Genomic DNA, 144,179 nt, shown 5'->3' with positions numbered 1-144,179 from the left:
TTAAACGGTATACAGCATTTCTTTGGTAAGATCAAGTCAATTCCACAAAAACACAGGTTTTAGATAAAACTGATTAACTTGCCAGAGTCTCACATGGAGGTATATCAGACCCTCTGCCAAAACCTGATCACCAAAAAAAGTGCCCCACAGAGGAAAATAGACAATGCAAATGGGAACTCATTTTCCCAAAGTGATCACTGAAATTCCGAAATTCTACTAAAGTCAGCTTATAGCGTTTTGGAACATGAACCCCAAACCAGTGCCCAGTAGAGGGAGCCCCAGGCTCACCTGTTGTCTTACTCATCTAGTGCTGCTATATCCGAAATACCCCAAGTGGATGGCTTTAACAGCTCTTTTCACTTTCTTCTGAGTCCTCACCACAATTGTCTTTGATGTCCAGAATTCCACCAACACTCTCTTCAAGGCAATCTACGCTTCTACTCTTGGGCGCTTTAAAACTCGTCCAGCCTCTATCCATTCCCAGTTGAAAAACAAAAAACCACATGGCTTTAATAAACAGAAATTTGTTCTCTCACTGTTTAGAATACTGCAGGTCCAAATTAAGGGTGCCATCTCCGGGGGAAGGCTTTCTCTCTTTTGGCTCTTGGGGAATGTCCTTGTCATCAGTCTTCACCTGGTTAAGGAGCTTCTCTGCACAGGTTTGCAAGACAACTTTTTCTGAGAATGTACAGGTTAGGTACACTGTTTGTATCCAGGGACCCTGGGGAAAAGCTGACAACATTCTTTCTTAGCTCGGTTACAAAGAGAAACATTTCTTTAGATACCACATTAAGCCTGTACGAAAATTAACTGTTGTCATGTAAAAGCGGAAATAACAAAATGGAGTCACAAGCCCTAAGCTCGAACTAGCCTTTTCAGGTACACCGAACGCTTCTATTTTGAAAGCTCTTACACAGAGGGAAAGGAAAATCAAAGAAGTATCCACATTGTTAGATTACGTGTCTATCATGGCACAGAGATTTGGATTACTGACCTGTTGATGTCGAGTGGATTACAACTCACAAGGACTCTATAGGACAGAATAGGATTGTCCCATAGGGTTTCCAAGGCTGTAATTTTTACAGAAGCAGACTGCCACGTCTTCCTTCCGCAGAGCAGCTGGTGGGTTTCAAACGCCTATCTTTCGTTAGGAGCTGAACACGTAGCCACTGTGCTAACAGGGCTCCTTTTTCATTACGAAAAGATGAAAATAAACACATTTAGATATCCGTAGGTCAAATTCTACTCCACCAAAACTACAATTTAGAAGCTTCCTGACATAAACAACTTGGTTATTTAACTAAAAATGAGAGGTGGCAAACTACAGAATGTATATGTTTTCATGATTCGAGAGCCAACTCACATGATAAGGAAAACAGTTGATGAACTGTTGTAGATGGAAGAAAGGAGAATTCTCTGACTAAACCTCTGTGTTGCACATGCCTTCTTTTATCTGTTAGTTTTGAACTCCCAGCGGATCAACAGTTCTATCCAAGGACTTGTCTGACTTGGACATGCCCACCCAACCTCACGTCTTGGCGATTCTTGGAATTTGAGATTTTAGAGTTGTAAAGACCCCACATTCAGCCTAGTCTCTTATCCAGGTGGGTGAGGGGTAGAACACAGATTCATAGGCCCTCAAGATCTCAGCATAGCAAGGTTTTATAAATTTTTGTATGAGTGACTTATCTGATTTGTAAACTGTTACTTAAAGCACAATAAAAATAAAAAATGATGAAGAAGGAAATGGTTTGTGAGACATATTTACAACAATCAAAAAAGGGATGCTGAATCTGCTGAAATCTCATCAGATTTGATTTCTTGGGTTGGGCGTTTAGGATCATGTTTTCATGGCATATTCTGATTAATTGGCCTAATAACATGCTTAGTACTGATACTTTCTAGTTTGTTGTGTAGTGACTGGTGGCTTAAACACATACAAGGGGCCATGAAAGGCATAGCAGTTGGTCGGTATTCACCTGGAACAACAGAGGAAAAACGTGAGACAGGAATATAAGGAAAATAAGGGAAGTGTACGTAATTGTCTCCATGAAAACCTGCTTCAAGTACCATGAGACCAGAAGAACTGGATGGTACCCAACTACCATTAATGAACATTTTGATCAAAGACTCTATAGAAGAATCCTCCTAAAAAGGGATAAAATACAGATAAGAATTTCAAAATCTCACGGACTCCGTCTTCTTGAATCCATAAAGGTTGAATGAACCCCTGAAACTATTGCTCTGAGATAAACATTAATGCTTAAACCAAAAATATCCCCTGAAGACTTCTTAAAACTGAACAGTAGTTTAACTTAACTACTAAAAAATGCATGCCTTGAGTGTACTACCCTTTTAAGAACTATCTATGTGGGATCAAATTGACAACAGCAGCAGGGAAGATTAGATAGGAAACTTAGGGAGCAATGAATTTATGTTAAAGGGGGAAGAAGAACGCAGAAAAGGAGGATGAGAATGGTTACACAACTTGAAGAATCAATGTCACTAAATGGTACATGTAGAAACTGTTGAATTGGTGTATGTTTTGCTATGTGTATACTCAACAACAACAAAATAAGTAACATTCAGAGAAGGTCCTTATCTCTTCTGAGCTGCTTCTGAGTGTTCTTCATGTGGCTTGTCAACTCTCTTCCTCCATCTCAGTTTCTCTGGCTGACTTGTTGGGTCTCTTTTATATCTCAAAAGACATTGACTCAAGACACAGCCAGCACTAATCCTGTCTCATTAACATAACAAAGGCAACCCATTCCCAAATGGGAATATAAGCACAGATATACAGGGCAGGATTTATGACAATACTTTTGGGAGAGAGAATTCAGTCTGTAACGTTCCACGCTTTGGCCCCCAAATTGAATATATCTGCCACATGCAAAACCCATTCACCCCATCACATCATTCCAAAAGTCTTAAATCAACTCTAAGTTCAAAATCTCATCTTCCAAGTCATCTAGATCAAATACGGGTGAGACTTGAGGCATATTCCAACCTCGGACAAAATTCCTCTTCATCTGTGAACCTGTGAAATCTAGGCTACAAATTATCTGTTTCCAAAGTACAATAATAGAACAGACACAAGGTTGACATTTCCATCACAAGAGGGGCAAATTAGAGGGAAAGAAGGGATAAGGGGCACCACATAAGTCCAAAACCCAGCACCCCAACATATATTATCCCTCAAGTCTTCAAAATAATCCTCTGTTCTCTGAGAACATCCAGGCAATGACCCTGCATTCCACAGTCTAGGTGTTGACCATGATCTTTGGATTCTGGGTGTAGGCCCCTGAATCCTGAGCTTCAACTTGGCCTTTGAGGCCCACTGCGATGGCAACATTGCTCCCTTGCCTTGGGCGGCCCCATTCTTCTAATCCCTCCAGCAACCCCACCACCTCAAACCCAATAAACCCTGTTCTTTTTTGTATGTGTGCTTTAGTTGAAAATTTACAGCTCAAGTTAGTTTCTCATACAAAAGTTTATACACACATTGTTATGTGACCCTAGTTGCTATCCCTGTAATGTGACCACACATTTCTCCTTTCCACCCCGGATTTTCCGTGTCCATTCAACTAGCTCCTATCCCTTTTGCTGTCTCATCTCGCCTCTGGACAGGAGCTGCCCATTTAGTCTTGAGTATCTGCTTGAACTAAGAAGCACACTGTTCATGAGTATCATTTTATGCGTTATAGTGCAGTCTATTCTATGTCTCAAGAGTTGGCTTTGGGAATGGTTTTAGTTCTGGGTGAACAGAGAGTCCAGGGGTCATGTTTTCTGGGGTTCGTCCAGTCTCAGTCAGACCACTAAGTCTGGTTTTTTACTAGAATTTGAGTTCTGCACGGTGCTTTTCTCCTGCTCTGTCAGGGGCTCTCTATTGTGTTCCCTGTTAGGGCAGTCATTGGTGGTAGCTGTGCACCATCTAGTTCTTCTGGTGTCAGGGTGATGGACCCTCTGGTTTATGTGGACCTTTCTGTCTCAGCACTACACATTTATTCAAAACCCTTTGCTTGTCAGCATGCTGGGTGTTCTTCCTGACCCTTTGACTGAGCTGGCACTTTCTGTGCAGTGATTGAAATCCCACGCTATTTCTGTGAGCTCTCCAAAGTCCTCAAGCTTGCCTACTCCAACACCTTCATCAATAACCTTGTGTTATATATTGTGACAGACGTCATGGTTTTTCTTCCTCTTGCTTGGATCCTTTTCATATATGCCAAACTGCGTATTATATACTGAGCATCTGAAGAAAGGAAGGGAAGTGACTTAGTTACCTAGAGTTGCTGTAACAGAAATACCAGAAGTGGGTGGCTTTACCAAATTTGTTTTCTCACAGTTTAGGAGGCTAGAAGCCTAAATTCAGGGTGCTGCCTTTAGGGAAATGCTTTCTCTTTCTGTCGGCTCCAGGGGAACGTCCTTGTCTCAGGTCGTGTTTTTCTGTTCCTTGATGATCTTCACGTGATGTGGCATCTGTTTCCCTCGATCTCTGCGTGTTTGTTTGGTTGCTTGCTTAAAATTTCTCTTTTTATATCTCAAAAACAGATTGATTTAAGTAAGATTTCTGAGATTTGAAAAGTGATTCATACTATCTTCACTAACACTGTCTCATTAACATAAGAAAACCCACTCCCAGACGGAATTATAACCACAGGGATAGGGTTTAGGATTTACAACACAGATTTCTGGGGGACACAACTCAATACATAACATTTTACTTTTTGACTTCCCCCAAATTCATGTCCTCACCACATGCAAAAAACATTCACCATGGCCCACCATCCTAAATTTCTTAAATCGACTCCAAGCCCAAAATCTCATCTTCTGAAACCTGTAAATGAAATATGGGGCACAATTCCTTTGCATCTGCAAACCCGTGAAACCTAGACTACAAGTTATCTGTTTCCAAAGTACAATGGTGGAACAGGCACAAGGTAAACATTTCCATTACAAATGGGGGAAATCGGAGGGAAAGAAGGGATAATGGGCACCAACCAAGTCCAAAACCCAGCAGAACAAATTTCATTAGTTCTCAAGGCTTGAAAATAATCCTCTGTTCCCTGAGAGCATCTGGGCAATGTTCCCACCCTCCAGAGCGTGGGTGTTGGCCATGCTTTCTGGATTCTGGTTGGAGGTCTCTCGGCTTGGGGTTTCACACCTAACTTCCAAAGCCACTGGGTTGGCAACTCTGCTCCCTTGGCTTTAGGTAGCCCTATCCTCCTAGTCCGCCTGAGCGGCGACTATTTCCCCTCGACCCTGGCAGACACCATTCTCCTGCCCCTTGTGCATGCCATCCCCACTCCCTCAGCTTTCAGCAGCAGACCAACCCTCTTGGCACAACTGAATGGCAGCCCCACATGCCAAAACCGAGTTGCTGGAGATTTCAGTCTTTGAAACCTAGGAGGGTGTGTCTGCACCCTTTGAAACCCAGGAGTTCTTGGCTCCACCCTTCGACAATCAGTCAGCCCTGGTTCTAGTGTTCCTTCCAACTTCTCTACTGATCTCAGAGCAGCTGCAGGGATTATTCTTCTCTTGGAGGACAACAGACGTAGCTCCTCTGCCCATTTTCTTGCCTGTAGAATTCCAGGAGGCAGAGGTCTTTCCTTTTGCAGCCACATCCTTAGCAAACATTCTAGGACACGTGTCCTTAGTTTGTTCAACAGAATTTTCCAAACCTTTAAGTTCTGTTTTCATGTTGCACAGTTCATTTTTAAGTCCATCTCTTTCCTCTTGCATTTTACTATTAGCAAAAGAAGAAACCATGTGACCTCTTTAAGACCTTGCTTAGAAATCCCGTTGCCCTTATATCCCGGTTCATCAGTTATAAGTTTTGCCTCCCACAAAACATTTGGACATAATTCAGGCAAGCTCTTTGACGTTGCCTAAAAAGAATTAGTCCTCCTCCATCGTCCAATCACAGGTTCACCTTTTAAAGCCCCAGCAGAAGCACATTTAATGTCCACGTGTCTAGCAACATTCTGTTGATGGCACCAACCTACTCTCTGAAATGATGGAGAATTTTCTCTATGGCTCTCCTCACTTCTTTCTGAGCCCTCACCAGAATTGCTTCTGATGTCCATAGTTCTACCGACCTTCTCTTGAAGACCATCTAGGCTTTGACTATTACGCACATTAAAACTCTTCCAGGCTTTTCCTATTACCCAATTCGAAAACCACTTCCAGATTTTAGATATTTTTTAGAGCAGCATCCCACTGACCCATAACAAATTCTTAGTTGTCTAGTGTTGATATAACAGAAATAACACAAGTGGGTGGCTGTAACAAACAAAGCTATTTTCGCAACAGTTTAGGGAGCTGGAAGTTCAAATTCAGGGCACCAGCTCTAGGGAAGCCTTCCTTTCCCTGTGGCCTCTGAGGAAAGGTCCTTGTCTCTTCTCAGCTTCTGATCTCAGTTTCTTGCTTATCTTCATGTGGTGTGGCATCTGTCTTCCCCCAGCTCTGCTTGTCTGCTTGATTGCTTGCTCAATCTGATTTTTTTTTACATCTCGAAAGAGATTGACTTAAGACATACCTTACACTGATATTGCCTCATTAACATAACCAAGAAACCCCACTCCCAAATAGGACTATATCCACAACTATAGGGATTAAGGTTTATAACACATACTTTTGGGGGATACAGATTCGATCCGTAACGGGAAGTATAAAGCATTTTCTCCTGAGAGTCTCACGTCTCGTTTGTCTCCTCGTTCTACGAAGCCTGCCTGCTTGTGTCTGTGTGTTCTATATCCACATCACTTGTGCAGGGGTCTTTGCCGTTCTGTACACGTTGGTCGCTTCCATGACAAAGCCCTTCATCTACAACTTGGTGAACAAAGGCATAAAGGGAGCCCTGCAGACATTTCTCTACAGTGAGTCTTCCTGCCAGAGACATCGCCAATGTCCTGTGCTGGACACATGAGTCCACGGGTGATGGAACAGTGCAGTTAATAGTGTGAACTCTTAGGTTTTCCTTTCCTGGCTTGAAAATCTTGATGCCACCTTAATAGAAGGTGGTTTTGAGAAATATGCTTAGCTTCCCTGTGCCTCAGTTTCCTCATCTGGGAAAGAGAGGCTATGACAACATGTGCCACATGTGGTTGATATGAGGATTAAATGAGCTAATATGGTAAATCACCAGCACAAGAAATACCACGTGAAGTTCCAAGTAGATGTTGGCTATTGTTATGTAAAAGGGAAGTTTTGATGTGTCCCTGGATTTTGTCCCATACTGTTAGGCCACTTTTTGGCCACGTGCAACGGCTTCCACCAGGGCTCCATAGCCCAGGATGCATGTAGGATGTTCAGCAGCCTCCTTGGCCTCTAAAACACTAGAGTGTATTAGCACGTGCCTCCCTCGCAGTGTTTCCAGATATTGCCAGATATCCTGAGGTGGAAAATGATCCCCAGTTGAGAATCACTGGTGTAGGGGGAGTGTCTCCAAAACAGAAAGAAAACATTTCATAAGGCTATAAGGAAATAAATGGGGACTACATCCTTGTCACATCTGGGAATTTGGGAAATATGATTAGGGACTGGACTTGTGTTAAAAGAGTAGCAGGGATGGAGACTTACAATTTTCCTAGATTCGTATTTTCTACAATTCACTCCCCCCCCCCCTTTTTTTTTAATGTGCCTTTGTAATCCTTGGCTAAAGAGTGAACCTCAGGAGTGAGTTCAGGACTGCGTTAAAAGGCTGTCTGGGGGCCATACTCTCGGGGTTTCTCAGTCTCTGTCAGACCAGTAAGTCTGGTTTTCTCTTGTGAGTTTGGATTTTGTTCTACTTTTTCCTCCAGGTCTGTCTGGGATCCTCTATTGTGATCCCTGTCAGAGCAGTTGGTGTTGATAACGGGGCACCATCTGGTTGCGCTGGACTGTCTCGTGGAGGCTGTGGTAGTTGTTCATTACTGCTTTACCTTGTGTCTGTGCTGTTCTTCATTATTCCTTGCTCCAGACAAGGTGAGAAAAGTGGAGTATCTTAGATGGCCACTCACGAGCTTTTAAGACCCCAGATGCTACTCAACAAAGTAGGATGCAGAACATTTTCGTTTTAAAGTGTGTTATGCCAATTGAGCTAAATATTAATGAGTCAATGGTCCCTAGCCCTCAGTCCAGTAATTCGGTGCCTCAGGGAATTTGGATTTGTCTATGAGGTTTCCATGACCTTGGCTTGATCAAGTTCTGCTGACTTCCCCAGTATTCCCTAGTGCCTTAGCCTTCATCAAAGCTTCCTCTTAACTATTCACTAGTATTTTTCTTTCCCTCCTCGCCCTTCCATTGTAACCATCAAAGATTGTTTCTGTGTGTAAAACTTCTTGAGTTTTTTAATAGTGGTCTCGAACAGTATTCGTCCTTTTGTGATTGACCCATTTCACTCATTAAAATGCCCTCCCAACTCATCTGTGTTGTGAGATGTTCCGCAGATTCATCATTCTTCATTGTATTTGCGTAGTATTTCATTGTGTTCAGGTACCATAGGTTGTTTACCCATTGTCATGGGTTGAATTGCATCCCCCCCCCAAATATCTCTCAATTTCGATAGGTCATCATTCCCTTGTATGATTGTCTACCATTTTATCTTCTGATTTCTCTGTGTTGTAAATCCTATCACTATGATGTAATAAGATGAATTAGCGGCAGGCAAAAAAAAATTTTTTTTTTTATATTGATGAGGTCTACAAGCCTAGGTAGTGTCTTAAGGCGATCTCTTCTGAGATATAAAAGAGAGAAACCATCAGAGAGACATGGGGACCTCATACCGCCAAGTAAGCAGGGACAGCAGCAGTGTGTGTCCTTTGGACCTGAGGTTCCTGCACTGGGATGCTCCCAGACCAAGGGAAGACTGATGACAAGGAACTTCCTCCAGAGCCAGCACAGACAGAAAGTCTTCCCTTGGAGAGGACAGTGCCTTGAATTCAGACTTCTAGCCTTCTGGACTGTGAGAGAATAAAATTTCTCTGTGTTAAAACCATCCACTTGTGGCATTTCTCTTATAGCAGCACTCGTTGACTAAGACATCCATTCACCTGTCGATGGGCACTTAGGTTATTTCCATCTTTTTGCTATTGTAGACAATGCTGCAGTGAACATGAGTATGGGTATGTCTATTTGTGTGATGGCTCATTTCTCTAGGGTATATTCCTAGGAGTGGCATTGCTGAATCCTATGGTATTTCTATTTCTAGTTTTTCATGGAAGCACCAAATCGTCTTCCAAAATGGTTGTACCACTTTACATTCTCACCAGCAGTGCATAAGAGTTCGAATCTCCCTTGTCTGAGTCATCTAGTGCTGCTATAACAGAGATACCACAAGTGGATGGCTTTAACAAAGAGAAATTTATTTCTTCACAGTAAAGTAGGCTGAAAGTCCAAATTTGAGACGTCGGCTCCAGGGAAAGGCTTTTACTGTCAGCCTTCTCCTCAATCTATCCCAGCTTTGGAAGCCTCTCTGAGCAGGGACCCTGGGTCCAAAGGACACGCTCTGCTCCCGGCAGTGCTTTCCGGTATGAGGTTCCCCTGTCTCTCTGCTCACTTCTTTTTCCTTTTATCTCTCATGAAAGGTGGTGCATGCCACACTCCAGGGAAACTCCCTTCTCACTGGATCAGGGAGGTGACCTGGTAAGGGTGTTATATCCCACGCTAATCCTCTTTAACATAAAACTACAATCACAAAATGGAGGACAACCACAGAATACTGGAAATCATGACTTAACCAAGTTAGTATTTCCGGGGGGACATAATTGAACCCATGACATCCCTGCAACCTCTCCAGCATTGATTTTTGTTTTTTTTTGTTGTTGTTCTTATGTGCCAATAATGTTGGGGTGAGAAGGTAGCTCATAGTTTTCCTTAACTTATTGTGGTTTAGGTGAAAGTTTACACATCAAGTCAGTCTCTCATACAAAAAGCTGTGCAGACCTTGCTATGCAGTCCCAGCTGTGCTCCTCTTTATGAGACAGCACATTCCTCCTCTCCACCCTGCATTCCCCGTGTCCATTCAGCCAGCTCCTGTCCCCCTCTTCCTTCTCATCTCGCCACCACACAGGAGTTGCCCACATAATCCTATGTGTCTGCTTGAGCCATGAAGTTCACTCCTCAGCAGCATCATTGTCTTATAGCCCAGGCCAATCGCTGTGTGTAGAGTTGGTTTCGGGAATGGTTCCAATCTTGGGCCTTCAAAGGGTTCGGGGACCTTGGCTGTCAGGGTCCCTAGGTCTCAGGCAGACCATTAAGCCTGGGCTTTTTATGAGATTTTAAGATCTGCATCCCACTATTGTCCTGTTCCATCAGGTATTCTCTGTTGTGTTCTCCCAGGGCAATGATCACCAGCAGCTGGGCACCATCTAGTTCTTTGAGTCTCAGGCTGGTGGAGTCTCTGGTTTATCTGGCCCTGTTTCTTGGGCTCGTATTTCTCTTGAGTCTTTGGTGTTCTTCATTCTCCTTTGCTCCAGGTGGGTTCAGACCAATTGATGCATCTTAGATGGCCGCTTCCTAGCGTTTAAAACCCCAGCGGCCTCTCACCAAAGTGGAATGTAGACTGGTTTCTTAATACATTTTGTTATGCCAGTTGACCGACTTGTCCCTTGCAACCATTGTCTACAGACACCTGTCCTTACTACTCTGGCCTTTGAAGCTTTTGGTTGTATTGAGGAAATTCCTTTTGGTTTTCTTCAGTTGTACTTCCCATCGCCTACATTTTTGTCTGCTATCTAGTTAGTGAATATCCCTCTCTCCCTGCCTCATTGTAGTTTTCATTTGCATTTCTTTAATGGCTAGTGATGGTGAGCATTTTCTCAATCCTGTTAGCTGCCCCACATTACCATTATTAATGAAATTCTGCAGCTTTGGAAGTTATCAGAAATGAAATGGAACTCATAAACATCAATATCCTAGGCATTACTGAGCTGAAATGGACTGGTATGGGCCATATCAGACATTTGTATGACCAACTATGCCAGGAATGACAAATTGAAGAGGAAAGGAATCGCATTCATGATCAAAAAGAACATTTCAAGATCCTGCATTACAACACTGTCAATGACACCATAATCGCCATATGCCTACAAGGAAGAACAGTTAATACAAATATTATTCAAATTTATGCATCAACAACTAACGCCACAGATGAAGAAATTGAATATTTATTTCACCACAAAGAGAAATGAAGGTCTGGTATATGCAAGGTGATCGATGAACCTTGAGCACATATTACGACGAGTGAAATAAGCCAGACACTAAAGGACGAATTTCATACAATTCCGTTTATGTGAAATGTCCAGAACTGGCAAAGGCAGAGAGAACAGTTTATTCTTAGTTACCAGGCGCTGGAGGGAGTGGAAATGGGGACTTATTGCTTGTTGGGTACAGAGTTTCTCTTTGGGGTGATGAAAAAAAGCTTCTCTTATTCTTTAGGTGAAACATTACACCTTAAGTTAATTTCTTATTAAGAAATTTACATAGATATTGTTTTGGGGCATTAGGTGGAATCCCCTGGGTTCCCTGTGTCCATTTGACCAATTTCCCTGTCCCTTCCTGCCTTCTCATCCTGCTTTTGGGCAGGAGGTACCTATTTGGTCTTATGAATCTAATTGAACTAAGAAGCACATTCCTCATGCTTATTACTTCCGGTTTTACACTCCTGTCTAATCTTTGTCTCATGAGTGGGCTTGGAGAATGGTTTCAGTTAGCGGTTCGCAGTGTGTCTGGGGGCCAAGGCCTCGGGGGCTCCTCCAGTCTCTGTCAGACCATGAAATCTGCTCAAACATGAATCTGAGCTCTGTTCTACATTTGTATCCTGTTTTGTCCGAGAATGTGTGTTGTGTTCCCTGGTAGGACACTCATTGCTGGCAGCCAGGCACCATCTAGTTGTTCTGGTCTCAGGCTGGTGCAGTCTCTGCTTCATGTACTCCTTTAGTACTTTGGGCTAATATTTTCTGTGTGTGTGTGGTTTTCTTCATTCTCCTTTGCTCCAAATGGGATGGGATGAAGAATTTTTGAAAGAGGGTTGATGGTTGCACAACATTGTCAATGTAACTAATGCATTTGTACACTTAAGATGTTTAAAATGGCAAATTTATTTTTTACATGTATTTTACAATAGTTTTTAAATTCACTTATAAGAAACAAAAACAAATGATGTATACTTAGTTCATACAAAAAAGATATAAGAAACTTCGATAGATTCTGCACCCTGTGTTATAAAAACAAAACAAAAATGGGATGCCATATTTTTCATAGTTTTGAAATTGACTATTTTTAGAGACGTATTTACTAAAAAATTGTGCATCAAGTACACAGTCCCCATGCACCCCACCTACACCCAGTGTTTCTCCTATTAACATCTTGCATTCCTGTGGTGTGGGGTACGTTTGTAACAACTGGCACATCAATAGTGAGACGTGGTTTTTAACTAAAATACATAGACTTCATCAGGGTTCACTCTTTGTGTTAGGTTTTGATAAATGCATAATGTCATGAGTCCATTATTACATATCCTACAGAATAGTTACGCAGTTGTAAAAATTCCCTGGGCTCCACCTATTCGTTCCTCCTCCCTCTCCCCAAACCCCTGGCAATCAATGATCTTTCTACTGCCTCTACACTTCATACTTTTCCAGAACGTCATCGGCTTGGGATCACACAGGATGTAGCTTTTCTAGACCAGCTTCTTTCATTTAGTGTGGATTTGAGATTCTTCCATAACTTTTCCTACCTTGATAGCTTAATTATTTTCATCGCTGAATAATACACCATTGCATGGATGTCTCACTATTTGTTTACCCATTTACCTATTCAATGACATTTTGGGTGCTTTCAATTATTGTAATTATGAAGAAAGCTGCTATAAACATTTGTGAGCAGGTTTTTATATGGATATATGTTTTTAACTCATGTGGGTAAATATCTAGGAGTGTTACTGCTGGATCAGAATGGGAGGCCTGTGTTTAGATTTCGAAGGAACTGTCAGCTTGTATTCCAAAGTGGAATTCCCATGGAATACAATTTTTTTCAAAAAACACTCTTAAACTAAATACAAGAAGAGTGCATTTCATTGTATACAAAATAACATCCATAAAAATATTAACAAATATAAAACCACATTTGCTCCTGGCTAGTCCCTACAGGCTTATTTGTTATAGTCAAGGACTTTCCGAAAGGTAAAATTTGGCTTGGACTGAGAAAGTAAGAAACACTGATGAAGACAACCCCATAGTGAAAATGAAACTTTCATAGGCACAAAGGAATTCGAATGACCCCTTCTTGGAGGTAGTACTGCTTTGTTACACACTGAGAAACTTTGTTCTTTTATCACTGACTTTCAGAAATTTGCTGTTTGAAATTACAGAATTAAGAATGAAACACCCCCCTTTTGACAGAGTAGTCTCTCCACAGTGAGATCTTATATGTGATATGAGGTGTGATGAACAAGGAAAGGCTTTCTCACACTCCTGACATTCCTAAGTCCTCCACGATGAGTTTTTATATGTCTTCTGAAGGACGAGAAATCACGAAGGCCTTCCCACATTCCTTACATTGATATGGCCTCTCTCCAGTATGAACTCTTCTATGTGTCACGAGGTCTGAGGACTGGCTAAAGGCTTTCCCACATTGTTTACATTCATAAGGCTTCTCTCCACTGTGAGTTCTTATATGTTTAGTGAGGAATGAGACCTGACTAAAGGCTTTCCCACATTGTGTACGTTTATATGCCTTGTCTCCACTGTGAGTTCTTCTATGATTACTGAGATGTGAGGAACAATTAAAGGCTTTCCCACATTCCTTACATTCATAAGGCCTCTCTCCACTGTGAATTCTTATATGTGAAGTGAAGGTAGAAGAATACTTAAATGATTTCCCACATTCCTTACATTCATAAGGCCTGACAGTGCTATGAATTCTCCTATGCAAAGCGATGGCTGAAGAATACCTAAAGGCTTTCCCACATTCCTTACATTGATATGGCCTTTCTCCAGTATGAATCCTTCTATGTGATATGAGGCCTGAGAACTGCCTAAAAGCTTTCCCACATTGCTTACATTCATAAGGCTTCTCTCCACTGTGAGTTGTTATATGTGTAGTGAGGGTTGAGACCCGACTAAAGGCTTTCCCACATTCCTTACATTCATAAGGCCTCTGCCCATTGTGAGTTCTTATATGGGTAGTGAGGTGTCCTGACTGACTAAAGCCTTTCCCACATTCCTGACATTCATAAGGCCTCTCTCCACTGTGAGTTCGCATATGCTTAGTGAGGTATGAGGGCCATCTAAAGGCTTTCCCACATTCATTACATTCGTAAGGCCTCTCTTCACTGTGAGTTCCTAAATGTGCAGTGAGGGCTGAGGAAAAACTAAAGGCTTTCCTAAATTCCCTACATTCATAGGGCTTATCTCTGTTATAGAAAAGGAGGGATAAAGGGTCACTAGAAGAACTTTCTTTACATTCACCCTTGTGACCTCTCACATGTGTCCAAAAGGACGAGAAACTACAGAAATCTTTCCCATACTCATTACATTTATACTGATTGTCACTAGTGAGTGTTGTCACAGGATTCTTAAGAGTTGTGATACAAATGAAATCCTTCCCACATACCTCACACTTATGGGGTTTCTTGCCACTAAGAGGTCTCATAGGAGTGGTACCACCACAGGCTTCTCTAGATGTAATAAACTGACAGGTATGGTGGTTATGTGATGAGGGATCCATGATGGCTTTTTCACAGTCAGAGCATTCAAAAGGATTTACTTCTGGAGGATTTCTTTTCTGCACGGTAAGATTTGGAACCCGGCTGAAGGTTTTCCCACACGGATTGCCTTCGTTACTTTCACAGAGGTTTTCTACTGTATGAATTCTGTTAAAAACAGGTAACATGTTGGAAATCAATTATGTCCACTTCCTCATTACCAAACAAAGTGAACACGCAGTTTTTGGCTTGACTTCTCTCCTGTTTCATAGCTTAAATCATCTAGCAGAAATACTACCATAATTGTCACTGTTTTTCTAAAATATGAGGCTTTCTGATCATTGTGTGTAAGTGAAATATGTTTCAAATACTCAATGTCTGACACACATTTATGAAAAAGTTGTGAAAATTCCCTGAACACGTAAGTTTACAGCAAAGTTTATACATATACAAATATACATACACATATATATTCATATATGTATGAGTACATATCAGGGCTTCGAACTGGTTCGTATTACTTCAAAAATTGCCAACGTAAATAAGGTCAGTGTTTGCGTTGAATATCTGCTGCCCATCGGATTTAAACCTGTGTTGGAAACACCACAGGGCCCTGAACAAAGATGGCAGGCAATCTCATAGGTTTCAATGCGTGTCGCTCCGCACAGTACTGTGAATAATCCCACCTGCATGGATTCCAAAAAAGTTTCAGGAACCTGCTGCAGAATCCTGAATAGCAGGAGTATGACGAGAAACACACATTCAAAGCAGTGTAGTGGGACACCGTGTTTGTGCAGGGCACCGCCAACTGTTCTCTGCTCAGGTCAAAATCCAACAGGCAATAGGTTTGGAGGCTATGCAATGCGTACACCAACCTTCTTTATGTTTACAATTACTGAACTGTTGTGAAACAGTTGGAAACCTTGGTATACACACATGAACATACGAATGTGTATTTTAAGGTCATCACAACTCAGGATTGTCTCGTGAAGCACCGCTTTCTCTTCTTTGAATGACACTCACCTCAAACGTCTCTCTTGGTTTTTATGATCATCTTTATTACTATGTAATTCAGAGATTTCTCCTAACGTGGACGACCAGATGTTATTTTTTATGTATCGCATCATTATATGTTTCCTGGGTAACTTTTCTCCATCCTTAAGCTTTCCAAAGTCTGACCCAATAATTCAAGTTGAGGTTCGCGATATGAAACAAACAGAAAGAAATTATTAGGGGAAAAAGGACCACTGTTAATAAAGACGTAGCCACATTTCACGGTTTCAGCACTTTACCAATGGTTTAGAAGCAATTTACTAGGACATACTTTTAGGAACCTTGAGAGTAATGGTGACATGAATAAGCGTAATTAGAGCTAAGTAGAAAGATATTGGACACAATATACATGTAACATTAAATGAGAAAAAGGATCCGCATGACCGCAGCTGTGAAAGGATCACTAAAGTCAGAAAAGGAAGCTCAGGTTTCCGTGAAGTTGTGTCTCTGGGAAAACAAATGTGTAGAGCTGACATGGTGCTCATGAAGAAACGCTTATCATGAGGGAAGGCAGTGAAGAGTAATGAGGAGTTCCTTGATATTGAGCCAATACTTTGCTCTTCAGGGTCTCTGAAGATAGACAGGTGTGGGTTGATTTGCAGCAAAATAATCATGTCAAACTTGTAATCAACACAGTAATACTCTACGCGGTCCCAAAATACAATACCGTCTGCACCCCAAAGTGACCCCTAAAGCCAATGCTTACATTTACAACACTTAAAGAGCCTCAAGGCTTTTCATCACAAGAGAAGTGAAAGTTAAGTGTAATACGTAGTGCTTTGTGTTCACGGAGAAGCCAAGATACGTGAGCTCTATAAACCAAAGGACCATGCCTGCTTTATGTAATGATTCATTCTCATTGCTCAGCCCAAATTCTGGAGTAAAGTTAATGAGTAAAAGAGGTTTGCTCACTAAAGGAATAACAGAAAAAAGAAGAAAAAAAAAGGAATCTGTTCTTACCTACTGAGGCCAGGTTTCTGAAGGTTTCGATCATCACATCTCTGTAGAGTTTTCTCTGAGTAAGATCCAGCAAAGCCCACTCTTCCGGGGTAAAGACCACAGCCACATCCTCAACAACCACTGAGTCCTAAAACATTGACACATTCTGCATCAGCGAGGTACCATGGACTTCAGTGTGTACAAGAATGAAGGGTGAGGCTGACAGTCCTGGGGAACAGAGAATTCTTAGGGATTTGACACAAGGTTCTGTGTACTATCAAGGTCTACTCTACGGTATGGCCATCAGCCTCGTCCCTTCACTAACTACATTCACTTCCTCACTGATTGCTTTCTGTCTCACAGACGTCCAGCACTGAAATTATCTCTCTACAGTTCGACTGCAACCAATTGCAGTTGTATTCTCCTCTCTCTTTACCGTCTGGAATGGTTAGAAAACATAGCAGACATTAGAGAAATGCTCTCATTCAGATCTTCACTTCCTTGTGAACAAACAATTACCACTCCTTCCGTAAGCCCTACCAGAACACACTCAACAAAACATAAAGCACCGGGTGGAGACAGGATGATGTATAGTAACTGGTAAACACTGCAGAAGGGCAGTTTTGCTTTTGTTTCTCACAACCATGGGAGGACCAGGGGCCAATATCAACACACTGGCAACCCAAACACTGAGCTGGTCATATTTTCTTCAACTCTTGGAGGTCAGCATGTGGCTGATTCAGGTCAGGAGACTCTCATTCAACAGAGAGCACCAAGGCCCAAGGTGGGAATGTGACAGGTCCACAAACACAGTCTAATGTTAGAAGATGACAAGGAGCAAAACCTCTGCAGAAAAAACAACAGCACACCCTTGTGTTTGCTCAGTGAGAAAAGGTTACCATTTCCATCTGGGAACCCTGGTAGCATAGTGGTTAAGTGCCACGGCTGCTAACCAAAGTCTCGGCAGTTCAAATCCGCCAGGCGCTCTTTGGAATGTCTATGGGGCAGTTCTACTCTGTCCTATATGGTCGCTAGGAGTCGGAATCAACTTGATGGCACTTGGTTTGGTTTTTGGTTGGGATGACTGTAAAACATGATGAACGTAATCAGTGTCACCAAACTATACCTGTAAACGCTATTGAATTGACAAACATTTTGTTAGGTATAAATTCTACCACAAAAAAATTAATTTTATAAGTAAGCTGAAATGCAGAGAGTTTACCAGTTAAATTGCCCGTGGAGCCTAGGAAATAGACCTACACACCAGCCCTCTAGGGGCTGTGCTTCAGAATTCTCTCACATTCGCAGTCCCTGGAAGGCACCTAACCATGACTACCTGAACCCTGACCACTGGAAGCCCCTGGTCTGTAAGAGTGACCTTTCTGAAACAGCAGGAATCCGTTGGGTTTCTCGTGTCAAGAGGAGAGAAAAGGCTGCTAAAAGACGCCTTCAGTGCTGAAACAGAGTAATTTTAGAGAAAGAAGACTCCTCTTGTCAGGGAAATGGTGACGTGAGCAGCCTATGACATCTCTAATCCGTCCTGGGATGATGGGGTCACAACAACTTTGAACCAGAGCCCAAAGCCAAAGGTCTCCTCCGCTGCAGTGGGCGAGGTTATATATTTTAAACTCATCAAAAACCCTGATATTTATTATAGAATAATGATGAAATATTCCATGTACTGAGCAACTGTGATTTTTCTTTCATGACTCTTCTAAGCAGATATTATTTCAGACAGGTCATAGCTAAGTAAAGTTAAAAAAAAAAGAGACGACCATTTAATCACATCCTGAGTGTTTCCCACATGGAACAATGCTAGCCAGGATCACAATGCAGGTCAATTTCTCTTTGATGTCTAAATTCCTGACAACTCCATTTCTGTCCATATGCATACACTTTTGTTGTTATTTTTGCTGTTACCGTCCAATAACACCATAAAAAAAAAAAAAAAAAAAAACCCCAGTCGATGATCTAAAGTACTGGAGGATACTAGGAAGAAGAGAAAAAGGTAAACATTCTATTCAATTCATACAACCAGGACATACTTCTCCTGGCAAAGCCCTGTGTCTCAGACAAGACTTCTTCCCTCCAGACCCTTAAGTGGCTACATTCATTCATTAAAATTGATTCAGGTCCTACTGACACAGAGTCTACTGCACATTGGCAAAGCAGATACAGCAGTGAACAAAACAAACACCCAGATGAACATGGATAGTAAATTCTTTGAGTGGGGACAGTAAATTTAAATACATAAACATGTATATATAACTATCATGTGGCAATGTGTTCTATAAAAGAATTCAGGTCTCTGAGAAGAAACTGTTCTAGAAGGAGGAAACAGCCAGAGCACAGGTCAGAAGGTGTGAAGGTGTCTTGGATGTCTTAGGAAGAGCCAAAGGCCCACGTGGCTGGAGCCGAATGCAAAGCAGATGAAAAACCTTCTTAGGAATCTGGACGGGTGATTGGGGTCAGTGGGCTTATCATGTTCGGGGGAACTCGTTGGCAACTGAAAAGAATCTGGCTTTTAATCTTAGTGAAATGCTGAGTAATTTTACACTTTTGAGCAGTGGAGGAAACTGGTATGATACCTCTCAATCCTTTTAAGACTCATAGTGCTCCAGTGCCTAGGGGGACTCAAGAACACTGTTCAGAGACATGGGACAAGGATGGCTCTAGAGGGTCGGGGCTCAGCCTCCACAGCCAGAGCTCCTGTCTTCAGATTCAGGAGAGAACACTCTGTCATTCAACACAGAACACCAGGAACCGGGACGGGGGAAGGGGGATATTAACACCGTGTGATGCTACCTCTGAGAGTCACATAAGGAAGGTGACACCAGGTATTCAAATCTTCAAATGCCATGTATGTGGGGATGAAGGGCCCAGAGAGAGTGGAGCAAGGTATTAGGGTGCCTCCTAGGGCTCAGTTCCTCAGCCTCCTCTGTCACTGTCTTCTTCACTGAAACCACAGTCCCGCAGCACACGGCTGCTTCCCAACAATTCAGATCCAGCCTCACCCACATAATGCTAAGGATAACCCAGTTCTGCGTGGAACTCACCATTTTCTTCTCCAGCTTCTGGGCGTCTATGGAATGACGTCTCTGACCCCAAGAAGCCACTTCCAGGAAGAGGGACAGGACTGGAAGCAGAGGCCTGGGCAGTCTGGAGGCAGATGAATAATGTTTGCTCCACACGCCAGTGACAGCAATTGAAATCCTTCCTTGTGATTGATGGATGTGCCAGATGGTCGCCTGAGGTCCCCAGCTGCCTGGACTGGACTAGTTCTCCCTGCACCACACCTGAGACCTGAAATAGAAGAAGGATGGGGAAGAAACAGTGTGCAGGAAGCAGGCAGTGACAGGCCTTTGGCCTCCTCCCAGGCTCAGGGCAATGCTCCACCCTGAGGGCCTTTACACTAAAGGCAGAACAGGCTCCAGCCCCACAGCACACACCTGCATTCTTCAGTAAGCTCCACAGGCCTCTCCTTTCTGCAACAAGATCACACATGGAGGAATTTACCTCTCCCACAGCATGAGAAGCAAGCAGGCCTGGCCAGGCTACAAAACTTGAACCTGATTTCCTCCAGGGAGTTAGGGATCCAATGTTCAAGTTGTGGGCTTACCTATGTACCTTTGTTCCTGGTGTCAGATGTCACTGTTATCTGACATTAACATGGATGAAATTTTAAGAACATACTTTTCATATATTGACAATGAACTCATCCTGGTTCATTTATTTTTAAGTTATGTGCTGTAAAAAACCTTCCACTGTGCTTTTCTAAAACTTTTTCATCTCATTTATGACACTATAATATCTGATCAGTATTTTTTCTGTTCCTTTGGCAGTAACTAACATTTCTTTCTGCCCCTTCACTTTTATGGTATTTTTCCCCCTTCATTTTCAAACCATGAGAACACCACTCACTAAGATTTTGAGAAATCTGGGGGGATTCCTGAACACTTTCTCTTTCTGATATTAACCAGATCAACAAATAAATCAGAAAACTTTTATGTTTTCACGAAGGACCTGTCTCCTACCTCACTTCCTATTTCTTTTCACCCTGCTCCCTCTCCAGCTTGAGTCCTATTTCATTTCTTGGTCTCACTGTCAATGAATTCTCTGTTGCAAGATCTTTACACCAGTGTCTCCCCTCTACGCGTTTTCCTTCTTTTTTATTTTCTGTAATACAGCTCGCTAATTTTAATTCACATCATTATTTCTCGACTAGCATTTCCAGCATAAACCACGAGCTTGTTCAGTACCTGGAAAACTCAAGTCCCACCCCAGAATTTCTCAGTCAAAATTTGCATTTCAACCAGATCCAGGGGTTATGCACATTGACATTCAACCGTGAGAAGCATTCAGTGATGTACAGGAATGAGCAGTCTATGAAGGGATGCCCTTTATCCATCCACACCTCTATTGTATCACTGGCTATCTTCCTGATTCACAATCAATCTCCGCGTCTAGGCCTCCTCACAGTCCTCCCTAATTTGTTCATAACAAGCTCCGGCCTGACATCGTTCAATCATCGTTGTCACTTCCAAATTCTATCTGTGGCATAGGAAATGCTCAGTGCCCATCAGTGGCTGTCCATGGGCCTTCCAAAAGCCCAGAGTATTCAGCACGGTTCTAAACGATCTGTTCCAATCCAGCTCACACAAACCTCACCACTCACTTGTTGTTTTCTCTGCTTTAATCATCTCTGACTTCCATCAATGAATGGATAATACTGGGTTCTCTGCTGCCTCAGGGATTTACACATTTATTTTTCCCAACTGAAATACTCTTTCCACCCCCACCCATACAAAATGGTATCAGCTCTACACAACACTGCATGTAGCTAAAAAAAAAGCCAATTTTCTGAATCTTCACTGAAATAATTTCCCTTTTCAAGCAGTTGAACCTCACTCTCGGGTTAGGTCTTTTTAATACAGATATCACATATCCTTAGTTTTTCATTCTTTCTTTAAAACTGTCTCCCAAGCTAGATGATAAATCTATGGGCAGACACTCTGTATTTTCTCTTCTTGTTCCTTCTGGCCTTTGACACTGATCATTGAGGACACACACAGATTATTACCTGTTATATATAGTCTTCAGCAGCACTATCCAAGAGTACTTTATGTGAAGATAGACATGTTCTGTTTCTGTACAGTGCAATAAGGTAGCCACTAGCCCTATGTGCCTCTTCACCACAGAACATATGACTAGTGCAATGAAGGAACTCTACTTTCAGTTTTAATTACTTTTAATTGAAATAGCAATACCCGGCTAATGGGCATCACAGCTCAAGTGGACTCACCAGACCCTTAAGCAACCAACAGGGCAGAAAGGGCATGAAAGCTGCCAGCAGCACAATGCAGAGCTTCACAGTTTTGGGCTTGCTAAAAGTCTGTCACATAGGGAAATGGAACATTGCACTGTTTGTTTTTACTTGCATGATGAAGGTTAATGTCAACCTCAATTGGATTTACCTCATTCTGAAAACCTCAATGACACTTAAACATAGAAATGAGTGGGAATAACTGAGGGGATAGGAGGGACACTTTCTGCAGAGGTGACATTTGAAGTGAGACAAGAATTATAGGAATTATTGAGTTCCTAGAGTTTAAAAGTTTTCCTCTAATCAGCAGAAATACTTGGTGCGAAGGCTGAAAGGCAGGGAAAATGTTGACATGTCTGAAAAGGTTTTTTCTAAAAAGATGTCAAGAGCCTATGAAATATGAGGGTGTTCTAAATTTAAGTCAGATGTGGAGGGTCTTGCCAGAGAGGGTAAAATATGTGGATTTTTTCTGGATGTGATTGAGAGTTGGCTTGGTTTACATTGTTGATATCTGCCTCTTGCTGCTGGGTGGAGACTGTACCTTCCTCTGAAAAGAGAAATAGGAGAAGAAAGTTCAGAGCTGCCTTCCTAAGGGAGCTCCCCTCTCACGGTAGCTTGGACTGTTTCCCTGAATGCAGTGAATGAATGAAGGCTGGTGCAGCTTACCGGCTGGGAAAGCCAGGTGAGAAGTAGATTTGTTCAGGTGAGATTTTGGACATGTTAGGTTTCAGAGCGTTACAGTCCTTAGTGTTCCAGGTGGGCTATGGGAAGGACTTGGTGTCTGAACCCATTGGTACCCAAGAGCCTCAATCTCATCCTGTGGGCCGTCTTCTGCTGGCCACGAACAATCACACTGTGTCCTCTGAAACAGGCTGCATTCCCACTTCTGAAGCTGCAAGCTAAAGGAGAGGAAGAGCAGAGTGTTGGCACGGATGAGGCCTTTAGCAAATAATTAATGGCTCCTGGCACAGATTCTAACGTCTGACAGCAGACATTTGGTTGCTGTACTAAGGGACTGGACGAGCTTGATGCAGACCAGGGGCTGGTAATTACAGTCAACTTCTGGATGAAAAGCTTCTTTTTTTCTGCTTGACTTTCAAGGCTCTGTGAAGACTTCTCCTGAGTGTAGACATCCCTTATTTTAACTGAACCACTGCTTACACTTGTACACGTTACAGTGAATTCTTTAGATCTTTGTAAACACCCAGGTGTATTTGGAAGAAGGATGTGAAAGTGCCTTTTTGGTAACTCAGAAAAAGGCCAACATGGAATTTCATGTGGTTTAACCTGTTTCGTTGAATAAGAAATTAAATGACTACTGTGTGTGTGTGAGAGAGAGAGAGAGAAAAAAAACTAATAAAATGAAGAAAGCTTTCTTCGCTGGAAAAGAAAAAAAAAAAGCTGATATTGTCATGGTATCTGAGGAGCATTTCTTAGATTCTCACCGAGAAAATTCAGTAGTTTTGAATGAAGGCTTGAATTTGACATGAAGTAACATGACAACAGTCATGTCTCCAAAGGAAAGTCCCATCCAGAATGGGAGTACTCCTAGAATATCTATCTCTAGAGAAGGAAAATAGGAGGCACCACATTATTCAACACCATGTTGAGATTAAAAGTGCTGTTCAAAAATTGGTTTTACTGTACGCAGTTTTAGAGTTTTTGACTCATACTATATTTTTACAATTTAAAAAAAGAAGCACGTTTCTTTTCTCCACACACTAGCTTTCAACAATGGATTCTGAGCTACAATAGCAAAAAGCTCAAGGAATAAAAGACAAAACAGATCAATTAAGACTCTCAACAAAGGGAAGAGACAATCTACACAATGGGAGAAAATACACTGAAACCTGTGAGAGCTGGAATTTGACAGGATTGCCTTCTTTTTCTGGGTCTTGCAATTTTTCCGTCTTTTACGCAGCGCAGCCTTGCCACTTTTTGGTCACTTCTTTAATGGAAAATATTTGAGTTTTCCTACTCTGACAGGTTTCCACCTTAGAGGTTCCAGCTTTCACAGGTTTCACTGCATTTGGGAATCATACATGCCATAAGGGTTTAGTATCCAGGACAGAGAAAGACCTCCTAAGTGTCAGCAACAATTATAAAATTGGGCAAAAAACTGAAGGAGACATTTCACCAAAGATGATAAGCAAATGGTCAATAAACACATGAAAAGATGATGAATGCCCTTGTCATTAGGGAAATGCAAACCCAAACCACAAGACACACCACCTCATCCCTAGGAGGATGGCTACTATCAGAAACAACAAGAGTTGGGGAGAATATGAAGAAATTGCCGGTGGGTTGTAAAATGGTTCAGCCTCTGTGGAAAAGTGTGCCTGTTTTTCAAAATGTTAAACATACAAATAGCCTATGACCCAGAAATTTCCATTTATAGGAGCGCAGACGGTGCAAATGGTTAAGTACCCGCTTGCTAACCAAAAGACTGACAGTATGAACAACAATAAAAAGAGCAGATGTTGAGGCTGCTGATGAACAACCATATACCTCATGGGACGTGGTTCCTTGCTTTGGAGGTTGAGGGTTACGCTTTCATGGGACATCGCAGTTAACTGGCCTAATAACGTGTTGAGTGATTTAACCTCCTAGTTCACTGTGTGGTGCCTGGGGTCTTACAAGCTGCCATCCAAGGCACAAAAGTTGGTCTGTATTCACCTGGAACAATCAAGGAAAAAGTTGAGTCAGGAAAAGGAGGAGGATAAGGAATGTGTGGTAACTGCCTCCATGAACAGCTGCCTCATTGGCCATGAGAGTAGAAGAACAGGAGAGTGCCTGGCTGCCATTACGGAATATCTTCATTGAAACTTCTAGAGCAGAATCCTGATCTAAAGAGGGAAAATGCACAACAGAATTTCAAATTCTTATGGACTCCAGGCTTCCTGGAGCCATGAAGGTTGGATGAACCCCTGAAGCTATTGCCCTGCGATCATCTTTAAACCTTAAACCAAAAATATCCGTTAGAGTCTTCTTAAAATCGAACAATAGTTTAGCTTAAGTAGTAAACAATGAGCCTTGAGCATTCTGCTCTTTAGAAAACTGTCTCTGTGTGATCAAACTGACAACAGCAACTCAGAAGAGCTGACAGGAACCCTAGGGAGCACTGAGTTTATGTTAAGGGGAGAACAACTCAGAAAAGTTCAGTGAGAATGGTTGTGTGACTGGAAGAACATAATCAATGTCAGTAAACGGTACCTGTAGAAAATGTTGAATTGGTGTATGTTTTGCTGTGTATATTCTCCACAACAAAATTATAAAATTATGTAACTAAAGAAAACAAAAGTTGGCACTTTTCACCTGTGGCAAAGACGCCATGATTTGCTTTCGTTAAAATTACAGCAAAAAAAACCTACACTACAGCTCTACTCTGTCACGTGGTCTCACCATGAGTCTAAAATTACCTCAATGATACCTAACAAGTAGATACACAAAAGTCTTGAAAGTAGGGATGCAAACAGCTATTTTTACACCAATGTTCAAACACCACTATTCAAAATAGCAAAAAAGTGTAAAAAAAAAACAAATGTCCATCAACAGACGCATGGATTAAAAAAATAGAATATTATTCGGCCATAAAAAGAGATTAAGTTCTCATAAATGTTACGCTATGGATGAATCTTGAAAACTCTATGCTAAATTAAACAAGTCAGACACAAAAGTATAAATCTTGTACAATCTCACTTAAGTATCTGTAATAGCCAAGTATATAGAGACCAAATCGTTACTAGGGGAAGATGGGAGAGAGGAGGGGAGTTAATGCTTAGGGGACACTGACTTTCTTCTAATGGTGATGGAAAATCTTGGAAATGGATAGAGGTGATAGTTGCACAACATGGTGAAAGCAATTCACGTTGAATTCTGCATGTAAAAATGGTTGAAAAAGGAAAAAGACTTGTTATATTTATATTACCACACACACACACACAGGTACCATGAAATGACACTATTAAGAAGAAAGAAAGAAATTTAGTTTCTTGGTTGGAATGTAAGTGAAAGGAGGGAGCTTTAGATACTGTGAGGATATAGAGAGGAAAACTGGTATTTCTAAGATTTCACACCAACCTCAGGCTGTACTAACCTAAAGAAATAAAATCACATTTCAAGAACTGCAGTGTGTAAAGAATTGGTTTTTTAAGGTAATTAGATCTAGATCACCTGGTTAATATGTGAAAAAAAGACTCCTTCCATAATAATAATTAAATATATATGTACACACAAAACAGGAACTATAATTCATAGCAACTTTAAAAAAGATTAAGCACTGGCACTCTCAATAATTTCTCCAACAGGACACTGAAATACAGACACTTGAAATTTGCTCCATAGGGTTTTCAGCGCTGTGACCTTTCAGGAGCACATAGACAGGCCTGTCTTTCAAGGCACATCTGGGTGAGTTCAATCTACCAACCTTTCCACTAATAATCTGAACCTTTTCCGCCACCCAGGGCCGCCCTACTTCACTCTTTCACTGTGTAAAATAATTCTTATACAAGATGAGGGAACTTTTCAACACTGCAGTGTCGCTGACCCTCTAAGATCTGAAGTATATGGGTTAGTGGCGTTACAAGGGCCTCCCACCTTCCCTTCATTCCTAATTTTCGCCGCTCTGACTCTAGGAATACGCAGGGTTTGTGCTCCAAGAAGCCATCGACCTTTTAAGGACATTGCTTCTTTGGTAGCAGAAACTGTGGTTCTGAAACAGGCTGTCAGCCATACTGAAAACCCCAGTCAACACGCCTCCCCCTCCCCCTTTGTCTTGCTAACCACAAGCTTGTTTTGAGCAGGAAGTCGCAGCAGGTACTGGCTGGGTCCATTGACTAGCCCTAGTTACACCCTGAAGCATGCACAGATTGAAATCACATCCTTCACCTGACCCTCCCCCCACCCCAATATAGGCAGGGGAGGGCTAAAGGCAGAAGACTCCAGGTACCAAACCCAGCCCCTGAGGCCACTGGAAACAAAAAGCTCCCCAACTCCCGTAGTCAGCCAGCACGTGGCCATAAGGTCACTAGACCCCAGGTGCTCCTTGTATGTGCAGACAATAAACTTGCCACTTTCTGCTGCCCTTCCAATCGGTGTTCATCTTATTTCAATCGGCTAATAAGACAGGGCAAGAACCCGAGTGGTTAGGTTACAGTTCAATTCCCAGTACCCAATCTAGCACAGACTACACACCCAGGGTGTGTCATCTCAATAAATCGTTCGTCGCCTGCATTAAGACCGTTCAGCAACATCACATTTTATATCGGACCAACTACGACTGGCTGCATGGTTTGTCACACAATCGTGATGAAAATTTCTGCCTTAACGCCCAAGAAATTCCTCGAAAGGTGCCTGTATTAAATGTTTTCCTCCTGAAACTGGGATAAACGTGCTCCTAAACGTACGTACTATTTCCAAGTCATGTTTTTTGATTGTTCATCAGTCCTAAATACATATACCCATTAAAGGAGGAGGTTATATTCCTCGCCACAATCTTCATTTCCCCAGGACCACTAATACTCAACAAAAGTCCTGCCTGATGAAGGACAGAAAAGAAAGAGGAGCCGTTTCAGGCAGGGAGACTGTGATCACTATGCCCCTTGAAGTAACAACAGATTTGCATTTGAGTTCAGACACTACCACTGAGTACATATTTGTCTACGGGCGAGGTATTAAATTTCTCCGAGATTATTAGACTTCTGTAAAACGTTACAAATCGTCGCTCCCTGGCAGTGGTGTTTGGAGGCTCAGAGAAGGTCCCTTAGACGAAGTCCTCGACCCCGTGCCCAGCCCTCCAGAAACAGCTCAATAAACGGTAAATATACGCAGGGGCCAGCAGTGACTGAGGGCTGAGGAGCAGCTCAAGGTAACCGCGCACCCGTGTCTCCACAACACGTGGGGACGCGCCATTCAGACGCCGGGAGCGACCCGAACCCCCAGGAGGCCCGGGACCCTGCATGTCTCCGCGTTTCCTTAGCAGCACAGGTCTGGGCGGCTCCCACCACCTCACCTGTCCACGCACCGACACACACAGGGAGCGACCCCGGCGCCCGGGAGGCCCGGGACCCTCCATGTCTCCCAGCTCCCTCAGCAGCAGACGTCTGCGCGGCTCCCATGCCGCCCACCACCTCACCTGTCCACGCACCGACACACAGGGAGTGACCCAGGCGCCCGGGAGACCCGGGACCCTGCTTGTTTCCCAGCTCCCTCAGCAGCACTGGGGTGCGCTGGTGCCCACCACCTCACCTGTCCACGCACCGACACACACAGGCCTCCAGGAAGCAGTTGCTGCCACACACCGGAGGAGCCGGACGGACGGCGACCAAGGAGGCACACTTCCGCTTCCGGTGGGCAGGAGAAGCAGCACAAGTCCAATAGGAACAGAGAAACTAGTGATTAATCTCATTCTTTGGACATATGGGAAAACGTAAAACAAAATAACAACGAAAATATTCATGAATTTATCAAGCAAAGCAGGTAATATGGCCAGGTAGCACTCAAACCAAGAAAGCATTGAGCATTGAATATTTGTAATTTATTTGTCTAATAGAGCACACACGAGTAGGAAAAAAATAAGCATACAAAATCACAGCTGATCTTAGGTACAATCAGGTAGGTTCCAACTCATAGTGACCATACGTAGAACAGAACCAAACACTGTCCGGTCCTGCACCATCTTCACAACCATTGCTATTCTTGATCCCATCATTGCAGCCACTGTGTCAATACACCTCATTTAAGGTCTTCCTCTCTTTCGTCTACTTTAACAAGCATGATGTCCTTCTCCAGGGACTTCTCCCTCCTGATAATGGCCAAAGTACGTCAGACGAATTCTCGCCATCCTCGCTTCTAAGTAGCATTCTGGTTGTACTTCTTCCAAGACAGATTCCTTCGTTTTTCTGGCAGTCCATAGTATATTCAACATTCTTCACCAACACGGCAACTCAAAGGCATCAGTTCTTGAGTCTTCCTTATTCATTTCCAGCTTTTCTATGCATATGAAATACTATTGGTTGGGTCAGGTGCACCTTATTTCTCAAAGTGATATTTCTGCTTTTAACAGTTTAAACTGGTCTTTTGCAATAGTTTTGCCCAATTCATCATTTGATTTCTTGACTGCTGCTTCCATGGGTAAAAGTTTCTGTAAAAAATAGCTCTAAGAAACTCAATAGGAGGATGCTCTTTAGTAGCAATTACAGAGGGGCAAATCAAAACCATAGACATACCACTTCACTTCCACTGGGATAGCCAAATTAAAAAAAATCAAGAAAAAGAACAAGTGAGGAGGTAGGGAAATTGGAAACACCTATTGCTAGTCGGAATGCAAAATGGTAAAGCCCTCCAGCAAAACTGTAGTGGTTCCTCAAAACTAAAAATAGAACTTTCATGTGACCAAGCAACTCCACTCCTACTTACATAACCAAAAGACTTGCAAGCAGAGGCTCAGAGACTTGTACATCCATGTTCACTGCAGCACTGTTCACAATAGCCAAAAAGTAGAAGCAACATAAATGCCCATCTACATTTGAACGGATAAACAAAATGTAGAAGAAATGAACTATCAGTACACATGCTACAATACGGATGGAGCTGGAAGACATTCTGCTGAGTGAAATAAGTCAATCGCAGAAGGACAAATACTGTACGACTTGACTGATGTAAAAATGCAAACCCAAATCCACCGCCATCCAGTCGATTCTGACTCATGGGCAATCCTATAGGACAGAATAGAACTGCCCTATAGGGCTCTAAAGCTGTAATATTTACGGAAGCAGACCGTTACATCTTTCTCCTGTGGAGTGACTGGTGAGTTCAAACCGCCAACCTTTCAATTAGCGGTCGAGTGCTTAACCACTCCGATACCAGGGCTCCGTAAAAAGACAAGAAAAGCAAATGTGTGGAGAAGAAATTTCATTAGTGGTTATTGAGGTGAGAGGGAAAGGAAAACGAAAATGAGATGGGGTTAAAGGTGATAGAAATACCACATTGATTAAGGGCAGTGTTGCATGGCTGATTATTCTAATAACTACCGGTAAGTTGGAACCTGTAAAAAGTTGAATTAGCAAAATTTGTGTAATATATTCACAACAATAACAACAACAACAAAAGTTCTTGCTGAGGCTGCTTAAATCTCATGAGATTTAGAGGTTTATGACCATGGTTTCATGGGACATCCCAGTTAATTGGCCTAATGACATGTTTAGTGCTTCTGTTCTACCTTCTAGTTTGTTGTGTAGCGCCAGGTGTCTTAAAAGCTTACAAGCTGCCATCCAAGGTACACAGGTGGACTCTGTTCAGCTGAAGCAACAGAAGGAGAGTCAAGAATAGGAGGAAGATATGGAATACGTGGCTAATTGGCTTCATGAACAACTGCCTTCTTTGCCATGTGATCAGAAGAACTGGATTGTGCCTGGCTACCATTAGTGAACATTTTGATCAAAGATTTCATAAAAGAATCCTGATGAAAACGGGGAAAATGCAGGACAGAATTTTTTAAAATTCATGGACTCCAGACTTCCTGGAGCCATGAATGTTGGATAAACCCCTGGAACTCTTCCCCTGAGATAATCTTTAAACCTTAAACCAGTAAGAATTCCCTGAAGTCTTCTTAAAACCAAACGATGTTTAGCTTAACTACTGAAAAATGTCTGCACTGAGCATTATAAACTTTTAATGACTATAAGGTATCAAATTGACAGCAACAACTCCAAAGATTTGACAGGAATCTCAGGAGTCAGTGAATTTATGTTAATAGGGGAAGAACAGCTTAGAAAAGGATGATGAGAATGGTTGCACACCTTGAAGAATATCATCTGTCACTAAATTGTACATATGGAAACTGTTGGATTGGTGTATGGTTTGCTGTGCATATTCCCAACAAAAACAAAAACTTTAGAAAAAAATTTTTAGATTCAACAAAAGATATATAACAAAGAGTGTTTAAAAGATTTATTGAATGTGTTATGAGTTACATGAAATGTGTTGTCAAATCAGAAGTGTCAAATTTTCTTTGGGTTAAAAATTTATGTGTCAGCGTGCCTGATACTAGACAACAAGCACATGATACTGTCATAATTTTATTTTTTAATTAGTCATTATTTCTTTTGAATCTAGCATCATCTGAGGCAATGTCTTTAATGGGGAATTCCCATCATTTACCTATGGAGGTTTTTTTTTTTTTTAATTACTATTCAGATGTTTAGAGACTTAATCCAAAACACCAAAACCAAACCTATTACTGTGTAGTCAATTTTGAGTAGAACTACCCCATAGGGTTTCCAAGGAGTGGCTGGCGGATTTGAACCAACTAACCTTTGGTTTAGAAGCAGAGCTGATAACAACTGTGCACCAGGGCTCCAAAAACTTGATGACCTTGTTATACTTGGGGTATCCTGTATTTTTACGGAAATAACGAGGGCCTTCCGTTTTTCTTTGCCAACTGCACTTTCCCCCCACAAGGCATTTTCATAAGTGCCGCTATGCCAATTTTTTTCATGTTGCTGTAATAAAAACTAGCATACGGCGCTTAGCAAAATACTTCATGGGAAAAGGCACGGTTGCAAAACAAAAGTAGAAGGTACACATTGTTTCTGTAAAAATATAGTATCCTGACTATATAGTATTACATCTCAAGATTACTATGTGTTATATCCAAACTTCTTTGAAGATAAGGTTAGTTATTGTTCAGAAATTTTTTTCCTAAATTTTTTTCAATTGTCTTCATTTAACTTTGCACTACTTTTGTAATTAATTTCCATTAGATCTTTCACTTTTAAGAATTATTTTAAGTTAATCATGGCCTTTTAAAGTTTTGTCATTTGCATATAAGTTTTTATCTTGCTGCCTCACTGAAAATGCTTGATCAAAATAGTCCAACAAAAGATGGACTACATTGGACGTATGAAAAAGGTGTGATATTTTGAAGATGGAATACACTACGCTGAATTAAGATTTCCAGAACTCTCGTGTAGAAGTTGATGGGTTTACAGACTGCTGCTGATCCAGGATTATGTAGAACTGAAAGTAACTACACAGGACTGAGTGGACTAAAAGATTACTATGATTACAGTTACTAGATCAGACTCAAGCTTGAGAACAAAAGAGGACAGAGGAACATCACAAATTTAATGGTCTGTGAGGCCAGCTCACAAATCAAGCTTCTACCCTTAAACAACATAAGGGAAAACAAATAGGGATTCCAGTTTCTTAAACGGTATACAGCATTTCTTTGGTAAGATCAAGTCAATTCCACAAAAACACAGGTTTTAGATAAAACTGATTAACTTGCCAGAGTCTCACATGGAGGTATATCAGACCCTCTGCCAAAACCTGATCACCAAAAAAAGTGCCCCACAGAGGAAAATAGACAATGCAAATGGGAACTCATTTTCCCAAAGTGATCACTGAAATTCCGAAATTCTACTAAAGTCAGCTTATAGCGTTTTGGAACATGAACCCCAAACCAGTGCCCAGTAGAGGGAGCCCCAGGCTCACCTGTTGTCTTACTCATCTAGTGCTGTTATATCCAAAATACCCCAAGTGGATGGCTTTAACAGCTCTTTTCACTTTCTTCTGAGTCCTCACCACAATTGTCTTTGATGTCCAGAATTCCACCAACACTCTCTTCAAGGCAATCTACGCTTCTACTCTTGGGCACTTTAAAACTCGTCCAGCCTCTATCCATTCCCAGTTGAAAAACAGCTTCCACATATTAGGTATCTGTCAAAGCAGCACCCCACTCCTACTGCCAAATTCTTAGTTACCTAGTGCTGCTATAACAGGAATACCACAAGTGGATGGCTTTAATAAACAGAAATTTGTTCTCTCACTGTCTAGAATACTGCAGGTCCAAATTAAGGGTGCCATCTCCGGGGGAAGGCTTTCTCTCTTTTGGCTCTTGGGGAATGTCCTTGTCATCAGTCTTCCCCTGGTTAAGGAGCTTCTCTGCCCAGGTTTGCAAGACAACTTTTTCTGAGAATGCACAGGTTAGGTACACTGTATCCAGGGACCCTGGGGAAAAGCTGACAACATTCCTTCTTAGCTCGGTTACAAAGAGAAACATTTCTTTAGATACCACATTAAGCCTGTACGAAAATTAACTGTTGTCATGTAAAAGCGGAAATAACAAAATGGAGTCACAAGGCCTAAGCTCGAACTAGCCTTTTCAGGTACACCGAACGCTGCTATTTTGAAAGCTCTTACACAGAGGGAAAGGAAAATCAAAGAAGTATCCACATTGTTAGATTACGTGTCTATCATGGCACAGAGATTTGGATTACTAACCTCTTGATGTCGAGTGGATTACAACTCATAAGGACTCTATAGGACAGAATAGGATTGTCCCATAGGGTTTCCAAGGCTGTAATTTTTACAGAAGCAGACTGCCACGTCTTCCTTCCGCAGAGCAGCTGGTGGGTTTCAAACGCCTATCTTCCATTAGCAGTTGAACACTTAGCCACTGTGCTAACAGGGCTCCTTTTTCATTACAAAAAGATGAAAATAAACACATTTAGATATCCGTAGGTCAAATTCTACTCCACCAAAACTACAATTTAGAAGCTTCCTGACATAAACAACTTGGTTATTTAAGTACAAATGAGAGGTGGCAAACTACAGAATGTGTATCTTTTCATGATTCGAGAGCCAACTCACATGATAAGGAAAACAGTTGATGAACTGTTGTAGATGGAAGAAAGGAGAATTCTCAGACTAAACCTCTGTGTTGCACATGCCTTCTTTTATCTGTTAGTTTTGAACTCCCAGCGGATCAACAGTTCTATCCAAGGACTTGTCTGACTTGGACATGCCCACCCAACCTCACGTCTTGGCGATTCTTGGAATTTGAGATTTTAGAGTTGTAAAGACCCCACATCCAGCCTAGTCTCTTATCCAGGTGGGTGAGGGGTAGAACGCAGATTCATAGGCCCTCAAGATCTCCGCATAGCAAGGTTCTATAAATTTTTGTATGAGCGACTTATCTGATTTGTAAACTGTTACTTAAAGCACAATAAAAATAAAAAATGATGAAGAAGGAAATGGTTTGTGAGACATATTTACAACAATCAAAAAAAGGGATGCCGAATCTGCTGAAATCTCATCAGATTTGATTTCTTGGGTTGGGCGTTTAGGATCATGTTTTCATGGCATATTCTGATTAATTGGCCTAATAACATGCTTAGTACTGATACTTTCTAGTTTGTTGTGTAGTGACTGGTGGCTTAAACACATACAAGGGGCCATGAAAGCATAGAAGTTGGTCGGTATTCACCTGGAACAACAGAGGAAAAACGTGAGACAGGAATATAAGGAAAATAAGGGAAGTGTACGTAATTGTCTCCATGAAAAACTGCTTCAAGTACCATGAGACCAGAAGAACTGGATGGTACCCAACTACCATTAATGAACATTTTGATCAAAGACTCTATAGAAGAATCCTCCTAAAAGGGATAAAATACAGATAAGAATTTCAAAATCTCACTGACTCCGTCTTCTTGAATCCATAAAGGTTGAATGAACCCCTGAAACTATTGCTCTGAGATAAACATTAATGCTTAAACCAAAAATATCCCCTGAAGACTTCTTAAAACTGAACAGTAGTTTAACTTAACCACTAAAAAATGCATGCCTTGAGCGTACTACCCTTTTAAGAACTATCTATGTGGGATCAAATTGACAACAGCAGCAGGGAAGATTAGATAGGAAACTTAGGGAGCAATGAATTTATGTTAAAGGGGGAAGAAGAACGCAGAAAAGGAGGATGAGAATGGTTACACAACTTGAAGAATCAATGTCACTAAATGGTACATGTAGAAACTGCTGAATTGGTGTATGTTTTGCTATGTGTATACTCAACAACAACAAAATAAGTAACATTCAGAGAAGGTCCTTATCTCTTCTGAGCTGCTTCTGAGTGTTCTTCATGTGGCTTGTCAACTCTCTTCCTCCATCTCAGTTTCTCTGGCTTACTTGTTGGGTCTCTTTTATATCTCAAAAGACATTGACTCAAGACACAGCCAGCACTAATCCTGTCTCATTAACATAACAAAGGCAACCCATTCCCAAATGGGAATATAAGCACAGATATACAGGGTAGGATTTATGACAATACTTTTGGGAGACAGAATTCAGTCTGTAACGTTCCACGCTTTGGCCCCCAAATTGAATATATCTGCCACATGCAAAACCCATTCACCCCATCACATCATTCCAAAAGTCTTAAATCAACTCTAAGTTCAAAATCTCATCTTCCAAGTCATGTTGATCACATACGGGTGAGACTTGAGGCATACTCCAACCTCGGACAAAATTCCTCTTCATCTGTGAACCTGTGAAATCTAGGCGACAAATTATCTGTTTCCAAAGTACAATAATAGAACAGACACAAGGTTGACATTTCCATCACAAGAGGGGCAAATTAGAGGGCAAGAAGGGATAAGGGGCACCACATAAGTCCAAAACCCAGCACCCCAACATATATTATCCCTCAAGTCTTCAAAATAATCCTCTGTTCTCTGAGAACATCCAGGCAATGACCCTGCATTCCACAGTCTAGGTGTTGACCATGATCTTTGGATTCTGGGTGTAGGCCCCTGAATCCTGTGCTTCAACTTGGCCTTTGAGGCCCACTGCGATGGCAACACTGCTCCCTTGCCTTGGGCGGCCCCATTCTTCTAATCCCTCCAGCAACCCCACCACCTCAAACCCAATAAACCCTGTTCTTTTTTGTATGTGGGCTTTAGTTGAAAATTTACAGCTCAAGTTACTTTCTCATACAAAAGTTTATACACACATTGTTATGTGACCCTAGTTGCTGTCCCTGTAATGTGACCACACATTTCTCCTTTCCACCCCGGATTTTCCGTGTCCATTCAACTAGCTCCTATCCCTTTTGCTGCCTCATCTCGCCTCTGGACAGGAGCTGCCCATTTAGTCTTGAGTATCTGCTTGAACTAAGAAGCACACTGTTCATGAGTATCATTTTATGCGTTATAGTGCAGTCTATTCTATGTCTCAAGAGTTGGCTTTGGGAATGGTTTTAGTTCTGGGTGAGCAGAGAGTCCAGGGGTCATGTTTTCTGGGGTTCGTCCAGTCTCAGTAAGACCACTAAGTCTGGTTTTTTACTAGAATTTGAGTTCTGCATGGTGCTTTTCTCCTGCTCTGTCAGGGATTCTCTATTGTGTTCCCTGTTAGGGCAGTCATTGGTGGTAGCTGTGCACCATCTAGTTCTTTTGGCCTCAGGGTGATGGACCCTCTGGTTTATGTGGACCTTTCTGTCTCAGCATTACACATTTATTCAAAACCCTTTGCTTGTCAGCATGCTGGGTGTTCTTCCTGACCCTTTGACTGAGCTGGCACTTTCTGTGCAGTCTTTAAAATCCCACGCTATTTCTGTGAGCTCACCAAAGTCCTCAAGCTTGCCTACTCCAACACCTTCATCAATAACCTTGTGTTATATATTGTGACAGACGTCATGGTTTTTCTTCCTCTTGCTTGGATCCTTTTCATATATGCCAAACTGCGTATTATATACTGAGCATCTGAAGAAAGGAAGGGAAGTGACTTAGTTACCTAGAGTTGCTGTAACAGAAATACCAGAAGTGGGTGGCTTTACCAAATTTGTTTTCTCACAGTTTAGGAGGCTAGAAGCCTAAATTCAGGGTGCTGCCTTTAGGGAAATGCTTTCTCTTTCTGTCGGCTCCAGGGGAACGTCCTTGTCTCAGGTCGTGTTTTTCTGTTCCTTGATGATCTTCACGTGATGTGGCATCTGTTTCCCTCGATCTCTGTGCGTTTGTTTGGTTGCTTGCTTAAAATTTCTCTTTTTATATCTCAAAAACAGATTGATTTAAGTAAGATTTCTGAGATTTGAAAAGTGATTCATACTATCTTCACTAACACTGTCTCATTAACATAAGAAAACCCACTCCCAGACGGAATTATAACCACAGGGATAGGGTTTAGGATTTACAACACAGATTTCTGGGGGACACAACTCAATACATAACATTTTACTTTTTGACTTCCCCCAAATTCATGTCCTCACCACATGCAAAAAACATTCACCATGGCCCACCATCCTAAATTTCTTAAATCGACTCCAAGCCCAAAATCTCATCTTCTGAAACCTGTAAATGAAATATGGGGCAAAATTCCTTTGCATCTGCAAACCTGTGAAACCTAGACTACAAGTTATCTGTTTCCAAAGTACAATGGTGGAACAGGCACAAGGTAAACATTTCCATTACAAATAGGGGAAATCGGAGGGAAAGAGGGGATAATGGGCACCAACCAAGTTCAAAACCCAGCAGAACAAATTTCTTTAGTTCTCAAGGCTTGAAAATAATCCTCTGTTCCCTGAGAGCATCTGGGCAATGTTCCCACCCTCCAGAGCGTGGGTGTTGGCCATGCTTTCTGGATTCTGGTTGGAGGTCTCTCGGCTTGGGGTTTCACACCTAACTTCCAAAGCCACTGGGTTGGCAACTCTGCTCCCTTGGCTTTAGGTAGCCCTATCCTCCTAGTCCGCCTGAGTGGCGACTATTTCCCCTCGACCCTGGCAGACACCATTCTCCTGCCCCTTGAGCATGCCATCCCCACTCCCTCAGCTTTCAGCAGCAGACCAACCCTCTTGGCACAACTGAATGGCAGCCCCACATGCCAAAACCGAGTTGCTGGAGATTTAAGTCTTTGAAACCTAGGAGGGTGTGTCTGCACCCTTTGAAACCCAGGAGTTCTTGGCTCCACCCTTCGACAATCAGTCAGCCCTGGTTCTAGTGTTCCTTCCAACTTCTCTACTGATCTCAGAGCAGCTGCAGGGATTATTCTTCTCTTGGAGGACAACAGACGTAGCTCCTCTGCCCATTTTCTTGCCTGTAGAATTCCAAGAGGCAGAGGTCTTTCCTTTTGCAGCCACATCCTTAGCAAACATTCTAGGACACGTGTCCTTAGTTTGTTCAACAGAATTTTCCAAACCTTTAAGTTCTGTTTTCATGTTGCACAGTTCATTTTTAAGTCCATCTCTTTCCTCTTGCATTTTACTATTAGCAAAAGAAGAAACCATGTGACCTTTTAAGACCTTGCTTAGAAATCCCGTTGCCCTTATATCCCGGTTCATCAGTTATAAGTTTTGCCTCCCACAAAACATTTGGACATAATTCAGGCAAGCTCTTTGACGTTGCCTAAAAAGAATTAGTCCTCCTCCATCGTCCAATCACAGGTTCACCTTTTAAAGCCCCAGCAGAAGCACATTTAATGTCCACATGTCTAGCAACATTCTGTTGATGGCACCAACCTACTCTCTGAAATGATGGAGAATTTTCTCTAGGGCTCTCCTCACTTCTTTCTGAGCCCTCACCAGAATTGCTTCTGATGTCCATAGTTCTACCGACCTTCTCTTGAAGACCATCTAGGCTTTGACTATTACACACATTAAAACTCTTCCAGGCTTTTCCTATTACCCAATTCGAAAACCACTTCCACATTTTAGATATTTTTTAGAGCAGCATCCCACTGACCCATAACAAATTCTTAGTTGTCTAGTGTTGATATAACAGAAATAACACAAGTGGGTGGCTGTAACAAACAAAGCTATTTTCGCAACAGTTTAGGGAGCTGGAAATTCAAATTCAGGGCACCAGCTCTAGGGAAGCCTTCCTTTCTCTATGGCCTCTGAGGAAAAGTCCTTGTCTCTTCTCAGCTTCTGATCTCAGTTTCTTGCTTATCTTCATGTGGTGTGGCATCTGTCTTCCCCCAGCTCTGCTTGTCTGCTTGGTTGCTTGCTCAATCTGATTTTTTTTTACATCTCGAAAAGATTGACTTAAGACATACCTTACACTGATATTGCCTCATTAACATAACCAAGAAACCCCACTCCCAAATAGGACTATATCCACAAGTATAATGATTAAGGTTTATAACACATACTTTTGGGGGATACAAATTCGATCCGTAACAGGAAGTAAAAAGCATTTTCTCCTGTGGGTCTCACCTCTCGTTTGTCTCCTCATTCTAGGAAGCCTGCCTGCTTATGTCTGTGTGTTCTACAACCACTCCACTTGTGCAGGGGTCTTTGCCGTTCTGTACACGGTGGTCACTTCCATGACAAAGCCCTTCATCCACAACTTGGTGAACAAAGGCATAAAGGGAGCCCTGCAGACTTTTCTCTACAGTGAGTCTTCCTGCCAGAGACATCGCCAACGTCCTTTGCTGGACACATGAGTCCACGGGTGATGGAACAGTGCAGTTAATAGTGTGAACTCTTAGGTTTTCCTTTCCTGGCTTGAAAATCTTGATGCCGCCTTAATAGAAGGTGGTTTTGAGAAATATGCTTAGCTTCCCTGTGCCTCAGTTTCCTCATCTGGGAAAGAGAGGCTATGACAACATGTGCCACATGTGGTTGATATGAGGATTAAATGAGCTAATATGGTAAATCACCAGCACAAGAAATACCACGTGAAGTTCCAAGTAGATGTTGGCTATTGTTATGTAAAAGGGAAGTTTTGATGTGTCCCTGGATTTTGTCCCATACTGTTAGGCCAGTTTCTGGCCATGTGCAACGGCTTCCACCAGGGCTCCATAGCCCAGGATCCATGTAGGATGTTCAGCAGCCTTCTTGGCCTCTAAAACACTAGAGTGTATTAGCACGTGCCTCCCTCGCAGTGTTTCCAGATATTGCCAGATATCCTGAGGTGGAAAATGATCCCCAGTTGAGAATCACTGGTGTAGGGGGAGTGTCTCCAAAACAGAAAGAAAACATTTCATAAGGCTATAAGGAAATAAATGGGGACTACATCCTTGTCACATCTGGGAATTTGGGAAATATGATTAGGGACTGGACTTGTGTTAAAAGAGTAGCAGGGATGGAGACTTACAATTTTCCTAGATTCGTATTTTCTACAATTCACTCCGCCCCCCCCCCCTTTTTTTTTTAATGTGCCTTTGTAATCCTTGGCTAAAGAGTGAACCTCAGGATTGAGTTCAGGACTGAGTTAAAAGGCTGTCTGGGGGCCATACTCTCGGGGTTTCTCAGTCTCTGTCAGACCAGTAAGTCTGGTTTTGGCTTGTGAGTTTGGATTTTGTTCTACTTTTTCCTCCAGCTCTGTCTGGGATCCTCTATTGTGATCCCTGTCAGAGCAGTTGGTGTTGATAGCGGGGCACTACCTGGTTGTGCTGGACTGTCTGGTGGAGGCTGTGGTAGTTGTTCATTACTGCTTTACCTTGTGTCTGTGCTGTTCTTCATTATTCCTTGCTCCATACAAGGTGAGAAAAGTGGAGTATCTTAGATGGCCACTCACGAGCTTTTAAGACCCCAGATGCTACTCAACAAAGTAGGATGCAGAACACTTACCTTTTAAAGTGTGTTATGCCAATTGAGCTAAATATTAATGAGTCAATGGTCCCTAGCCCTCAGTCCAGTAATTCGGTCCCTCAGGGAATTTAGATTTGTCTATGAAGTTTCCATGACCTTGGCTTGATCAAGTTCTGCTGACTTCCCCAGTATTCCCTAGTGCCTTAGCCTTCATCAAAGCTTCCTCTTAACTATTCACTAGTATTTTTCTTTCCCTCCTCGCCCTTCCATTGTAACCATCAAAGATTGTTTCTGTGTGTAAAACTTCTTAAGTTTTTTAATAGTGGTCTCGAACAGTATTCGTCCTTTTGTGATTGACCCATTTCACTCATTAAAATGCCCTCCCAACTCATCTGTGTTGGGAGATGTTCCGCAGATTCATCATTCTTCATTATATTTGCATAGGATTTCATTGTGTTCAGGTACCATAGGTTGTTTACCCACTGTCATGGGTGGAATTGCATCCCACCCCCCCAATATATCTCTCATTTTCCATAGGTCATGATTCCCTTTTATGATTGTCTACCATTTTATCTTCTGATTTCTCTGTGTTGTAAATCCTATCACTATGATGTAATAAGATGAATTAGCGGCAGGCAAAAAAAAAAATTTTTTTTTTATATTGATGAGGTCTACAAGCCTAGGTAGTGTCTTAAGGCGATCTCTCCTGAGATATAAAAGAGAGAAACCATCAGAGAGACATGGGGACCTCATACCTCCACGTAAGCAGCGACAGCAGCAGTGTGTGTCCTTTGGACCTGAGGTTCCTGCACTGGGATGCTCCCAGACCAAGGGAAGACTGATGACAAGGAACTTCCTCCAGAGCCAACACAGACAGAAAGTCTTCCCTTGGAGAGGACAGTGCCTTGAATTCAGACTTCTAGCCTTCTGGACTGTGAGAGAATAAAATTTCTCTGTGTTAAAACCATCCACTTGTGGCATTTCTCTTATAGCAGCACTAGTTGACTAAGACATCCATTCACCTGTCGATGGGCACTTAGGTTATTTCCATCTTTTTGCTATTGTAGACAATGCTACAGTGAACATGCGTATGGGTATGTCTATTTGTGTGATGGCTCATTTCTCTAGGGTATATTCCTAGGAGTGGCATTGCTGAATCCCATGGTATTTCTATTTCTAGTTTTATATGGAAGCACCAAATCGTCTTCCAAAATGGTTGTACCCCTTTACATTCTCACCAGCAGTGCATAAGAGTTCGAATCTCCCTTGTCTGAGTCATCTAGTGCTGGTATAACTGAGATACCACAAGTGGATGGCTTTAACAAAGAGAAATTTATTTCTTCACAGTAAAGTAGGCTAAAAGTCCAAATTTGAGACGTCGGCTCCAGGCAAAGGCTTTTCCTGTCAGCCTTCTCCTCAATCTATCCCAGCTTTGGAAGCCTCTCTGAGCAGGGACCCTGGGTCCAAAGGACACGCTCTGCTCCCGGCAGTGCTTTCCGGTATGAGGTTCCCCTGTCTCTCTGCTCACTTCTTTTTCCTTTTATCTCTCATGAAAGGTGGTGCATGCCACACCCCAGGGAAACTCCCTTTTCACTGGATCAGGGAGGTGACCTGGTAAGGGTGTTATATCCCACGCTAATCCTCTTTAACATAAAACTACAATCACAAAATGGAGGACAACCACAGAATACTGGGAATCATGACTTAACCAAGTTAATACATTTCCGGGGGGACATAATTCAACCCATGACATCCCTGCAACCTCTCCAGCATTGATTTTTGGGTTTTTGTTGTTGTTGTTCTTACGTGCCAATAATGTTGGGGTGAGAAGGTAGCTCATAGTTTTCCTTAACTTATTGTGGTTTAGGTGAAAGTTTACAATTCAAGTCAGTCTCTCATACAAAAAGCTGTGCAGACCTTGCTATGCAGTCCTAGCTGTGCTCCCCTTAATGAGACAGCACATTCCTCCTCTCCACCCTGCATTCCCCGTGTCCATTCAGCCAGCTCCTGTCCCCCTCTTCCTTCTCATCTCGCCACCACACAGGAGTTGCCCACATAATCCTATGTGTCTGCTTGAGCCATGAAGTTCACTCCTCAGCAGCATCATTGTCTTATAGTCCAGGCCAATCGCTGTGTGTAGAGTTGGTTTCGGGAATGGTTCCAATCTTGGGCTATCAAAGGGTTCGGGGACCTTGGCTGTCAGGGTCCCTAGGTCTCAGGCAGACCATTAAGCCTGGGCTTTTTATGAGATTTGAAGATCTGCATCCCACTATTGTCCTGTTCCATCAGGTATTCTCTGTTGTGTTCTCCCAGGGCAATGATCTCCAGCAGCTGGTCACCATCTAGTTCTTTGAGTCTCAGGCTGGTGGAGTCTCTGGTTTATGTGGCCCTGTTTCTTGGGCTCGTATTTCTCTTGAGTCTTTGGTGTTCTTCATTCTCCTTTGCTCCAGGTGGGTTCAGACCAATTGATGCATCTTAGACGGCCGCTTCCTAGCGTTTAAAACCCCAGCGGCCTCTCACCAAAGTGGAATGCAGACTGGTTTCTTAATACATTTTGTTATGCCAGTTGACCGACATGTCCCTTGCAACCATTGTCTCCAGACACCTGTCCTTACTACTCTGGCCTTTGAAGCTTTTGGTTGTATTGAGGAAATTCCTTTTGGTTTTCTTCAGTTGTACTTCCCATCGCCTACATTTTTGTCTGCTATCTAGTTAGTGAATATCCCTCGCTCCCTGCCTCATTGTAGGTTTGATTTGCATTTCTTTAATGGCCAGTGATGGTGAGCATTTTCTCAATCCTGTTAGCTGCCCCACATTACCATTATTAATGAAATTCTGCAGCTTTGGAAGTTATCAGAAATGAAATGAAACTCATAAAGATCAATATCTTAGGCATTACTGAGCTGAAATGGACTGGTATGGGCCATATCAGACATTTGTATGACCAACTATGCCAGGAATGAGAAATTGAAGAGGAATGGAATCGCATTCATGATCAAAAAGAACATTTCAAGATCCTGCATTACAACTCTGTCAATGACAGCATAATAGCCATATGCCTACAAGGAAGAACAGTTAATACAAATATTATTCAAATTTATGCATCAACAACTAACGCCACAGATGAAGAAATTAAATATTTATTCCTCCAGAAAGAGAAATGAAATTCTGGTATATGCAAGGTGATCGATGAATCTTGAGCACATATTATGACGAGTGAAATAAGCCAGACACTAAAGGACGAATTTCATACAATTCCGTTTATGTGAAATGTCCAGAACTGGCAAAGGCAGAGAGAACAGTTTATTATTAGTTACCAGGCACTGGAGGGAGTGGAAATGGGGACTTATTGCTTCTTGGGTACAGAGTTTCTCTTTGGGGTGATGAAAAAAAACCTCTCTTATGCTTTAGGTGAAACATTACACCTTAAGTTAGTTTCTTATTAAGAAATTTACATAGATATTGTTTTGTGGCATTAGTTGGAATCCCCTGGGTTCCCTGTGTCCATTTGACCAATTTCCCTGTCCCTTCCTGCCTTCTCATCCTGCTTTTGGGCAGGAGCTACCTATTTGGTCTTATAAATCTAATTGAACTAAGAAGCACATTCCTCAGGCTTATTACTTCCGGTTTTACACTCCTGTCTAATCTTTGTCTGATGAGTGGGCTTGGAGAATGGTTTCAGTTAGCGGTTTGCAGTGTGTCTGGGGGCCAAGGCCTCGGGGGCTCCTCCAGTCTCTGTCAGACCATGAAATCTGCTCAAACATGAATCTGAGCTCTGTTCTACATTTGTATCCTGTTTTGTCCGAGAATGTGTGTTGTGTTCCCTGGTAGGACACTCATTGCTGGCAGCCAGGCACCATCTAGTTGTTCTGGTCTCAGGCTGGTGCAGTCTCTGCTTCATGTACTCCTTTAGTACTTTGGGCTAATATTTTCTGTGTGTGTGTGGTTTTCTTCATTCTCCTTTGCTCCAAATGGGATGGGATGAAGAATTTTTGAAAGAGGGTTGATGGTTGCACAACATTGTCAATGTAACTAATGCATTTGTACACTTAAGATGTTTAAAATGGCAAATGTATTTTTTACATGTATTTTACAATAGTTTTTAAATTCACTTATAAGAAACAAAAACAAATGATGTCTACTTAGTTCATACAAAAAAGATATAAGAAACTTCGATAGATTCTGCACCCTCTGGTATAAAAACAAAACAAAAATGGGATGCCATATTTTTCATAGTTTTGAAATTGACTATTTTTAGAGACGTATTTACTAAAAAATTGTGCATCAAGTACACAGTCCCCATGCACCCCACCTACACCCAGTGTTTCTCCTATTAACATCTTGCATTCCTGTGGTGTGGGGTACGTTTGTAACAACTGGCACATCAATAGTGAGACGTGGTTTTTAACTAAAATACATAGACTTCATCAGGGTTCACTCTTTGTGTTAGGTTTTGATAAATGCATAATGTCATGAGTCCATTATTACATATCCTACAGAATAGTTACGCAGTTGTAAAAATTCCCTGGGCTCCACCTATTCGTTCCTCCTCCCTCTCCCCAAACCCCTGGCAATCAATGATCTTTCTACTGCCTCTACACTTCATACTTTTCCAGAACGTCATCGGCTTGGGATCACACAGGATGTAGCTTTTCTAGACCAGCTTCTTTCATTTAGTGTGGATTTGAGATTCTTCCATAACTTTTCCTACCTTGATAGCTTAATTATTTTCATCGCTGAATAATACACCATTGCATGGATGTCTCACTATTTGTTTACACATTTACCTATTCAATGACATTTTGGGTGCTTTCAATTATTGTAATTATGAAGAAAGCTGCTATAAACATTTGTGAGCAGGTTTTTATATGGATATATGTTTTTAACTCATGTGGGTAAATACCTAGGAGTGTTACTGCTGGATCAGAATGGGAGGCCTGTGTTTAGATTTCGAAGGAACTGTCAGCTTGTATTCCAAAGTGGAATTCCCATGGAATACAATTTTTTTCAAAAAACACTCTTAAACTAAGTAGAAGAAGAGTGCATTTCATTGTATACAAAATAACATCCATAAAAATATTAACAAATATAAAACCACATTTGCTCCTGGCTAGTCCCTACAGGCTTATTTGTTATAGTCAAGGACTTTCCGAAAGGTAAAATTTGGCTTGGACTGAGAAAGTAAGAAACACTGATGAAGACAACGCCATAGTGAAAATGAAACTTTCATAGGCACAAAGGAATTCGAATGACCCCTTCTTGGAGGTAGTACTGCTTTGTTACACACTGAGAAACTTTGTTCTTTTATCACTGACTTTCAGAAATTTACTGTTTGAAATTACAGAATTAAGAATGAAACACCCCCCCTTTTGACAGAGTAGTCTCTCCACAGTGAGATCTTATATGTGATATGAGGTGTGATGAACAAGGAAAGGCTTTCTCACACTCCTTACATTCCTAAGTCCTCCACGATGAGTTTTTATATGTCTTCTGAAGGACGAGAAATCACGAAGGCCTTCCCACATTCCTTACATTGATATGGCCTCTCTCCAGTATGAACTCTTCTATGTGTCACGAGGTCTGAGGACTGGCTAAAGGCTTTCCCACATTGTTTACATTCATAAGGCTTCTCTCCACTGTGAATTCTTATATGTTTAGTGAGGAATGAGACCTGACTAAAGGCTTTCCCACATTGTGTACGTTTATATGCCTTGTCTCCACTGTGAGTTCTTCTATGATTACTGAGATGTGAGGAACAATTAAAGGCTTTTCCACATTCCTTACATTCGTAAGGCCTTTCTCCACTGTGAATCCTTCTATGTACAGTGAGGTTTGAGGATTGCCTAAAGACTTTCCCACATTCCTTACATTCATAAGGCCTCTCTCCACTGTGAATTCTTATATGTGAAGTGAAGGTAGAAGAATACTTAAATGATTTCCCACATTCCTTACATTCATAAGGCCTGACAGCGCTATGAATTCTCCTATGCAAAGCGATGGCTGAAGAATACCTAAAGGCTTTCCCACATTCCTTACATTGATATGGCCTTTCTCCAGTATGAATCCTTCTATGTGATATGAGGCCTGAGAACTGCCTAAAAGCTTTTCCACATTGCTTACATTCATAAGGCTTCTCTCCACTGTGAGTTGTTATATGTGTAGTGAGGGTTGAGACCCGACTAAAGGCTTTCCCACATTCCTTACATTCATAAGGCCTCTGCCCAGTGTGAGTTCTTATATGGGTAGTGAGGTGTCCTGACTGACTAAAGCCTTTCCCACATTCCTTACATTCATAAGGCCTCTCTCCACTGTGAGTTCGCATATGCTTAGTGAGGTATGAGGGCCATCTAAAGGCTTTCCCACATTCATTACATTCGTAAGGCCTCTCTTCACTGTGAGTTCCTAAATGTGCAGTGAGGGCTGAGGAAAAATTAAAGGCTTTCCTATATTCCCTACATTCATAGGGCTTATCTCTGTTATAGAAAAGGAGGGATAAAGGGTCACTAGAAGAACTTTCTTTACATTCACCGTTGTGACCTCTCACATGTGTCCAAAAGGACGAGAAACTACAGAAATCTTTCCCATACTCATTACATTTATACTGATTGTCACTAGTGAGTGTTGTCACAGGATTCTTAAGAGTTGAGATACAAATGAAATCCTTGCCACATACCTCACACTTATGGGGTTTCTTGCCACTAAGAGGTCTCATAGGAGTGGTACCACCACAGGCTTCTCTACACGCAATAAACTGACAGGCATGGTGGTTATGTGATGAGGGATCCATGATGGCTTTTTCACAGTCAGAGCATTCAAAAGGATTTACTTCTGGAGGATTTCTTTTCTGCACGGTAAGATTTGGAACCCGGCTGAAGGTTTTCCCACACGGATTGCCTTCGTTACTTTCACAGAGGTTTTCTACTGTATGAATTCTGTTAAAAACAGGTAACATGTTGGAAATCAATTATTTCCACTTCATCATTACCAAACAAAGTGAACACGCAGTTTTTGGCTTGACTTCTCTCCTGTTTCATAGCTTAAATCATCTAGCAGAAATACTACCATAATTGTCACTGTTTTTCTAAAATATGAGGCTTTCTGATCATTGTGTGTAAGTGAAATATGTTTCAAATACTCAATGTCTGACACACATTTATGAAAAAGTTGTGAAAATTCCCTGAACACGTAAGTTTACAGCAAAGTTTATACATATACAAATATACATACACATATATATTCATATATGTATGAGTACATATCAGGGCTTCGAACTGGTTCGTATTACTTCAAAAATTGCCAACGTAAATAAGGGCAGTGTTTGCGTTGAATATCTGCTGCCCATCGGATTTAAACCTGTGTTGGAAACACCACAGGGCCCTGAACAAAGATGGCAGGCAATCTCATAGGTTTCAACGCGTGTCGCTCCGCACAGTACTGTGAATAATCCCACCTGCATGGATTCCAAAAAAGTTTCAGGAACCTGCTGCAGAATCCTGAATAGCAGGAGTATGACGAGAAACACACATTCAAAGCAGTGTAGTGGGACACCGTGTTTGTGCAGGGCACCGCCAACTGTTCTCTGCTCAGGTCAAAATCCAACAGGCAATAGGTTTGGAGGCTATGCAATGCGTACACCTACCTTCTTTATGTTTACAATTACTGAACTGTTGTGAAACAGTTGGAAACCTTGGTATACACACATGAACATACGAATGTGTATTTTAAGGTCATCACAACTCAGGATTTTCTCTTGAAGCACCACTTTCTCTTGTTTGAATGACACTCACCTCAAACGTCTCTCTTGGTTTTTATGATCATCTTTATTACTATGTAATTCAGAGATTTCTCCTAACGTGGACGACCAGATGTTATTTTTTATGTATCGCATCATTATATGTTTCCTGGGTAACTTTTCTCCATCCTTAAGGTTTCCAAAGTCTGACCCAATAATTCAAGTTGAGGTTCGCGATATGAAACAAACAGAAAGAAATTATTAGGGGAAAAAGGACCACTGTTAATAAAGACGTAGCCACATTTCACGGTTTCAGCACTTTACCAATGGTTTAGAAGCAATTTACTAGGACATACTTTTACGAACCTTGAGAGTAATGGTGACATGAATAAGCGTAATTAGAGCTAAGTAGAAAGATATTGGACACGATATACATGTAACATTAAATGAGAAAAAGGATCCGCATGACCGCAGCTGTGAAAGGATCACTAAAGTCAGAAAAGGAAGCTCAGGTTTCCGTGAAGTTGTGTCTCTGGGAAAACAAATGTGTAGAGCTGACATGGTGCTCGTGAAGAAACGCTTATCATGAGGGAAGGCAGTGAAGAGTAATGAGGAGTTCCTTGATATTGAGCCAATACTTTGCTCTTCAGGGTCTCTGAAGATAGACAGGTGTGGGTTGATTTGCAGCAAAATAATCATGTCAAACTTGTAATCAACACAGTAATACTCTACGCGGTCCCAAAATACAATACAGTCTGTACCCCAAAGTGACCCCTAAAGCCAATGCTTACATTTACAACACTTAAAGAGCCTCAAGGCTTTTAATCACAAGAGAAGTGAAAGCTAAGTGTAATACATAGTGCTTTGTGTTCACGGAGAAGCCAAGATACATGAGCTCTATAGACCAAAGGACCATGCCTGCTTTATGTAATGATTCATTCTCATTGCTCAGCCCAAATTCTGGAGTAAAGTTAATGAGTAAAAGAGGTTTGTTCACTAAAGGAATAACAGAAAAAAGAAGAAAAAAAAAGGAATCTGTTCTTACCTACTGAGGCCAGGTTTCTGAAGGTTTCGATCATCACATCTCTGTAGAGTTTTCTCTGAGTAAGATCCAGCAAAGCCCACTCTTCCGGGGTAAAGACCACAGCCACATCCTCAACAACCACTGAGTCCTAAAACATTGACACATTCTGCATCAGCAAGGTACCATGGACTTCAGTGTGTACAAGAATGAAGGGTGAGCCTGACAGTCCTGGGGAACAGAGAATTCTTAGGGATTTGACACAAGGTTCTGTGTACTATCAAGGTCTACTCTACGGTATGGCCATCAGCCTCGTCCCTTCACTAACTACATTCACTTCCTCACTGATTGCTTTCTGTCTCACAGACGTCCAGCACTGAAATTATCTCTCTACAGTTCGACTGCAACCAATTGCAGTTGTATTCTCCTCTCTCTTTACCGTCTGGAATGGTTAGAAAACATAGCAGACATTAGAGAAATGCTCTCATTCAGATCTTCACTTCCTTGTGAACAAACAATTACCCCTCCTTCCGTAAGCCCTACCAGAACACACTCAACAAAACATAAAGCACCGGGTGGAGACAGGATGATGTATAGTAACTGGTACACACTGCAGAAGGGCAGTTTTGCTTTTGTTTCTCACAACCATGGGAGGACCAGGGGCCAATATCAACACACTGGCAACCCAAACACTGAGCTGGTCATATTTTCTTCAACTCTTGGAGATCAGCATGTGGCTGATTCAAGTCAGTAGACTCTCATTCAACAGAGAGCACCAAGGCCCAAACTGGGGATGTCACAGGTCCACAAACACAGTCTAATGTTAGAAGACGACAAGGAGCACAACCTCTGCAGAAACAAGGACAGCACGCCCTTGTGTTTCCTCAGTGACAAAAGGTTACCATTTCCATTTGGAAACCCTGGTGGCATAGTGGTTAAGTGCTACGGCTGCTAACCAAAGGGCCAGCAGTTCAAATCCGCCAGGCACTCCTTGGAAAGTCTATGTGGGCAGTTCTACTCTGTCCTATACGGTCGCTGTGAGTCGGAATCAACTTGATGGTACTTGGTTTGGTTTTTCGTTGGAATGACTGTAAAACATGATAAACGTAATCAATGTCACCAAACTATACATGTAAACGCTGTTGAATTGACAAACATTTTGTTAGGTATAACTTCTACTACAAAAAAATTAATATTATAAGTAGAGCTGAAATGCAGAGAGTTTACCGGTTAAATTGCCTATGAAGCCTAGGAAATAGACTTACACACCAGCCCTCTAGGGGCTGTGCTTTAGAATTCTCTCACATTCGCAGTCCCTGGAAGGCACCTAACCATGACTACCTGAACCCTGACCACTGGAATCCCCTGGTCTGTAAGAGTGACCTTTCTGAAACAGCAGCAATCCGTTGGGTTTCTCGTGTCAAGAGGAGAGAAAAGGCTGATAAAAGACGCCTTCAGTGCTGAAACAGAGTAATTTTGGAGAAAGAAGACTCCTCTTCTCAGGGAAATGGTGACGTGAGCAGCCTATGTCATCTCTAATCCATTCTGGTATGATCGCATGACAGCAACTTTGAACCAGAGCCCAAAGCCAAAGGTCTCCTCCACTGCAGTGGGCGAGCTTATATATTTTGAACTCACCAAAAACCCTGATATTTATTATAGAATAATGATGAAATGTTCCATGTACTGAGCAACTGTGATTTTTCTTTCATGACTCTTCTAAGCAGATATTATTTCAGACAGGGCATAGCTGAGTAAAGTTAGAGACGAGCATTTAATCACATCCTCAGTGCTTCCCACATGGAACACTGCTGAGCCAGGATCACAATGCAGGTCAATTTCTCTTTGAAGTCTAAATTCCTGACAACTCCATTTCTGTCCATATGCATACAGTTTTGTTGTTATTTTTGCTGTTACCGTCCAATAACACCACAAAAAAAATAAAACAAAAACCCAAACCCAGTCGATGATCTGAAGTCCTCGTGGATAATAGGAAGAGGAGAAAAAGGTAAACACTCTATTCAATTCATACAACCAGGACATACTTCTCCTGGCAAAGCCCTGTGTCTCAGACAAGACTTCTTCTCTCCAGACCCTTAAGTGGCTACATTCATTCATTAAAATTGATTCAGGTGCTACTGATACAGAGGCTACTGCACATTGGCAAAGCAGATACAGCAGTCAACAAAACAAACACCCAGATGAACATGGATAGTAAATTCTTTGAGTGGGGACAGTAAACTTAAATACATAAACATGTATATATAACTATCATGTGGCAATGTGTTCTATAAAAGAATTCAGGTCTTTGAGAAGAAACCGTTCTAGAAGGAGGAAACAGCCAGAGCACAGGTCAGAAGGTGTGAAGGTGTCTTGGATGTCTTAGGAAGAGCCAAAGGCCCACGTGGCTGGAGCAGAATGCAATGCAGAGGAAAAACCGGATTAGGAATCTGGACGGGTGATTGGGGTCAGTGGGCTTATCATGTTCGGGGGAGCTCGTTGGCAACTGAAAAGAATCTAGCTTTTAATCTTAGTGAAATGCTGAGTAATTTTACACTTTTGAGCAGTGGAGGAAACTGGAATGATACCTCTCAATCCTTTAAAGACTCAAAGTGCTCCAGTGCCTAGGGGGACTCAAGAACACTGTTCAGAGACATGGGACAAGGATGGCTCTAGAGGGTCGGGGCTCAGCCTCCACAGCCAGAGCTGCTCCGTCTTCAGATTCAGGACAGAACACTCTGTCATTCAACACAGAACACCAAGAACCGGGGGGTAGGGTGGGGATATTAACACCGCGTGATGCTACCTCTGAGAGTCACATAAGGAAGGTAACACCAGGTATTCAAATCTTCAAATGCCATGTATGTAGGGATGAAGGGCCCAGAGACAGTGGAGCAAGGTATTAGGGTGCCTCCTAGGGCTCAGTTCCTCAGCCTCCTCTGTCACTGTCTTCTTCACTGAAACCACAGTCCCGCAGCACACGGCTGCTTCCCAACAATTCAGATCCAGCCTCACCCACATAATGCTAAGGATAACCCAGTTCTGCGTAGAACTCACCATTTTCTTCTCCAGCTTCTGGGCGTCTATGGAATGACCTGTCTGACCCCAAGAAGCCACTTCCAGGAAGAGGGACAGGACTGGAAGCAGAGGCCTGGGCAGTCTGGAGGCAGATGAATAATGTTTGGTCCACACACCAGTGACAGCAATTGAAATCCTTCCCTGTGATTGATGGATGTGCCAGAGGGTCGCCTGAGGTCCCCAGCTGCCTGGACTGGACTAGTTCTCCCTGCACCACACCTGAGGCCTGAAATGGAAGAAGGATGGGGAAGAAACAGTGTGGAGGAAGCAGGGAGTGACAGGCCTTTGGCCTCCTCCCAGGCTCAGGGCAATGCTCCACCCTGAGGGCCTTTACACTAAAGGCAGAACAGGCTCCAGCCCCCACAGCACACACCTGCATTCTTCAGGAAGCTCCACAGGCCTCTCCTTTCTGCAACAAGATCACACATGGAGGAATTTACCTCTCCCACAGCATGAGGAGCAACCAGGCCTGGCCAGGCTGCCAAACTTGAACCTGATTTCCTCCAGGGACTTAGGGATCCAATGTTCAAGTTGTGGGCTTACCTATGTATCTTTGTTCCTAGTATCAAATCTCAGTGGTATCTGACATTTACATGGATGAATTTTTAAGAAAGAACATACTTTTCATATATTGACAATGAACTCATCATGGTTCATTTATTTTTAAGTTATGTGCTGTAAAAAACCTTTCACTGTGCTTTTCTAAAACTTTTTCATCTTATTTATGACACTAATATCTGATCAGTATTTTTCTGTTCCTTTGGAATTAACTAACATTTCTTTCTGCCCCTTGACTTTTCTGGTATTTTTTCCCCCTTCATTTTCAAACCATGAGAACACCACTCACTAAGATTTTGAGAAATCTGGGGGGATTCCTGAACACTTTCTCTTTCTGGTATTAAATAGATCAACAAATAAATCAGAAAATCTTTATGCTTTCACTAAGGACCCGTCTCGTGCCTCACTTCCTATTTCTTTTCACCCTGCTCCCTCTCCAGCTTGAGTCCTATTTCATTTCTTGGTCTCACTGTCAATGAATTCTCTGTTGCAAGATCTTTACACCAGTGTCTCCCCTCTACACGTTATCCTTCTTTTTTTTTATTTTCTGTAATACAGCTCTGTAATTTTAATTCACATCATTATTTCTCGACTAGTATTCCCAGCATAAATCAGGAGCTTGTTCACTATGTGGAAATCTCAAGTCCCATCCCAGAATTTCTCAATCGAAATTTGCATTTCAACCAGATCCGGGGGTTATCCACATTGACATTCAAAGGTGAGAAGCATTCAGTGATGTACAGGAATGAGCAGTCTATGAAGGGATGCCCTTTCATCCATCCACACCTCTATTATATCACTGGCTATCTTCCTGATTCACAATCAATCTCGACGTCTAGGCCTCCTCACACTCTTCCCTAATTTGTTCATAACAAGCTCCTGCCTGACATCATTCAATCATCGTTGTCACTTCCAAAATCTATCTGCGGCATAGGAAATGCTCAGTGCCCATCAGTGGCTGTCCATGGGCCTTCCAAAAGCCCAGAGTTTTCAGCACGGTTCTAAACGACCTGTTCCAATCCAGCTCACACAAACCTCACCACTCACTTGTTGTTTTCTCTGCTTTAATCATCTCTGTCTTCCATCAATGAGTGGATAATACTGGGTTCTCTGCTGCCTCAGGGATTTACACATTTATTTTTCCCAACTGAAATACTCTTTCCACACCCACCCATACAAAATGGTATCAGCTCTACACAACACTGCATGTAGCTAAAAAAAAAAAAAATTTTCTGAATCTTCACTGAAATAATATCCCTTTTCAAGCAGGTGAACCTCACTCTCGGGTTAGGTCTTTTTAATATAGATATCACATATCCTTAGTTTTTCATTATTTCTTTAAAACTGTCTCCCAAGCTAGACTATAAATCTATGGGCAGACACTCTGTATTTTGTCTTCTTGTTTCTTCTGGCCTGTGACACTGATCACTGAGGACACACACAGATTATTACCTGTTATATATAGTCTTCAGCAGCACTATCCAAGAGTACTTTATGTGAAGATAGACATGTTCTGTTTTTGTACAGCCCAATATGGTAGTCACTAGCCCTATGTGCCTATTCACCACAGAATATATGACTAGTGCAATGAAGGAACTCTACTTTTAGTTTTAATTACTTTTAATTGAAATAGCAGCACCTGGCTAGTGGGCATCACAGCTCAAGTGGACTCACCAGACCCTTAAGCAACCAACAGGGCAGAGAGGGCATGAAAGCTGCCAGCAGCACAATGCAGAGCTTCACAGTTTTGGGCTTGCTAAAAGTCTGTCACATAGGGAAATGGAACATTGCACTCAGTTTGCTTTTACTTGCATGATGAAGGTTAATGTCAACCTGAATTGGATTTACCTCATTCTGAAAACCTCAATGACATTTAAACATAGAAATGAGTGGGAATAACTGAGGGGACAGGAGGGACACTTTCTGCAGAGGTGACATTTGAAGTGAGACAAGAATTATAGGAATTATTGAGTTCCTAGAGTTTAAAAGTTTTCCTCTAATCAGCAGAAATACTTGGTGCGAAGGCTGAAAGGCAGGGAAAATGATGACATGTCTGAAAAGGTTTTTTTCTAAAAAGATGTCAAGAGCCTATGAAATATGAGGGTGTTCTAAATTTAACTCAGATGTGGAGGGTCTTGTCAGAGAGGGTAAAATATGTGGATTTTTTCTGGATGTGATTGAGAGTTGGCTTGGTTTACATTGTTGATATCTGCCTCTTGCTGCTGGGTGGAGACTGTACCTTCCTCTGAAAAGAGAAATAGGAGAACAAAGTTCAGAGCTGCCTTCCTAAGGGAGCTCCCCTCTCACGGTAGCTTGGACTGTTTCCCTGAATGCAGTGAATGAATGAAGGCTGGTGCAGCTTACCGGCTGGGAAAGCCAGGTGAGAAGTAGATTTGTTCAGGTGAGATTTTAAAAGCTCTGTCTTGGACACGTTAGGTTTCAGAGCGTTACAGTCCTTAGTGTTCCAGGTGGGCTATGGGAAGGACTTGGTGTCTGAGTCCATTGGGACCCAGGAGCCTGAATCTCATCCTGTGGGCCGTCTTCTGCTGGCCACGAACAATCACACTGTGTCCTCTGAAACAGGCTGCATTCCCACTTCTGAAGCTGCAAGCTAAAGGAGAGGAAGAGCAGAGTGTTGGCACGGATGAGGCCTTTAGCAAATAATTAATGGTTCCTGGCACAGATTCCAACGTCTGCCAGCAGACATTTGGTTACTGTACTAAGGGACTAGACGAGCTCGATGCAGACCAGGGGCTGATAATTACAGTCAACTTCTGGATGAAAAGCTTCTTTTTTTCTGCTTGACTTTCAAGGCTCTGTGAAGACTTCTCCTGAGTGAAGACATCCCTTATTTTAACTGAACCACTGCTTATAGTTGTACACGTTACAGTGAATTCTTTAGATCTTTGTAAACACTCAGGCGTATTTGGAGGAAGCATGTGAACCTGCCTTTTTGGTAACTTTGAAAAACGCCAACATGGAACTTCATGTGGTTTAACCTGTCTTGTTCAAGAAGAAATTAAATGACTACCGTGTGTGTGAGAGAGAGAGAGAGAGAGAGAGGGAAAAGAACCAACAGATGCATGGATTAAAAAAAATAGAATATTATTCGGCCATAAAAAGAGATTAAGTTCTCATAAATGTTACGCTATGGATGAACCTTGAAAACTCTATGCTAAGTTAAACAAGTCAGACACAAAAGTATAAATCTTGTACAATCTCACTTAAGTATCTGTAATGGGCAAGTATATAGAGACCAAATCGTTACTAGGGGGAGCTGGGAGAGAGGACGGGAGTTAATGCTTAAGCGACACTGACTTTCTTCTAATGGTGATGGAAAATCTTGGAAGTTGATAGAGGTGATAGTTGCACTACATGGTGAAAGCAATTAACATTGAATTCTGCATGTAAAAATGGTTGAAAAAGGAAAAAGACTTGTTATGTATATTTTAACACACACAGATACCATGAAATGACAGTATTAAGAAGAAAGAAATTTAATTTCTTGGTTAGAATGTATAAGTGAAAGGAGGGAGCTTTAGATGCTGTGAGGATATTGAGAGGAAAACTGGTATTTCTAAGATTTCACACCAACCTTAAAAGAAATAAAATCATATTTCAAGAACTGCAGTGCGTAAAGAATTGGTTTTTTAATGTAATTAGATCTAGATCACCTTGTTAATATGTGAAAAAAAGGCTTCTTCCATACCAATATATAAATATATATGTACACACAAAACACGAACTATAATTCATAGCAACTTTAAAAAAGATTAAGCACTGGCACTCTCAATAATTTCTCCAACAGGACACTGAAATACAGACACTTGAAATTTGCTCCATAGGGTTTTCAGCGCTGTGACCTTTCAGGAGCAGATAGACAGGCCTGTCTTTCAAGGCTCATCTGGGTGAGTTCAATCCACCAACCTTTCCGCTAATAATCTGAACCTTTTCAGCTACCCAGGGCCGCCCTACTTCACTCTTTCACTGTGTAAAGTAATTATTATACAAGATAAGGGACCTTTTCAACACTGCAGTGTCGCTGACCCTCTAAGATCTGAAGTATATGGGTTAGTGGCATTACACGGGCCTCCCATCTTCCCTTCATTCCTAATTTTCGCCGCTCTGACTCTAGGAATATGCAGGGTTTGTGCTCCAAGAAGCCGTCGACCTTTTAAGGACTGTGCTTCCCTGGCAGCAGAAACTGTGGTTCTGAAACAGGCTGTCAGCCATACTGAAAACCCCAGTCAACACCCCTCCCCCCCCCTTTGTCTTGCTAACCACAAGCTTGTTTTGAGCAGGAAGTCGCAGCAGGTACTGGCTGGGTCCATTGACTAGCCCTAGTCATGCCTTGAAGCATGCACAGATTGAGATCACATGCTTCACCTGACCCTCTCCCCACCCCAATATAGGCAGGGGAGGGCTAAAGGCAGAAGACTCCAGGTACCAAACCCAACCCCTGAGGCCACTGGAAACCAAAAGCTCCCCAGCTCCCCTAGTCAGCCAGCACGTGGCCATAAGGTCACTAGACCCCAGGTGCTCCTCGTATATGCAGACAGTAAACTTGCCACTTTCTGTTACCCTTGCAATCAGTGTCCATCTTATTTCAATCAGCTAATAAGACAGGACCAGAACCCGAGTGGTTAGGTTACAGTTCAATTCCCAGTACCCAATCTAGCACAGACTACACACCCAGGGTGTGTCATCTCAATAAATCGTTCGTCGCCTGCATTAAGACTGTTCAGCAACATCACATTTTATATCGCACCAACTACGACTGGCTGTATGGTTTCTCACACAATCGTGATGAAAATTTCTGCCTTAACGCCCAAGAAATTCCTCGAAAGCTACCTGTATTAAATGTTTTCCTCCTGAAACTGGGTAAACATGCTCCTAAACGTACGTACTATTTCCAAGTCATGTTTGTTGATTGTTCATCAGTCCTAAATACATATACCCATTAAAGGAGGAGGTTATATTCCTCGCCACAATCTTCATTTCCCCAGGACCACTAATAATCAACAAAAGTCCTGCCTGATGAAGCACAGAAAAGAAAGAGGAGCCGTTTCAGGCAGGGAGACTGTGATCACTATGCCCCTTGAAGTAACAACAGATTTGCATTTGAGTTCAGACACTGCTACTTAGTAGATATTTGTCTACGCGCGAGGTATTAAATTTCTCCGAGATTATTAGACTTGTGTAAAACGTTACAAATCGTCGCTCCCTGGCAGTGGTGTTTGGAGGCTCAGAGAAGGTCCCTTAGACGAAGTCCTCGACCCCGTGCCCAGCCCTCCAGAAACAGCTCAGTAAACGGTAAATATACGCAGGGGCCAGCAGTGACTGAGGGCTGAGGAGCAGCTCAAGGTAACCGCGCACCTGTGTCTCCACAACACGTGGGGACGCGCCATTCACACGCCGGGAGCGACCCGAACCCCTAGGAGGCCCGGGACCCTACATGTCTCCGCGTTTCCTTAGCAGCACAGGTCTGGGCGGCTCCCACCACCTCACCTGTCCACGCACCGACACACAAAGGCCTCCAGGAAGCAGTTGCTGCCACACACCGGAGGAGCCGGTCGGACGCCGACCAAGGAGGCACACTTCCGCTTCCGGTGAGCAGGAGAAGCAGCAGGACTCCAACAGGAACACAGAAACTAGTGATTCATCTCATTCATTGGATATATGGGAAAAAGTAAAACAAAATAGCAATGAAAATATTCATGAATTTATCAAGGAAAGCAGGTGATATGGCCAGGTAGCATTCAAACCAAGGAAGCATTGAGCATTGAATATTTGCAATTTATTTGTCTAACAGAGCACACACGAGTAGGAAAAAAATAAGCATATAAAATCACAGCTGATCTTAGGTACAATCAGGTAGGTTCCAACTCATAGTCACCATACGTACGACAGAACCAAACACTGTCCTGTCCTGCACCATCTTCACAACCATTGCTACTCTTGATCCCATCATTGCAGCCACTGTGTCAATCCACCTCATTTAAGGTCTTCCTCTCTTTCGTCTACTTTAACAAGCATGATGCGCTTCTCCAGGGACTTCTCCCTCCTGATAATAGTCAAAGTACGTCAGACGAATTCTCGCCATCCTCGCTTCTAAGTAGCATTCTGGTTGTACTTCTTCCAAGACACATTCCTTCGTTTTTCTGGCAGTCCACAGTATATTCAATATTCTTCACCAACACCGCAATTCAAAGGCATCAGTTCTTGAGTCTTCCTTATTCATTTCCAGCTTTTGTATGCATATGAGGTGAGTGAAAATACTATTGGTTGGGTCAGGTGCACCTTATTTCTCAAAGTGATATTTCTGCTTTTAACAGTTTAAACTGGTCTTTTGCAATAGTTTTGCCCAATTCATCATTTGATTTCTTGACTGCTGCTTCCATGGGTAAAAGTTTCTGTAAAAAATAGCTCTAAGAAACTCAATAGGAGGATGCTCTTTAGTAGCAATTACAGAGGGGCAAATCAATACCATAGACATACCATTTCACTTCCACTAGGATAGCTAAATTTAAAAAATCAGGAAAAAAAAACAAGTTAGGATGTAGGGAAATTGGAAACACCTATTGCTAGTCGGAATGCAAAATGGTAAAGCCCTCCAGCAAAACTGTAGTGGTTCCTCAAAACTAAAAATAGAACTTCCATGTGACCAAGCAACTCCACTCCTACTTACATAACCAAAAGACTTGCAAGCAGAGGCTCAGAGACTTGTACATCCATGTTCATTGCAGCACTGTTCACAATAGCCAAAAAGTAGAAGCAACATAAATGCCCATCTACATTTGAACGGATAAACAAAATGTAGAAGAAATGAACTATCAGTACACATGCTACAATACAGATGGAGCTGGGAGACATTCTGCTGAGTGAAATAAGTCAATCGCAGAAGGACAAATACTGTACGACTTGACTGATGTAAAAATGCAAACCCAAATCCACCGCCATCCAGTCGATTCTGACTCATGGGCAATCCTATAGGACAGAATAGAACTGCCCTATAGGGCTCTAAAGCTGTAATATTTACGGAAGCAGACCGTTACATCTTTCTCCTGTGGAGTGACTGGTGAGTTCAAACCGCCAACCTTTCAATTAGCAGTCGAGTGCTTAACCACTCCGATACCAGGGCTCCGTAAAAAGACAAGAAAAGCAAATGTGTGGAGAAGAAATTTCATTAGTGGTTATTGAGGTGAGAGGGAAAGGAAAACGAAAATGAGATGGGGTTAAAGGTGATAGAAATACCACATTGATTAAGGGCAGTGTTGCATGGCCGATTATTCTAATAACTACCGGTAAGTTGGAACCTGTAAAAAGTTGAATTAGCAAAATTTGTGTAATATATTCACAACACTAACAACAACAACAAAAGTTCTTGCTGAGGCTGCTTAAATCTCATGAGATTTAGAGGTTTATGACCATGGATTCATGAGACATCCCAGTTAATTGGCCTAATGACACGTTTGGTGCTTCTGTTCTACCTTCTAGTTTGTTGTGTAGTGCCAGGTGTCTTAAAAGCTTACAAGCTGCCATCCAAGATACACAGGTGGACTCTGTTCACCTGGAGCAACAGAAGAAGGAGAGTCAAGAATAGGAGGAAGATATGGAATACGTGGCTACTTGGCTCCATGAACAACTGCCTTCTTTGCCATGTGATCAAAAGAACTGGATTGTGCCTGGCTACAATTACTGAACGTTTTGATCAAAGATTTTATAAAAGAATCCTGATGAAAAGGGGGAAAATGCAGCACAGAATTTTTTAAAATTCATGGACTCCAGACTTTCTGGAGCCAGGAACGTTGGATAAACCCCTGAAACTCTTCCCCTGAGATAATCTTTAAACCTTAAACCAGTAAGAATTCCCTGAAGTCTTCTTAAAACCAAACGATGTTTAGCTTAACTACTGAAAAATGTCTGCATTGAACATTATAAACTTTTAAAAACTGTAAGGTATCAAATTGACAGCAACAACTCCAAAGATTTGACAGGAATCTCAGGAGTCAGTGAATTTATGTTAATAGGGGAAGAACAGCTTAGAAAAGGATGATGAGAATGGTTGCACACCTTGAAGAATATCATCTGTCACTAAATTGTACATATGGAAACTGTTGGATTGGTGTATGGTTTGCTGTGCATATTCTCAACAAAAACAAAAAATTTAGAAAAAAAATTTTAGATTCAACAAAAGATATATAAGAAAGACTGTTTAAAAGATTTATTGAATGTGTTATCAGTTACATGAAATGTGTTGTCAAATCAGAAGTGTCAAATTTTCTTTGGGTTAAAAATTTATGTGTCAGCGTGCCTGATACTAGACAACAAGCACATGATACTGTCATAATTTTATTTTTTAATTAGTCATTATTTCTTTTGAATCTAGCATCATCTGAGGCAATGTTTTTAATGGGGCATTCCCATCATTTACCTATGGAGTTTTTTTTTAATTACTGTTCAGATGTTTAGAGACTTAACCCAAAACACCAAAACCAAATCTGTTGCTGTCTAGTCAATTTGAGTAGAACTACCCCATAGGGATTCCAAGGAGTTGCTGGTGGATTTGAATCACCAACCTTTGGTTTAGCAGCAGAGCTGATAACAACTGTGCCACCAGGGCTCCAAAAACTTGATGATCTTGTTATATTTGGGGTATCCTGTATTCTTACACAAATAACGAGGGGCTCCTGTTTTTCGTTGCCAACTGCACCTTCCCCCCACAAGGCATTTTCATAAGTGCCGCTATACCAATTTTTTTCATGTTGCTGTAATAAAAACTAGCATACAGCGCTTAACAAAATACTTCATGGGAAAAGGCACGGCTGCAAAACAAAAATAGAAGGTACATATTGTTTGTGTAAAAATATGGTACCCTGACTATATAGTATTACATCTCAAGATTACTATGTGTTGTATCCAAAGTTCTTTGAAGATAAGGTTAGTTATTGTTTAGAAATTTTTTTCAATTTACTTCATTTGACTTTGCATTACTTTTGTAATTAGTTTCCATCAGATCTTCCACTTTTATGAATTATTATAAGTTAACCGTGGCGTTTGAAAGTTTTGTCATTTGCATATAAGTTTTTATTTTGCTGCCTCACTGAAAATCCTTGATCAAAATAGTCCTACAAAAGATGGACTACATTGGACTTATGAAAAAAGGTGTGATATTTTGAAGATGGAATACACTAGGCTGAATGAAGATTTCCAGAACTCTCATGTAGAAGTTGATGGGTATACAGACTGTTCCTGACCCAGGATCCTGTGGAACTGAAATTAACTACATAGGACTGAGTGGACTAAAAGATTACTATGATTACACTTACTAGATCAGAGTCAAGCTTCACAACAAAAGAGGGCAGAAGAACATCATAAACTTACTAGTCTGTGAGGCCAGCTCACAAATCAAGCTTCTACCCTTAAACAACATAAGAGAAAACAAATAGGGATTCCAGTTTCTTAAAAGGTATACAGCATTTCTTTGGTAAGATCAAGTCAATTCCACAAAAACACAGGTTTTAGATAAAACTGATTAACTTGCCAGAGTCTCACATGGAGGTATATCAGACCCTCTGACAAAAACTGATCACCAAAAAAGTGCCCCACAGAGGAAAATAGACAATGCAAATGGGAACTCATTTTCCCAAAGTGATCACTGAAATTCCGAAATTATAGCGTTTTGGAACATGAACCCCAAACCAGTGCCCAGTAGAGGGAGCCCCAGGCTCACCTGTTGTCTTACTCATCTAGTGCTGTTATATCAGAAATTCCCCAAGTGGATGGCTTTAACAGCTCTTTTCACTTTCTTCTGAGTCCTCACCACAATTGTCTTTGATGTCCAGAATTCCACCAACACTCTCTTCAAGGCAATCTACGCTTCTACTCTTAGGCACTTTAAAACTCGTCCAGCCTCTATCCATTCCCAGTTGAAAAACAGCTTCCACATATTAGGTATCTGTCAAAGCAGCACGCCACCACCCCACTGCTACTGTCAAATTCTTAGTTACCTAGTGCTGCTATAACAGGAATACCACAGGTGGATGGCTTTAATAAACAGAAATTTGTTCTCTCACTGTCTAGAATACTGCAAGTCCAAATTAAGGGTGCCATCTCCAGGGGAAGGCTTTCTCTCTTTTAGCTCTTGGGGAAAGTCCTTGTCTACAGTCTTCCCCTGGTTAAGGAATTTCTCTGCACAGGTTTGCAAGACAATTTTTTCTGAGAATGTACAGGTTAGGTACACTGTTTGTATCCAGGGACCCTGGGGAAAAGCTGACAACATTCTTTCTTAGCTTGGTTACAAAGAGAAACATTTCTTTAGATACCAGATTAAGCCTGTCGGAAAATTAACTGTTGTCTGGTAAAAGTGGAAATAACAAAATGGAATCATGAGGCCGAGGCTCGAGCTAGCCTTTTTAGATACACCGAACGCTTCTATTTTGAAAGCTCTTACACAGAGGGAAAGGAAAATCAAAGAAGTATCCACATTGTTAGATTACGTGTCTATCATGGCACAGAGAATTGGATTACTGATCTGTGGACGTCGAGTGGATTGCAACTCATAAGGACTCTATAGGACAGAGTAGGATTGCCCCATAGGGTTTCCAAGGCTATAGTTTTTACAGAAGCAGACTGCCACATCTTCCTTCCGCAGAGCAGCTGGTGGGTTTCAAACGCCTATCTTTCGTTAGGAGCTGAACACGTAGCCACTGTGCTAACAGGGCTCCTTTTTCATTATTGAAAAGATGAAAATAAACACATTTAGATATCCTTGGGTCAAATTCTACTCCACCGAAACTACAATTTAGAGGCTTCCTGACATAAACAACTTGGTTATTTAAAAATGAGAGGTGGCAAACTACAGAATGTGTATCTTTTCATGATTAGAGAGCCAACTCACATGATAAGGAAAACAGTTGATGAACTGTTGTAGATGGAAGAAAGGAGAATTCTCTGACTAAACCTCTGTGTTGCACATCCCTTCTTTTGCCTGTTAATTTTTTAACTCCCAGCGAATCAACAGTTCTATCCAAGGACTTTTCTGACTTGGACATGCCCACCCACCCTCACGTCTTGGCGATTCTTGGAATTTGGGATTTTAGAGATGTAAAGACCCCACATCCAGCCTAGTCTCTTATCCAGGTGGGTGAGGGGTAGAATGCAGATTCATAGGCCCTTCAGATGTCAACATAGCAAGGTTATGTAAATTTTTGTATGAGCGACTTATCTGATTTGTAAACTTAAAAAAAAAATTTTTTTTACGTAAAGCGCAATAAAAATAAAAAATGATGAAGAAGGAAGTGGTTTGTGAGAGATATTTACAACGTTAAAAAATGAAGTAGATGCTGAATCAGCTTAAATCTGTTCAGATTTGTTTACTCGGTTTGGAGGTTTAGGATCATGGTTTCATGGGATATTCTGATTAAGTGGCCTAATCACATGTTTAGTACTTATACCTTCTAGTTAGTTGTGTAGTGCCTGGGGTCTTAAACACTTACAAGGAGCCATGAAAGACATAACAGTCGGTCTGTATTCACCGGCAGCAACAGAGGAAAAACTTGAGTCAGGAATATAAAGAACATATGGAAAGTGTAGATAATTGTCTCCATGAAAAACTGCTTCCAATACCATGAGACCAGAAGAACTGGGTGGTACCTGAGTACCATTACTGAACATTTTGATCAAAGGCTCTGTAGAAGAATCCTCATAAAAAGGGATAAAATATAGATAAGAATTTCAAATTCTCATGGACTCCAACTTCCTGAATCCATGAAGGTTGAATGAACCCCTGAAAATATTGCCCTGAGATAAACATTAAACCTTAAACCAAAAATATCCCCTGAAGTCTTCTTAAACCTAAACAATTGTTTAACTCGTCAAAAATGCCTGCCTTGAGCATCGGGCCCTTTCAGGAACTATCTATGTGGGATCAAACTGACAACAGCAGCAGGAAAGATTAGATAAGAAACTTAGGGAGCAATGAATTTATGTTAATGGGGGAAGAAGAACTCAGAAAAGGAGGACGAGAAGGGTGACACAACTTGAAGAATGCAATCAATATCACTAAATGGTACATGTAGAAACTGTTGAATTGCTGTATGTTTTGCTGTGTATATTCTCAACAACAACAAAATAAATACAATTCGGAGAAGGTCCTTATCTCTTCCCGAGGTGCTCCCGAGTGTTCTTCATGTGGCTTGTCAACTCTCTTCCTCCATCTCAGTTTCTCTGGCTTACTTGTTGGGTCTCTTTTATATCTCAAAAGACATTGACTCCAGACACAGCCAGCACTAATCCTGTCTCATTAGCATAACACAGGCAACCCATTCCCAAATGGGAATATGACCACAGATATATAGGGCAGGATTTATGACAATACTTTTGGGAGACACAATTCAGTCTGTAACATTCCACGTTTTGGCCGCCAAATTGAATATATCTGCCACATGCAAAACCCATTCACCCCATCACATCATTCCAAAAGTCTTAAATCAATTCTAAGTTCAAAATCTCATCTTCCAAGTCATCTAAATCAAATACAGGTGAGACTTTAGGCATATTCCATCCTCGGACAAAATTCCTCTTCATCTGTGAACCTGTGAAATCTAGGTTACAAATTATCTGTTTCCAAAGTACAATAGTAGAACAGAAACAATGTTGACATTTCTATCACAAGAGGGGCAAATTAGAGGGAAAGAAGGGATAAGGGGCACCAAGTAAGTCCAAAACCCAGCACCCCAACATATATTATCACTCAAGGCTTCAAAATAATCCTCTGGTCTCTGAGAACATCCAGGCAATAACCCTGCATTCCAGAGTCTAGGTGTTGACCATGATCTTCGGATTCTGGGTGTAAGCCCCTGAATCCTGAGCTTGATCTTGGCCTTTGAAGCCCACTGAGATGGCAACACTGCTCCCTTGCCTTGGGCGGCCCCATTCTTCTAATCCCTCTGGCAGCCCCACCACCTCAAACCCAACAAGCCCTGTTCTTTTTTGTATGCGTGCTTTAGTTGAAAATTTACAGCTCAAGTTAGTTTCTAATACAAAAGTTTATACACATATTTTTATGTGACCCTAGTTGCTATCCCTGTAATGTGACCACACATTTCTCCCTTCCACCCCAGATTTTCCGTGTCCATTCAACTAGCTCCTATCCCTTTTGCTGTCTCATCTCGCCTCTGGACAGGAGCTGCCCATTTAGTCTTGAGTATCTGCTTGAACTAAGAAGCACACTCTTCATGAGTATCATTTTATGTGTTATAGTGCAGTCTATTCTATGTCTCAAGAGTTGGCTTTGGGAATGGTTTTAGTTCTGGGTGAACAGAGAGTCCGGGGGTCATGTTTTCGGGGGTTCCTCCAGTCTCAGTCAGACCACTAAGTCTGGTTTTTTACTAGAATTTGAGTTCTGCACCGCGCTTTTCTCCTGCTCTGTCAGTGGTCCCTATTGTGTTCCCTGTTAGGGCAGTCATTGGTGGTAGCTGTGCACCATCTAGTTCTTCTGGTCTCAGGGTGATGGACCCTCTGGTTTATGTGGACCTTTCTGTCTCAGCACTACACAGTCATTCAAAACCCTTGGCTTGTCAGCATGCTGGGTGCTCTTCCTGACCCTTTGACTGTGCTGGTACTTTCTGTGCAGTCATTGAAATCCCACGCTATTTCTGTGAGCTCACCAAAGTCCTCAAGCTTGCCTACTCCAACACCTTCATCAGCAAACTTGTGTTATATATTGTGACAGACGTCATGGTTTTTCTTCCTCTTGCTCGGATCCTTTTCATATATGCAGAAACTGCGTATTATATACTGAGCATCTCAAGAAAGGAAGGGAAGTGCCTTAGTTACCTAGAGCTGCTGTAACAGAAATACCAGAAGTGGCTGGCTTTAACAAATTAATTTTCTCACAGTTTAGGAGGCTAGAAGCCTAAATTCAGGGTGCTGCCTCTAGGGAAATAGTTTCTCTTTCCGTGGGTTCCGGGGAAAGTCCGTGTCTCAGGTCGTGTTTCTCTGTTCCCTGATGATCTTCACGTGATCTGGCATGTCTTTCCCTCGATCTCTGCATGTTTGTTAGGTTGCTTGCTTAAAATTTCTCTTTTTATATCTCAAAACAGATTTCTGAGATTACAAAAATGATCCATAATATCTTCACTAACACTGTCTCATTAATATGAGAAAACCCACTCCCAGACTGAATTATAACCACAGGGATAGGGTTTAGGATTTACAACACAGATTTCTGGGCGACACAATTCAATACATAACATTTCACTTTTGATCCCTCCAAATGCGTGTCTTCACCGCATGCAAAAAACATTCACGTCACACCATCCTCAATGTCTTAAATCAACTCCAAGCCCAAAATCTCATCTTCTGAATCCTGAAAATCAAAGATGTGTCAAAATTCCTTTGCATCTGTAAACCTGTGAAACCTAGACTACAAGTCATCTGTTTCCAAAGTACAATGGTGGAATAGGCACAAGGTAAATATTTCCATTACAGATTGGAGAAATCGGAGGGAAAGAAGGGATAATAGGCACCAACCAAGTCCAAAACCCAGCAGAACAAATTTCATTATTTCTAAAGGCTTGAAAATAATGCTCTGTTCCCTGAGAGCATCTGGGCAATGTTCCCACCCTCCAGAGCGTGGGTGTTGGCCATGCTTTCTGGATTCTGGTTGGAGGTCTCTCGGCTTGGGGTTTCACACCTAACTTCCAAGGCCACTGGGTTGGCTACTCTGCTCCCTTGGCTTTAGGTAGCCCTATCCTCCTAGTCCACCTGAGCGGCGACTATTTCCCCTCGACCCTGGCAGACACCATTCTCCTGCCCCTTGAGCATGGCAACCCCACTCCCTCAGCTTTGAGCAGCAGACCAATCCTCTTGACACAACTGAATGGCAGCCCCACATGTCAAAACCGAGATGCTGGAGATTTAAGTCTTTGAAACCTAGGAGGGTGTGTCTGCACCCTTTGAAACCCAGGAGTTCTTGGCTCCACCCTTTGACAATCAGTCAGCCCTGGTTCTGCTATTCCTTCCAACTTTTCTGCTGATCTCAGAGCAGCTGCAGGGATTATTCTTCTTTTGGAGGACAACAGATGTAGCTCCTCTGCCCACTTTCTTGCCTGTAGAATTCCAAGAGGCAGAGGGCTTTCCTTTTGCAGCCACGTCCTTGACAAACATTCTAGGACACGTGTCCTTAGTTTGTTCAACAGAATTTTCCAAACCTTTAAGTTCTGTTTTCATGTTGCACAGTTCACTTTTAAGTCCATCTCTTTCCTCTTGCATTTTACTATTAGCAGTAAGAAGAAACCATGTGACCTCTTTAAGACCTTGCTGAGAAATCCCCTCACCCTTCTATCCCAGGTCATCAGTTACAAGGTCTGCCTCCCACAGAACATTTGGACATAATTCAGGCAAGCTCCTTGACGTTGCCTAAAAAGAATTAGTCCTCCTCCATCGTCCAATCACATGTTCACCTTTTAAAGCACTAGCAGAAGCACATTTAATGTCCACATGTCTAGCAACATTCTGTTGATGGCACCATATGTATTCTCTAAAATGATGGAGAATTTTCTATGGCTCACCTCACTTCTTTCTGAGCCCTCACCAGAATTGCTTCTGATGTCCATAGCTCTACCGACCTTCTCTTGAAGACCATCTAGGCTTTGACTATTATGCACATTAAAACTCTTCCAGGCTTTTCCTATTACCCAATTCGAAAACCACTTCCACATTTTAGATATTTTTTAGAGCAGCATCCCACTGTCCCATAACAAATTCTTAGTGGTCTAGTGTTGATATAACAGAAATAACACAAGTGGGTGGCCGTAACAAACAAAGCTATTTTCGCAACAGTTTAGGGAGCTGGAAGTTCAAATTCAGGACACCAGCTCTAGGGAAGACTTCCTTTCTCTGTGGCCTCTGAGGGAAGGTCCTTGTCTCTTCTCAGCTTCTGATCTCTGTTTCTTGGTTATCTTCATGTGGTGTGGCATCTGTCTTCCCCCAGCTCTGCTCGCCTGCTTGCTCAATCTAATTATTTTGCATCTCGAAAGAGACTGACTTAAGACATACCTTACACTGATATTGCCTCATTAACATAACCAAGAAACCCCACTCCCAAATAGCACTATATCCACAAGTATAGGGATTAAGGTTTATAACACATCCTTTGGGGGGATACAAATTCGATCCGTAACAGGAAGTATAAAACATTTTCTCCTGTGGGTCTCACCTCTCGTTTGTCTCCTTGTTCTACGAAGCCTGCCTGCTTATGTCAGTGTGTCACTTCTGCAGGGGTGTTTGCCGTTCTGTACACAGTGGTCGCTTCCATGACAAAGCCCTTCATCTACAACTTGGTGAACAAAGGCGTAAAGGGAACCCTGCAGACATTTCTCTACAGTGAGAGTTCCTGCCAGAGACACGGCCAATGTCCTGTGCTGGACACATGTGTCCATGGGTGATGGAACAGAGCAGTTAATAGTGTGAACTGTTAGGTTTTCCTTTCCTGGCTTAAAAATCTTGATGCCACCTTAATAGAAGGTGGTTTTGAGAAATATGCTTAGCTCCCCTGTGCCTCAGTTTCCTCATCTGGGAAAGAGAGGCTATGACAAAGTGTGCCACATGTGGTTGATATCAGGATTAAATGAGCTAATATGGTAAATCACCAGCACAAGAAATACCACGTGAAGTTCCAAGTAGATGTTGGCTATTGTTATGTAAAAGGGAAGTTTTGATGTGTCCCTGGATTTTGTCCCATACTGTTAGGCCAGTTTTTGGCCACGTGCAACGGCTTCCACCAGGGCTGCATACCCCAGGATGCATGTAGGATGTTCAGCAGCCTCCTTGGCCTCTAAAACACTAGAGTGTATTAGCACGTGCCTCCCTCGCAGTGTTTCCAGATATTGCCACATATCCTGAGGTGGAAAATGATCCCCAGTTGAGAATCACTGGTGTAGGGGGAGTGTCTCCAAAACAGAAAGAAAACATTTCATAAGGCTATAAAGAAATAAATGGGGACTATATACTTGTCCCATCTGGGAATCTTGGGAAATATGATTAGGGACTGGACTTGTGTTAAAATAGTAGCAGGAATGGAGACTTCCAATTTTCCTAGATTCGTACTTTCTACAATTCACTTCCCTTTTTTTTTTTTTATGGTGCCTTTCTAATCTTTGGCTGAAGAGTGAACCTGAGGAGTGACTTCAGTACTGAGTTAAAAGGCTGTCTGGGGGCCATACTCTCAGGGTTTCTCAGTCTCTGTCAGACCAGTAAGTCTGGTTTTCTCTTGTGAGTTTGGATTTTGTTCTACTTTTTCCTCCAGTTCTGTCTGGGATCCTCTATTGTGATCCCTGTCAGAGCAGTCGGTGTTGAAAGCAGGGCACCATCTGGTTGTGCTGGACTATCTGGTGGAGGCTGTGGTAGTTATTCATTAGTGCTTTGAACTAATCTTTACCTTGTGTCTGTGGTGTTCTTCATTATTCTTTGCTCCAGACAAGGTGAGAAAAGTGGAGCATCTTAGATGGCCACTCACGAGGTTTTAAGACCCCAGATGCTACTCAACAAAGTAGGATGCAGAACATTTTCGTTTTAAAGTGTGTTATGCCAATTGAGCTAAATATTAATGAGTCTGTGGTCCCTAGCCCTCAGTCCGGTAATTCGGTCCCTCAGGGAATTTGGATTTGTCTATGAAGTTTCCATGACCTTGGCTTGATCAAGTTCTGCTGACTTCCCCAGTATTCCCTAGTGCCTTAGCCTTCATCAAAGCTACCTCTTAACTATTCACTAGTGTTTTTCTCTCCTTCCTCGCCCTTTCCTTGTAACCATCAGAGATCGTTTCTGTGTTTAAAACTTCCTATGAGTTTTTGTAATAGTGGTCTTGTACAGTATTCATCCTTTTGTGATTGACCCATTTCACTCATTATAATGCCCTCCCAACTCATCCGTATTGTGACATGTTTCGCAGATTCATCATTCTTCATTATTTTTGCATAGTATTCCATTGTGTTCAGGTACCATAGGTTGTTTACCCATTGTCATGGGTTGAATTGCATCCCCCCCCGAAATATCTCTCAATTTCGATAGGTCATCATTCCCTTGTATGATTGTCTACCATTTTATCTTCTGATTTCTCTAGGTGTTGTAAATCCTATCACTATGATGTATGAAGCTGAATTAGCGGCAGTTACATTGATGAGGTCTACAAGCCTAGGTAGTGTCTTAAGGCGATCTCTTCTGAGATATAAAAGAGAGAAACCATCAGAGAGAGATGGGGATCTCATATCGCCAAGAAAGCAGTGCCAGCAGCAGTGTGTGTCCTTTGGACCTGAGGTTCCTGCACTGGGATGCTCCCAGACCAAGGCAAGACTGATGACAACACAGAGAGAAAGTCTTCCCTTGGAGATGACAGTGCCTTGAATTCAGACTTCTAGCCTTCTGGACTGTGAGAGAATAAAATTTCTCTGTGTTAAAACCATCCACTTGTGGCATTTCTCTTATAGCAGCACTAGATGACTAAGACATCCATTCACCTGTCGATGGGCACTTAGGTTATTTCCATCTTTTTGCTATTGTAGACAATGCTGCAGTGAACATGGGTATGGGTATGTCTATTTGTGTGATGGCTCTTATTTCTCTAGGGTATATTCCTAGGAGTGGTATTGCTGAATCCTACGGCATTTCTATTTCTAGCTTTTTATGGAAGCACCAAATCGTTTTCCAAAATGGTTGTACCCCTTTACATTCTCACCAGCAGTGCATAAGAGTTCGAATCTCCCTTGTCTTAGTCATCCAGTGCTGCTATAACAGAGATACCACAAGTGGATGGCTTTAACAAAGAGAAATTTATTTCTTCACAGTAAAGTAGGCTGAAAGTCCAAATTTGAGACGTCGGCTCCAGGGAAAGGCTTTTACTGTCAGCCTTCTCCTCAATCTGTCCCAGCTTTGGAAGCCTCTCTGAGCAGGGACCCTGGGTCCAAAGGACACGCTCTGCTCCCGGCAGTGCTTTCCGGTATGAGGTTCCCCTGTCTCTCTGCTCACTTCTTTTTCCTTTTATCTCTCATGAAAGGTGGTGCATGCCACACCCCAGGGAAACTCCCTTTTCACTGGATCAGGGAGGTGACCTGGTAAGGGTGTTACATCCCACGCTAATCCTCTTTAACATAAAACTACAATCACAAAATGGAGGACAACCACAGAATACTGGGAATCATGACTTAACCAAGTTAATACATTTCCGGGGGGACATAATTCAACCCATGACATCCCTGCAACCTCTCCAGCATTGATTTTTGGGTTTTTGTTGTTGTTGTTCTTACGTGCCAATAATGTTGGGGTGAGAAGGTAGCTCATAGTTTTCCTTAACTTAATGTGGTTTAGGTGAAAGTTTACACATCAAGTCAGTCTCTCATACAAAAAGCTGTGCAGACCTTGCTATGCAGTCCTAGCTGTGCTCCCCTTAACGAGACAGCACATTCCTCCTCTCCACCCTGCATTCCCCGTGTCCATTCAGCCAGCTCCTGTCCCCCTCTTCCTTCTCATCTCGCCACCACACAGGAGTTGCCCACATAATCCTATGTGTCTGCTTGAGCCATGAAGTTCACTCCTCAGCAGCATCATTGTCTTATAGTCCAGGCCAATCGCTGTGTGTAGAGTTGGTTTCTTGAATGGTTCCAATCTTGGGCTATCAAGGGTTCGGGGACCTTGGCTGTCAGGGTCGCTCGGTCTCAGGCAGACCATTAAGCCTGGGCTTTTTATGAGATTTGAAGATCTGCATCCCACTATTGTCCTGTTCCATCAGGTATTCTCTGTTGTGTTCTCCCAGGGCAATGATCACCAGCAGCTGGGCACCATCTAGTTCTTTGAGTCTCAGGCTGGTGGAGTCTCTGGTTTATGTGGCCCCGTTTCTTGGGCTCGTATTTCTCTTGAGTCTTTGGTGTTCTTCATTCTCCTTTGCTCCAGGTGGGTTCAGACCAATTGATGCATCTTAGATGGCCGCTTCCTAGCGTTTAAAACCCCAGCGGCCTCTCACCAAAGTGGAATGCAGACTGGTTTCTTAATACATTTTGTTATGCCAGTTGACCGACATGTCCCTTGCAACCATTGTCTCCAGACACCTGTCCTTACTACTCTGGCCTTTGAAGCTTTTGGTTGTATTGAGGAAATTCCTTTTGCTTTACTTCAGTTGTACTTCCCGTCGTCTACATTTTTGTCTGCTATCTAGTTAGTGAATATCCCTCTCTCCCTGCCTCGCTGTAGTTTTCATTTGCATTTCTTTAATGGCTACTGATGGTGAGTGAGCATTTTCTCAATCCTCTGTTAGCTGCCCCACATTACCGTTATTAATGAAATTCTGCAGCTTTGGAAGTTATCAGAAATGAAATGGAACTCGTAAAGATCAATATCCTAGGTTTTACTGAGCTGAAATGGACTGGTATGGGACACATCAGACATTCGTATTACCAACTATGCCAGGAATGACAAATTGAAGAGGAATGGAATTGCATTCATGATCAAAAAGAACATTTGAAGATCCTGAATTACAACACTGTCAATGACACCATAATATCCATATGCCTACAAGGAAGAACAGTTAATACAAATATTATTCAAATTTATGCATCAACAACTTATGCCACTGATGAAGAAATTGAATATTTATTCAACCACAAAGAGAAATGAAGTTCTGGTATTATATGCAAGGTGATCGATGAACCTTGAACACATATTACGAGGAGTGAAATAAGCCAGACACTAAAGGACGAATTTCATACAATTCCGTTTATGTGAAATGTCCAGAACTGGCAAAGGCAGAGAGAACAGTTTATTCTTAGTTACCAGGCGCTGGAGGGAGTAGAAATGGGGACTTATTGCTTGTTGGGTACAGAGTTTCTCTTTGGGGTGATGAAAAAAAACTTTTCTTATTCTTTAGGTGAAACATTACACCTTAAGTTAGTTTCTTATTAAGAAATTTACATAGATATTGTTTTGTGGCATTAGTTGGAATCCCCTGGGTTCCCTGTGTCCATTTGACCAATTTCCCTGTCCCTTCCTGCCTTCTCATCCTGCTTTTGGGCAGGAGCTACCTATTTGGTCTTATAAATCTAATTGAACTAAGAAGCACATTCCTCATGCTTATTACTTCCGGTTTTACACTCCTGTCTAATCTTTGTCTGATGAGTGGGCTTGGAGAATGGTTTCAGTTAGCAGTTTGCAGTGTGTCTGGGGGCCAAGGTCTCGGGGGCTCCTCCAGTCTCTATCAGACCATGAAATCTGCTCAAACATGAATCTGAGCTCTGTTCTACATTTTTATCCCATTTTGTCCGAGACTCTGTGTTGTGTTCCCTGGTAGGACACTCATTGCTGGCAGCCAGGCACCATCTAGCTGTTCTGGTCTCAGGCTGGTGCAGTCTCTGGTTCATGTACTCCTTCAGTACCTTGGGCTAATATTTTCTCTGTGTGTTTGGTTTTCTTCATTCTCCTTTGTTCCAAATGGGATGGGATGAAGAAGTTTTGAATGAGGGTTGATGGTTGCACAACATTGTGAATGTAACTAATGCATTTGTACACTTCAGATGGTTAAAATGGCAAAATTTATTTTTTACATGCATTTTACAATAGTTTTTAAATTCACTTATAAGAAACAAAAACAAATGATGTCTACTTAGTTCATACGAAAAAGATATAAGAAACTTCAATAGATTCTGCAGCCCCTGTTATAAAAACAAAACAAAAATGGGATGCCATATTTTTCATAGTTTTGAAATTGACTTTGTTTTCAGAGACATGAGGATTTACTGAAAAATTGTGCATCAAGTACAGACTCCCCATGCATCCCACCTACACCCAGTGTTTCTCCTATTGTTAACATGTTGCATTCCTGTGGTGTGGGATACGTTTGTAACAACGGGCACATCAATAGTGAGACGTGGTTTTCAACTAAAATACATAGACTTCATCAGGGTTCACTCTTTGTGTTTATACTCCTAAAGGTTTTGACAAATGCATACTGTCATCAGTCCATCATTACATTTCCTACAGAATAGTTACACAGTTGTAAAAATTCCCTGGGCTCCACCTATTCGTTCCTCCTCCCTCTCCCCAAACCCGTGGCAATCAATGATCTTTGTACTGCCTCTACACTTCATATTTTTCCAGAATGCCATAGGCTTGGGATCACACAGGATGTAGCTTTTCTAGACCGGCTTCTTTCACTTAGTGTGGATTTGAGATTCTTCCATAACTTTTCCTACCTTGATAGCTTAATTATTTTCATCACTGAATAATACACCATTGAATGGATGTCTCACTATTTGTTTACCCATTTACCTATTCAAGGACATTTTGGGTGCTTTTAATTATTGTAATTATGTAGAAAGCTGCTATAAACATTTGTGAGCAGGTTTTTATATGGATATATGTTTTTAACTCATGTGGGTAAATACCTAGGAGTGTTACTGCTAGATCAGAATGGGAGGACTGTGTTTAGATTTTGAAGGAACTGTCAGCTTATATTCCAAAGTGGAATTCCCATGGAATACAATTTTTTTCAAAAAACACTCTTAAACCAAATACAAGAAGAGTGTATTTCATTGTATACAAAATAACATCCATAAAAGTATTAACAAATGTAAAACCACATTTCCTCCTGGCTATTCCCTACAGGCTTATTTGTTATAGTCAAGGACTTTCCGAAAGGTAAAATTTAGCTTGGACTGAGAAAGTAACAAACACCGACGAGGACAAGCCCATAGTGAAAATGAAACTTTCATAGGCACAAAGGAATTCGAATGACCCCTTCTTGGAGGTAGTACTGCTTTGTTACACACTGAGAAACTTTGCTCTTTTATCACTGACTTTCAGAAATTTGCTGTTTGAAATTATAGAATTAAGGATGAAACACCCCCTTTTTGACAGAGTAGTCTCTCCACAGTGAGATCTTATATGTGATGTGAGGTGTGATGAACAGGGAAAGGCTTTCTCACGCTCCTTACATTCCTAAGTCCTCCACTATGAGTTTTTATATGTCTTGTGAGAGAAGAGCAAGTTAGAAAGGCCTTCCCACATTCTTCACATTCATATGGCCTCTCTCCAGTATGAATTCTTCTATGTGTCATGAGGCCTGAGGACTGCCTAAAGGTTTTCCCACATTGCTTACATTCATAAGGCTTCTCTCCACTGTGAATTGTTATATGTGTGGTGAGGTTTGAGAGCTGACGAAAGGCTTTCCCACATTCCTTACATTCATAAGGCCTCTGCCCATTGTGAGTTCTTATATGGTTAGTGAGGTTTCCTGAGTGACTAAAGGCTTTCCCACATTCCTCACATTCATAAGGCCTCTCTCCACTGTGAGTTCGCATATGCAAGGTGAGGTGTGAGGGATCTGTAAAGGCTTTCCCACATTCCTTACATTCATATGGCCTCTCTCCAGTATGAATTCTTCTATGTGTCATGAGGCCTGAGGACTGCCTAAAGGCTTTCCCACATTGCTTACATTCATAAGGCTTCTCTCCACTGTGAGTTCTTATATGTGTAGTGAGGTTTGAGAGCTGACGATAGGCTTTCCCACATTCCTTACATTCATAAGGCCTCTGCCCATTGTGAGTTCTTATATGGTTAGTGAGGTTTCCTGAGTGACTAAAGGCTTTCCCACATTCCTTACATTCATATGGCCGCTCTCCAGTATGAATTCTTCTATGTGTCATGAGGCCTGAGGACTTGCTAAAGGCTTTTCCACATTGCTTACATTCATAAGGCTTCTCTCCACTGTGAATTTTTATATGTGTAGTGAGGGTTGAGAGCAGACTAAAGGCTTTCCCACATTCCTTACATTCATAAGGCCTCTGCCCAGTGTGAGTTCTTATATGCTTAGTGAGGTTTCCTGACTGACTAAAGGCTTTCCCACATTCCTCACATTCATAAGGTCTCTCTCCACTGTGAGTTCGCATATGCGAGGTGAGGTGTGAGGGATCTGTAAAGGCTTTCCCACATTCCTTACATTCATATGGCCTCTCTCCAGTATGAATTCTTCTATGTGTCATGAGGCCTGAGGACTGCCTAAAGGCTTTCCCACATTGCTTACATTCATAAGGCTTCTCTCCACTGTGAGTTCTTATATGTGAAGTGAAGTTAGAAGAATACCTAAATGTTTTCCCACATTCCTTACATTCGTAAGGCCTCTGTCCATTGTGAGTGCTTATATGTGTAATAAGGGATGAAGCCTGACTAAAGGCTTTCGCACATTCTGTACATTTATATGGCTTGTCTCCACTGTGAGTTTTTCTATCATTAGTGAGATGTGAGGAACACTTAAAGGCTTTTCCATATTCCTTACATTCATAAGGTCTTTATGTACAATATCCTTCTATGTACAATGAGGTTTGAGGATTGCCTAAAGTCTTTCCCGCATTCATTACATTCATAAGGCCTCTCTCCAGTGTGAGTTGTTATATGTGTAGTGAGGTATGAGGGCAAACCAAAGGCTTTCCCATGTTCCTTACATTCATAAGGCCTCTCTTCACTGTGAGTGCCTAAATGTGCAGTGAGGGCTGAGGAAAAATTAAAGGCTTTCCTAAATTCCCTACATTCATAGGGCTTATCTCTGTTATAGAAAAGGAGGGATAAAGGGTCACTAGAAGAACTTTCTTTACATTCACCGTTGTGACCTCTCACATGTGTCCAAAAGGACGAGAAACTACAGAAATCTTTCCCATACTCATTACATTTATACTGATTGTCACTAGTGAGTGTTGTCACAGGATTCTTAAGAGTTGAGATACAAATGAAATCCTTGCCACATACCTCACACTTATGGGGTTTCTTGCCACTAAGAGGTCTCATAGGAGTGGTACCACCACAGGCTTCTCTACACGCAATAAACTGACAGGCATGGTGGTTATGTGATGAGGGATCCATGATGGCTTTTTCACAGTCAGAGCATTCAAAAGGATTTACTTCTGGAGGATTTCTTTTCTGCACGGTAAGATTTGGAATCCGCCTGAAGGTTTTCCCACACGGATTGTCTCCATTTTTTTCACGGAGGTTTTCTACTGTATGAATTCTGTTAAAAACAGGCAACATGTTGTTGGAAATCAATTATTTCCACTTCACCATTACCTAACAAAGCGAACATGCAGTTTTTCGCTTGACTTCTCTCCTGTTTCATACTTCAAATCATCTAGCAGAAATAGTACCATAATCGTCACTGCTTTTCTAAAATATGAGGCTTTCTGATCATTGTGTTTAAGTGAAATATGTTTCAAATACTCAATGTCTGACACACATTTATGAAAAGGTTGTGAAAATTCTCTGAACACGTAAGTTTTCAGCAAGGTATATACATACACAATATACGTACACATATATATATATTTATATATGTATAAGCACATATCAGGGCTTCAAACTGGTTTGTATTGCTTCAACAATTGCCCACGTAAATAACGGCAGTGTTCGCGTTGGATATCTGTTGCCCATCGGATTTCAACCTGTGTTGGGAACAAACCACAGAGCCCTGAACAAAGATGGCAGCCAATCTCACAGCTTTCAATGTGCGTCGCTGCCCACAGTACTGTCAATAATCTGATCTGCATGAATTCGAAAAAGTGTCAGGAACCTGCTGCAGAACACTCAATAACAGGACTGTGACAAGCAACACACATTCAAAGCAGTGTAGTGGGACATCGTCTTTGTGCAGGGCACTGCCAACTATTCTCTGCTCACGTCAAAATCCAACAGGCTATGCAATGTGTACACCATCCTTCTTTATGTTTGCAATTACTGAACTGTTCTGAAACAGTTGGAAGCCTTGGTATATACACATCAACATATGAATGTGTATTTGAACGTCATCACAACTTAGGATTTTCTCCAGAAGCACCGTTTTCTCTTGTTGGAATGACACTCACCTCAAGCGACTCTCTTGGTTTTTATGATCATCTTTCTTACTGTGTGATTCAGAGGATTCTCCTAACATGGAGGACCAGGTGTTATTTTTTATGTATCCCACCATTATATCTTTGCTGGGTAACTTTTCTCCATCCTTAAGGTTTCCAAAGTCTGACCCAATAATTCAAGTTGAGGTTCGCAATATGAAACAAATGGAAAGAAATTATTTGGGGAAAAAAGACCACTGTTAATAAAGACGTAGCCACATTACACTGTTTCAGCACTTTACCAATGGTTTAGAAGCAGTTTACTAGGACATACTTCTATGAACTTTGACAGTGACGGAGACATGAACAAGCGTAGTTAGAGCTAAGTAGAAATATACTGGACACGATATACATGTAACATTAAAAGAGGAAAAGGATCCGAATAACTGCAGCTGTGAAAGGATTGCTAAAGTCAGAAAAGGAAGCTCAGGTTTCTGTGAAGTTGTCTCTCTGGGAAAACAAATGTGTAGAGCTGACATGGTGCTCAGGAAGAAACGCTTATCATGAGGGAAGACAGTGAAGAGTAATGAGGAGTTCCTTGACATTGAGGTAATACTTTGCTCTTCAGGGTCTCTGAAGATAGACAGGTGTGGGTTGATTTGCAGCAAAATAATCATGTCAAACTTGTAATCAACACAGTAATACTCTACACGGTCCCCAAATACAATACTCTCTGTGCCCCAAAGTGACCCCTAAAGCCAGTGCTTACATTTACAACACTTAAAGAGCCTCAAGGCTTTTAATTACAAGAGAAATGAAAACTAAGTATAATACATACTGCTTTGTGCTCACGGAAAGCCAAGATACATGAGCTCTGTGGGCCAAAGGACCATGCCTCCTTTATTTAATGATTTATTCTCATTCCTCAGCCCAAATTCTGGAGTAAACTTAATGAGTAAAATAGTTTTCTTCACTAAAGGAATAATAGAAAACCGAAAAAAAAAAAAGGAATCTGCTCTTACCTATTGAGGCCAGGTTTCTGAAGGTTTCGATCATCACATCTCTGTAGAGTTTCCTCTGAGTAAGATCCAGCAAAGCCCACTCTTCCGGGGTAAAGACCACAGCCACATCCTCAACAACCACTGAGTCCTAAAACATTGACACATTCTGCATCAGCAAGGTACCATGGACTTCAGTGTGTACAAGAATGAAGGGTGAGGCTGACAGTCCTGGGGAACAGAGGATTCTTAGGGATTTGACACAAGGTTCTGTGTACTATCAAGGTCTACTCTACGGTATGGCCATTAGCCTCGTCCCTTCACTAACTACATTCACTTCCTCACTGATTGCTTTCTGTCTCACGGACTTCCAGCACTGAAATTCTCTCTCTACAGTTCGACTGTGACCAATTGCAGTCGTATTCTCCTCTCTCTTTACCGTCTGGAATGGTTAGAAAACATAGCAGACATTAGAGAAATGCTCTCATTCAGATCTTCACTTCCTTGTGAACAAACAATTACCACTCCTTCCGTAAGCCCTACCAGAACACACTCAACAAAACATAAAGGACAGGGTGAAGACAGGATGATGTATAGTAACTGGTAAACACTGCAGAAGGGCAGTTTTGCTTTTGTTTCTCACAACCATGAGAGGACCAGGGGCCAATATCAACACACTGGCAACCCAAACACTGAGCTGGTCATATTTTCTTCAACTCTTGGAGATAAGCATGTGGCTGATTCAGGTCAGGAGACTCTCATTCAACAGAGAGCACCAAGGCCCAAGGTGGGAATGTGATAGGTCCACAAACACAGTCTAATGTTAGAAGAGGACAAGGAGCAAAACATCTGCAGAAACAACACCACACCCTTGTGTTTGCTCAGTGAGAAAAGGTTACCATTTCCATCTGGAAACCCTGGTGGCATAGTGGTTAAGTGCTACGGCTGCTAACCAAAGGCTCGGCACTTCAAATCCGCCAGGCGCTCTTTGGAATGTCTATGGGGCAGTTCTACTCTGTCCTATACGGTCGCTAGGAGTCGGAATCAACTTGATGGCACTTGGTTTGGTTTTTGGTTGGGATGACTGTAAAACATGATGAACGTAATCAGTGTCACCAAACTATACATGTAAACGCTGTTGAATTGACAAAGATTTTGTTAGGTATAACTTCTACCACAAAAAAATTAATTTTATAAGTAAGCTGAAATGCAGGTGGTTTACCGGTTAAATTGCCCATGGAGCCTAGAAAATAGACTTACACACCAGCCCTCTAGGGGCTGTGCTTCAGAATTCTCTCACATTTGCAGCCCCTGGAAGGCACCTAAACATGACTACCTGAACCCTGACCACTGGAAGCCCCTGGTCTGTAAGAGTGACCTTTCTGAAACAGCAGGAATCCGTTGGGTTCCTCGTGTCAAGAGGAGAGAAAAGGCTGCTAAAAGACGCCTTCAGTGCTAAAACAGAGTAATTTTAGAGAAAGAAGACTCCTCTTGTCAGGGAAATGGTGTCGTGAGCAGCCTATGACATCTCTAATCTGTCCTGGTATGATCGGATGACAGCAACTTTGAACCAGAGCCCAAAGCCAAAGGTCTCCTCCACTGCAGTGGGCGAGGTTATATATTTTAAACTCACCAAAAACCCTGATATTTATTATAGAATAATGATGAAATGTCCCATGTACTGAGCAACTGTGATTTTTCTTTCATGACTCTTCTAAGCAGATATTATTTCAGACAGGTCATAGCTGAGTAAAGTTAGAGATGTTCATTTAATCACATCCTCAGTGATTCCCACATGGAACTCTGCTGAGCCAGGATCACAATGCAGGTCAATTTCTCTTTAAAGTCTAAATTGCTGACAACTCCATTTCTGTCCATATGCATACAGTTTTGTTGTTATTTTTGCTGTTACCGTCCAATAACAGCAAAAAAAAAAAAAAAAAACCCAAACCCAGTAGATGATCTAAAGTCCTCTTGGATAATAGGAAGAGGAGACAAAGGTAAACATTCTATTCAATTCATACAACCAGGACATACTTCTCCTGGCAAAGCCCTGTGTCTCAGACAAGACTTCTTCCCTCCAGACCCTTAATTGTGGCTACATTCATTCATTAAAATTGATTCAGGTCCTACTGATACAGAGGCTACTGCACATTGGCAAAGCAGCTACAGGAGTGAACAAAACGAACACCCCGATGAACATGCATAGTAAATTCTTTGAGTGGGGACAGTAAATTTAAATACATAAACATGTATATATAACTATCATATGGCAATGCGTTCTATAAAAGAATTCAGGTCTTTGAGAAGAAACCGTTCTAGAAGGAGGAAACAGCCAGAGCACAGGTCAGAAGGTGTGAAGGTGTCTTGGATGTCTTAGGAAGAGCCAAAGGCCCCGCGTGGCTGGAGCCGAATGCAATGCAGATGAAAAACCGTCTTAGGAATCTGGAGGGGTGATTGGGGTCAGTGGGCTTATCATGTTCGGGGGAACTCGTTGGCAACTGAAAAGAATCTGGCTTTTAATCTTAGTGAAATGCTGAGTAATTTTACACTTTTGAGCAGTGGAGGAAACTGGTATGATACCTCTCAATCCTTTAAAGACTCAAAGTGCTCCAGTGCCTAGGGGGACTCAAGAACACTGTTCAGAGACATGGGGCAAGGATGGCTCTAGAGGGTCGGGGCTCAGCCTCCACAGCCAGAGCTCCTCTGTCTTCAGATTCAGGACAGAAGACTCTGTCATTCAACACAGAACACCAGGAACCGGGACGGGGGAAGGGGGGATATTAACACCGTGTGATGCTACCTCTGAGAGTCACATAAGGAAGGTGACACCAGGTATTCAAATCTTCAAATGCCATGTATGTGGGGATGAAGGACCCAGAGACAGTGGATCAAGGTATTAGGGTGCCTCCTAGGGCTCAGTTCCTCAGCCTCCTCTGTCACTGTCTTCTTCACTGAAACCACAGTCCCGCAGCACACGGCTGCTTCCCCAACAATTCAGATCCAGCCTCACCCACATAATGCTAAGGATAACCCAGTTCTGCGTAGAACTCACCATTTTCTTCTCCAGCTTCTGGGCGTCTATGGAATGACGTCTCTGACCCCAAGAAGCCACTTCCAGGAAGAGGGACAGGACTGGAAGCAGAGGCCTGGGCAGTCTGGAGGCAGATGAATAATGTTTGGTCCACACACCAGTGACAGCAATTCAAATCCTTCCCTGTGATTGATGGATGTGCCAGATGGTCGCCTGAGGTCCCCCGCTGCCTGGACTGGACTAGTTCTCCCTGCACCACACCTGAGGTCTGAAATGGAAGAAGGATGGGGAAGAAACAGTGTGGAGGAAGCAGGGAGTGACAGGCCTTTGGCCTCCTCCCAGGCTCAGGGCAATGCTCCACCCTGAGGGCCTTTACACTAAAGGCAGAACAGGCTCCAGCCCCCACAGGACACACCTGCATTCTTCAGGAAGCTCCACAGGCCTCTCCTTTCTGCAACAAGATCACACATGGAGGAATTTACCTCTCCCACAGCATGAGAAGCAACCAGGCCTGGCCAGGCTACAAAACTTGAACCTGATTTCCTCCAGGGACTTAGGGATTCAATGTTCAAGTTGTGGGCTTACCTATGTACCTTTGTTCCTGGTGTCAGATGTCACTGTTATCTGACATTAACATGGATGAAATTTTAAGAACATACTTTTCATATATTGACAATGAACTCATCCTGGTTCATTTATTTTTAAGTTATGTGCTGTAAAAACCTTCCACTGTGGCTTTCTAAAACTTTTTCATCTCACTTATGACACTGTAATATCTGATCAGTATTTTTTCTGTTCCTTTGGAATTAACTAACATTTCTTTCTGCCCCTTGACTTGTCTCGTATTTTTTCCCCCTTCATTTTCAAACCATGAGAACACCACTCACTAAGATTTTGAGAAATCTGGGGGGATTTCTGAACACTTTCTCTTTCTGGTATTAAATAGATCAACAAATAAATCAGAAAATCTTTATGCTTTCACTAAGGACCCGTCTCGTGCCTCACTTCCTATTTCTTTTCTCCCTGCGCCCTTTCCAACTTGAGTCCTATTTCATTTCTTGGTCTCACTGTCAATGAATTCTCCGTTGCAAGATCTTTACACGAGTGGGTCCCCTCTACACGTTATCCTTCTTTTTTTTTATTTTCTGTAATACAGCTCGCTAATTTTAATTCACATCATTATTTCTTGACTAGTATTCCCAGCATAAATCAGGAGCTTGTTCACTATGTGGAAATCTCAAGTCCCATCCCAGAATTTCTCAATCGAAATTTGCATTTCAACCAGATCCGGGGGTTATCCACATTGACACTCAAAGGTGAGAAGCATTCAGTGATGTACAGGAATGAGCAGTCTATGAAGGGATGCCCTTTCATCCATCCACACCTCTATTGTATCACTGGCTATCTTCCTGATTCAGAATCAATCTCCACGTCTAGGCCTCCTCACAGTCTTCCCTAATTTGTTCATAACAACCTCCTGCCTGACATCATTCAATCATCGTTGTCACTTCCAAAATCTATCTGCGGCATAGGAAATGCTCAGTGCCCATCAGTGGCTGTCCATGGGCCTTCCAAAAGCCCAGAGTTTTCAGCACGGTTCTAAACGACCTGTTCCAATCCGTCACACAAACCTCACCACTCACTTGTTGTTTTCTCTGCTTTAATCATCTCTGTCTTCCATCAATGAATGGATAATACTGGGTTCTCTGCTGCCTCAGGGATTTACACATTTATTTTTCCCAACTGAAATACTCTTTCCACTCCCACCCATACAAAATGATATCAGCTCTACACAGCACTGCATGTAGCTAAAAAAAAACAATTTTCTGAATCTTCACTGAAATAATTTCCCTTTTCAAGCAGTTGAACCTCACTCTCGGGTTAGGTCTTTTTAATACAGATAACACATATCCTTAGTTTTTCATTATTTCTTTAAAACTGTCTCCCAAGCTAGACTATAAATCTATGGGCAGACACTCTGTATTTTGTCTTCTTGTTCCTTCTGGCCTGTGACACTGATCATTGAGGACACACACAGATTATTACCTGTTATATATAGTCTTCAGCAGCACTATCCAAGAGTACTTTATGTGAAGATAGACATGTTCTGTGTCTGTACAGCCCAATATGGTAGTCACTAGCCCTATGTGCCTATTCACCACAGAATATATGACTAGTGGAATGAAGGAACTCTACTTTTAGTTTTAATTACTTTTAATTGAAATAGCAGCACCTGGCTAGTGGGCATCACAGCTCAAGTAGACTCACCAGACCCTTAAGCAACCAACAGGGCAGAGAGGGCATGAAAGCTGCCAGCAGCACAATGCAGAGCTTCACAGTTTTGGGCTTGCTAAAAGTCTGTCACATAGGGAAATGGAACATTGCACTCAGTTTGTTTTTACTTGCATGATGAAGGTTAATGTCAACCTCAATTGGATTTACCTCATTCTGAAAACCTCAATGACATTTAAACATAGAAATGAGTGGGAATAACAGAGGAGACAGGAGGGGCACTTTCTGCAGAGGTGACATTTGAAGTGAGACAAGAATTATAGGAATTATTGAGTTCCTAGAGTTTCAAAGTTTTCCTCTAATCAGCAGAAATACTTGGTGCGAAGGCCCAAAGGCAGGGAAAATGTTGACATGTCCGAAAAAGATTTTTCTAAAAAGATGTCAAGAGCCTATGAAATATGAGGGTGTTCTCAATTTAAGTCAGATGTGGAGGGTCTTGCCAGAGAGGGTAAAATATGTGGATTTTTTCTGGATGTGATTGAGAGTTGGCTTGGTTTACATTGTTGATATCTGCCTCTTGCTGCTGGGTGGAGGCTGTACCTTCCTCTGAAAAGAGAAATAGGAGAAGAAAGTTCAGAGCTGCCTTCCTAAGGGAGCTCCCCTCTCACGGTAGCTTGGACTGTTTCCCTGAATGCAGTGAATGAATGAAGGCTGGTGCAGCTTACCGGCTGGGAAAGCCAGGTGAGAAGTAGATTTGTTCAGGTGAGATTTTGGACATGTTAGGTTTCAGAGCGTTACAGTCCTTAGTGTTCCAGGTGGGCTATGGGAAGGACTTGGTGTCTGAGTCCATTGGTACCCAAGAGCCTGAATCTCATCCTGTGGGCCGTCTTCTGCTGGCCACGAACAATCACACTGTGTCCTCTGAAACAGGCTGCATTCCCACTTCTGAAGCTGCAAGCTAAAGGAGAAGAAGAGCAGAGTGTTGGCATGGATGAGGCCTTTAGCAAATAATTAATGGCTCCTGGCACAGATTGTAACGTCTGACAGCAGACATTTGGTTTCTGTACTAAGGGACTGGACGAGCTCGATGCAGACCACGGGCTGCTAATTACAGTCAACTTCTGGATGAAGAGCTTCTTTTTTTCTGCTTGACTTTCAAGGCTGTGTGAAGACTTCTCCTGAGTGAAGACATCCCTTATTTTAACTGAACCACTGCTTATAGTTGTACACGTTACAGTGAATTCTTTAGATCTTTGTAAACACCCAGGCGTGTTTGGAGGAAGCATGTGAACCTGCCTTTTTGGTAACTTTGAAAAACGCCAACATGGAACTTCATGTGGTTTAACCTGTCTTGTTCAAGAAGAAATTAAATGACTACCGTGTGTGTGTTACAGAGAGAGAGAAAAAGAGGGAAAAGAACCAAATAAAATTAAAAAGCTTTCTTGGCTGAAAAAAAAAACAAAACTGATAATGTCATGGTATCTGAGGAGCATTTCTTAGATTCTCACCTAGGAAAATTCAGTAGTTTTGAATGAAGGCTTGAATTCGACAGGAAGTAATATGACAACAGTCATGTCTCCAAAGGAAAGTCCCATCCAGAATGGGAGTACTTCTAGAATATCTATGTCTAGAGAAGGAAAATAGAAGGCACTACATTATTCAACACTATGTTGAGATTAAGAGTGGTGTTTAATGACTGGTTTTATTGTACGCATTTTTAAAGTTTTTGACTCATACAATATTTTTACAGTTTAAAAAAAAAAGCACGTTTATTTTCTCCACACACTAGCTTTCAACAATGGATTCTGAGCTACAATAGCAAAAAGCTCAAGGAATAAAAGACAAAACAGATCAATTAAGACTCTCAACAAAGGGAAGAGACAATCTACACAATGGGAGAAAGTACACTGAAATCTGTGAGAGCTGGAATTTGACAGGATTGCCTTCTTTTTCTGGGTCTTGCAATTTTTCTGCCTTTTACACAGCGCAGCCTTGCCATTTTTTGGTCACTTCTTTAATGGAAAATATTTGAGTTTTCCTACTCTGACAGGTTTCCACCTTAGAGGTTCCAGCTTTCACAGGTTTCACTGCATTTGGGAATGATACATGCCATAAGGGTTTAGTATCCAGGACAGAGAAAGACCTCCTAAGTGTCAGCAACAATTATAAAATTGGGCAAAAAACTGAAGGAGACATTTCACCAAAGATGATAAGCAAATGGTCAATAAACACATGAAAAGATGATGAATGCCCCTGTCATTAGGGAAATGCAAACCCAAACCACAAGACACACCACCTCATCCCTAGGAGGATGGCTACTATCAGAAACAACAAGAGTTGGGGAGAATATGAAGAAATTGCCGGTGGGTTGTAAAATGGTTCAGCCTCTGTGGAAAAGTGTGCCTGTTTTTCAAAATGTTAAACGTACAAATAGCCTATGACCCAGAAATTTCCATTTATAGGAGCGCAGATGGTGCAAATGGTTAAGTACCCGCTTGCTAACCAAAAGACTGACGGTATGAATAACAACAAAAAGAGCAGATGTTGAGGCTGCTGATGAACAACCATATACCTCATGGGACGTGGTTTCTTGCTTTGGAGGTTGAGCGTTACGCTTTCATGGGACATCGCAGTTAACTGGCCTAATAACGTGTTGAGTGATTTAACCTCCTAGTTCACTGTGTGGTGCCTGGGGTCTTACAAGCTGCCATCCAAGGCACAAAAGTCGGTCTGTATTCACCTGGAACAACCGAGGAAAAAGTTAAGGCAGGAAAAGGAGGAGGATAAGGAATGTGTGGTAACTGCCTCCATGAACAGCTGCCTCATTGGCCATGAGAGTAGAAGAACAGGAGAGTGCCTGGCTGCCATTACGGAATATCTTCATCGAAACTTCTAGAGCAGAATCCTGATCTAAAGAGGGAAAATGCACAACAGAATTTCAAATTCTTATGGACTCCAGGCTTCCTGGAGCCATGAAGGTTGGATGAACCCCTGAAGCTATTGTCCTGCGATCATCTTTAAACCTTAAACCAAAAATATCCGTTAGAGTCTTCTTAAAATCGAACAATAGTTTAGCTTAAGTAGTAAACAATGAGCCTTGAGCATTCTGCTCTTTAGAAAACTGTCTATGTGGGATCAAACTGACAACAGCAACTCAGAAGAGCTGACAGGAACCCTAGGGAGCACTGAGTTTATGTTAAGGGGAGAACAACTGAGAAAAGTTCAGTGAGAATGGTTGTGTGACTGGAAGAACGTAATCAATGTCAGTAAACGGTACCTGTAGAAAATGTTGAATTGGTGTATGTTTTGCTGTGTATATTCTCCACAACAAAAGTATAAAATTATGTAATTAAAGAAAACAAAAGTTGGCAGTTTCCACCCACCCCAGCACCTCTGTGGCAAAGATGCCATCATTTGCTTTCGTTAAAATTACAGGAAAAAAACCCTACGCTACAGCTCTACTCTGTCACGTGGTCTCACCATGAGTCTAAAATTACCTCAATGATACCTAACAAGTAGATACACAAAAGTCTTGAAAGTAGGGATGCAAACAGCTATTTTTACACCAATGTTCAAACACCACTATTCAAAATAGCAAAAAAGTGTAAAAAAAAAAAACCCAAATGTCCATCAACAGACGCATGGATTAAAAAAATAGAATATTATTCGGTCACAAAAAGAGATTAAGTTCTTATAAATGTTACGCCATGGATGAACCTTGAAAACACTATGCTAAGTTAAACAAGTCAGAGACAAAAGTATAAATCTTGTACAGTCCCACTTAAGTATCTGTAATAGGCAAGTATATAGAGACCAAATCGTTACTAGGGGGAGCTGGGAGAGAGGACGGGAGTTAATGCTTAAGCGACACTGACTTTCTTCTAATGGTGATGGAAAATCTTGGAAGTTGATAGAGGTGATAGTTGCACTACATGGTGAAAGCAATTAACGTTGAATTCTGCATGTAAAAATGGTTGAAAAAGGAAAAAGACTTGTTATATATATTTTAACACACACAGATACCATGAAATGACAGTATTAAGAAGAAAGAAATTTAATTTCTTGGTTAGAATGTATAAGTGAAAGGAGGGAGCTTTAGATGCTGTGAGGATATTGAGAGGAAAACTGGTATTTCTAAGATTTCACACCAACCTTAGGCTGTACTAATCTAAAGAAATAAAATCATATTTCAAGAACTGCAGTGCGTAAAGAATTGGTTTTTTAACGTAATTAGATCTAGATCACCGTGTTAATACGTGAAAAAAAGACTCCTTCCATACCAATATATAAATATATATGTACACACAAAACACGAACTATAATTCATAGCAACTTTAAAAAAGATTAAGCACTGGCACTCTCAATAATTTCTCCAACAGGACACTGAAATACAGACACTTGAAATTTGCTCCATAGGGTTTTCAGCGCTGTGACCTTTCAGGAGCAGATAGACAGGCCTGTCTTTCAAGGCTCATCTGGGTGAGTTCAATCCACCAACCTTTCCGCTAATAATCTGAACCTTTTCAGCTACCCAGGGCCGCCCTACTTCACTCTTTCACTGTGTAAAGTAATTATTATACAAGATAAGGGACCTTTTCAACACTGCAGTGTCGCTGACCCTCTAAGATCTGAAGTATATGGGTTAGTGGCATTACACGGGCCTCCCATCTTCCCTTCATTCCTAATTTTCGCCGCTCTGACTCTAGGAATATGCAGGGTTTGTGCTCCAAGAAGCCGTCGACCTTTTAAGGACTGTGCTTCTTTGGTAGCAGAAACTGTGGTTCTGAAACAGGCTGTCAGCCATACTGAAAACCCCAGTCAACACCCCTCCCCCATCCCCCCTTTGTCTTGCTAACCACAAGCTTGTTTTGAGCAGGAAGTCGCAGCAGGTACTGGCTGGGTCCATTGACTAGCCCTAGTCATGCCTTGAAGCATGCACAGATTGAGATCACATGCTTCACCTGACCCTCTCCCCACCCCAATATAGGCAGGGGAGGGCTAAAGGCAGAAGACTCCAGGTACCAAACCCAACCCCTGAGGCCACTGGAAACCAAAAGCTCCCCAGCTCCCCTAGTCAGCCAGCACCTGGCCATAAGGTCACTAGACCCCAGGTGCTCCTCGTATATGCAGACAGTAAACTTGCCACTTTCTGTTACCCTTGCAATCAGTGTCCATCTTATTTCAGTTTTTTTTAATAAGACAGGACCAGAACCCGAGTGGTTAGGTTACAGTTCAATTCCCAGTACCCAATCTAGCACAGACTACACACCCAGGGTGTGTGATCTCTATAAATCGTTCGTCGCCTACATTAACACTGTTCAGCAACATCACATTTTATATCGGACCAACTACGACTGGCTGTATGGTTTCTCACACAATCGTGATGAAAATTTCTGCCTTAACGCCCAAGAAATTCCTCGAAAGCTACCTGTATTAAATGTTTTCCTCCTGAAACTGGGATAAACATGCTCCTAAACGTACGTACTATTTCCAAGTCATGTTTGTTGATTGTTCATCAGTCCTAAATACATATACCCATTAAAGGAGGAGGTTATAATCCTCGCCACAATCTTCATTTCCCCAGGACCACTAATAATCAACAAAAGTCCTGCCTGATGAAGCACAGAAAAGAAAGAGGAGCCGTTTCAGGCAGGGAGATTGTGATCACTATGCCCCTTGAAGTAACAACAGATTTGCATTTGAGTTCAGACACTGCCACTGAGTAGATATTTGTCTACGCGCGAGGTATTAAATTTCTCCGAGATTATTAGACTTCTGTAAAACGTTACAAACCGTCGCTCCCTGGCAGTGGTGTTTGGAGGCTCAGAGAAGGTCCCTTAGATGAAGTCCTCGACCCCGTGCCCAGCCCTCCAGAAACAGCTCAGTAAACGGTAAATATACGCAGGGGCCAGCAGTGACTGAGGGCTGAGGAGCAGCTCAAGGTAACCGCGCACCTGTGTCTCCACAACACGTGGGTATGCGCCATTCAGACGGCGGGAGCGACCCAAGACCCCAGGAGGCCCGGGACTCTGCATGTCTCCGCGTTTCCTTAGCAGCTCAGGTCTGCGCGGCTCCCACCACCTCACCTGTCCACGCACCGACACACACAGGCCTCCAGGAAGCAGTTGCTGCCACACACCGGAGGAGCCGGTCGGACGCCGACCAAGGAGGCACACTTCCGCTTCTGGTGAGCAGGAGAAGCAGCAGGACTCCAACAGGAACACAGAAACCAGTGATTCATCTCATTCATTGGATATATGGGAAAAAGTAAAACAAAATAGCAATGAAAATATTCATGAATTTATCAAGGAAAGCAGGTGATATGGCCAGGTAGCATTCAAACCAAGGAAGCATTGAGCATTGCATATTTGCAATTTATTTGTCTAACAGAGCACACACGAGTAGGAAAAAAATAAGCATATAAAATCACAGCTGATCTTAGGTACAATCAGGTAGGTTCCAACTCATAGTCACCATACGTACGACAGAACCAAACACTGTCCAGTCCTGCACCATCTTCACAACCATTGCTGTTCTTGATCCCATCATTGCAGCCACTGTGTCAATCCACCTCATTTAAGGTCTTCCTCTCTTTCGTCTACTTTAACAAGCATGATGCGCTTCTCCAGGGACTTCTCCCTCCTGATAATAGTCAAAGTACGTCAGACGAATTCTCGCCATCCTCGCTTCTAAGTAGCATTCTGGTTGTACTTCTTCCAAGACAGATTCCTTCGTTTTTCTGGCAGTCCACAGTATATTCAATATTCTTCACCAACACCGCAATTCAAAGGCATCAGTTCCTGAGTCTTCCTTATTCATTTCCACCTTTTGTATGCATATGAGGTGAGTGAAAATACTATTGGTTGGGTCAGGTGCACCTTATTTCTCAAAGTGATATTTCTGCTTTTAACAGTTTAAACTGGTCTTTTACAATAGTTTTGCCCAATTCATCATTTGATTTCTTGACTGCTGCTTCCATGGGTAAAAGTTTCTCTAAAAAATAGCTCTAAGAAACTCAATAGGAGGATGCTCTTTAGTAGCAATTACAGAGGGGCAAATCAATACCATAGACATACCATTTCATTTCCACTTTTTTTTTTTTTTTTTCTAGTTAGGATAGCCAAATTAAAAAAATCAGGAAAAAAAAACAAGTTAGGATGTAGGGAAATTGGAAACACCTATTGCTAGTCGGAATGCAAAATGGTAAAGCCCTCCAGCAAAACTGTAGTGGTTCCTCAAAAACTAAAAATAGAACTTCCATGTGACCAAGCAACTCCACTCATACTTACATAACCAAAAGACTTGCAAGCAGAGGCTCAGAGACTTGTACATCCATGTTCATTGCAGCACTGTTCACAATAGCCAAAAAGTAGAAGCAACATAAATGCCCATCTACATTTGAATGGATAAACAAAGTGTAGAAGAAACGAACTATCAGTACACATGCTACAATACGGATGGAGCTGGAAGACATTCTGCTGAGTGAAATAAGTCAATCGCAGAAGGACAAATACTGTACGACTTGACTGATGTAAAAATGCAAACCCAAGTCCACCGCCATCCAGTCGATTCTGACTCATGGGCAATCCTATAGGACGGAATAGAACCGCCCTATAGGGCTCTAAAGCTGTAATATTTACGGAAGCAGACCGTTACATCTTTCTCCTGTGGAGTGACTGGTGAGTTCAAACCGCCAACCTTTCAATTAGCAGTCGAGTGCTTAACCACTCCGATACCAGGGCTCCGTAAAAAGACAAGAAAAGCAAATGTGTGGAGAAGAAATTTCATTAGTGGTTATTGAGGTGAGAGGGAAAGGAAAACGAAAATGAGATGGGGTTAAAGGTGATAGAAATACCACATTGATTAAGGGCAGTGTTGCATGGCCGATTATTCTAATAACTACCGGTAAGTTGGAACCTGTAAAAAGTTGAATTAGCAAAATTTGTGTAATATATTCACAACATTAACAACAACAACAAAAGTTCTTGCTGAGGCTGCTTAAATCTCATGAGATTTGGAGGTTTATGACCATGGATTCATGAGACATCCCAGTTAATTGGCCTAATGACACGTTTGGTGCTTCTGTTCTACCTTCTAGTTTGTTGTGTAGTGCCAGGTGTCTTAAAAGCTTACAAGCTGCCATCCAAGGTACACAGGTGGACTCTGTTCACCTGGAGCAACAGAAGAAGGAGAGTCAAGAATAGGAGGAAGATATGGAATACGTAGCTAATTGGCTCCATGAACAACTGCCTTCTTTGCCATGTGATCAAAAGAACTGGATTGTGCCTGGCTACAACTACTGAACGTTTTGATCAAAGATTTTATAAAAGAATCCTGATGAAAAGGGGGAAAATGCAGGACAGAATTTTTTAAAATTCATGGACTCCAGACTTCCTGGAGCCAGGAACGTTGGATAAACCCCTGAAACTCTTCCCCTGAGATAATCTTTAAACCTTAAACCAGTAAGAATTCCCTGAAGTCTTCTTAAAACCAAACGATGTTTAGCTTAACTACTGAAAAATGTCTGCATTGATCATTATAAACTTTTAAAAACTGTAAGGTATCAAATTGACAGCAACAACTCCAAAGATTTGACAGGAATCTCAGGAGTCAGTGAATTTATGTTAATAGGGGAAGAACAGCTTAGAAAAGGATGACGAGAATGGTTGCACACCTTGAAGAATATCATCTGTCACTAAATTGTACATTTGGAAACTGTTGGATTGGTGTGTGGTTTGCTGTGCATATTCTCAACAAAAACAAAAAATTTAGAAAAAAAATTTTAGATTCAACAAAAGATATATAACAAAGACTGTTTAAAAGATTTATTGAATGTGTTATCAGTTACATGAAATGTGTTGTCAAATCAGAAGTGTCATTTTCTTTGGGTTAAAAATTTATGTGTCAGCGTGCCTGATACTAGACAAGAAGCACATGATACTGTCATAATTTTATTTTTTAATTAGTCATTATTTCTTTTGAATCTAGCATCATCTGAGGCAATGTTCTTAATGGGGCATTCCCATCATTTACCTATGGAGTTTTTTTTTAATTACTGTTCAGATGTTTAGAGACTTAATCCAAAACACCGAAACCAAATCTGTTGCTGTCTAGTCAATTTGAGTAGAACTACCCCATAGGGATTCCAAGGAGTTGCTGGTGGATTTGAATCACTAACCTTTGGTTTAGCAGCAGAGCTGATAATAACTGTGCCACCAGGGCTCCAAAAACTTGATGATCTTGTTATATTTGGGGTATCCTGTATTTTTACACAAATAACGAGGGCCTCCTGTTTTTCGTTGCCAACTGCACCTTCCCCCCAGAAGGCATTTTCATAAGTGCCGCTATACCAATTTTTTTCATGTTGCTGTAATAAAAACTAGCATACAGCGCTTAACAAAATACTTCATGGGAAAAGGCACGGCTGCAAAACAAAAATAGAAGGTACATATTGTTTGTGTAAAAATATGGTACCCTGACTATATAGTATTACATCTCAAGATTACTATGTGTTGTATCCAAAGTTCTTTGAAGATAAGGTTAGTTATTGTTTAGAAATTTTTTTCAATTTACTTCATTTGACTTTGCATTACTTTTGTAATTAGTTTCCATCAGATCTTCCACTTATATGAATTATTATAAGTTAACCATGGCGTTTGAAAGTTTTGTCATTTGCATATAAGTTTTTATTTTGCTGCCTCACTGAAAATCCTTGATCAAAATAGTCCTACAAAAGATGGACTACATTGGACTTATGAAAAAAGGTGTGATATTTTGAAGATGGAATACACTAGGCTGAATGAAGATTTCCAGAACTCTCGTGTAGAAGTTGATGGGTATACAGACTGTTCCTGACCCAGGATCCTGTGGAACTGAAATTAACTACATAGGACTGAGTGGACTAAAAGATTACTGTGATTACACTTACTAGATCAGAGTCAAGCTTCACAACAAAAAGGACAGAAGAACATCATAAACTTACTAGTCTGTGAGGCCAGCTCACAAATCAAGCTTCTACCCTTAAACAACATAAGAGAAAACAAATAGGGATTCCAGTTTCTTAAAAGGTATACAGCATTTCTTTGGTAAGATCAAGTCAATTCCACAAAAACACAGGTTTTAGATAAAACTGATTAACTTGCCAGAGTCTCACATGGAGGTATATCAGACCCTCTGACAAAAGCTGATCACCAAAAAAGTGCCCCACAGAGGAAAATAGACAATGCAAATGGGAACTCATTTTCCCAAAGTGATCACTGAAATTCCGAAATTCTACTAAAGTCAGCTTATAGCGTTTTGGAACATGAACCCCAAACCAGTGTCCCAGTAGAGGGAGCCCCAGGCTCACCTGTTGTCTTACTCATCTAGTGCTGTTATATTGGAAATTCCCCAAGTGGATGGCTTTAACAGCTCTTTTCACTTTCTTCTGAGTGCTCATCACAATTGTCTTTGATGTCCAGAATTCCACCAACACTCTCTTCAAGGCAATCTACGCTTCTACTCTTAGGCACTTTAAAACTCGTCCAGCCTCTATCCATTCCCAGTTGAAAAACAGCTTCCACATATTAGGTATCTGTCAAAGCAGCACGCCACCACCCCACTGCTACTGCCAAATTCTTAGTTACCTAGTGCTGCTATAACAGGAATACCACAGGTGGATGGCTTTAATAAACAGAAATTTGTTCTCTCACTGTCTAGAATACTGCAAGTCCAAATTAAGGGTGCCATCTCCAGGGGAAGGCTTTCTCTCTTTTAGCTCTTGCGGAAAGTCCTTGTCATCAGTCTTCCCCTGGTTAAGGAATTTCTCTGCACAGGTTTGCAAGACAATTTTTTCTGAGAATGTACAGGTTAGGTACACTGTTTGTATCCAGGGACCCTGGGGAAAAGCTGACAACATTCTTTCTTAGCGTGGTTACAAAGAGAAACATTTCTTTAGATACCAGATTAAGCCTGTCGGAAAATTAACTGTTGTCTGGTAAAAGTGGAAATAACAAAATGGAATCATGAGGCCGAGGCTCGAGCTAGCCTTTTTAGATACACCGAACGCTTCTATTTTGAAAGCTCTTACACAGAGGGAAAGGAAAATCAAAGAAGTATCCACATTGTTAGATTACGTGTCTATCATGGCACAGAGAATTGGATTACCGATCTGTGGACGTCGAGTGGATTGCAACTCATAAGGACTCTATAGGACAGAGTAGGATTGCCCCATAGGGTTTCCAAGGCTATAGTTTTTACAGAAGCAGACTGCCACATCTTTCTTCCGCAGAGTAGCTGGTGGGTTTCAAACGCCTATCTTTCGTTAGGAGCTGAACACGTAGCCACTGTGCTAACAGGGCTCCTTTTTCATTACTGAAAAGAAGAAAATAAACACATTTAGATATCCTTGGGTCAAATTCTACTCCACCGAAACTACAATTTAGAGGCTTCCTGACATAAACAACTTGGTTATTTAAAAATGAGAGGTGGCAAACTACAGAATGTGTATCTTTTCATGATTCGAGAGCCAACTCCCATGATAAGGAAAACAGTTGATGAACTGTTGTAGATGGAAGAAAGGAGAATTCTCTGACTAAACCTCTGTGTTGCACATCCCTTCTTTTGCCTGTTAATTTTTTAACTCCCAGCGGATCAGCAGTTCTATCCAAAGGACTTTTCTGACTTGGACACGCCCACCCACCCTCACGTCTTGGCGATTCTTGGAATTTGGGATTTTAGAGATGTAAAGACCCCACATCCAGCCTAGTCTCTTATCCAGGTGGGTGAGGGGTAGAATGCAGATGCATAGGCCCTTCAGATGTCAACATAGCAAGGTTATATAAATTTTTGTATGAGCGACTTATCTGATTTGTAAACTTAAAAAAAAAATTTTTTTACGTAAAGTGCAATAAAAATAAAAAATGATGAAGAAGGAAGTGGTTTGTGAGAGATATTTACAACGTTAAAAAATGAAGTAGATGCTGAATCAGCTTAAATCTGTTCAGATTTGTTTACTCGGTTTGGAGGTTTAGGATCATGGTTTCATGGGATATTCTGATTAAGTGGCCTAATCACATGTTTAGTACTTATACCTTCTAGTTAGTTGTGTAGTGCCTGGGGTCTTAAACACTTACAAGGAGCCATGAAAGACATAACAGTCGGTCTGTATTCACCGGCAGCAACAGAGGAAAAACTTGAGTCAGGAATATAAAGAACATATGGAAAGTGTAGATAATTGTCTCCATGAAAAACTGCTTCCAATACCATGAGACCAGAAGAACTGGGTGGTACCTGAGTACCATTACTGAACATTTTGATCAAAGGCTCTGTAGAAGAATCCTCATAAAAAGGGATAAAATATAGATAAGAATTTCAAATTCTCATGGACTCCAACTTCCTGAATCCATGAAGGTTGAATGAACCCCTGAAAATATTGCCCTGAGATAAACATTAAACCTTAAACCAAAAATATCCCCTGAAGTCTTCTAAAACCTAAACAGTTGTTTAACTCGTCAAAAATGCCTACCTTGAGCATCGGGCCCTTTCAGGAACTATCTATGTGGGATCAAACTGACAACAGCAGCAGGAAAGATTAGATAAGAAACTTAGGGAGCAATGAATTTATGTTAATGGGGGAAGAAGAACTCAGAAAAGGAGGAGGAGAAGGGTTACACAACTTGAAGAATGCAATCAATATCACTAAATGGTACATGTAGAAACTGTTGAATTGCTGTATGTTTTGCTGTGTATATTCTCAACAACAACAAAATAAATACAATTCGGAGAAGGTCCTTATCTCTTCCCGAGGTGCTCCCGAGTGTTCTTCATGTGGCTTGTCAACTCTCTTCCTCCATCTCAGCTTCTCTGGCTTACTTGTTGGGTCTCTTTTATATCTCAAAAGACATTGACTCCAGACACAGCCAGCACTAATCCTGTCTCATTAGCATAACACAGGCAACCCATTCCCAAATGGGAATATGACCACAGATATATAGGGCAGGATTTATGACAATACTTTTGGGAGACACAATTCAGTCTGTAACATTCCACATTTTGGCCGCCAAATTGAATATATCTGCCACATGCAAAACCCATTCACCCCATCACATCATTCCAAAAGTCTTAAATCAATTCTAAGTTCAAAATCTCATCTTCCAAGTCATCTAAATCAAATACGGGTGAAACTTTAGGCATATTCCATCCTCGGACAAAATTCCTCTTCATCTGTGAACCTGTGAAATCTAGGTTACAAATTATCTGTTTCCAAAGTACAATAGTAGAACAGAAACAATGTTGACATTTCTATCACAAGAGGGGCAAATTAGAGGGAAAGAAGGGATAAGGGGCACCAAGTAAGTCCAAAACCCAGCACCCCAACATATATTATCACTCAAGGCTTCAAAATAATCCTCTGGTCTCTGAGAACATCCAGGCAATAACCCTGCATTCCAGAGTCTAGGTGTTGACCATGATCTTCGGATTCTGGGTGTAAGCCCCTGAATCCTGAGCTTGATCTTGGCCTTTGAAGCCCACTGAGATGGCAACACTGCTCCCTTGCCTTGGGCGGCCCCATTCTTGAAATCCCTCTGGCAGCCCCACCACCTCAAACCCAACAAGCCCTGTTCTTTTTTGTATGTGTGCTTTAGTTGAAAATTTACAGCTCAAGTTAGTTTCTAATACAAAAGTTTATACACACATTGTTATGTGACCCTAGTTGCTATCCGTGTAATGTGACCACACATTTCTCCCTTCCACCCCAGATTTTCCGTGTCCATTCAACTAGCTCCTATCCCTTTCGCTGTCTCATCTCGCCTCTGGACAGGAGCTGCCCATTTAGTCTTGTGTATCTGCTTGAACTAAGAAGCACACTCTTCATGAGTATCATTTTATGCGTTATAGTGCAGTCTATTCTACGTCTGAAGAGTTGGCTTCGGGAATGGTTTTACTTTTGGGTGAACAGAGAATCCGGGGGTCATGTTTTCGGGGGTTCCTCCAGTCTCAGTCAGACCACTAAGTCTGGTTTTTTACTAGAATTTGAGTTCTCCACGGTGCTTTTCTCCTGCTCTGTCAGTGGTCCCTATTGTGTTCCCTGTTAGGGCAGTCATTGGTGGTAGCTGTGCACCATCTAGTTCTTCTGGTCTCAGGGTGATGGACCCTCTGGTTTATGTGGACCTTTCTGTCTCAGCACTACAGTCATTCAAAACCCTTGGCTTGTCAGCATGCTGGGTGCTCTTCCTGACCCTTTGACTGTGCTGGTACTTTCTGTGCAGTGAAATCCCCCGCTATTTCTGTGAGCTCACCAAAGTCCTCAAGCTTGCCTACTCCAACACCTTCATCAATAACCTTGTGTTATATATTGTGACAGACGTCATGGTTTTTCTTCCTCTTGCTCAGATCCTTTTCAGATATGCAGAAACTGAGTATTATATACTGAGCATCTGAAGAAAGGAAGGGAAGTGACTTTGTTACCTAGAGCTGCTGTAACAGAAATACCAGAAGTGGCTGGCTTTAACAAATTAATTTTCTCACACTTTAGGAGGCTAGAAGCCTAAATTCAGGGTGCTGCCTCTAGGGAAATGCTTTCTCTTTCCGTGGGTTCCGGGGAAAGTCCTTGTCTCAGGTCGTGTTTCTCTGTTCCCTGATGATCTTCACGTGATCTGGCATGTCTTTCCCTCGATCTCTGCATGTTTGTTAGGTTGCTTGCTTAAAATTTCTCTTTTTATATCTCAAAACAGATTTCTGAGATTACAAAAATGATCCATACTATCTTCACTAACACTGTCTCATTAATATGAGAAAACCCACTAGCAGACTGAATTATAACCACAGGGATAGGGTTTAGGATTTACAACACAGATTTCTGGGCGACACAATTCAATACATAACATTTCACTTTTGACTCCCCCCAAATGCGTGTCTTCACCGCATGCAAAAAACATTCACGTCACACCATCCTAAATGTCTTAAATCAACTCCAAGCCCAAAATCTCATCTTCTGAATCCTGAAAATCAAAGATGTGTCAAAATTCCTTTGCATCTGTAAACCTGTGAAACCTAGACTACAAGTCATCTGTTTCCAAAGTACAATGGTGGAATAGGCATAAGGTAAATATTTCCATTACAGATTGGAGAAATCGGAGGGAAAGAAGGGATAATAGGCACCAACCAAGTCCAAAACCCAGCAGAACAAATTTCATTGTTTCTAAAGGCTTGAAAATAATGCTCTGTTCCCTGAGAGCATCTGGGCAATGTTCCCACCCTCCAGAGCGTGGGTGTTGGCCATGCTTTCTGGATTCTGGTTGGAGGTCTCTCGGCTTGGGGTTTCACACCTAACTTCCAAGGCCACTGGGTTGGCTACTCTGCTCCCTTGGCTTTAGGTAGCCCTATCCTCCTAGTCCACCTGAGCGGCGACTATTTCCCCTCGACCCTGGCAGACACCATTCTCCTGCCCCTTGAGCATGGCAACCCCACTCCCTCAGCTTTGAGCAGCAGAACAATCCTCTTGACACAACTGAATGGCAGCCCCACATGCCAAAACCGAGATGCTGGAGATTTAAGTCTTTGAAACCTAGGAGGGTGTGTCTGCACCCTTTGAAACCCAGGAGTTCTTGGCTACACCCTTTGACAATCAGTCAGCCCTGGTTCTGCTATTCCTTCCAACTTTTCTGCTGATCTCAGAGCAGCTGCAGTGATTATTCTTCTTTTGGAGGACAACAGATGTAGCTCCTCTGCCCACTTTCTTGCCTGTAGAATTCCAAGAGGCAGAGGGCTTTCCTTTTGCAGCCACGTCCTTGACAAACATTCTAGGACACGTGTCCTTAGTTTGTTCAACAGAATTTTCCGAAACTTTAAGTTCTGTTTTCATGTTGCACAGTTCACTTTTAAGTCCATCTCTTTCCTCTTGCATTTTACTATTAGCAGTAAGAAGAAACCATGTGACATCTTTAAGACCTTGCTTAGAAATCCCCTCACCCTTCTATCCCAGGTCATTAGTTATAAGGTCTGCCTCCCACAGAACATTTGGACATAATTCAGGCAAGCTCCTTGACGTTGCCTAAAAAGAATTAGTCCTCCTCCATCGTCCAATCACATGTTCACCTTTTAAAGCACTAGCAGAAGCACATTTAATGTCCACATGTCTAGCAACATTCTGTTGATGGCACCATATGTATTCTCTAAAATGATGGAGAATTTTCTATGGCTCACCTCACTTCTTTCTGAGCCCTCACCAGAATTGCTTCTGATGTCCATAGCTCTACCGACCTTCTCTTGAAGACCATCTAGGCTTTGACTATTATGCACATTAAAACTCTTCCACGCTTTTCCTATTACCCAATTCGAAAACCACTTCCACATTTTAGATATTTTTTAGAGCAGCATCCCACTGTCCCATAACAAATTCTTCGTTGTCTAGTGTTGATATAACAGAAATAACACAAGTGGGTGGCCATAACAAACAAAGCTATTTTCGCAACAGTTTAGGGAGCTGGAAGTTCAAATTCAGGACACCAGCTCTAGGGAAGACTTCCTTTCTCTGTGGCCTCTGAGGGAAGGTCCTCGTCTCTTCTCAGCTTCTGATCTCTGTTTCTTGGTTATCTTCATGTGGTGTGGCATCTGTCTTCCTCCAGCTCTGCTCGCCTGCTTGCTCAATCTAATTTTTTTGCATCTCGAAAGAGACTGACTTAAGACATACCTTACACTGATATTGCCTCATTAACATAACCAAGAAACCCCACTCCCAAATAGCACTATATCCACAAGTATAGGGATTAAGGTTTATAACACATCCTTTGGGGGGATACAAATTCGATCCGTAACAGGAAGTATAAAACATTTTCTCCTGTGGGTCTCACCTCTCGTTTGTCTCCTTGTTCTACGATGCCTGCCTGCTTATGTCTGTGTGTCACTTCTGCAGGGGTGTTTGCCGTTCTGTACACGGTGGTCGCTTCCATGACAAAGCCCTTCATCTACAACTTGGTGAACAAAGGCATAAAGGGAGCCCTGCAGACGTTTCTTTAGTGAGAGTCCCTGCCAGAGACACGGCCAATGTCCTGTGCTGGACACATGTGTCCATGGGTGATGGAACAGAGCAGTTAATAGTGTGAACTGTTAGGTTTTCCTTTCCTGGCTTAAAAATCTTGATGCCACCTGAATAGAAGGTGGTTTTGAGAAATATGCTTAGCTCCCCTGTGCCTCAGTTTCCTCATCTGGGAAAGAGAGGCTATGACAAAGTGTGCCACATGTGGTTGATATGAGGATTAAATGAGCTAATATGGTAAATCACCAGCACAAGAAATACCACGTGAAGTTCCAAGTAGATGTTGGCTATTGTTATGTAAAAGGGAAGTTTTGATGTGTCCCTGGATTTTGTCCCCTACTGTTAGGCCAGTTTTTGTCCATGTGCAACGGCTTCCACCAGGGCTCCATAGCCCAGGATGCATGTAGGATGTTCAGCAGCCTCCTTGGCCTCTAAAACACTAGAGTGTATTAGCACGTGCCTCCGTCGCAGTGTTTGCAGATATTGCCACATATCCTGAGGTCAAATGGTCCCCAGTTGAGAAGCACTGATGTAGGGGGAGTGTCTCCAAAACAGAAAGAAAACATTTCATAAGGGTATAAAGAAATAAATGGGGACTATATACTTGTCCCATCTGGGAATCTTGGGAAATATGATTAGGGACTGGACTTGTGTTAAAATAGTAGCAGGAATGGAGACTTCCAATTTTCCTAGATTCGTACTTTCTACAATTCACTTCCCTTTTTTTTTTTTTATGGTGCCTTTCTAATCTTTGGCTGAAGAGTGAACCTGAGGAGTGACTTCAGTACTGAGTTAAAAGGCTGTCTGGGGGCCATACTCTCAGGGTTTCTCAGTCTCTGTCAGACCAGTAAGTCTGGTTTTCTCTTGTGAGTTTGGATTTTGTTCTACTTTTTCCTCCAGCTCTGTCTGGGATCCTCTATTGTGATCCCTGTCAGAGCAGTCGGTGTTGAAAGCAGGGCACCATCTGGTTGTGCTGCACTATCTGGTGGAGGCTGTGGTAGTTATTCATTAGTGCTTTGAACTAATCTTTACCTTGTGTCTGTGGTGTTCTTCATTATTCCTTGCTCCAGACAAGGTGAGAAAAGTGGAGCATCTTAGATGGCCACTCACGAGCTTTTAAGACCCCAGATGCTACTCAACAAAGTAGGATGCAGAACATTTTCGTTTTAAAGTGTGTTATGCCAATTGAGCTAAATATTAATGAGTCAATGGTCCCTAGCCCTCAGTCCAGTAATTCGGTCCCTCAGGGAATTTGGATTTGTCTATGAAGTTTCCATGACCTTGGCTTGATCAAGTTCTGCTGACTTCCCCAGTATTCCCTAGTGCCTTAGCCTTCATCAAAGCTACCTCTTAACTATTGACTAGTGTTTTTCTTTCCCTCCTCGCTCTTCCATTGTAACCATCAAAGATTGTTTCCGTGTCTAAAACTTCTTAAGTTTTTTAATAGTGGTCTCGAACAGTATTCGTCCTTTTGTGACTGACCCATTTCACTCATTAAAATGCCCTCCCAACTCATCCGTGTTGTGAGATGTTCCGCAGATTCATCATTCTTCATTATATTTGCATAGTATTCCATTGTGTTCAGGTACCATAGGTTGTTTACCCATTGTCATGGATTGAATTGCATCCCCCCCCCCAATATATCTCTCATTTTCAATAGGTCATGATTCCCTTGTATGATTATCTACCATTTTATCTTCTGATTTCTCTATCTGGTGTAAATCCTATCACTATGATGTAATAAGATGAATTAGCAGCAGTTATATTGATGAGGTCTACAAGCCTAGGTAGTGTCTTAAGGCGATCTCTTCTGAGATATAAAAGAGAGAAACCATCAGAGAGAGATGGGGATCTCATATCGCCAAGAAAGCAGTGCCAGCAGCAGTGTGTGTCCTTTGGACCTGAGGTTCCTGCACTGGGATGCTCCCAGACCAAGGCAAGACTGATGACAACACAGAGAGAAAGTCTTCCCTTGGAGATGACAGTGCCTTGAATTCAGACTTCTAGCCTTCTGGACTGTGAGAGAATAAAATTTCTCTGTGTTAAAACCATCCACTTGTGGCATTTCTCTTATAGCAGCACTAGTTGACTAAGACATCCATTCACCTGTCGATGGGCACTTAGGTTATTTCCATCTTTTTGCTATTGTAGACAATGCTGCAGTGAACATGCGTATGGGTATGTCTATTTGCGTGATGGCTCTTATTTCTCTAGGGTATATTCCTAGGAGTGGCATTGCTGAATCCTATGGTATTTCTACTTCTAGTTTGTTTATGGAAGCACCAAATCGTCTTCCAAAATGGTTGTACCACTTTACATTCTCACCAGCAGTGCGGAAGAGTTCCACTGTCCCTTGTCTGAGTCATCTAGTGCTGCTATAACTGAGATACCACAAGTGGATGGCTTTAACAAAGAGAAATTTATTTCTTCACAGTAAAGTAGGCTGAAAGTCCAAATTTGAGACGTCGGCTCCAGGGAAAGGCTTTTACTGTCAGCCTTCTCCTCAATCTGTCCCAGCTTTGGAAGCCTCTCTGAGCAGGGACCCTGGGTCCAAAGGACACGCTCTGCTCCCGGCAGTGCTTTCCGGTATGAGGTTCCCCTGTCTCTCTGCTCACTTCTTTTTCCTTTTATCTCTCATGAAAGGTGGTGCATGCCACACCCCAGGGAAACTCCCTTTTCATTGGATCAGGGAGGTGACCTGGTAAGGGTGTTACATCCCACGCTAATCCTCCTTAACATAAAACTACAATCACAAAATGGAGGACAACCACAGAATACTGGGAATCATGACTTAACCAAGTTAATACATTTCCGGGGGGACATAATTCAACCCATGACATCCCTGCAACCTCTCCAGCATTGATTTTTGGGTTTTTGTTGTTGTTGTTCTTACGTGCCAATAATGTTGGGGTAAGAAGGTAGCTCATAGTTTTCTTTAACTTAATGTGGTTTAGGTTAAAGTTTACACATCAAGTCAGTCTCTCATACAAAAAGCTGTGCAGACCTTGCTATGCAGTCCTAGCTGTGCTCCCCTTAACGAGACAGCACATTCCTCCTCTCCACCCTGCATTCCCCGTGTCCATTCAGCGAGCTCCTGTCCCCCTCTTCCTTCCCATCTCGCCACCACACAGGAGTTGCCCACATAATCCTATGTGTCTGCTTGAGCCATGAAGTTCACTCCTCAGCAGCATCATTGTCTTATAGCCCAGGCCAATCGCTGTGTGTAGAGTTGGTTTCGGGAATGGTTCCAATCTTGGGCTATCAAAGGTTCGGGGACCTTGGCTGTCAGGGTCCCTAGGTCTCAGGCAGACCATTAAGCCTGGGCTTTTTATGAGATTTGAAGATCTGCATCCCACTATTGTCCTGTTCCATCAGGTATTCTCTGTTGTGTTCTCCCAGGGCAATGATCACCAGCAGCTGGGCACCATCTAGTTCTTTGAGTCTCAGGCTGGTGGAGTCTCTGGTTTATGTGGCCCTGTTTCTTGGGCTCGTATTTCTCTTGAGTCTTTGGTGTTCTTCATTCTCCTTTGCTCTATGTGGGTTCAGACCAATTGATGCATCTTACATGGCCGCTTCGTAGCATTTAAAACCCCAGCGGCCTCTCACCAAAGTGGAATGCAGACTGTTTTCTTAATACATTTTGTTATGCCAGTTGACCGACACGTCCCTTGCAACCATTGTCTCCAGACACCTGTCCTTACTACTCTGGCCTTTGAAGCTTTTGGTTGTATTGAGGAAATTCCTTTTGTTTTTCTTCAGTTGTACTTCCCATCGCCTACATTTTTGTCTGCTATCTAGTTAGTGAATATCCCTCTCTCCCTGCCTCGCAGTAGTTTTCATTTGCATTTCTTTAATGGCTAGTGATGGTGAGCATTTTCTCAATCCTGTTAGCTGCCCCACATTACCATTATTAATGAAATTCTGCAGCTTTGGAAGTTATCAGAAATGAAATGGAACTCATAAAGATCAATATCCTAGGTTTTACTGAGCTGAAATGGACTGGTATGGGACACATCAGACATTCGTATGACCAACTATGCCAGGAATGACAAATTGAAGAGGAATGGAATTGCATTCATGATCAAAAAGAACATTTCAAGATCCTGCATTACAACACTGTCAATGACACCATAATATCCATATGCCTACAAGGAAGAACAGTGAATACAAATATTATTCAAATTTATGCATCAACAACTTATGCCACTGATGAAGAAATTGAATATTTATTCAACCACAAAGAGAAATGAAGTTCTGGTATTATATGCAAGGTGATCGATGAACCTTGAACACATATTACGAGGAGTGAAATAAGCCAGACACTAAAGGACGAATTTCATACAATTCCGTTTATGTGAAATGTCCAGAACTGGCAAAGGCAGAGAGAACAGTTTATTATTAGTTACCAGGCACTGGAGGGAGTAGAAATGGGGACTTATTGCTTGTTGGGTACAGAGTTTCTCTTTGGGGTGATGAAAAAAAACTTTTCTTATTCTTTAGGTGAAACATTACACCTTAAGTTAGTTTCTTATTAAGAAATTTACATAGATATTGTTTTGTGGCATTAGTTGGAATCCCCTGGGTTCCCTGTGTCCATTTGACCAATTTCCCTGTCCCTTCCTGCCTTCTCATCCTGCTTTTGGGCAGGAGCTACCTATTTGGTCTTATAAATCTAATTGAACTAAGAAGCACATTCCTCATGCTTATTACTTCCGGTTTTACACTCCTGTCTAATCTTTGTCTGATGAGTGGGCTTGGAGAATGGTTTCAGTTAGCAGTTTGCAGTGTGTCTGGGGGCCAAGGTCTCGGGGGCTCCTCCAGTCTCTATCAGACCATGAAATCTGCTCAAACATGAATCTGAGCTCTGTTCTACATTTTTATCCCATTTTGTCTGAGACTCTGTGTTGTGTTCCCTGGTAGGACACTCATTGCTGGCAGCCAGGCACCATCTAGCTGTTCTGGTCTCAGGCTGGTGCAGTCTCTGGTTCATGTACTCGTTTAGTACCTTGGGCTAAATTTTCTGTGTGTGTTTGGTTTTCTTCATTCTCCTTTGTTCCAAATGGGATGGGATGAAGAATTTTTGAAAGAGGGTTGATGGTTGCACAACATTGTGAATGTAACTAATGCATTTGTACACTTCAGATGGTTAAAATGGCAAAATTTATTTTTTACATGCATTTTACAATAGTTTTTAAATTCACTTATAAGAAACAAAAACAAATGATGTCTACTTAGTTCATACGAAAAAGATATAAGAAACTTCAATAGATTCTGCAGCCCCTGTTATAAAAACAAAACAAAAATGGGATGCCATAGTTTTCATAGTTTTGAAATTGACTTTGTTTTCAGAGACATGAGGATTTACTGAAAAATTGTGCATCAAGTACAGACTCCCCATGCATCCCACCTACACCCAGTGTTTCTCCTATTGTTAACATGTTGCATTCCTGTGGTGTGGGATACGTTTGTAACAACGGGCACATCAATAGTGAGACGTGGTTTGCAACTAAAATACATAGACTTCATCAGGGTTCACTCTTTGTGTTTATACTCCTATAGGTTTTGACAAATGCATACTGTCATCAGTCCATCATTACATTTCCTACAGAATAGTTACACAGTGGTAAAAATTCCCTGGGCTCCACCTATTCGTTCCTCCTGCCTCTCCCCAAACCCGTGGCAATCAATGATTTTTGTACTGCCTCTACACTTCATACTTTTCCAGAATGCCATAGGCTTGGGATCACACAGGATGTAGCTTTTCTAGACCAGCTTCTTTCACGTAGTGTGGATTTGAGATTCCTCCATAACTTTTCCTACCTTGATAGCTTAATTATTTTCATCACTGAATAATACACCGTTGAATGGATGTCTCACTATTTGTTTACCCATTTACCTATTCAATGACATTTTGGGTGCTTTCAATTATTGTAATTATGTAGAAAGCTGCTATAAACATTTGTGAGCAGGTTTTTATATGGATATATGTTTTTAACTCATGTGGGTAAATACCTAGGAGTGTTACTGCTAGATCAGAATGGGAGGACTGTGTTTAGATTTCGAAGGAACTGTCAGCTTATATTCCAAAGTGGAACTCCCATGGAATACAATTTTTTTCAAAAAACACTCTTAAACCAAATACAAGAAGAGTGTATTTCATTGTATACAAAATAACATCCATAAAAGTATTAACAAATGTAAAACCACATTTCCTCCTGGCTATTCCCTACAGGCTTATTTGTTATAGTCAAGGACTTTCCGAAAGGTAAAATTTAGCTTGGACTGAGAAAGTAACAAACACCGATGAGGACAAGCCCATAGTGAAAATGAAACTTTCATAGGCACAAAGGAATTCGAATGACCCCTTCTTGGAGGTAGTACTGCTTTGTTACACACTGAGAAACTTTGTTCTTTTATCACTGACTTTCAGAAATTTGCTGTTTGAAATTATAGAATTAAGGATGAAACACCCCCCTTTTGACAGAGTAGTCTCTCCACAGTGAGATGTTATATGTGATGTGAGGTGTGATGAACAGGGAAGGGCTTTCTCACGCTCCTTACATTCCTAAGTCCTCCACTATGAGTTTTTATATGTCTTGTGAGAGAAGAGGAAGTACGAAAGGCCTTCCCACATTCTTTACATTCATATGGCCTCTCTCCAGTATGAATTCTTCTATGTGTCATGAGGCCTGAGGACTGCCTAAAGGTTTTCCCACATTGCTTACATTCATAAGGCTTCTCTCCACTGTGAATTTTTATATGTGTGGTGAGGTTTGAGAGCTGACGAAAGGCTTTCCCACATTCCTTACATTCATAAGGCCTCTGCCCATTGTGAGTTCTTATATGGTTAGTGAGGTTTCCTGAGTGACTAAAGGCTTTCCCACATTCCTCACATTCATAAGGCCTCTCTCCACTGTGAGTTCGCATATGCAAGGTGAGGTGTGAGGGATCTGTAAAGGCTTTCCCACATTCCTTACATTCATATGGCCTCTCTCCAGTATGAATTCTTCTATGTGTCATGAGGCCTGAGGACTGCCTAAAGGCTTTCCCACATTGCTTACATTCATAAGGCTTCTCTCCACTGTGAGTTCTTATATGTGTAGTGAGGTTTGAGAGCTGATGATAGGCTTTCCCACATTCCTTACATTCATAAGGCCTCTGCCCATTGTGAGTTCTTATATGGTTAGTGAGGTTTCCTGAGTGACTAAAGGCTTTCCCACATTCCTTACATTCATATGGCCGCTCTCCAGTATGAATTCTTCTATGTGTCATGAGGCCTGAGGACTTGCTAAAGGCTTTTCCACATTGCTTACATTCATAAGGCTTCTCTCCACTGTGAATTTTTATATGTGTAGTGAGGGTTGAGAGCAGACTAAAGGCTTTCCCACATTCCTTACATTCATAAGGCCTCTGCCCAGTGTGAGTTCTTATATGCTTAGTGAGGTTTCCTGACTGACTAAAGGCTTTCCCACATTCCTCACATTCATAAGGCCTCTCTCCACTGTGAGTTCGCATATGCGAGGTGAGGTGTGAGGGATCTGTAAAGGCTTTCCCACATTCCTTACATTCATATGGCCTCTCTCCAGTATGAATTCTTCTATGTGTCATGAGGCCTGAGGACTGCCTAAAGGCTTTCCCACATTGCTTACATTCATAAGGCTTCTCTCCACTGTGAGTTCTTATATGTGAAGTGAAGTTAGAAGAATACCTAAATGTTTTCCCACATTCCTTACATTCGTAAGGCCTCTGTCCATTGTGAGTTCTTATATGTGTAATAAGGGATGAAGCCTGACTAAAGGCTTTCGCACATTCTGTACATTTATATGGCTTGTCTCCACTGTGAGTTTTTCTATCATTAGTGAGATGTGAGGAACACTTAAAGGCTTTTCCATATTCCTTACATTCATAAGGTCTTTCTCCACTTTGAATCCTTCTATGTACAATGAGGTTTGAGGATTGCCTAAAGTCTTTCCCGCATTCATTACATTCATAAGGCCTCTCTCCAGTGTGAGTTGTTATATGTGTAGTGAGGTATGAGGGCCAACCAAAGGCTTTCCCATGTTCCTTACATTCATAAGGCCTCTCTTCACTGTGAGTGCCTAAATGTGCAGTGAGGGCTGAGGAAAAATTAAAGGCTTTCCTAAATTCCCTACATTCATAGGGCTTATCTCTGTTATAGAAAAGGAGGGATAAAGGGTCACTAGAAGAACTTTCTTTATATTCACCGTTGTGACCTCTCACATGTGTCCAAAAGGACGAGAAACTATAGAAATCTTTCCCATACTCATTACATTTATACTGATTGTCACTAGTGAGTGTTGTCACAGGATTCTTAAGAGTTGAGATACAAATGAAATCCTTCCCACATACCTCACATTTATGGGGTTTCTTGCCACTAAGAGGTCTCATAGGAGTGGTACCACCACAGGCTTCTCTACACGCAATAAACTGACAGGCATGGTGGTTATGTGATGAGGGATCCATGATGGCTTTTTCACAGTCAGAGCATTCAAAAGGATTTACTTCTGGAGGATTTCTTTTCTGCACGGTAAGATTTGGAATCCGCCTGAAGGTTTTCCCACACGGATTGTCTCCATTTTTTTCACGGAGGTGTTCTACTGTATGAATTCTGTTAAAAACAGGCAACATGTTGTTGGAAATCAATTATTTCCACTTCACCATTACCTAACAAAGCGAACATGCAGTTTTTCGCTTGACTTCTCTCCTGTTTCATACTTCAAATCATCTAGCAGAAATAGTACCATAATCGTCACTGCTTTTCTAAAATATGAGGCTTTCTGATCATTGTGTTTAAGTGAAATATGTTTCAAATACTCAATGTCTGACACACATTTATGAAAAGGTTGTGAAAATTCTCTGAACACGTAAGTTTTCAGCAAAGTTTATACATACACAATATACGTACACATATATATATATTTATATATGTATAAGCACATATCAGGGCTTCAAACTGGTTTGTATTGCTTCAACAATTGCCCACGTAAATAACGGCAGTGTTCGCGTTGGATATCTGTTGCCCATCGGATTTCAACCTGTGTTGGGAACAAACCACAGAGCCCTGAACAAAGATGGCAGCCAATCTCACAGCTTTCAATGTGCATCGCTGCCCACAGTACTGTCAATAATCTGATCTGCATGAATTCGAAAAAGTGTCAGGAACCTGCTGCAGAACACTCAATAACAGGACTGTGACAAGCAACACACATTCAAAGCAGTGTAGTGGGACATCGTCTTTGTGCAGGGCACTGCCAACTATTCTCTGCTCAGGTCAAAATCCAACAGGCTATGCAATGTGTACACCATCCTTCTTTATGTTTGCAATTACTGAACTGTTCTGAAACAGTTGGAAGCCTTGGTATATACACATCAACATATGAATGTGTATTTGAACGTCATCACAACTTAGGATTTTCTCCAGAAGCACCGTTTTCTCTTGTTGGAATGACACTCACCTCAAGCGACTCTCTTGGTTTTTATGATCATCTTTCTTACTGTGTGATTCAGAGGTTTCTCCTAACATGGAGGACCAGGTGTTATTTTTTATGTATCCCACCATTATATCTTTGCTGGGTAACTTTTCTCCATCCTTAAGGTTTCCAAAGTCTGACCCAAGAATTCAAGTTGAGGTTCGCAATATGAAACAAATGGAAAGAAATTATTTGGGGAAAAAAGACCACTGTTAATAAAGACGTAGCCACATTTCACTGTTTCAGCACTTTACCAATGGTTTAGAAGCAGTTTACTAGGACATACTTCTATGAACTTTGACAGTGACGGAGACATGAACAAGCGTAGTTAGAGCTAAGTAGAAATATACTGGACACGATATACATGTAACATTAAAAGAGGAAAAGGATCCAAATAACTGCAGCTGTGAAAGGATTGCTAAAGTCAGAAAAGGAAGCTCAGGTTTCTGTGAAGTTGTGTCTCTGGGAAAACAAATGTGTAGAGCTGACATGGTGCTCAGGAAGAAACGCTTATCATGAGGGAAGACAGTGAAGAGTAATGAGGAGTTCCTTGACATTGAGGCAATACTTTGCTCTTCAGGGTCTCTGAAGATAGACAGGTGTGGGTTGATTTGCAGCAAAATAATCATGTCAAACTTGTAATCAACACAGTAATACTCTACACGGTCCCCAAATACAATACTCTCTGTGCCCCAAAGTGACCCCTAAAGCCAGTGCTTACATTTACAACACTTAAAGAGCCTCAAGGCTTTTAATTACAAGAGAAATGAAAACTAAGTATAATACATACTGCTTTGTGCTCACGGAAAGCCAAGATACATGAGCTCTGTGGGCCAAAGGACCATGCCTCCTTTATTTAATGATTTATTCTCATTCCTCAGCCCAAATTCTGGAGTAAACTTAATGAGTAAAATAGTTTTCTTCACTAAAGGAATAATAGAAAACCGAAAAAAAAAAAAGGAATCTGGTCCTACCTACTGAGGCCAGGTTTCTGAAGGTTTCGATCATCACATCTCTGTAGAGTTTCCTCTGAGTAAGATCCAGCAAAGCCCACTCTTCCGGGGTAAAGACCACAGCCACATCCTCAACAACCACTGAGTCCTAAAACATTGACACATTCTGCATCAGCAAGGTACCATGGACTTCAGTGTGTACAAGAATGAAGGGTGAGGCTGACAGTCCTGGGGAACAGAGAATTCTTAGGGATTTGACACAAGGTTCTGTGTACTATCAAGGTCTACTCTAGGGTATGGCCATCAGCCTCGTCCCTTCACTAACTACATTCACTTCCTCACTGATTGCTTTCTGTCTCACGGACTTCCAGCACTGAAATTATCTCTCTACAGTTCGACTGCAACCAATTGCACTTGTATTCTCCTCTCTCTTTACCGTCTGGAATGGTTAGAAAACATAGCAGACATTAGAGAAATGCTCTCATTCAGATCTTCACTTCCTTGTGAACAAACAATTACCACTCCTTCCGTAAGCCCTACCAGAACACACTCAACAAAACATAAAGGACAGGGTGAAGACAGGATGATGTATACTAACTGGTAAACACTGCAGAAGGGCAGTTTTGCTTTTGTTTCTCACAACCATGGGAGGACCAGGGACCAATTATCAACACACTGGCAACCCAAACACTGAGCTGGTCATATTTTCTTCAACTCTTGGAGATAAGCATGTGGCTGATTCAGGTCAGGAGACTCTCATTCAACAGAGAGCACCAAGGCCCAAGGTGGGAATGTGATAGGTCCACAAACACAGTCTAATGTTAGAAGATGACAAGGAGCAAAACATCTGCAGAAACAACAACACCACACCCTTGTGTTTGCTCAGTGAGAAAAGGTTACCATTTCCATCTGGAAACCCTGGTGGCATAGTGGTTAAGTGCTACGGCTGCTAACCAAAGGCTCGGCACTTCAAATCCGCCAGGCGCTCTTTGGAATATCTATGGGGCAGTTCTACTCTGTCCTATATGGTCGCTAGGAGTCGGAATCAACTTGATGGCACTTGGTTTGGTTTTTGGTTGGGATGACTGTAAAACATGATGAACGTAATCAGTGTCACCAAACTATACATGTAAACACTGTTGAATTGACAAAGATTTTGTTAGGTATAACTTCTACTACAAAAAAATTAATTTTATAAGTAAGCTGAAATGCAGATGGTTTACCGGTTAAATTGCCCGTGGAGCCTAGGAAATAGACTTACACAGCAGCCTCTAGGGGCTGTGCTTTAGAATTCTCTCACATTCGCAGCCCCTGGAAGGCACCTAACCATGACTACCTGAACCCTGACCACTGGAAGCCCCTGGTCTGTAAGAGTGACCTTTCTGAAACAGCAGCAATCCGTTGGGTTTCTCGTGTCAAGAGGAGAGAAAAGGCTGCTAAAAGACGCCTTCAGTGCTGAAACAGAGTAATTTTAGAGAAAGAAGACTCCTCTTCTCAGGGAAATGGTGACGTGAGCAGCCTATGACATCTCTAATCTGTCCTGGTATGATCGGATGACAGCAACTTTGAACCAGAGCCCAAAGCCAAAGGTCTCCTCCACTGCAGTGGGCGAGGTTATATATTTTAAACTCATCAAAAACCCTGATATTTATTATAGAATAATGATGAAATGTCCCATGTACTCAGCAACTGTGATTTTTCTTTCATGACTCTTCTAAGCAGATATTATTTCAGACAGGGCATAGCTGAGTAAAGTTAGAGACGATCATTTAATCACATCCTCAGTGTTTCCCACATGGAACTCTGCTGAGCCAGGATCACAATGCAGGTCAATTTCTCTTTAAAGTCTAAATTGCTGACAACTCCATTTCTGTCCATATGCATACAGTTTTGTTGTTATTTTTGCTGTTACCGTCCAATAACAGCATAAAAAAAAAAAAAAAAAAAAAAGACCCAAACCCAGTAGATGATCTAAAGTCCTCTTGGATAATAGGAAGAGGAGACAAAGGTAAACATTCTATTCAATTCTTACAACCAGGACATACTTCTCCTGGCAAAGCCCTGTGTCTCAGACAAGACTTCTTCCCTCCAGACCCTTAACTGTGGCTACATTTATTCATTAAAATTCATTCAGGTCCTACTGATACAGAGGCTACCGCACATTGGCAAAGCAGCTACAGCAGTGAACAAAACGAACACCCCGATGAACATGGATAGTAAATTCTTTGAGTGGGGACAGTAAATTTAAATACATAAACATGTATATATAACTATCATGTGGGAATGTGTTGTATAAAAGAATTCAGGTCTCTGAGAAGAAACCGTTCTAGAAGGAGGAAACAGCCAGAGCACAGGTCAGAAGGTGTGAAGGTGTCTTGGATGTCTTAGGAAGAGCCAAAGGCCCCGCGTGGCTGGAGCCGAATGCAATGCAGAGGAAAAACCGTCTTAGGAATCTGGAGGGGTGATTGGGGTCAGTGGGCTTATCATGTTCGGGGGAACTCGTTGGCAACTGAAAAGAATCTGGCTTTTAATCTTAGTGAAATGCTGAGTAATTTTACACTTTTGAGCAGTGGAGGAAACTGGTATGATACCTCTCAATCCTTTAAAGACTCAAAGTGCTCCAGTGCCTAGGGGGACTCAAGACCACTGTTCAGAGACATGGGACAAGGATGGCTCTAGAGGGTCGGGGCTCAGCCTCCACAGCCAGAGCTCCTCTGTCTTCAGATTCAGGACAGAAGACTCTGTCATTCAACACAGAACACCAAGAACCGGGACGGGGGAAGGGGGGATATTAACACCGTGTGATGCTACCTCTGAGAGTCACATAAGGAAGGTGACACCAGATATTCAAATCTTCAAATGCCATGTATGTAAGGATGAAGGGCCCAGAGACAGTGGAGCAAGGTATTAGGGTGCCTCCTAGGGCTCAGTTCCTCAGCCTCCTCTGTCACTGTCTTCTTCACTGAAACCACAGTCCCGCAGCACACGGCTGCTTCCCCAACAATTCAGATCCAGCCTCACCCACATAATGCTAAGGATAACCCAGTTCTGCGTAGAACTCACCATTTTCTTCTCCAGCTTCTGGGAGTCTATGGAATGACGTCTCTGACCCCAAGAAGCCACTTCCAGGAAGAGGGACAGGACTGGAAGCAGAGGCCTGGGCAGTCTGGAGGCAGATGAATAATGTTTGGTCCACACACCAGTGACAGCAATTGAAATCCTTCCCTGTGATTGATGGATGTGCCAGATGGTCGCCTGAGGTCCCCAGCTGCCTGGACTGGACTAGTCCTCCCTGCACCACACCTGAGGTCTGAAATGGAAGAAGGATGGGGAAGAAACAGTGTGGAGGAAGCAGGGACTGACAGGCCTTTGGCCTCCTCCCAGGCTCAGGGCAATGCTCCACCCTGAGGGCCTTTACACTAAAGGCAGAACAGGCTCCAGCCCCCAGAGGACACACCCGCATTCTTCAGGAAGCTCCACAGGCCTCTCCTTTCTGCAACAAGATCACACATGGAGGAATTTACCTCTCCCACAGCATGAGAAGCAACCAGGCCTGGCCAGGCTACAAAACTTGAACCTGATTTCCTCCAGGGACTTAGGGATTCAATGTTCAAGTTGTGGGCTTACCTATGTACCTTTGTTCCTGGTGTCAGATGTCACTGTTATCTGACATTAACATGGATGAAATTTTAAGAACATACTTTTCATATATTGACAATGAACTCATCCTGGTTCATTTATTTTTAAGTTATGTGCTGTAAAAACCTTCCACTGTGGCTTTCTAAAACTTTTTCATCTCACTTATGACACTGTAATATCTGATCAGTATTTTTTCTGTTCCTTTGGAATTAACTAACATTTCTTTCTGCCCCTTGACTTGTCTCGTATTTTTTCCCCCTTCATTTTCAAACCATGAGAACACCACTCACTAAGATTTTGAGAAATCTGGGGGGATTCCTGAACACTTTCTCTTTCTGGTATTAAATAGATCAACAAATAAATCAGAAAATCTTTATGCTTTCACGAAGGACCCGTCTCGTACTTCACTTCCTGTTTCTTTTCACCCTGCTCCCTCTCCAGCTTGAGTCCTATTTCATTTCTTGGTCTCACTGTCAATGAATTCTCCGTTGCAAGATCTTTACACCAGTGTCTCCCCTCTACACGTTATCCTTCTTTTTTTTTATTTTCTGTAATACAGCTCGCTAATTTTAATTCACATCATTATTTCTCGACTAGTATTTCCAGCATAAACCACGAGCTTGTTCAGTATGTGGAAAACTCAAGTCCCATCCCAGAATTTCTCAATCGAAATTTGCATTTCAACCAGATCCGGGGGTTATGCACATTGACAGTCAACCGTGAGAAGCATTCAGTGATGTACAGGAATGAGCAGTCTATGAAGGGATGCCCTTTATCCATCCACACCTCTATTGTATCACTGGCTATCTTCCTGATTCACAATCAATCTGCGCGTCTAGGCCTCCTCACAGTCCTCCCTAATTTGTTCATAACAAGCTCCTGCCTGACATCATTCAATCATCGTTGTCACTTCCAAATTCTATCTGCGGCATAGGAAATGCTCAGTGCCCATCAGTGGCTGTCCATGGGCCTTCCAAAAGCCCAGAGTATTCAGCACGGTTCTAAACGATCTGTTCCAATCCAGCTCACACAAACCTCACCACTCACTTGTTGTTTTCTCTGCTTTAATCATTTCTGACTTCCATCAATGAATAGATAATACTGGGTTCTCTGCTGTCTCAGGGATTTACACATTTATTTTTCCCAACTGAAATACTCTTTCCACCCCCACCCATAAAAATGGTATCAGCTCTACACAACACTGCATGTAGCTAAAAAAAAAAACATTTTCTGAATCTTCACTGAGATAATTTCCCTTTTCAAGCAGTTGCACCTCACTCTCGGGTTAGGTCTTTTTAATACAGATATCACATATCCTTAGTTTTTCATTCTTTCTTTAAAACTGTCTCCCAAGCTAGATGATAAATCTATGGGCAGACACTCTGTATTTTGTCTTCTTGTTCCTTCTGGCCTTTGACACTGATCATTGAGGACACACACAGATTATTACCTGTTATATATAGTCTTCAGCAGCACTATCCAAGAGTACTTTATGTGAAGATAGACATGTTCTGTTTCTGTACACTCCAATATGGTAGGCACTAGGCCTATGTGCCTATTCACCACAGAACATATGACTAGTGCAAAGAAGGAACTCTACTTTGAGTTTTAATTACTTTTAATTGAAATAGCAACACACAGCTAATGGGCATCACACCTCTAGTGAACTCACCAGACCCTTAAGCAACCAACAGGGCAGAGAGGGCATGAAAGCTGCCAGCAGCACAATGCAGAGCTTCATAGTTTTGGGCTTGCTAAAAGTCTGTCACATAGGGAAATGGAACATTGCACTCAGTTTGCTTTTACTTGCATCATGAAGGTTAATGTCAACCTCAACTGGATTTACCTCGTTCTGAAAACCTCAATGACATTTAAACATAGAAATGAGTGGGAATAACTGAGGGGACAGGAGGGGCACTTTCTGCAGAGGTGACATTTGAAGTGAGACAAGAATTATAGGAATTATTGGGTTCCTAGAGTTTAAAAGTTTTCCTCTAATCAGCAGAAATACTTGGTGCGAAGGCCGAAAGGCAGGGAAAATGTTGACATGTCTGAAAAAGATTTTTCTAAAAAGATGTCAAGAGCCTATGAAATATGAGGGTGTTCTCAATTTAAGTCAGATGTGGAGGGTCTTGCCAGAGAGGGTAAAATATGTGGATTTTTTCTGGATGTGATTGAGAGTTGGCTTGGTTTACATTGTTGATATCTGCCTCTTGCTGCTGGGTGGAGGCTGTAACTTCCTCTGAAAAGAGAAATAGGAGAAGAAAGTTCAGAGCTGCCTTCCTAAGGGAGCTCCCCTCTCACGGTAGCTTGGACTGTTTCCCTGAATGCAGTGAATGAATGAAGGCTGGTGCAGCTTACCGGCTGGGAAAGCCAGGTGAGAAGTAGATTTGTTCAGGTGAGATTTTAAAAGCTCTGTCTTGGACACGTTAGGTTTCAGAGCGTTACAGTCCTTAGTGTTCCAGGTGGGCTATGGGAAGGACTTGGTGTCTGAGTCCATTGGGACCCAGGAGCCTGAATCTCATCCTGTGGGCCGTCTTCTGCTGGCCACGAACAATCACACTGTGTCCTCTGAAACAGGCTGCATTCCCACTTCTGAAGCTGCAAGCTAAAGGAGAGGAAGAGCAGAGTGTTGGCACGGATGAGGCCTTTAGCAAATAATTAATGGCTCCTGGCACAGATTGTAACGTCTGACAGCAGACATTTGGTTTCTGTACTAAGGGACTGGACAAGCTTGATGCAGACCAGGGGCTGGTAATTACAGTCAATTTCTGGATGAAAAGCTTCTTTTTTTCTGCTTGACTTTCAAGGCTGTGTGAAGACTTCTCCTGAGTGAAGACATCCCTTATTTTAACTGAACCACTGCTTATAGTTGTACACGTTACAGTGAATTCTTTAGATCTTTGTAAACACTCAGGCGTATTTGGAAGAAGCATGTGAACCTGCCTTTTTGGTAACTTTGAAAAACGCCAACATGGAACTTCATGTGGTTTAACCTGTTTCGTTGAATAAGAAATTAAATGACTACCGTGTGTGTGTGTCTGTGTGTGAGAGAGAGAGAGAGAGAAGAGAATCTAATAAAATGAAGAAAGCTTTCTTCGCTGGAAAAAAAAAAAAAAAGCTGATACTGTCATGGTATCTGAGCAGCATTTCTTAGATTCTCACCGAGGAAAACTCAGTAGTTTTGAATGAAGGCTTGAATTTGACATGAAGTAACATGACAACAGTCATGTCTCCAAAGGAAAGTCCCATCCAGAATGGGAGTACTCCTAGAATATCTATCTCTAGAGAAGGAAAATAGGAGGCACCACATTATTCAACACCATGTTGAGATTAAAAGTGCTGTTTAATAATTGGTTTTACTGTACGCAGTTTTACAGTTTTTGACTCATACTATATTTTTACAATTTAAAAAAAGAAGCACGTTTATTTTCTCCACACACTAGCTTTCAACAATGGATTCTGAGCTACAATAGCAAAAAGCTCAAGGAATAAAAGACAAAACAGATCAATTAAGACTCTCAACAAAGGGAAGAGACAATCTACAGAATGGGAGAAAATACACTGAAACCTGTGAGAGCTGGAATTTGACAGGATTGCCTTCTTTTTCTGGGTCTTGCAATTTTTCCGCCTTTTACGCAGCGCAGCCTTGCCACTTTTTGGTCACTTCTTTAATGGAAAATATTTGAGTTTTCCTACTCTGACAGGTTTCCACCTTAGAGGTTCCAGCTTTCACAGGTTTCACTGCATTTGGGAATCATACATGCCATAAGGGTTTAGTATCCAGGACAGAGAAAGACCTCCTAAGTGTCAGCAACAATTATAAAATTGGGCAAAAAACTGAAGGAGACATTTCACCAAAGATGATAAGCAAATGGTCAATAAACACATGAAAAGATGATGAATGCCCTTGTCATTAGGGAAATGCAAACCCAAACCACAAGACACACCACCTCATCCCTAGGAGGATGGCTACTATCAGAAACAACAAGAGTTGGGGAGAATATGAAGAAATTGCCGGAGGGTTGCAAAATGGTTCAGCCTCTGTGGAAAAGTGTGCCTGTTTTTCAAAATGTTAAACATACAAATAGCTTATGACCCAGAAATTTCCATTTATAGGAGCGCAGATGGTGCAAATGGTTAAGTACCCGCTTGCTAACCAAAAGACTGACAGTATGAACAACAACAAAAAGAGCAGATGTTGAGGCTGCTGATGAACAACCATATACCTCATGGGACGTGGTTCCTTGCTTTGGAGGTTGAGGGTTGCGCTTTCATGGGACATCCCAGTTAACTGGCCTAATAACGTGTTGAGTGATTTAACCTCCTAGTTCACTGTGTGGTGCCTGGGGTCTTACAAGCTGCCATCCAAGGCACAAAAGTTGGTCTGTATTCACCTGGAACAATCAAGGAAAAAGTTGAGTCAGGAAAAGGAGGAGGATAAGGAATGTGTGGTAACTGCCTCCATGAACAGCTGCCTCATTGGCCATGAGAGTAGAAGAACAGGAGAGTGCCTGGCTGCCATTACGGAATATCTTCATCGAAACTTCTATAGCAGAATCCTGATCTAAAGAGGGAAAATGCACAACAGAATTTCAAATTCTTAAGGACTCCAGGCTTCCTGGAGCCATGAAGGTTGGATGAACCCCTGAAGCTATTGCCCTGCGATCATCTTTAAACCTTAAACCAAAAATATCCGTTAGAGTCTTCTTAAAATCGAACAATAGTTTAGCTTAAGTAGTAAACAATGAGCCTTGAGCATTCTGCTCTTTAGAAAACTGTCTCTGTGCGATCAAACTGACAACAGCAACTCAGAAGAGCTGACAGGAACCCTAGGGAGCACTGAGTTTATGTTAAGGGGAGAACAACTGAGAAAAGTTCAGTGAGAATGGTTGTGTGACTGGAAGAACATAATCAATGTCAGTAAACGGTACCTGTAGAAAATGTTGAATTGGTGTATGTTTTGCTGTGTATATTCTCCACAACAAAATTATAAAATTATGTAACTAAAGAAAACAAAAGTTGGCACTTTTCACCTGTGGCAAAGACGCCATGATTTGCTTTCGTTAAAATTACAGCAAAAAAACCCTACACTACAGCTCTACTCTGTCACGTGGTCTCACCATGAGTCTAAAATTACCTCAATGATACCTAACAAGTAGATACACAAAAGTCTTGAAAGTAGGGATGCAAACAGCTATTTTTACACCAATGTTCAAACACCACTATTCAAAATAGCAAAAAAGTGTAAAAAAAAAACAAATGTCCATCAACAGACGCATGGATTAAAAAAATAGAATATTATTCGGCCATAAAAAGAGATTAAGTTCTCATAAATGTTACGCTATGGATGAATCTTGAAAACTCTATGCTAAATTAAACAAGTCAGACACAAAAGTATAAATCTTGTACAATCTCACTTAAGTATCTGTAATAGCCAAGTATATAGAGACCAAATCGTTACTAGCGGAAGATGGGAGAGAGGAGGGGAGTTAATGCTTAGGCGACACTGACTTTCTTCTAATGGTGATGGAAAATCTTGGAAATGGATAGAGGTGATAGTTGCACAACATGGTGAAAGCAATTCACGTTGAATTCTGCATGTAAAAATGGTTGAAAAAGGAAAAAGACTTGTTATATTTATATTACCACACACACACACACAGGTACCATGAAATGACACTATTAAGAAGAAAGAAAGAAATTTAGTTTCTTGGTTGGAATGTAAGTGAAAGGAGGGAGCTTTAGATACTGTGAGGATATAGACAGGAAAACTGGTATTTCTAAGATTTCACACCAACCTCAGGCTGTACTAACCTAAAGAAATAAAATCACATTTCAAGAACTGCAGTGTGTAAAGAATTGGTTTTTTAAGGTAATTAGATCTAGATCACCTGGTTAATATGTGAAAAAAAGACTCCTTCCATAATAATAATTAAATATATATGTACACACAAAACAGGAACTATAATTCATAGCAACTTTAAAAAAGATTAAGCACTGGCACTCTCAATAATTTCTCCAACAGGACACTGAAATATAGACACTTGAAATTTGCTCCATAGGGTTTTCAGCGCTGTGACCTTTCAGGAGCACATAGACAGGCCTGTCTTTCAAGGCACATCTGGGTGAGTTCAATCCACCAACCTTTCCGCTAATAATCTGAACCTTTTCCGCCACCCAGGGCCGCCCTACTTCACTCTTTCACTGTGTAAAATAATTATTATACAAGATGAGGGACCTTTTCAACACTGCAGTGTCGCTGACCCTCTAAGATCTGAAGTATATGGGTTAGTGGCGTTACAAGGGCCTCCCACCTTCCCTTCATTCCTAATTTTCACCGCTCTGACTCTAGGAATACGCAGGCTTTGTGCTCCAAGAAGCCGTGGACTTTTTAAGGACTGTGCTTCTTTGGTAGCAGAAACAATGGTTCTGAAACAGGCTGTCAGCCATAGTGGAAACCCCAGGCAACACCCCTCCCCCCCCCCTTTGTCTTGCTAACCACAAGCTTGTTTTGAGCAGGAAGTCGCAGCAGGTACTGGCTGGGTCCATTGACTAGCCCTAGTTACACCCTGAAGCATGCACAGATTGAAATCACATCCTTCACCTGACCCTCCCCCCACCCCAATATAGGCAGGGGAGGGCTAAAGGCAGAAGACTCCAGGTACCAAACCCAGCCCCTGAGGCCACTGGAAACAAAAAGCTCCCCAGCTCCCCTAGTCAGCCAGCACGTGGCCATAAGGTCACTAGACCCCAGGTGCTCCTTGTATGTGCAGACAATAAACTTGCCACTTTCTGTTGCCCTTGCAATCAGTGTCCATCTTATTTCAATCGGCTAATAAGACAGGGCAAGAACCCGAGTGGTTAGGTTACAGTTCAATTCCCAGTACCCAATCTAGCACAGCCTACACACCCAGGGTGTGTCATCTCTATAAATCGTTCGTCGCCTGCATTAAGACCGTTCAGCAACATCACATTTTATATCGGACCAACTACGACTGGCTGTATGGTTTCTCACACAATCGTGATGAAAATTTCTGCCTTAACGCCCCAGGAATTCCTCGAAAGGTGCCTGTATTAAATGTTTTCCTCCTGAAACTGGGATAAACGTGCTCCTAAACGTACGTACTATTTCCAAGTCATGTTTGTTGATTGTTCATCAGTCTTAAATACATATACCCATTAAAGGAGGAGGTTATATTCCTCGCCACAATGTTCATTTCCCCGGGACCACTAATACTCAACAAAAGTCCTGCCTGATGAAGGACAGAAAAGAAAGAGGAGCCGTTTCAGGCAGGGAGACTGTGATCACTATGCCCCTTGAAGTAATAACAGATTTGCATTTGAGTTCAGACACTACCACTGAGTAGATATTTGTCTACGGGCGAGGTATTAAATTTCTCCGAGATTATTAGACTTCTGTTAAACGTTACAAACCGTCGCTCCCTGGCAGTGGTGTTTGGAGGCTCAGAGAAGGTCCCTTAGACGAAGTCCTCGACCCCGTGCCCAGTCCTCCAGAAACAGCTCAGTAAACGGTAAATATACGCAGGGGCCAGCAGTGACTGAGGGCTGAGGAGCAGCTCAAGGTAACCGCGCACCTGTGTCTCCACAACACGTGGGGACGCGCCATTCAGACGCCGGGAGCGACCCGAGCCCCCAGGAGGCCCGGGACCCTGCATGTCTCCGCGTTTCCTTAGCAGCACAGGTCTGGGCGGCTCCCACCACCTCACCTGTCCACGCACCGACACACACAGGGAGCGACCCCGGCGCCCGGGAGGCCCGGGACCCTCCATGTCTCCCAGCTCCCTAAACGGCACAGGTCTGAGCGGCTCCCACCACCTCACCTGTCCACGCACCGACACACACAGGGAGCGACCCCGGCGCCCGGGAGGCCCGGGACCATGCATGTCTCCCCGCCCCCTGAGCAGCACAGGTCTGAGCGGCTCCCACCACCTCACCTGTCCACGCACCGACACACAGGGAGTGACCCAGGCGCCCGGGAGACCCGGGACCCTGCTTGTTTCCCGGCTCCCTAAGCAGCACTGGGGTGCGCTGGTGCCCACCACCTCACCTGTCCACGCAGCGACACACACACGCCTCCAGGAAGGCGTTGCTGCCACACACCGGAGGAACCGGTCGGACGGCGACCAAGGAGGCACACTTCCGCTTCCGTTGGGCAGGAGAAGCAGCACAAGTCCAATAGGAACACAGAAACTAGTGATTAATCTCATTCATTGGACATATGGGAAAACGTAAAACAAAATAACAACGAAAATATTCATGAATTTATCAAGCAAAGCAGGTAATATGGCCAGGTAGCATTCAAACCAAGAAAGCATTGAGCATTGAATATTTGTAATTTATTTGTCTAATAGAGCACACACGAGTAGGAAAAAAATAAGCATACAAAATCACAGCTGATCTTAGGTACAATCAGGTAGGTTCCAACTCATAGTCACCATACGTAGAACAGAACCAAACACTGTCCGGTCCTGCACCATCTTCACAACCATTGCTATTCTTGATCCCATCATTGCAGCCACTGTGTCAATCCACCTCATTTAAGGTCTTCCTCTCTTTCGTCTACTTTAACAAGCATGATGTCCTTCTCCAGGGACTTCTCCCTCCTGATAATGGCCAAAGTACGTCAGACGAATTCTCGCCATCCTCGCTTCTAAGTAGCATTCTGGTTGTACTTCTTCCAAGACACATTCCTTCGTTTTTCTGGCAGTCCATAGTACATTCATTATTCTTCACCAACACGGAAACTCAAAGGCATCAGTTCCTGAGTCTTCCTTATTCATTTCCAGCTTTTCTATGCATATGAAATACTATTGGTTGGGTCAGGTTCACCTTATTTCTCAAAGTGATATTTCTGCTTTTAACAGTTTAAACTGATCTTTTGCAATAGTTTTGCCCAATTCATCATTTGATTTCTTGACTGCTGCTTCCATGGGTAAAAGTTTCTGTAAAAAATAGCTCTAAGAAACTCAATAGGAGGATGCTCTTTAGTAGCAATTACAGAGGGGCAAATCAAAACCATAGACATACTATTTCACTTCCACTAGGATAGCCAAATTTAAAAAATCAAGAAAAATAACAAGTTAGGATGTAGGGAAATTGGAAACACCTACTGCTAGTCAGAATGCAAAATGGTAAAGCCCTCCAGCAAAACTGTAGTGGTTCGTCAAAAACTAAAAATAGAACTTTCATGTGACCAAGCACCTCCACTCCTACTTACATAACCAAAAGACTTGCAAGCAGAGGCTCAGAGACTTGTACATCCATGTTCACTGCAGCACTGTTCACAATAGCCAAAAAGTAGAAACAACATAAATGCCCATCTACATTTGAACGGATAAACAAAATGTAGAAGAAATGAACTATCAGTACACATGCTACAATACGGATGGAGCTGGAAGACATTCTGCTGAGTGAAATAAGTCAATCGCAGAAGGACAAATACTGTACGACTTGACTGATGTAAAAATGCAAACCCAAATCCACCGCCATCCAGTCGATTCTGACTCATGGGCAATCCTATAGGACAGAATAGAACTGCCCTATAGGGCTCTAAAGCTGTAATATTTACGGAAGCAGACCGTTACATCTTTCTCCTGTGGAGTGACTGGTGAGTTCAAACCGCCAACCTTTCAATTAGCAGTCGAGTGCTTAACCACTCCGATACCAGGGCTCCGGAAAAAGACAAGAAAAGCAAATGTGTGGAGAAGAAATTTCATTAGTGGTTATTGAGGTGAGAGGGAAAGGAAAACGAAAATGAGATGCGGTTAAAGGTGATAGAAATACCACATTGATTAAGGGCAGTGTTGCATGGCCGATTATTCTAATAACTACCGGTAAGTTGGAACCTGTAAAAAGTTGAATTAGCAAAATTTGTGTAATATATTCACAACAATAACAACAACAACAAAAGTACTTGCTGAGGCTGCTTAAATCTCATGAGATTTAGAGGTTTATGACCATGGTTTCATGGGACATCCCAGTTAATTGGCCTAATGACATGTTTAGTGCTTCTGTTCTACCTTCTAGTTTGTTGTGTAGCACCAGGTGTCTTAAAAGCTTACAAGCTGCCATCCAAGGTACACAGGTGGACTCTGTTCACCTGAAGCAACAGAAGAAGGAGAGTCAAGAATAGGAGGAAGATATGGAATACGTGACTAATTGGCTTCATGAACAACTGCCTTCTTTGCCATGTGATCAGAAGAACTGGATTGTGCCTGGCTACCATTAGTGAACATTTTGATCAAAGATTTCATAAAAGAATCCTGTTGAAAATGGGGAAAATGCAGGACAGAATTTTTAAAAATTCATGGACTCCAGACTTCCTGGAGCCAGGAACGTTGGATAAACCCCTGAAACTCTTCCCCTGAGATAATCTTTAAACCTTAAACCAGTAAGAATTCCCTGAAGTCTTCTTAAAACCAAACGATGTTTAGCTTAACTACTGAAAAATGTCTGCATTGAGCATTATAAACTTTTAATGACTATAAGGTATCAAATTGACAGCAACAACTCCAAAGATTTGACAGGAATCTCAGGAGTCAGTGAATTTATGTTAATAGGGGAAGAACAGCTTAGAAAAGGATGATGAGAATGGTTGCACACCTTGAAGAATATCATCTGTCACTAAATTGTACATATGGAAACTCCTGAATTAGTGTATGGTTTGCTGTGCATATTCCCAACAAAAACAAAAACATTAGAAAAAAATTTTTAGATTCAACAAAAGATATATAACAAAGACTGTTTAAAAGATTTATTGAATGTTATGAGTTACATGAAATGTGTTGTCAAATCAGAAGTGTCAAATTTTCTTTGGGTTAAAAATTTATGTGTCAGCGTGCCTGATACTAGACAACAAGCACATGATACTGTCATAATTTTATTTTTTAATTAGTCATTATTTCTTTTGAATCTAGCATCATCTGAGGCAATGTCTTTAATGGGGAATTCCCATCATTTACCTATGGAGGGTGTTTTTTTTTTAATTACTCTTCAGATGTTTAGAGACTTAATCCAAAACACCAAAACCAAACCTATTACTGTGTAGTCAATTTTGAGTAGAACTACCCCATAGGGTTTCCAAGGAGTGGCTGGCGGATTTGAACCAACTAACCTTTGGTTTAGAAGCAGAGCTGATAACAACTGTGCACCAGGGCTCCAAAAACTTGATGACCTTGTTATACTTGGGGTATCCTGTATTTTTACGGAAATAACGAGGGCCTTCTGTTTTTCTTTGCCAACTGCACTTTCCCCCCACAAGGCATTTTCATAAGTGCCGCTATGCCAATTTTTTTCATGTTGCTGTAATAAAAACTAGCATACGGCGCTTAGCAAAATACTTCATGGGAAAAGGCACGGTTGCAAAACAAAAGTAGAAGGTACACATTATTTCTGTAAAAATATGGTATCCTGACTATATAGTAGTACATCTCAAGATTACTATGTGTTATATCCAAAGTTCTTTGAAGATAAGGTTAGTTATTGTTCAGAAATTTTTTTCCTAAATTTTTTTAAATTGTCTTCATTTAACTTTGCATTACTTTTGTAATTAATTTCCATTAGATCTTTCACTTTTAAGAATTATTATAAATTAATCATGGCCTTTTAAAGTTTTGTCATTTGCATATAAGTTTTTATCTTGCTGCCTCACTGAAAATGCTTGATCAAAATTGTCCAACAAAAGATGGACTACATTGGACGTATGAAAAAGGTGTGATATTTTGAAGATGGAATACACTAGGCTGAATTAAGATTTCCAGAACTCTCGTGTAGAAGTTGATGGGTTTACAGACTGCTGCTGATCCAGGATTATGTAGAACTGAAAGTAACTACACAGGACTGAGTGGACTAAAAGATTACTATGATTACAGTTACTAGATCAGACTCAAGCTTGAGAACAAAAGAGGACAGAGGAACATACAAATTTAATGGTCTGTGAGGCCAGCTCACAAATCAAGCTTCTACCCTTAAACAACATAAGGGAAAACAAATAGGGATTCCAGTTTCTTAAACGGTATACAGCATTTCTTTGGTAAGATCAAGTCAATTCCACAAAAACACAGGTTTTAGATAAAACTGATTAACTTGCCAGAGTCTCACATGGAGGTATATCAGACCCTCTGCCAAAACCTGATCACCAAAAAAAGTGCCCCACAGAGGAAAATAGACAATGCAAATGGGAACTCATTTTCCCAAAGTGATCACTGAAATTCCGAAATTCTACTAAAGTCAGCTTATAGCGTTTTGGAACATGAACCCCAAACCAGTGCCCAGTAGAGGGAGCCCCAGGCTCACCTGTTGTCTTACTCATCTAGTGCTGCTATATCCGAAATACCCCAAGTGGATGGCTTTAACAGCTCTTTTCACTTTCTTCTGAGTGCTCACCACAATTGTCTTTGATGTCCAGAATTCCACCAACACTCTCTTCAAGGCAATCTACGCTTCTGCTCTTGGGCGCTTTAAAACTCGTCCAGCCTCTATCCATTCCCAGTTGAAAAACAAAAAACCACATGGCTTTAATAAACAGAAATTTGTTCTCTCACTGTCTAGAATACTGTAGGTCCAAATTAAGGGTGCCATCTCCGGGGGAAGGCTTTCTCTCTTTTGGCTCTTGGGGAAAGTCCTTGTCATCAGTCTTCACCTGGTTAAGGAGTTTCTCTGCACAGGTTTGCAAGACAATTTTTTCTGAGAATGTACAGGTTAGGTGCACTGTTTGTATCCAGGGACCCTGGGGAAAAGCTGACAACATTCTTTTTTAGCTCGGTTACAAAGAGAAACATTTCTTTAGATACCACATTAAGCCCGTACGAAAATTAACTGTTGTCATGTAAAAGCGGAAATAACAAAATGGAGTCACAAGGCCTAAGCTCGAACTAGCCTTTTCAGGTACACCGAACGCTTCTATTTTGAAAGCTCTTACACAGAGGGAAAGGAAAATCAAAGAAGTATCCACATTGTTAGATTACGTGTCTATCATGGCACAGAGATTGGGATTACTGACCTGTTGATGTCGAGTGGATTACAACTCATAAGGACTCTATAGGACAGAATAGGATTGTCCCATAGGGTTTCCAAGGCTGTAATTTTTACAGAAGCAGACTGCCACGTCTTCCTTCCGCAGAGCAGCTGGTGGGTTTCAAACGCCTATCTTCCATTAGCAGTTGAACACTTAGCCACTGTGCTAACAGGGCTCCTTTTTCATTACGAAAAGATGAAAATAAACACATTTAGATATCCGTAGGTCAAATTCTACTCCACCAAAACTACAATTTAGAAGCTTCCTGACATAAACAACTTGGTTATTTAACTAAAAATGAGAGGTGGCAAACTACAGAATGTATATGTTTTCATGATTCGAGAGCCAACTCACATGATAAGGAAAACAGTTGATGAACTGTTGTAGATGGAAGAAAGGAGAATTCTCTGACTAAACCTCTGTGTTGCACATGCCTTCTTTTATCTGTTAGTTTTGAACTCCCAGTGGATCAACAGTTCTATCCAAGGACTTGTCTGACTTGGACATGCCCACCCAACCTCACGTCTTGGCGATTCTTGGAATTTGAGATTTTAGAGTTGTAAAGACCCCACATCCAGCCTAGTCTCTTATCCAGGTGGGTGAGGGGTAGAACACAGATTCATAGGCCCTCAAGATCTCAGCATAGCAAGGTTTTATAAATTTTTGTATGAGTGACTTATCTGATTTGTAAACTGTTACTTAAAGCACAATAAAAATAAAAAATGATGAAGAAGGAAATGGTTTGTGAGACATATTTACAACAATCAAAAAAGGGATGCTGAATCTGCTGAAATCTCATCAGATTTGATTTCTTGGGTTGGGCGTTTAGGATCATGTTTTCATGGCATATTCTGATTAATTGGCCTAATAACATGCTTAGTACTGATACTTTCTAGTTTGTTGTGTAGTGACTGGTGGCTTAAACACATACAAGGGGCCATGAAAGGCATAGCAGTTGGTCGGTATTCACCTGGGACAACAGAGGAAAAACGTGAGACAGGAATATAAGGAAAATAAGGGAAGTGTACGTAATTGTCTCCATGAAAAACTGCTTCAAGTACCATGAGACCAGAAGAACTGGATGGTACCCAACTACCATTAATGAACATTTTGATCAAAGACTCTATAGAAGAATCCTCCTAAAAAGGGATAAAATACAGATAAGAATTTCAAAATCTCACGGACTCCGTCTTCTTGAATCCATAAAGGTTGAATGAACCCCTGAAACTATTGCTCTGAGATAAACATTAATGCTTAAACCAAAAATATCCCCTGAAGACTTCTTAAAACTGAACAGTAGTTTAACTACTAAAAAATGCATGCCTTGAGCGTACTACCCTTTTAAGAACTATCTATGTGGGATCAAATTGACAACAGCAGCAGGGAAGATTAGATCGGAAACTTAGGGAGCAATGAATTTATGTTAAAGGGGGAAGAAGAACGCAGAAAAGGAGGATGAGAATGGTTACACAACTTGAAGAATCAATGTCACTAAATGGTACATGTAGAAACTGTTGAATTGGTGTATGTTTTGCTATGTGTATACTCAACAACAACAAAATAAGTAACATTCAGAGAAGGTCCTTATCTCTTCTGAGCTGCTTCTGAGTGTTCTTCATGTGGCTTGTCAACTCTCTTCCTCCATCTCAGTTTCTCTGGCTTACTTGTTGGGTCTCTTTTATATCTCAAAAGACATTGACTCAAGACACAGCCAGCACTAATCCTGTCTCATTAACATAACAAAAGCAACCCATTCCCAAATGGGAATATAAGCACAGATATACAGGGCAGGATTCATGACAATACTTTTGGGAGAGAGAATTCAGTTTGTAACGTTCCACGCTTTGGCCCCCAAATTGAATATATCTGCCACATGCAAAACCCATTCACCCCATCACATCATTCCAAAAGTCTTAAATCAACTCTAAGTTCAAAATCTCATCTTCCAAGTCATCTAGATCAAATACGGGTGAGACTTGAGGCATATTCCAACCTCGGACAAAATTCCTCTTCATCTGTGAACCTGTGAAATCTAGGCTACAAATTATCTGTTTCCAAAGTACAATAATAGAACAGACACAAGGTTGACATTTCCATCACAAGAGGGGCAAATTAGAGGGCAAGAAGGGATAAGGGGCACCACATAAGTCCAAAACCCAGCACCCCAACATATATTATCCCTCAAGTCTTCAAAATAATCCTCTGTTCTCTGAGAACATCCAGGCAATGACCCTGCATTCCAGAGTCTAGGTGTTGACCATGATCTTTGGATTCTGGGTGTAGGCCCCTGAATCCTGAGCTTCAACTTGGCCTTTGAGGTCCACTGCGATGGCAACACTGCTCCCTTGCCTTGGGCGGCCCCATTCTTCTAATCCCTCCAGCAACCCCACCACCTCAAACCCAATAAACCCTGTTCTTTTTTGTATGTGGGCTTTAGTTGAAAATTTACAGCTCAAGTTAGTTTCTCATACAAAAGTTTATACACACATTGTTATGTGACCCTAGTTGCTATCCCTGTAATGTGACCACACATTTCTCCTTTCCACCCCGGATTTTCCGTGTCCATTCAACTAGCTCCTATCCCTTTTGCTGTCTCATCTCGCCTCTGGACAGGAGCTGCCCATTTAGTCTTGAGTATCTGCTTGAACTAAGAAGCACACTGTTCATGAGTATCATTTTATGCGTTATAGTGCAGTCTATTCTATGTCTCAAGAGTTGGCTTTGGGAATGGTTTTAGTTCTGGGTGAACAGAGAGTCCAGGGGTCATGTTTTCTGGGGTTCGTCCAGTCTCAGTCAGACCACTAAGTCTGGTTTTTTACTAGAATTTGAGTTCTGCACGGTGCTTTTCTCCTGCTCTGTCAGGGGCTCTCTATTGTGTTCCCTGTTAGGGCAGTCATTGGTGGTAGCTGTGCACCATCTAGTTCTTCTGGTGTCAGGGTGATGGACCCTCTGGTTTATGTGGACCTTTCTGTCTCAGCACTACATAGTTATTCAAAACCCTTTGCTTGTCAGCATGCTGGGTGCTCTCCCTGACCCTTTGACTGAGCTGGCACTTTCTGTGCAGGCATTGAAATCCCACGCTATTTCTGTGAGCTCACCAAAGTCCTCAAGCTTGCCTACTCCAACACCTTCATCAATAACCTTGTGTTATATATTGTGACAGACGTCATGGTTTTTCTTCCTCTTGCTTGGATCCTTTTCATATATGCCAAGCTGCGTATTATATACTGAGCATCTGAAGAAAGGAAGGGAAGTGACTTAGTTACCTAGAGTTGCTGTAACAGATATACCAGAAGTGGGTGGCTTTACCAAATTTGTTTTCTCACAGTTTAGGAGGCTAGAAGCCTAAATTCAGGGTGCTGCCTCTAGGGAAATGCTTTCTCTTTCTGTCGGCTCCAGGGGAACGTCCTTGTCTCAGGTCGTGTTTTTCTGTTCCTTGATGATCTTCACGTGATGTGGCATCTGTTTCCCTCGATCTCTGCGTGTTTGTTTTGTTGCTTCCTTAAAATTTCTCTTTTTATATCTCAAAAACAGATTGATTTAAGTAAGATTTCTGAGATTTGAAAAGTGATTCATACTATCTTCACTAACACTGTCTCATTAACATAAGAAAACCCACTCCCAGACGGAATTATAACCACAGGGATAGGGTTTAGGATTTACAACACAGATTTCTGGGGGACACAACTCAATACATAACATTTTACTTTTTGACTTCCCCCAAATTCATGTCCTCACCACATGCAAAAAACATTCACCATGGCCCACCATCCTAAATTTCTTAAATCAACTCCAAGCCCAAAATCTCATCTTCTGAAACCTGTAAATGAAATATGGGGCACAATTCCTTTGCATCTGCAAACCTGTGAAACCTAGACTACAAGTTATCTGTTTCCAAAGCACAATGGTGGAACAGGCACAAGGTAAACATTTCCATTACAAATGGGGGAAATCGGAGGGAAAGAAGGGATAATGGGCACCAACCAAGTCCAAAACCCAGCAGAACAAATTTCATTAGTTCTCAAGGCTTGAAAATAATCCTGTTCCCTGAGAGCATCTGGGCAATGTTCCCACCCTCCAGAGCGTGGGTGTTGGCCATGCTTTCTGGATTCTGGTTGGAGGTCTCTCGGCTTGGGGTTTCACACCTAACTTCCAAAGCCACTGGGTTGGCAACTCTGCTCCCTTGGCTTTAGGTAGCCCTATCCTCCTAGTCCGCCTGAGTGGCGACTATTTCCCCTCGACCCTGGCAGACACCATTCTCCTGCCCCTTGAGCATGCCATCCCCACTCCCTCAGCTTTCAGCAGCAGACCAACTCTCTTGGCACAACTGAATGGCAGCCCCACATGCCAAAACCGAGTTGGTGGAGATTTAAGTCTTTGAAACCTAGGAGGGTGTGTCTGCACCCTTTGAAACCCAGGCGTTCTTGGCTCCACCCTTCGACAATCAGTCAGCCCTGGTTCTAGTGTTCCTTCCAACTTCTCTACTGATCTCAGAGCAGCTGCAGGGATTATTCTTCTCTTGGAGGACAACAGACGTAGCTCCTCTGCCCATTTTCTTGCCTGTAGAATTCCAGGAGGCAGAGGTCTTTCCTTTTGCAGCCACATCCTTAGCAAACATTCTAGGACACGTGTCCTTAGTTTGTTCAACAGAATTTTCCAAACCTTTAAGTTCTGTTTTCATGTTGCACAGTTCATTTTTAAGTCCATCTCTTTCCTCTTGCATTTTACTATTAGCAAAAGAAGAAACCATGTGACCTCTTTAAGACCTTGCTTAGAAATCCCGTTGCCCTTATATCCCGGTTCATCAGTTATAAGTTTTGCCTCCCACAAAACATTTGGACATAATTCAGGCAAGCTCTTTGACGTTGCCTAAAAAGAATTAGTCCTCCTCCATCGTCCAATCACAGGTTCACCTTTTAAAGCCCCAGCAGAAGCACATTTAATGTCCACATGTCTAGCAACATTCTGTTGATGGCACCAACCTACTCTCTGAAATGATGGAGAATTTTCTCTATGGCTCTCCTCACTTCTTTCTGAGCCCTCACCAGAATTGCTTCTGATGTCCATAGTTCTACCGACCTTCTCTTGAAGACCATCTAGGCTTTGACTATTACGCACATTAAAACTCTTCCAGGCTTTTCCTATTACCCAATTCGAAAACCACTTCCACATTTTAGATATTTTTTAGAGCAGCATCCCACTGACCCATAACAAATTCTTAGTTGTCTAGTGTTGATATAACAGAAATAACACAAGTGGGTGGCTATAACAAACAAAGCTATTTTCGCAACAGTTTAGGGAGCTGGAAGTTCAAATTCAGGGCACCAGCTCTAGGGAAGCCTTCCTTTCTCTGTGGCCTCTGAGGAAAGGTCCTTGTCTCTTCTCAGCTTCTGATCTCAGTTTCTTGCTTATCTTCATGTGGTGTGGCATCTGTCTTCCCCCAGCTCTGCTTGTCTGCTTGATTGCTTGCTCAATCTGATTTTTTTTACATCTCGAAAGAGATTGACTTAAGACATACCTTACACTGATACTGCCTCATTAACATAACCAAGAAACCCCACTCCCAAATAGGACTATATCCACAAGTATAGGGATTAAGGTTTATAACACATACTTTTGGGGGATACAGATTTGATCCGTAACGGGAAGTATAAAGCATTTTCTCCTGAGGGTCTCACCTCTCGTTTGTTTCCTCGTTCTACGAAGCCTGCCTGCTTATGTCTGTGTGTTCTACATCCACATCACTTGTGCAGGGGTGTTTGCCGTTCTGTACACGGTGGTCGCTTCCATGACAAAGCCCTTCATCTACAACTTGGTGAACAAAGGCATAAAGGGAGCCCTGCAGACATTTCTCTACAGTGAGTCTTCCTGCCAGAGACATCGCCAATGTCCTGTGCTGGACACATGAGTCCACGGGTGATGGAACAGTGCAGTTAATAGTGTGAACTCTTAGGTTTTCCTTTCCTGGCTTGAAAATCTTGATGCCACCTTAATAGAAGGTGGTTTTGAGAAATATGCTTAGCTTCCCTGTGCCTCAGTTTCCTCATCTGGGAAAGAGAGGCTATGACAACATGTGCCACATGTGGTTGATATGAGGATTAAATGAGCTAATATGGTAAATCACCAGCACAAGAAATACCACGTGAAGTTCCAAGTAGATGTTGGCTATTGTTATGTAAAAGGGAAGTTTTGATGTGTCCCTGGATTTTGTCCCATACTGTTAGGCCAGTTTTTGGCCACGTGCAACGGCTTCCACCAGGGCTGCATACCCCAGGATGCATGTAGGATGTTCAGCAGCCTCCTTGGCCTCTAAAACACTAGAGTGTATTAGCACGTGCCTCCCTCGCAGTGTTTCCAGATATTGCCACATATCCTGAGGTGGAAAATGATCCCCAGTTGAGAATCACTGGTGTAGGGGGAGTGTCTCCAAAACAGAAAGAAAACATTTCATAAGGCTATAAGGAAATAAATGGGGACTACATCCTTGTCACATCTGGGAATTTGGGAAATATGATTAGGGACTGGACTTGTGTTAAAAGAGTAGCAGGGATGGAGACTTACAATTTTCCTAGATTCATATTTTCTACAATTCACTCCCCCCCCCCTTTTTTTTTTTAATGTGCCTTTGTAATCCTTGGCTAAAGAGTGAACCTCAGGAGTGAGTTCAGGACTGAGTTAAAAGGCTGTCTGGGGGCCATACTCTCGGTGTTTCTCAGTCTCTGTCAGACCAGTAAGTCTGGTTTTCTCTTGTGAATTTGGATTTTGTTCTACTTTTTCCTCCAGGTCTGTCTGGGATCCTCTATTGTGATCCCTGTCAGAGCAGTTGGTGTTGATAGCAGGGCACCATCTGGTTGTGCTGGACTGTCTGGTGGAGGCTGTGGTAGTTGTTCATTACTGCTTTACCTTGTGTCTGTGCTGTTCTTCATTATTCCTTGCTCCATACAAGGTGAGAAAAGTGGAGTATCTTAGATGGCCACTCACGAGGTTTTAAGACCCCAGATGCTACTCAACAAAGTAGGATGCAGAACACTTACCTTTTAAAGTGTGTTATGCCAATTGAGCTAAACATTAATGAGTCAATGGTCCCTAGCCCTCAGTCCAGTAATTCGGTCCCTCAGGGAATTTGGATTTGTCTATGAAGTTTCCATGACCTTGGCTTGATCAAGTTCTGCTGACTTCCCCAGTATTCCCTAGTGCCTTAGCCTTCATCAAAGCTTCCTCTTAACTATTCACTAGTATTTTTCTTTCCCTCCTCTCCCTTCCATTGTAACCATCAAAGATTGTTTCTGTGTGTAAAACTTCTTGAGTTTTTTAATAGTGGTCTCGAACAGTATTCGTCCTTTTGTGATTGACCCATTTCACTCATTAAAATGCCCTCCCAACTCATCTGTGTTGTGAGAAGTTCCGCAGATTCAACATTCATTATGTTTGCATAGTATTTCATTGTGTTCAGGTACCATAGGTTGTTTACCCATTGTCATGGGTTGAATTGCATCCCCCCCAAAATACCTCTCAATTTCGATAGGTCATCATTCCCTTGTATGATTGTCTACCATTTTATCTTCTGATTTCTCTATGTGTTGTAAATCCTATCACTATGATGTAATAAGATGAATTAGCGGCAGGCAAAAAAAAAAAAATTTTTTTTTATATTGATGAGGTCTAAAAGCCTAGGTAGTGTCTTAAGGCGATCTCTTCTGAGATATAAAAGAGAGAAACCATCAGAGAGACATGGGGACCTCATACCGCCAAGTAAGCAGCGCCAGCAGCAGTGTGTGTCCTTTGGACCTGAGGTTCCTGCACTGGGATGCTCCCAGACCAAGGGAAGACTGATGACAAGGAACTTCCTCCAGAGCCAGCACAGACAGAAAGTCTTCCCTTGGAGAGGACAGTGCCTTGAATTCAGACTTCTAGCTTTCTGGACTGTGAGAGAATAAAATTTCTCTGTGTTAAAACGATCCACTTGTGGCATTTCTCTTACAGCAGCACTCGTTGACTAAGACATCCATTCACCTGTGGATGGGCACTTAGGTTATTTCCATGTTTTTGCTATTGTAGACAATGCTGCAGTGAACATGCGTATGGGTATGTCTATTTGTGTGATGGCTCATTTCTCTAGGGTATATTCCTAGGAGTGGCATTGCTGAATCCTATGGTATTTCTATTTCTAGCTTTTTATGGAAGCACCAAATCGTCTTCCAAAATGGTTGTACCACTTTACATTCTCACCAGCAGTGCATAAGAGTTCCACTGTCCCTTGTCTTAGTCATCTAGTGCTGCTATAACTGAGATACCACAAGTGGATGGCTTTAACAAAGAGAAATTTATTTCTTCACAGTAAAGTAGGCTAAAAGTCCAAATTTGAGACGTCGGCTCCAGGGAAAGGCTTTTACTGTCAGCCTTCTCCTCAATCTATCCCAGCTTTGGAAGCCTCTCTGAGCAGGGACCCTGGGTCCAAAGGACACGCTCTGCTCCCGGCAGTGCTTTCCGGTATGAGGTTCCCCTGTCTCTCTGCTCACTTCTTTTTCCTTTTATCTCTCATGAAAGGTGGTGCATGCCACACCCCAGGGAAACTCCCTTTTCACTGGATCAGGGAGGTGACCTGGTAAGGGTGTTATATCCCACGCTAATCCTCTTTAACATAAAACTACAATCACAAAATGGAGGACAACCACAGAATACTGGAAATCATGACTTAATCAAGTTAATACATTTCCGGGGGGACATAATTGAACCCATGACATCCCTGCAACCCCTCCAGCATTGATTTTTGGGTTTTTGTTGTTGTTGTTCTTACGTGCCAATAATGTTGGGGTGAGAAGGTAGCTCATAGTTTTCCTTAACTTAATGTGGTTTAGGTGAAAGTTTACAATTCAAGTCAGTCTCTCATACAAAAAGCTGTGCAGACCTTGCTATGCAGTCCCAGCTGTGCTCCCCTTAATGAGACAGCACATTCCTCCTCTCCAACCTGCATTCCCTGTGTCCATTCAGCCAGCTCCTGTCCCCCTCTTCCTTCTCATCTCGCCACCACACAGGAGTTGCCCACATAATCCTATGTGTCTGCTTGAGCCATGAAGTTCACTCCTCAGCAGCATCATTGTCTTATAGTCCAGGCCATTCGCTGTGTGTAGAGTTGGTTTTGGGAATGGTTCCAATCTTGGGCTATCAAAGGGTTCGGGGACCTTGGCTGTCAGGGTCCCTAGGTCTCAGGCAGACCATTAAGCCTGGGCTTTTTATGAGATTTGAAGATCTGCATCCCACTATTGTCCTGTTCCATCAGGTATTCTCTGTTGTGTTCTCCCAGGGCAATGATCACCAGCAGCTGGGCACCATCTAGTTCTTTGAGTCTTAGGCTGGTGGAGTCTCTGGTTTATCTGGCCCTGTTTCTTGGGCTCGTATTTATCTTGAGTCTTTGGTGTTCTTCATTCTCCTTTGCTCCAGGTGGGTTCAGACCAATTGATGCATCTTAGATGGCCGCTTCCTAGCGTTTAAAACCCCAGCGGCCTCTCACCAAAGTGGAATGCAGACTGGTTTCTTAATACATTTTGTTATGCCAGTTGACCGACATGTCCCTTGCAACCATTGTCTCCAGACACCTGTCCTTACTACTCTGGCCTTTGAAGCTTTTGGTTGTATTGAGGAATTCCTTTTGGTTTTCTTCAGTTGTACTTCCCATCGCCTACATTTTTGTCTGCTATCTAGTTAGTGAATATCCCTCTCTCCCTGCCTCACAGTAGTTTTCATTTGCATTTCTTTAATGGCCAGTGATGGTGAGCATTTTCTCAATCCTGTTAGCTGCCCCACATTACCGTTATTAATGAAATTCTGCAGCTTTGGAAGTTATCAGAAATGAAATGGAACTCATAAAGATCAATATCCTAGGTTTTACTGAGCTGAAATGGACTGCTATGGGCCATATGAGACATTTGTATGAACAACTATGCCAGGAATGACAAATTGAAGAGGAAAGGAATCGCATTCATGATCAAAAAGAACATTTCAAGATCCCGAATTACAACACTGTCAATGACACCATAATATCCATATGCCTACAAGGAAGAACAGTGAATACAAATATTATTCAAATTTATGCATCAACAACTAACGCCACAGATGAAGAAATTGAATATTTATTCCTCCAGAAAGAGAAATGAAGTTCTGGTATATGCAAGGTGATCGATAAATCTTGAGCACATATTATGACGAGTGAAATAAGCCAGACACTAAAGGACGAATTTCATACAATTCCGATTATGTGAAATGTCCAGAACTGGCAAAGGCAGAGAGAACAGTTTATTCTTAGTTACCAGGCGCTGGAGGGAGTGGAAATGGGGACTTATTGCTTGTTGGGTACAGAGTGTCTCTTTGGGGTGATGAAAAAAAACCTCTCTTATTCTTTAGGTGAAACATTACACCTTAAGTTAGTTTCATATTAAGAAATTTACATAGATATTCTTTTGTGGCATTAGTTGGAATCCCCTGGGTTCCCTGTGTCCATTTGACCAATTTCCCTGTCCCTTCCTGCCTTCTCATCCTGCTTTTGGGCAGGAGCTACCTATTTGGTCTTATAAATCTAATTGAACTAAGAAGCACATTCCTCATGCTTATTACTTCCGGTTTTGCACTCCTGTCTAATCTTTGTCTGATGAGTGGGCTTGGAGAATGGTTTCAGTTAGCGGTTTGCAGTGTGTCTGGGGGCCAAGGTCTCGGGGGCTCCTCCAGTCTCTGTCAGACCATGAAATCTGCTCAGACATGAATCTGAGCTCTGTTCTACGTTTGTATCCTGTTTTGTCCGAGAATGTGTGTTGTGTTCCCTGGTAGGACACTCATTGCTGGCAGCCAGGCACCATCTAGTTGTTCTGGTCTCAGGCTGGTGCAGTCTCTGCTTCATGTACTCCTTTAGTACTTTGGGCTAATATTTTCTGTGTGTGTGTGGTTTTCTTCATTCTCCTTTGCTCCAAATGGGATGGGATGAAGAATTTTTGAAATAGGGTTGATGGTTGCACAACATTGTCAATGTAACTAATGCATTTGTACACTTCAGATGGTTAAAATGGCAAATTTATTTTTTACATGTATTTTACAATAGTTTTTAAATTCACTTATAAGAAACAAAAACAAATAATGCCTACTTAGCTCATACAAAAGAGATATCAGAAACTTCGATAGATTCTGCACCCTCTGTTATAAAACCAAAACAAAAATGGGATGCCATATTTTTCATAGTTTTGAAATTGACTATTTTTAGAGACGTATTTACTAAAAAATTGTGCATCAAGTACACAGTCCCCATGCACCCCACCTACACCCAGTGTTTCTCCTATTAACATCTTGCATTCCTGTGGTGTGGGGTACGTTTGTAACAACTGGCACATCAATAGTGAGACGTGGTTTTTAACTAAAATACATAGACTTCATCAGGATTCACTCTTTGTGTTAGGTTTTGATAAATGCATAATGTCATGAGTCCATTATTACATATCCTACAGAATAGTTACGCAGTTGTAAAAATTCCCTGGGCTCCACCTATTCGTTCCTCCTCCCTCTCCCCAAACCCCTGGCAATCAATGATCTTTGTACTGCCTCTACACTTCATACTTTTCCAGAACGTCATCGGCTTGGGATCACACAGGATGTAGCTTTTCTAGACCAGCTTCTTTCATTTAGTGTGGATTTGAGATTCTTCCATAACTTTTCCTACCTTGATAGCTTAATTATTTTCATCGCTGAATAATACACCATTGCATGGATGTCTCACTATTTGTTTACCCATTTACCTATTCAATGACATTTTGGGTGCTTTCAATTATTGTAATTATGAAGAAAGCTGCTATAAACATTTGTGAGCAGGTTTTTATATGGATATATGTTTTTAACTCATGTGGGTAAATATCTAGGAGTGTTACTGCTGGATCAGAATGGGAGGCCTGTGTTTAGATTTTGAAGGAACTGTCAGCTTGTATTCCAAAGTGGAATTCCCATGGAATATAATTTTTTTCAAAAAACACTCTTAAACTAAATACAAGAAGAGTGCATTTCATTGTATACAAAATAACATCCATAAAAATATTAACAAATATAAAACCACATTTGCTCCTGGCTAGTCCCTACAGGCTTATTTGTTATAGTCAAGGACTTTCCGAAAGGTAAAATTTGGCTTGGACTGAGAAAGTATGAAACACTGATGAAGACAACTCCATAGTGAAAATGAAACTTTCATAGGCACAAAGGAATTCGAATGACTCCTTCTTGGAGGTAGTACTGCTTTGTTACACACTGAGAAACTTTGTTCTTTTATCACTGACTTTCAGAAATTTGCTGTTTGAAATTACAGAATTAAGAATGAAACACCCCCCTTTAGACAGAGTAGTCTCTCCACAGTGAGATCTTATATGTGATATGAGGTGTGATGAACAAGGAAAGGCTTTCTCACACTCCTGACATTCCTAAGTCCTCCACGATGAGTTTTTATATGTCTTCTGAAGGACGAGAAATCACGAAGGCCTTCCCACATTCCTTACATTGATATGGCCTCTCTCCAGTATGAACTCTTCTATGTGTCACGAGGTCTGAGGACTGGCTAAAGGCTTTCCCACACTGTTTACATTCATAAGGCTTCTCTGCACTGTGAGTTCTTGTATGTTTAGTGAGGAATGAGACCTGACTAAAGGCTTTCCCACATTGTGTACGTTTATATGCCTTGTCTCCACTGTGAGTTCTTCTATGATTACTGAGATGTGAGGAACAATTAAAGGCTTTTCCACATTCCTTACATTCGTAAGGCCTTTCTCCACTGTGAATCCTTCTATGTACAGTGAGGTTTGAGGATTGCCTAAAGACTTTCCCACATTCCTTACATTCATAAGGCCTCTCTCCACTGTGAATTCTTATATGTGAAGTGAAGGTAGAAGAATACTTAAATGATTTCCCACATTCCTTACATTCATAAGGCCTGACAGCGCTATGAATTCTCCTATGCAAAGCGATGGCTGAAGAATACCTAAAGGCTTTCCCACATTCCTTACATTGATATGGCCTTTCTCCAGTATGAATCCTTCTATGTGATATGAGGCCTGAGAACTGCCTAAAAGCTTTCCCACATTGCTTACATTCATAAGGCTTCTCTCCACTGTGAGTTGTTATATGTGTAGTGAGGGTTGAGACCCGACTAAAGGCTTTCCCACATTCCTTACATTCATAAGGCCTCTGCCCAGTGTGAGTTCTTATATGGGTAGTGAGGTGTCCTGACTGACTAAAGCCTTTCCCACATTCCTTACATTCATAAGGCCTCTCTCCACTGTGAGTTCGCATATGCTTAGTGAGGTATGAGGGCCATCTAAAGGCTTTCCCACATTCATTACATTCGTAAGGCCTCTCTTCACTGTGAGTTCCTAAATGTGCAGTGAGGGCTGAGGAAAAACTAAAGGCTTTCCTAAATTCCCTACATTCGTAGGGCTTATCTCTGTTATAGAAAAGGAGGGATAAAGGGTCACTAGAAGAACTTTCTTTACATTCACCCTTGTGACCTCTCACATGTGTCCAAAAGGACGAGAAACTACAGAAATCTTTCCCATACTCATTACATTTATACTGATTGTCACTAGTGAGTGTTGTCACAGGATTCTTAAGAGTTGAGATACAAATGAAATCCTTCCCACATACCTCACACTTATGGGGTTTCTTGCCACTAAGAGGTCTCATAGGAGTGGTACCACCACAGGCTTCTCTACATGCAATAAACTGACAGGCATGGTGGTTATGTGATGAGGGATCCATGATGGCTTTTTCACAGTCAGAGCATTCAAAAGGATTTACTTCTGGAGGATTTCTTTTCTGCACGGTAAGATTTGGAACCCGGCTGAAGGTTTTCCCACACGGATTGCCTTCGTTACTTTCACAGAGGTTTTCTACTGTATGAATTCTGTTAAAAACAGGTAACATGTTGGAAATCAATTATTTCCACTTCATCATTACCAAACAAAGTGAACACGCAGTTTTGGGCTTGACTTCTCTCCTGTTTCATAGCTTAAATCATCTAGCAGAAATACTACCATAATTGTCACTGTTTTTCTAAAATATGAGGCTTTCTGATCATTGTGTGTAAGTGAAATATGTTTCAAATACTCAATGTCTGACACACATTTATGAAAAAGTTGTGAAAATTCCCTGAACACGTAAGTTTACAGCAAAGTTTATACATATACAAATATACATACACATATATATTTATATATGTATGAGTACATGTCAGGGCTTCGAACTGGTTCGTATTACTTCAAAAATTGCCAACGTAAATAAGGGCAGTGTTTGCGTTGAATATCTGCTGCCCATCGGATTTAAACCTGTGTTGGAAACACCACAGGGCCCTGAACAAAGATGGCAGGCAATCTCATAGGTTTCAATGCGTGTCACTCCGCACAGTACTGTGAATAATCCCACCTGCATGGATTCCAAAAAAGTTTCAGGAACCTGCTGCAGAATCCTGAATAGCAGGAGTATGACGAGAAACACACATTCAAAGCGGTGTAGTGGGACACCGTGTTTGTGCAGGGCACCGCCAACTGTTCTCTGCTCAGGTCAAAATCCAACAGGCAATAGGTTTGGAGGCTATGCAATGCGTACACCAACCTTCTTTATGTTTACAATTACTGAACTGTTGTGAAACAGTTGGAAACCTTGGTATACACACATGAACATACGAATGTGTATTTTAAGGTCATCACAACTCAGGATTGTCTCGTGAAGCACCGCTTTCTCTTGTTTGAATGACACTCACCTCAAACGTCTCTCTTGGTTTTTATGATCATCTTTATTACTATGTAATTCAGAGATTTCTCCTAACGTGGACGACCAGATGTTATTTTTTATGTATCGCATCATTATTTGTTTCCTGGGTAACTTTTCTCCATCCTTAAGGTTTCCAAAATCTGACCCAATAATTCAAGTTGAGGTTCGCGATATGAAACAAACAGAAAGAAATTATTAGGGGAAAAAGGACCACTGTTAATAAAGACGTAGCCACATTTCACGGTTTCAGCACTTTACCAATGGTTTAGAAGCAATTTACTAGGACATACTTTTATGAACCTTGAGAGTAATGGTGACATGAATAACCGTAATTAGAGCTAAGTAGAAAGATATTGGACACGATATACATGTAACATTAAATGAGAAAAAGGATCCGCATGACCGCAGCTGTGAAAGGATCACTAAAGTCAGAAAAGGAAGC

The 144,179-nt window shown here is 41.9% G+C and overlaps 3 protein-coding genes across 3 annotated transcripts; all 3 read right to left on the bottom strand.

The window, feature by feature from the left end:
• Nucleotides 1-13,482: 13,482 nt before the first annotated feature.
• On the bottom strand, nucleotides 13,483-14,871 carry LOC135229038 (zinc finger protein OZF-like). Its single transcript, XM_064278776.1, has one exon. It carries the CDS (start codon nucleotides 14,869-14,871, stop codon nucleotides 13,483-13,485), a length of 1,389 nt encoding a protein of 462 aa, XP_064134846.1.
• A 30,907-nt stretch (nucleotides 14,872-45,778) lies between these two features.
• On the bottom strand, nucleotides 45,779-101,757 carry LOC104846955 (zinc finger protein 420-like). Its single transcript, XM_064278775.1, has 10 exons — nucleotides 101,644-101,757; nucleotides 90,898-90,995; nucleotides 85,610-85,769; nucleotides 84,848-84,937; nucleotides 79,570-79,696; nucleotides 77,790-77,850; nucleotides 77,029-77,274; nucleotides 75,668-76,955; nucleotides 58,197-58,291; nucleotides 45,779-47,231 (listed from the first exon to the last, which is right to left on the bottom strand). Exons 1-10 carry the CDS (start codon nucleotides 101,755-101,757, stop codon nucleotides 45,779-45,781), a joined length of 3,732 nt encoding a protein of 1,243 aa, XP_064134845.1.
• A 6,576-nt stretch (nucleotides 101,758-108,333) lies between these two features.
• On the bottom strand, nucleotides 108,334-110,477 carry LOC135229037 (zinc finger protein 883-like). The gene has a single exon (XM_064278774.1). The coding sequence runs from the start codon at nucleotides 110,475-110,477 to the stop codon at nucleotides 108,336-108,338; it is 2,142 nt and encodes a 713-aa protein (XP_064134844.1). The 3' UTR covers nucleotides 108,334-108,335.
• Between the last annotated feature and the right edge of the window lie 33,702 nt (nucleotides 110,478-144,179).

The sequence above is a fragment of the Loxodonta africana genome, chromosome Y (genome assembly GCF_030014295.1).
Source record: "Loxodonta africana isolate mLoxAfr1 chromosome Y, mLoxAfr1.hap2, whole genome shotgun sequence".
In the NCBI taxonomy this organism is placed as follows: Eukaryota; Metazoa; Chordata; class Mammalia; order Proboscidea; family Elephantidae; genus Loxodonta; species Loxodonta africana.
This window is presented reverse-complemented; position numbering and strand designations above follow the sequence as displayed.

Bases quoted from the DNA above. Each gene is read 5' to 3' on its own strand.
- LOC135229037 (XM_064278774.1), bottom strand. From the start codon at position 110,477: ATGTTGCCTGTTTTTAACAGAATTCATACAGTAGAACACCTCCGTGAA.
- LOC104846955 (XM_064278775.1), bottom strand. From the start codon at position 101,757: ATGAAGGGCTTTGTCATGGAAGCGACCACCGTGTACAGAACGGCAAAC. The intron at 84,938-85,609 runs GTAACGCTCTGA...CCTATGTGACAG, and splicing joins CACCTGGAACACTAAGGACT to ACTTTTAGCAAGCCCAAAAC. The intron at 76,956-77,028 runs GTACATAAAGAC...CACTAATGATAG, and splicing joins ATTGTACATAGAAGGATATT to AAAAACTCACAGTGGAGACA.
- LOC135229038 (XM_064278776.1), bottom strand. From the start codon at position 14,871: ATGTTACCTGTTTTTAACAGAATTCATACAGTAGAAAACCTCTGTGAA.